At 43.4% G+C, this 144,179-nt stretch overlaps 1 protein-coding gene across 3 annotated transcripts; it reads right to left on the bottom strand.

Annotated features, from left to right (window-relative positions):
• Nucleotides 1-43,204: 43,204 nt before the first annotated feature.
• LOC137320983 (GRAM domain-containing protein 2B) lies at nucleotides 43,205-135,582 on the bottom strand. Of its 3 annotated transcripts, XM_067983052.1 has the most exons (15): nucleotides 135,390-135,465; nucleotides 106,109-106,370; nucleotides 83,404-83,532; nucleotides 75,963-76,044; nucleotides 69,678-69,747; nucleotides 68,502-68,605; nucleotides 67,834-67,929; nucleotides 67,623-67,694; nucleotides 65,699-65,776; nucleotides 57,572-57,680; nucleotides 56,729-56,848; nucleotides 56,163-56,256; nucleotides 53,331-53,441; nucleotides 46,187-46,280; nucleotides 43,205-44,151 (listed from the first exon to the last, which is right to left on the bottom strand). In XM_067983052.1, the coding sequence occupies exons 2-15, from the start codon at nucleotides 106,198-106,200 to the stop codon at nucleotides 44,110-44,112; spliced, it is 1,293 nt and encodes a 430-aa protein (XP_067839153.1). In that variant the 5' UTR covers nucleotides 106,201-106,370; nucleotides 135,390-135,465; the 3' UTR covers nucleotides 43,205-44,109. The 3 variants fall into 3 exon arrangements, with proteins under 3 accessions (XP_067839153.1, XP_067839152.1, XP_067839154.1); XM_067983051.1 differs by lacking the exon at nucleotides 106,109-106,370 and having other exon boundaries at nucleotides 135,390-135,582; XM_067983053.1 differs by lacking the exons at nucleotides 106,109-106,370; nucleotides 135,390-135,465 and adding an exon at nucleotides 87,526-87,629.
• Nucleotides 135,583-144,179: the final 8,597 nt, after the last annotated feature.

Here is a 144,179-nt window from a genome sequence, read left to right as displayed (position 1 = left end):
CCTCACAGACTCTGCCTCCCTCCGCTCACCTCACAGACTCTCCTTCCCTCCGCCCACCTCACTGACTCTCCCTACCTCCGCTCACCTCACGGACTCTCCTTCCCTCCGCTCACCTCACAGACTCTCCCTCCCTCCACTCACCTCACAGACTCTCCCTCCCTCCGCTCACCTCACGGATTCTCCTTCCCTCCACTCACCTCACGGACTCGCTCTCCCTCCACTCACCTCACAGACTCTCCCTCCCTCCGCTCACCTCACAGACTCTCCCTCCCTCCGCTCACCTCACAGGCTCTCCCTCCCTCTGCTCAGCTCAAGGACTCTCCCTCCCTCCTCTCACCTCACAGACTCTCCCTCCCTCCGCCCAGCTCACAGACTCTCCCTCCCTCCACTCACCTCACGGACTCTCCCTCCCTCCGCTCACCTCACAGACTCTCCCGCCCTCCGCTCACCTCACAGACTCTCCCTCCCTCCGCTCACCTCACAGAATCTCCCTCCCTCCGTCCACCTCACAGACTCTCCCTCCCTCCGCCCAGCTCACAGACTCTCCCTCCCTCCTCCCACCTCACAGACTCTACCTCCCTCCGCTCACCGCACAGACTCTCCCTCCCTCCGCCCACCTCACAGACTCTCCCTCCCTCCGCTCAGCTCACAGACTCTCCCTCCCTCCTCCCACCTCACAGACTCTCCCTCCCTCCGCTCACCTCACAGACTCTCCCTCCCTCCGCCCACCTCACAGACTCTCCCTCCCTCCGCTCACCTCACGGACTCTCCCTCCCTCCGCCCAGCTCACAGACTCTCCCTCCCTCCACTCACCTCACAGACTCTCCCTCCCTCCTCTCACCTCACAGACTCACCCTCCCTCTGCTCACCTCACAGACTCTCCCTCCCTCCTGTCACCTCACAGACTCTCCCTCCCTCCGCTCACCTCACAGACTCTCCCTCCCTCTGCCCAGCTCAAGAACTCTCTCACCCTCCGCTCACCTCACAGACTCTCCCTCCCTCCGCTTACCTCACAGACTCTCCCTCCCTCCGCCCAGCTCAAGGACTCTCCCTCCCTCCGCTCATCTCACGGACTCTCCCTCCCTCCGCTCACCTCACAGAATCTCCCTCCCTCCGCCCACCTCACAGACTCTCTCTCCCTCCTCCCAGCTCACAGACTCTCCCTCCCTCCGCCCACCTCACAGACTCTCCCTCCCTCCGCCCAGCTCACAGACTCTCCCTCCCTCCTCCCACCTCACAGACTCTACCTCCCTCCGCTCACCGCACAGACTCTCCCTCCCTCCGCCCACCTCACAGACTCTCCCTCCCTCCGCTCAGCTCACAGACTCTCCCTCCCTCCTCCCACCTCACAGACTCTCCCTCCCTCCGCTCACCTCACAGACTCTCCCTCCCTCCGCCCACCTCACAGACTCTCCCTCCCTCCGCTCACCTCACGGACTCTCCCTCCCTCCGCCCAGCTCACAGACTCTCCCTCCCTCCACTCACCTCACAGACTCTCCCTCCCTCCTCTCACCTCACAGACTCACCCTCCCTCTGCTCACCTCACAGACTCTCCCTCCCTCCTGTCACCTCACAGACTCTCCCTCCCTCCGCTCACCTCACAGACTCTCCCTCCCTCTGCCCAGCTCAAGAACTCTCTCACCCTCCGCTCACCTCACAGACTCTCCCTCCCTCCGCTCACCTCACAGACTCTCCCTCCCTCCGCCCAGCTCAAGGACTCTCCCTCCCTCCGCTCATCTCACGCACTCTCCCTCTCTCCACTCACCTCACAGTCTCTCCCTCCCGCCGCCCAGCTCAAGGACTCTCCCTCCCTCCGCCCAGCTCACAGACTCTCCCTCCCTCAGCTCACCTCACGGACTCTCCCTCCCTCCGCTCACCTCAGAGACTCTCCCTCCCTCCACTGACCTCACAGACTCTCCCACCCTCTGCCCAGCTCAAGGACTCTCCCTCCCTCCGCTCACCTCACGGACTCTCCCTCCCTCCGCTCACCTCACAGACTCTCCCTCCCTCCGCTCACCTCACGGACTCTCCTTCCCTCCGCTCACCTCACTGACTCTCCCTCCCTCCGCTCACCTCACGGACTCTCCCTCCCTCCACTCACCTCACAGACTCTCTCTCCCTCCGCTCACCTCACGGAATCTCCTTCCCTCTGCTCACCTCACAGACTCTGCCTCCCTCCGCTCACCTCACAGACTCTCCTTCCCTCCGCCCACCTCACTGACTCTCCCTCCCTCCGCTCACCTCACGGACTCTCCTTCCCTCCGCTCACCTCACAGACTCTCCCTCCCTCCACTCACCTCACAGACTCTCCCTCCCTCCGCTCACCTCACAGACTCTCCTTCCCTCCACTCACCTCACGGACTCGCTCTCCCTCCGCTCACCTCACAGACTCTCCCTCCCTCCGCTCACCTCACGGATTCACCTTCCCTCCACTCACCTCACGGACTCGCTCTCCCTCCACTCACCTCACAGACTCTCCCTCCCTCCACTCACCTCACAGACTCTCCCTCCCTCCGCTCACCTCACAGAATCTCCCTCCCTCTGCTCAGCTCAAGGACTCTCCCTCCCTCCTCTCACCTCACAGACTCTCCCTCCCTCCGCCCAGCTCACAGACTCTCCCTCCCTCCACTCACCTCACGGACTCTCCCTCCCTCCGCTCACCTCACAGACTCTCCCTCCCTCCGCTCACCTCACAGACTCTCCCTCCCTCCGCTCACCTCACAGAATCTCCCTCCCTCCGCCCACCTCACAGACTCTCACACCCTCCTCCCAGCTCACAGACTCTCCCTCCCTCCTCCCACCTCACAGACTCTCCCTCCCTCCGCTCACCTCACAGACTCTCCCTCCCTCCGCCCACCTCACAGTGTCTCCCTCCCTCCGCTCACCTCACGGACTCTCCCTCCCTCCGCCCAGCTCACAGACTCTCCCTCCCTCCACTCACCTCACAGACTCTCCCTCCCTCCGCCCACCTCACAGACTCTCCCTCCCTCCACTCACCTCACAGAATCTCCCTCCCTCCGCTCACCTCACATACTCTCCATCCCTCCACTCACCTCACAGACTCTCCCTCCCTCCTCTCACCTCACAGACTCTCCCTCCCTCTGCTCACCTCACAGACTCTCCCTCCCTCCTGTCACCTCACAGACTCTCCCTCCCTCCGCTCACCTCACAGACTCTCCCTCCCTCTGCCCAGCTCAAGGACTCTCTCACCCTCCGCTCACCTCACAGACTCTCCCTCCCTCCGCTCACCTCACAGACTCTCCCTCCCTCCGCTCAACTCACAGACTCTCCCTCCCTCCGTTCACCTGACAGACTCTCCCTCCCTCCGCTCACCTCACGGACTCTCCCTCCCTCCGCTCACCTCACAGACTCTCCCTCCCTCCGCTCACCTCACGGACTCTCCCTCCCTCCACCCAGCTCAAGGACTCTCTCACCATCCGCTCACCTCACAGACTCTCCCTCCCTCCGCCCAGCTCAAGGACTCTCTCACCCTCCGCTCACCTCACAGACTCTCCCTCCCTCCGCTCACCTCACAGATTCTCCCTCCCTCCGCTCACCTCACAGACTCTCCCTCCCTCCGCTCACCTCACAGACTCTCCCTCCCTCCGCCCACCTCATGGACTCTCCCTCTCTCCACTCACCTCACAGACTCTCCCTCCCTCCGCCCAGCTCAAGGACTCTCCCTCCCTCCGCTCACCTCACAGACTCTCCCTCCCTCCGCTCACCTCACAGACTCTCCCTCCCTCCGCCCAGCTCAAGGACTCTCCCTCCCTCCGCCCAGCTCAAGGACTCTCCCTCCCTCCGCTCACCTCACAGACTCTCCCTCCCTCCGCTCACCTCACGGACTCTCCCTCTCTCCACTCACCTCACGGACTCTCCTTCCCTCCACTCACCTCACAGACTCTCTCTCCCTCCGCTCACCTCACGGAATCTCCTTCCCTCTGCTCACCTCACAGACTCTGCCTCCCTCCGCTCACCTCACAGACTCTCCTTCCCTCCGCCCACCTCACTGACTCTCCCTCCCTCCGCTCACCTCACGGACTCTCCTTCCCTCCGCTCACCTCACAGACTCTCCCTCCCTCCACTCACCTCACAGACTCTCCCTCCCTCCGCTCACCTCACAGACTCTCCTTCCCTCCACTCACCTCACGGACTCGCTCTCCCTCCGCTCACCTCACAGACTCTCCCTCCCTCCGCTCACCTCACGGATTCTCCTTCCCTCCACTCACCTCACTGACTCGCTCTCCCTCCACTCACCTCACAGACTCTCCCTCCCTCCGCTCACCTCACAGACTCTCCCTCCCTCCGCTCACCTCACAGAATCTCCCTCCCTCTGCTCAGCTCAAGGACTCTCCCTCCCTCCTCTCACCTCACAGACTCTCCCTCCCTCCGCCCAGCTCACAGACTCTCCCTCCCTCCACTCACCTCACGGACTCTCCCTCCCTCCGCTCACCTCACAGACTCTCCCTCCCTCCGCTCACCTCACAGACTCTCCCTCCCTCCGCTCACCTCACAGAATCTCCCTCCCTCCGCCCACCTCACAGACTCTCCCTCCCTCCTCCCAGCTCACAGACTCTCCCTCCCTCCGCCCACCTCACAGACTCTCCCTCCCACCGCCCAGCTCACAGACTCTCCCTCCCTCCTCCCACCTCACAGACTCTCCCTCCCTCCGCTCACCTCACAGACTCTCCCTCCCTCCGCCCACCTCACAGACTCTCCCTCCCTCCTCCCACCTCACAGACTCTCCCTCCCTCCGCTCACCTCACAGACTCTCCCTCCCTCCGCCCACCTCACAGTGTCTCCCTCCCTCCGCTCACCTCACGGACTCTCCCTCCCTCCGCCCAGCTCACAGACTCTCCCTCCCTCCACTCACCTCACAGACTCTCCCTCCCTCCGCCCACCTCACAGACTCTCCCTCCCTCCACTCACCTCACAGAATCTCCCTCCCTCCGCTCACCTCACAGACTCTCCATCCCTCCACTCACCTCACAGACTCTCCCTCCCTCCTCTCACCTCACAGACTCTCCCTCCCTCTGCTCACCTCACAGACTCTCCCTCCCTCCTGTCACCTCACAGACTCTCCCTCCCTCCGCTCACCTCACAGACTCTCCCTCCCTCTGCCCAGCTGAAGGACTCTCTCACCCTCCGCTCACCTCACAGACTCTCCCTCCCTCCGCTCACCTCACAGACTCTCCCTCCCTCCGCTCAACTCACAGACTCTCCCTCCCTCCGTTCACCTGACAGACTCTCCCTCCCTCCGCTCACCTCACGGACTCTCCCTCCCTCCGCTCACCTCACAGACTCTCCCTCCCTCCGCTCACCTCACGGACTCTCCCTCCCTCCACCCAGCTCAAGGACTCTCTCACCATCCGCTCACCTCACAGACTCTCCCTCCCTCCGCCCAGCTCAAGGACTCTCTCACCCTCCGCTCACCTCACAGACTCTCCCTCCCTCCGCTCACCTCACAGATTCTCCCTCCCTCCGCTCACCTCACAGACTCTCCCTCCCTCCGCTCACCTCACAGACTCTCCCTCCCTCCGCTCACCTCATGGACTCTCCCTCTCTCCACTCACCTCACAGACTCTCCCTCCCTCCGCCAAGCTCAAGGACTCTCCCTCCCTCCGCTCACCTCACAGACTCTCCCTCCCTCCGCTCACCTCACAGACTCTCCCTCCCTCCGCCCAGCTCAAGGACTCTCCCTCCCTCCGCCCAGCTCAAGGACTCTCCCTCCCTCCGCTCACCTCACAGACTCTCCCTCCCTCCGCTCACTTCACGGACTCTCCCTCTCTCCACTCACCTCACAGACTGTCCCTCCCTCCGCTCACCTCACAGACTCTCCCTCCCTCCGCTCACCTCACGGACACTCCCTCCCTCTGCCCAGCTCAAGGACTCTCTCACCCTCCGCTCACCTCACAGACTCTCCCTCCCTCCACTCACCTCACAGACTCTCCCTCCCTCCGCTCACCTCACAGACTCTCCCTCCCTCCGCTCACCTCACGGACTCTCCCTCCCTCCGCTCACCTCACGGACTCTCCCTCCCTCTTCTCACCTCACCGACTCTCCCTCCCTCCGCTCACCTCACGGACTCTCCCTCCCTCCGCTCACCTCACAGACTCTCCCTCCCTCCGCTCACCTCACAGACTCTCCCTCCCTCTGCTTATCTAACGGACTCTCCCTCCCTCCGCTCACCTCACAGACTCTCCCTCCCTCCGCCCAGCTCACGGACTCTCGCTCCCTCCGCTCACCTCACAGACTCTCCCTCCCTCTGCTTATCTAACGGACTCTCCCTCCCTCCACACACCTCACAGACTCTCCCTCCCTCCGCTCACCTCACGGACTCTCCCTCCCTCCGCTCACCTCACAGACTCTCCCTCCCTCCGCCCAGCTCACGGACTCTCGCTCCCTCCGCTCACCTCACGGACTCTCCCTCCCTCCGCTCACCTCACGGACTCTCCCTCCCTCCGCTCACCTCACAGACTCTCCCTTCCTCCGCTCACCTCACGGACTCTCCCTCCCTCCGCCCAGCTCAAGGACTCTCTCACCCTCCGCTCACTTCACAGACTCTCCCTCCCTTCGCCCAGCTCACGGACTCTCGCTCCCTCCGCTCACCTCACGGACTATCTCACTCTCCGCTCACCTCACAGACTCTCCCTCCCTTCGCCCTGCTCACGGACTCTCGCTCCCTCCGCCCAGCTCAAGGACTCTCTCACCCTCCGCACACCTCACAGACTCTCCCTCCCTCCGCCCGCCTCAAGGACTCTCCCTCCCTCCGCTCGCCTCACGGACTCACCCTCCCTCCGCTCGCCTCACGGACTCTCCCTCCCTCCGCTCGCCTCACGGACTCTCGCTCCCTCCGCTCGCCTCACGGACTCTCCCGCCCTCCACTCGCCTCACGGACTCTCCCTCCCTCCGCCCGCCTCACGGACTCTCCCTCCCTCCGCTCGCCTCACGGACTCTCCCTCCCTCCGCTCGCCTCACAGTCTCTCCCTCCCTCCGCTCACGGACACTCCCTCCCTCCACTCACCTCTCAGACTCTCCCTCCCTCCGCTCACGGACTCTCCCTCCCTCTGCTCACCTCATGGACTCTCCCTCCCTCCACTCAGCTCACGGTCTCTTCTCTCGCTCTCTGTATTATTCTGTGTATTATTCTCAAGACATTTGATGTTATAGTACTTTTCTGTTATTTGAACTAAAAAGGGAAAACATTACTCAAACGATTAAAGGAAGAGTTAAAACCAATTATTTGTTAACTTTATAGAGACATAAAGTTCAGTGCGAGACACTTCAGTGCGAGTTGGTTAGCTGCTAAATTCAATGCAATATTGTGCTGTAGTCACAAACCCACTCAAATGGTACTGCCCAAGCCCTTATGATTGTACAAGACTCACAGATAAGGTTCTTTCTCTTTTCCTTCATTAGATTAGCACCCACGTTCCTCATGGTAATAAGTAATGATGACTGACACCAATTGACACTGCACAAATGTACACACTAGACCAGAGACTAGACTCGTGGATTCAGGTCTTGATGATTATGGAAATAAAGTGGAGCCATCTGTACCTTCTTGCCACCTGCTTCCTAGCCCATTCTTTGAGCTAGTACTATGCATAATCCTACTCATTAATGCCTTTCACAAATCAGATGGTTGTTGTCTCAGTTATTGCAGAATAACTTGTTTAAAAAAGTAGATTGCTGTTGATTAGTGAAAGGCAATGACTAGCAATGACACATTGGGATGCAATCAGAAATTTTTATTTTATCTCAGAATTTGTATTTGCTGCATAGGTACAAATGTTATCTCGTTCTCTATTTATTGGCTGCTATCACATTAATCTTATCGTCACAAAAGTCTTTCAGTTGCCTAAAAATCTAACTGGAAATCAAAAACAAAACTTCATATTATTCTTATAAACCAAACAAAATGTTTTACTTCTTGAAAAATGTATTCACTATTTGAACTTTTCAATTATTCATATTTCAGATGAAATGCACACCACAAAAATGGATGCATTTCACAAACTGCTATATATTAGACTTGGATTATATTGTGCAATAATATTGCCAGCTTGTCATAAACCTCTGTGTGCACAATACAGAAAAATTATTTGTTTCAAACCAGAACCTTTCAAGCCATACTGTATATGTGGTGCAATATGAATCAAACAGCTTATAGGATTTTTTTTGACAAATAATTGTTATGATAAAGATTCAGAATACATTAATAAATATATTTTTGTACACTAAGTGCTTCATAAGCTATACTGGGAAGAGTAGCATTTGTACGGTGCAATCTGAATTTCTATAGTCCTCTTAAAGGGGAAGTGCTTCCATGGAATCATTCCATAACCTCAGGTGTAATCAAGGAGGATATCTGTACATTTATCAGCAACTCAAAATGATTTCTTATTGTTCTGTTTTATGCCTTAGAATTGCTAGTTAAAGGTACCATAAGAGAAGATATTGTATACATATCTCTTGCTGTGATATTGTAAGTTCTGCTGAACAACATCAAGAATGGGCACAGTAGATTCTGGAGGAATTTTCCATTATGATATCAGTGGTGGGCCTTTGCAATATCACAGATGGTAACCACCCATTTGATTTTTGGCTAGGCACTTTTTTCCCAGTAAATTGGGCAGTAAAGTCTGGTTTGATATATTTGGCTTTTCTCTGCGTTTCTGGCTCATATGGTATTTCTTGATACACTCTCTGAAAAATGTTAAAATTGGGAAAAGTTTGTTTTTGGATCTGATTCTTAAAAATGCTCTGGTAGGTCTGTCATGCATACATAGAATAGAAAGAATTAAATTCCAGTCAACATTGACTGCTACTGCCATGGTGTAATGATTGAAAGCAAAACTGGTCACTGAAAAAGCCCATCAGGCCATTCTGGCTAATGATAGGATGGTAGGGTGGGGTAATTTAAGACTGCAGTCAATCTTATTTAAATGCCATGAGGTTTGCAGTGCTGTTTTCAAATGCAAAAGGAAACAGAAAACTTAACAGTCACTGATGGCAGAAACTATGGTGCATCTAAAGAGCAATAAAAAACAAGTAGAATTAGCTAGTAATTAGAATTAACAGTCAACACAGTCCAACAATTAGCAGTCCATATTTTGTATGCAATATAAAAACTGAGGTCCCTTCTGCCCTCTCAGGTGGATGTAAAACATCCTATAGCATTATTTGAAAAAGAGCAGGAGAGTTCTCCTAGTGTTCAGGTCAATATTTATCTCTCAACCAATTTCACTAAAACAGATTATCTGGTCATTTATCTGATTGCTATTTGTGAGAACTTGCTGTCTGCAAATTGGCTGCCGATCTTCCCTACATTACAACAGTGACCACACTTCAAAAAGTACTTCATTGGCTGTAAAGCATTTTTTTCTTTCTTTTCTTTAACAGTCCAACATTTTTGTACAACTTGAAAGACCTCTGTGATATTTATTAGCCAACAAGCAGTAAATAACTGTAGAAATTATACTGTATAAATTATTACTTATAACGTAACAAATGTCCAGCAGCAGGTGACTCCTGGGTACATTGCCAAATATTTTTAGGATTTTTTTTCACACATATCTGACTGAAACTAAAAATTTGTTAAAAATAAATTTGTTGTCTGTCTATCAGTATAATGACATTACATCTGCCTTTGGTACATGATGAGTAAAACAGACAATAAATACTCATCAACCCATCCCATAAGCCCCACCCCTATCTGGTTTGTGCTTGACAGAAGATGGAAACCCTACATGGAGGTTTTACACAAAACGTTTGCTCTCAGATGGTCTCTAACAAGTAGTTCAATGTATAGCAAAGATGACTGAAAAACAGCAACATGCCACCTCACTTTATTAGACTTAAGGTTAATGGGTGATTCACTAGAATACATTTCCCTTTTAATTTACAATAAGGTCTAGTGTAGAAGCAAAATGATCATTATGTCCTCCACAGTCTTTTTCTATTCTAACTTTCACAAAGCACCATTCATCTTTTTACAGTCACTGGTCTGCGATTCCAATAACGTAAACTGTTATCTATTTATTATTTTGGCTCCAGTGCATGGAAATATTAACTTCAATGATATTTTACGCAAAAGTCTCTTGGCATTAGCTAATAGATGGTATGGATTATTAATGTTAGAGCTGATGAGCTGGAGAATTATAAAAGCAAGTCTTTTCTCTCCATCAGCATTTCTAGTTGGTTGTTTTTAGACAGCATCATTTGAGAAAAAGGCCATAGAGACCTACTGGAATTATATTCAATACGTTTTTTTCTCAGCTACAATTTTTGTGAATAATCATTCAATTTTGACATGATTAAAACTAGCTGTTTTGCGTTTGTTGAGCAATGACTATATGGAATTGTTTTGATTACCTGTATTCTATTTTTGCCTTTCAATAGAAAAAAACACAAATGATTCCCAAAATGGAATATTTACTAGCTGCATTGTTGATTACTTATTCCCTGGACTCACACTAACGCAAAGCAGTCGGCTTGTGACTAATGAAGTGTCAGGCCCCTTCAAACATGACAAATATCACCCAATTTTTTTTTTATTCATGCCACAGAGATGGCATGGTTTGCTGCACTGGATTAAACACAATGTTAAATGGCCTTCATCTAAAGCCCAAGTATGCATACTGTGAATTGATTAATGGTTTCATTAAAGTGAAAACGGCCAGGTTATCTGCTGGGATAACATTTACAAAGAGCTGGTTTTATTCATTGGCATAATGGGATTTTGTATGCAATTTAATTTAGATGTGAAAGAACTGATGACTTGACAGGCCACTGGCTGTCCAGACTGCTGTGACTTAATAACAAATGAAACTAATAAGAATTTTTGTGGTAGGAGCAACAAAGAGGAAAGACAGGTCTGAAAGACGGATTGTATTTATTCAAGGTTTAGGGCTGTCAGAGAGGAGTTTAGAAAATACAAATTAGAAATGAAATAATCCCCTTGTGTAATTTATACTGAAGTAAATTGTGTCTGGACACAAAAATGTAGATTTATGTTTTTCTGTGGGCGAAAAAATAATTTCTATTTAGCATGTAATCTGGAAAAAATGTTGATTATGTATAAAAATAATGTAACAGTATATTTAAAAAAAGACTTTTTGCAGTCAGTCGCACCTTTTTACTGCTGACTATATTAACTGTGGTGAAAATAGCAAATAATTATTTACTGTACTGGAAAGATATTTGTATGTCATTTTATCTCCCAGTTCAAAACCATCTAATGATTGATAACCAACACAAAGCCCATATGCTAGTGCATTTTTATATGGCCAAACAATGAAATAACACTGCCTCTTTTATTTTATATTGTTTATGGCAGTTTTGGGCATTAACAGCATCTGTGATGAACAGACTGATTAGCCACAGGTGTCCTCTACAGAACAGTAAGAATGTTAAAGTACACAAGTTGCAGTTTTGGGACCATTAACATTGTAGAAAACTCTCCATTCTCAGCTTGTGCCAATAATTTATGTGTCCCTTCTTGCAATCATGAAGGTCTGGTTTGTTGCAAAATTAATCAATTAAATAAATAAATAACATTTCAATTTGTCCTGAGAGCAGGTGGGATATTTTAAGAAGAACAGCACAATCATAGTTATTAATCTGAACTACATGGATTTTTTTTTTGTTGGGAGGGGAATATTTACACATTATTCACCAGATGTCATTGATGGCTAAAGGTGTGCATATGTGCAAGGTTATCTTTTCAAGGATAGCAATACCAGGGAGCTGGGCGGCGGGGGGGGACTTATTCCTCATAAAAGTTAAGAGAGTTAGCACAATGACAGAAGGAATATTTGGGGAAATTTCAGACAGTTACATTGAGTTACATTGGGTCCACAGCACAGAACAGGCCATTTGGCCCAACTGATCTATGCTGGTATTTATGCTCCACACAAGCCTCCTCCCTCCCCTCTTCACCCTCTTCATCTAACCCTTTCAGCATATCCTTCTATTCCCTTCTCCCTCGTGTGCTTATCTAGCTTCCCCTTTATCCTATCTATGCGATTTGCCTCAACTACTCCTTGTGGTAGCGCGTTCCACATTCTTACCGATCTTTAGGTAAAGAAGTCTCTCCTGAATTCCCTATTGGATTTATTAGTGACTATCTTATATTGATGACCTCTAGTTTTGGAGCCCTCACAGGTGGACACATTTTCTCTACATCTACCCAATCAAAACCTTTCATTATCTTAAAGACGACTATCAGGTCACCCCTCAGCCTTCTCTTTTCTGGACAAAAGATCAGTCTTTCCTGATAAGTATATCCTTTCAGTTTAAAAGTACTTCTTTGGCTGTAAAGCGCTTTGAGATGCCCTGAGGTTGTGAAAAGTGCTGTATAAATGGAAGTTTATTTTATTTCTCTGACAGTGCCCCTTTTTAATCTAAAATTAAATGTGAACAATTATTTTCACTTGTGCAGTAATCTCCAAAATACAAAAATATAATCCAGGGAAGTGCAACACAAAAGCCTAACCAGATTGCCTGTTTAATAGAATTATATTCATCTTGCTGAAGCAAAATTTCCTTCATCCCAAACCTAACGAGAATGTTGCCAAATCTTCAGGAGAAGAGTCAGAGGTCACAGTTCGGGAGGAGAGATCGGAGGTCGTGTGAAGCAGTCACAGATCAGGAGAAGAGATTAGAGTTCGGGTGAAGGGGTTGTAGCTCGGGAGAAGAGATTGGAGTCGGTCACGGTTCGAGAGAAGAGATTGAAGGTCGGGTGAAGAGGTTGCAGATCAGAAGAAGAGATCAGAGGTTGGGAGAAAAGATCGGAGGTGGGGTGAAGAGGTCGCAGATTGGGAGAAGAGATCAGATTTCAGTCACAGATCGGTAGAAGAGATTGGAGGTCAGGTGAAGAGGTCGCAGAGATCGGAGGTCGGTCGCAGATCGGGAGTAGAGATCGGAGGTCGGGTAAAGAGGTTGCAGAGATCGGAGGTCGGTCGCAGATCAGGAGAAGAGATCGGAGGTCGGGTGAAGAGGTCGCAGATCGGGAGAAGAGATCGGAGGTCGTGTGAAGAGATTGCAGAGATTGGAAGTCAGTTGTAGATCGAGAGAAGAGATCAGAGGTTGGGAGAAGAGGTCGCAGATCGGGAGAAGAGATCGGAGGTCGGGTGAAGAGGTCGCAGATCGGGAGAAGAGATTGGAGATCGGGTGAAGAGTCGGAAGTGGGGGAAGGCGGGCACCATCGTGGGGGGTGGTGGTTGGCTGATCGCAGGGGTCCTAGCGTACCAGGTGAACTTGTTGAGCCTGGATGAAGCACTCCTGCTCCTCCGGGCCCACAAGCGATGCAATAAAGGCACTCACCTCATGGATCCGGCCCTTCCTGCCTGCTTTCACCTGATGCGAATCAGAAGCGATGAAAAACCCAAACAGGTAAGGTTAAATTCGTTTGACATTTCTAATACACAAAAAGCTAAGTGCCTCAACTACTGCAATGAGGTACATTGCCCCTTTAAGTATCGGCCCGCTGGCTTTAAGTGGGGTCGGAACTTCCGGGTTTCTGTTGCACGTGCGTATCCAAACGTGCCTGGGTTAAACCCAGAAGTGGGCGCGTTGGAGCTGGGATGTGGTCCCACTCCAAAAACAAACTATTTTTACTGCCCACCCATCCCCAACCCACCCTTTCTTGGGGGTTAAAATTACCCCCAGGTCCCTCATGACCTGGTGTGTGCCGCACTAGCCATGAATGTGTTTTAAAATACTTCAGTGACAAGTTAAATATTAAGTCCAATTTTTAACTAGACATTTCAGTTTTTGAGTGAGCTGTCTGGAAATGTCATAAAATACAAACCAAATACCAAAAATCTGGTTTTAAAATAGTTCATTTTTCCACTTACTTCTCTGTCTTATGATGTGGCAGAATTAATTATTAAGGTTTTAATTAATTTTCATCACTATCAAGGCAAACATCTGGATTCCAAGTCATAATCCTATCCCCCTGCCCCTGCTTGGACTTGGCAAAAGTACCAATCCTATTAACAATGAGGTTAGGTGAACATAGAGACTGTGGGAGTTTCCTATATCTAACGCACTGTGGAAATGAACAACTTCCATTTTGGAGCATATAGGGTCCGAAACTCAGCCAAGATTGAATAGGACTCTGAAGTGGCAAAGTAGCATTTTCAAAGATTTCTTCGAAAGTTTGCACATCGTCAAGTTTAGAACTTTTGGTTTATCCGAGGTAAAGTTAACCTACGGAAAATGTGTGAATTTTCATTATTGAAGACTTTGGCATTAAAGACATTCAAACGTATAATATCTATAGAAAAGGTTTTTTCTATGTTCACGGCAGATTCATGTGGCCACTGCCATCTCTGGTTGCGCTGAGTTGACCTACTTACTATGGCATTGGTTTAAGCTGCTCTGTGGCATTACAATGATTGTAGTGTCTCTTCTCCCTACTGTGGAAAAGTTGTCATTGAGTACATGCTATAGGAGTATGAATGTTTCAGCTTTCATTTAACCAGACAGTGCAGAGTTGGAGAACATTTTCAAAACCATTGATTCTGACAAAGTATATATGAACAATTGCTCTGAAGATATTCAAGTACTGACTTAAATGCCTTTTCCATCATTGCTTCCCTTTGTAACTACCCTAACATGACACTGCTTAGTGAATGAGGAGCTAGCAGACTGTGGACCCCAATTTCCCCTTCTCTTGAGGTATTAAAAATACTGTAATGTAGGTGGGCAGGGGCAGAATTTGGGGCAGAACCCGGTTATGCCAAGTCTCCACCCCTATTCTGCCAGCTATAATTTCTGCTGGATTTGGGAATGGGTCCATAACATATGGGCAGATTTTGATGCAATTCAAATAAGGAAAATACGTGCATGTGTTATTTCCATAATTTGTACCCTATCAATGTCGGGCACAAGGAATGTTAGGTGAATGGCCAAATGAACATTTAAAGCTTTTACTCTCCTGAGGACCCATTTACCCTATGGCAAGTGGCTGGAGCAATTTCCCTTGCCCCCTACCTGACCTGGGTGTCCCATCAACACTCACCAATAAATTTAAATACCCTTGACCCCAGGAAGTGGGGCAGGGTCAGGAGCGCAAACAAGAAGTGGCTAAAATTCCCCCTTCCTTGGCATTTCTGTCAGTGATTTGGGATCACAGGAAACTTAGCTCCCTATCTTTAGCCTGTTTATGATTTCAGCCACAGAAGCAAGAAAGTCATAAGATGCATCATCTGCTTTCGAGGCAGCCCTATTGGTAGTCACATGGACCCTGTTCCAGGCAGCAGTAAGTTTGCATACCACCACAATCTGTAACTTCAGGGTAGCTTGTGGGGAGCCCTGTGTAGTAGCTTCACTAGGTGGGTGCCTCATTTTAAGGTATTCCTTGTGCTGCTGCTGGGATGCCCATCTACACTCCCCAATGAACCAAGGTTGGTCTCCTGGCCTGATGGTGATCAACAAGTGAGGGAGGTGTGAGACCATGAGATTACAGACTGTGTGGTATATAATTCTGCTGCTGCTAATGGCACACGGAGCCTCATAATTAACCAGTTTTTTGCTGCTGGAAGAAGGCTGTCCTTATCCTGTCCCCCTTAGCACAGTGGTAGTGCCACACTACGTGATGAAGGATGTCCTCATGGTGGAGATGAAACCTTGGGCATGATTTTGACCTGAAGCCGGGAACTCAGCAGCTTGGTAGATATTTGCGTGGGAAACCTGGAAGTAAGTTGAGCGCGTCAGAATCTGCGATCGCAACTCAATTGAAGGTAATTATTTTGCTTCCGGGTTTCCCGCACGACAGCCAGCCAGATTGATAGGCTGGCTGCCTGTCAGGATGGAAAGTAGCCAGGGATTGGAGATGAGGGAGGGAGGGAGGTAGCATCAATTCAATGTAATTTTAAAAATCCTGTAGGCTCTGAGGGTAATTTTCAACTTCGCTGCCTCTGTGGTAATCTGGCAGTGTGGAAGTTGTAGAACTTGCCTGATTTGGGGGGGACATAACTCCTTTAACTTTTCTGTGATGCGTGAGGCATTTCCTCCCCCCCTCCCCCCTACATAATGGACAAGCCGGAATAATATTTTAAGTTTATGAATCCTCATTTGCTGGAGTGAAACATTACGAAACAATTACTTTTTGTGTCACAGATCTTCATTTTGTACTGCTGTGCTCAAAAATAATAAAATTCAGTTCTTATGTCAATACCCAGTTCAGTCGTTTTGTGTTAAAATATAAAAGAGGTTTAAACCGTGGAGAAGATGGAGGGGTGCTGTGGAGGACATTGCAGGAAGAGATGGTGAGAAGATCAGAGAACACGCAGAGATCGTAGGTCAGGGAATACTTGGAGATTGCAGGACAGGAGAACACTTGGAGATCGCAGGTCAGGAGAACACTTGGAGATCACAGGCCAGGAGAACACTTGGAGATCGCAGGTCGGGAGAACATTTGGAGATCGCAGGTCGGGAGAACACTTGGAGATCGCAGGTCGGGAGAACACTTGGAGATCGCAGGTTAGGAGAACACTTGGAGATTGCAGGTTAGGAGAACACGTGGAGATCACAGGTTAGGAGAACACTTGGAGATCGCAGGTCGGGAGAACACTTGGAGATCGCAGGTCAGGAGACTACTTGGAGATCGCAGGTCAGGAGAACACTTGGAGATCGCAGGTCAGGAGAACACTTGGAGATCGTAGGCCGGGGGAATACTTGGACATCACAGGTCGGGAGAATACTTGGAGATTGGAGGTAGAGAAGGGGGTCAGACATCGGGGGGGATCGGACATGGATGGGTTGGACATGGGGGTGGGGTCAGAAATCAGGGCAGTCTCCATCGGTGGGACGGTTGGACATCGGGGGAGTTAGATATCGGGGTGGGTTGGACATGAGGAAGTCGGACATGGGGAGGTGGTTGGACATCGGGGGCGGTCGCTGTCGCGGGGGAGGGGTGTTGGCCAATCAGGGGGGTCCAATCGTGGCAGGTAAGCTTGTTGGGCCTGGAGAAAATGCTCCTGCTCCCCCGGCCCACAAGCAGTGCTATAAAGGCACTTGTTTCGTGAATCCGGCCCTTCTCGCTTCCTTTTCACTGGCGAGATTGAGAAGCCCCGGGAAACCTGTGCAGGTGAGGTTAAATTAGTTTTGCACTTAGAATCCACAAAAAATTAAGTACCTCAACTATTTCAATGAGGTACATTGCCCCTTTGACAGTGCGCCCGCCAACATTAAGTGGGGACAGGACTTCCAGGTTTGCATTGCGCGGGTGTACCCAAACGCGCCTGGGTTAAACTCGGAAGTGGGTGCTTTGGAGCCGGGATGCGATCCAGCTGCTGAAATGTACAATTTTGACTACCCATCCACCCCCAGCCCACTTAGGGATTGAATTTACCCCCCTTGACTGGGAATTTCCTCAGAGGTGCCTGTGCTCCGTTGCCGTAACTTTGCCGTTTACCTGTGTAAATGGGGTTTCCACTGCATTTTGGAGGTTACTACGGTTATGGCAGAGGAGCGGTAGCAACTCTGAGAAAATTCCTGGCCCTTGTTTTAACAAGTACAGTGTGGTCATTTCTACTAATGCTATCATGGACAGATGTAAACTCATCAAATTATGTTTGATAATGCTCCTGTGAAGCACCTTGGGACATTTTATTATATTAAAGGTGCTATATAAATGCAAGTTGTTGTTGTTGAATAAACTTATCTGTAGTATGCTAAAGTTAAATGTCAATCTAGGATCCACTTTTACCAAATTGCCTTATTCTGGCTTTACTCTTTTCTCTGCTTTGATGCTGTACTTATTTTTCATTGTGGTTCATACAATTAACAGTTCTCTTTTCCTAAAGGTGTCACTGTTGGGTAGGATGTGGAGAATACATACTTTAAATGTCACAATTGACTTGTTCCAAATATTTAGATAAGGTTGACAGAAAAGCACAAAAACATAAATAATGTGATCAGCCAGTAAATAACTTTAGAATTGCAATGATGTAGTAGTTTAAATGATTTCAGTTCATTAAAAGGAAAAAAAAGGACCAATGCCTGGTCCCTGATGGAACAATTGCTGTAAATCAATGCCTCTGACTGCATTGGCGAATAAAAATGTCTGATTCTCCAATTTACAACATGAGGTCGTGAATCATTGAGCAGTTATTAAGATGGTTTGTGAATTCTAAATTCCAACATTTTTGATCTACTGATGAATGGTGAAACACCAGAATAGAAATAATACTAATCTAACCAATGAACAAACCCAGATAATATAAATAGACCCATTAGATTTTCTTTGAGAAAATGTACTGAAAACCCTCGTTAGCTAAGGTTTTCTAAATGCTACAGGTGGCGGATACGAACATATAAACAATGATAGACAGGAAAAGATGCTCTGGTCCATCCACCCTGTCCCACACAATCACAATACATACACTCTCCACCCCACCCAAAACCATGTGATCTCCTGGGAGAGGCGAAAAAAACAGAATAAAAACCCAGGCCAATTTAGGGAAAAAAAATCTGAGAAATTGCTGTCCGGCCCCCTCTAGACGATTGAAACTAGTCCAGGAGATCTCTCTGGCCTGGATAATTCCTTGCAGTACCTATCTTTTGTAAGAGGTGATTTCTGCCCCAGAAACAGGTCCAGCTCTCGCTTGAAAGTTACTGGGGGAGGTGCTTGATAACCAGAGCTGACAGTGGTCCACAGGATAGTGGATCATGGAAAAATACCAATATCTGCACAGACTAAAGGCTGCAAATCGGATATTGATGTGTGGATGGTTACAACAACAACTTTATAAAGTGCCTTCAATGTAGAAAAACGTCCCAAGGTGCTTCACAGATACATAATCAGACAAATATGGATGCCAAGGCAGACAAGGAGATACTAGGAAAATATTCAAATGCTTGATTAAAGTGGTGAGTTTTAAGGAAAACCTTAAAGGAGGAGAGGGAGGCAGAGGGATTTAGGGAGGGAATTCCAGAGCATGGAGCCTAGACAGTTGAAGGCACGGCCACTAATGGTGGACAAGGGGGAGGGGGGATAAACAAAAGGCCAGAGCCAGAAGAATGGAGAGTTTGGGGGTGGGGGAGGGGTGTGGCGCAGTGTGAGGGGGGTTATAGGGCTGGCGATGGTTACAGAGATAGGGAGGGCCAAGTCCTTAGAGGGATTTAAACACAAAAATAAGAATTTTAAATTTGAGGCTTTGGGGGAGCCAATGTAGGACAGCAAGGACTGGGGTGATGGGTGAGTGCGACTTGGTGCGGGATAGGATACAAGCAGCAGCATTTTGCATAAGCTCAAGTTTAGGGGGGGTGCAAGGTGGAAGACAGGTCAGGAGAGCACTGAAATAGTTGAGTCTAGAGGTAACAAAGGCATGGATGAGGTTTTCAGCGACAGATGGACTGAGGTAGGGGCAGAGGCGGGTGATATTACGGAGGTGGAAGTCTGCAGACTTTGTGATGGAGAGTGGATGTGGTCAGAACTCAATCCATGGTCAAATAGAATGCTGAAATTGTGAACAGTTTGGCTCATCCTGAAACAATGGCTGGGGAAGGGGGATGGAATCTGTGGCAAGGATACAGAGTTAGTGGTGGTGCCGAAAAAGATGGCTTCAGTTTTCTCAATGTTTAACTGGAGGATATTTCGGCTCATCCAAGACTGGATAGCAGGCAAACAGTCTGACAGCATGGAGGGAGTGGATAGGGATGAAACCTGATTAGAGAGAATCAAACATGGAGTTGCAAGAAAGTTGGGTACAGATTTGGGTGGTGACAAAACGTTCAAGAACTTTGGAGTGATTAAGATTTGATTGCTTAGCTAATATTGGATCTAATATCTAAACAAGATTAAGGTGTCATAGATAATAGTTGATGGAACAAATGGCACATGCTACATGACAAAAGAAATGGAATAATGGGCACACCAGAGAGGTTAACAAGTACAATCTAGTTAAAGGGTTCAGATGCTGCCATAAAACATGAAAGCAAATCTCAAGCAGTTTATAACCGTCATCTGAATTCAGAACAATTGTTCTCTGCATTGGAATATTTTGATATGTAGTTTGTGCTTATATTTTCCCTGCATGGTGAATTCTCGACAGACATGCTATTCAGTGAGGTTCATTAATCAAAAGCTTGAACTACTCATGCACATTTCCAAATAAATGAATACTGAACAGTAAGGCTGGGAACAGGTCACTGTCCAGACTGTTGGTTGCACAGTAATGTATGACACAAAAAGAATCAGAAAAGGAGACAAAATTAATATAAGATTGGGGAAAATAAAAAAAAAGAGAATTCTAATCATCATTGCATACTGCAAGTGTCAGTAAACAATAAGACATTTTGGAAGCTGAGAGCCCATATTGGAAATCCTGGCATGTGTTGTGCACGATTCTCTGACCAATATTTTAAATGGTTGGAAAATCATGCACAGTACATACCAGAATTTCCAATATGCTTTCTCTACAGGAGATGCTCCCCACTGGTAGTGCAATGTCAGAAAATAACCCCTATAGTGTGAATCCAGAGTCAGAGCCTGGCCTGGCCTGACTCTAGTGAGGTGAAATGAAACTCCTTTGCAAAAGAAATCTCACTGACTTTGCTCCAGAGTCAGTTCAATCTAAGTGCAAGTATTTTAAAGTGGGACCTCCATCTCTCACTGTTCGCAAACTTTATATTTTGATGCCAAAATTCAATTCTATCCAAAAAAAATGCAGCTCCTTTGTAAAACTAATCCTCCATCTTAAATGTAATGTGGTTATTTGTAAATAAAATCTGTACATACAATAAATGAAGATGAAAGATTATAGTAAGGCCCATCTTCAGCCAATTCGATTCACTCCACGTGATATCAAGAAACAGCTGAGTGCACTGGATATAACAAAGGCCCTGACAACATCCTGGCTGTAGTGCTGAAGACTTGTGCTCCAGAACTAGCTGCGCCTCCAGCCAAACTGTTCCAGCACAGCTACAACACTGGCATCTACCAGAAGATTGGGTTTGTTTTCCTTGGAGCAGAGGAGGCTGAGGGGGGACATGATTGAGGTGTACAAAATTATGAGGGGCACAGATAGGATGGATACTAAGGAGCTTTTTCCCTTCGTTGAGGGTTCTATAACAAGGGGACATAGATTCAAGGTAAAAGGCGGGAGGTTTAGAGGGGATTTGAGAAAGAACTTTTTCACCCAGAGGGTGGTTGGAGTCTGGAACTCACTGCCTGAAAGGGTTGTGGAGGCAGGAACCCTCACAACATTCAAGAAGCATTTGGATGAGCACTTGAAATGCCATAGCATACAAGGCTACGGACCAAATGCTGGAATATGGGATTAGAGTAGACAGGGCTGATGGCCGGCGCGGACACGATGGGCCGAAGGGCCTCTATCCGTGCTGTATAACTCTATGACTCTAATGTGGAAAGTTGCCCAGGTATGTCCTGTCCACAACAAGCAGGACAGATCCAATCCGACCAATTACTGTCCCATCAGTCTACTCTCAATCATCAGCAAAGTGATGGAAGGTGTCGTCGACAGTGCTATCAAGCGGCACTTACTCACCAATAACCTGCTCACTGATGCTCAGTTTGGGTTCCGCCAGGACCACTCGGCGCCAGACCTCATTACAGCCTTGGTCCAAACATTGACAAAAGAGCTGAATTTCAGAGGTGAGGTGAGAGTGACTGCCCTTGACATCAAGGCAGCATTTGACCGAGTGTGGCACCAAGGAGCCCTAGTAAAATTGAAGTCAATGGGAATCATGGGGAAAACTCTCCAGTGGCTGGAGTCATACCTAGCACAAAGGAAAATGGTAGTGGTTGTTGGAGGCCAATCATCTCAGCCGCAGGACATTGCTGCAGGAGTTCCTCAGGGCAGTGTCCTTGGCCCAACCATCTTCAGCTGCTTCATCAATGACCATCCCTCCATCTTAAGGTCAGAAATGGGGATGTTAGCTGATGATTGCACAGTGTTCAGTTCCATTCGCAACCCCTCATATAATGAAGCAGTCCAAGCCCGCATGCAGCAAGACCTGGACAACATCCAGGCTTGGGCTCATAAGTGGCAAGTAACATTCGCGCCAGACAAGTGCCAGGCAATGACCATCTCCAACAAGAGAGAGTCTAACCACCTCCCCTTGACATTCAACGGCATTACCATCACCGAATCCCTCACCATCATCATCCTGGGGGTCACCATTGACCAGAAATTTAACTGGACCAGCCACATAAATACTATAGCTACAAGAGCAAGTCAGAGGCTGGGTATTCTGTGGCGAATAACTCACCTCCTGACTCCCCAAAGCCTTTCCACCATCTACAAGGCACAAGTCAAGAGTGTGATGGAATACTCTCCACTTGCCTGGATGAGTGCAGCTCCAATAACACTCAAGAAGCTTGACACCATCCAGGACAAAGCAACCCGCTTGATTGGTACCCCATCCACCACCCTAAACATTCACTCTCTTCACCACTGTGGCTGCAGTGTGTACCATCTACAGGATGCACTGCAGCAACTCTCCAAGGCTTCTTGAACAGCACCTCCCAAACCCGCGACCTCTAACACCTAGAAGGGCAGCAGGCACATGGGAACAACACCACCTGCACGTTCCCCTCCAAGTCACACACCATCCCGACTTGGAAATATATCGCCGTTCCTACATCATCACTGCATGAAAATCCTGGAACTCCCTACCTAACAGGGGGAGAACCTTCACCACACGTACTGCAGCGGTTCAAGAAGGGATGGGCAATAATGCTGGCCTTCCCAGCGACGCCCACTTCCCATGAACGAATAAAAAAAATCTCCAGCCTCCCTTTCCTCTCTAGAGTTCTTGAACGTGTTATCACCTCCCAAATTTGTGCCCATCTCTCTCGCAACTTCATACTTGAATCTTTCCAATCAGGTTTCTACCCTTCCCACTACATCGAAACAGCTCTTACCAAAATCACAATCATCGTCTATGATTGTGGCTGTAGTCCATTATCCTCCTTTATCCTCTTTGACCTCTCTGTACCCTTTGACACAGTTGATCAATGCCTGTCCTTGCTTGATTCCTAATATCTCCTTTGGCTCGGCGTCCATTATTTTTGATTACACCTCTGTGAATCGTTTTTGGGATGTTTTTCTAAATTAAAGACACTATTTAAATGCAGGTTGTTCTTGTTGTTGTAGTAGTAATGTGGACCAGGCAAAGAATAGTTTTTAATTTCACATCTAAAGATTAGATTTCTTAAAAATTTACAAAGCAACTTTCAGTATTTGCGACATTCTAAAAGAATTGATCTGTGCTGTCTTTCTATGACATTTCAAAATGTCACAGATTTCTAGAATCCAGCTGAAGTAAAGAATGAAGATAATAGTGTTTTATTTTGACTGTCACATTCTCTAAATTGAAGAATTCAAATGTAATCTTTCTGCACATAGATAAAATTATTTCCTGACTTTCTTAACTCCTTAACTACTTCTCGTTATGCGGTTGTAGCAGCTCTATTGCTGGAGTAATGTTACTTTGCAAAGCACATTTGATCTTAGCAACACTCCACCAGAATGGCACCGGAGAATGAACTTGATAGGGTATTGCACTGAAGCCATGGAAATAAGTACCTGTAGTGAAATTCAAATCTGATGTATTTCTATTTTTATAAAAAGTATCTTTTATACAATGAAGTTACTAACATTGCTTGGGATTTTCAATGCCCACACACTATACCCCATGGTTACTGGTTTAATGTAGTATCCAACTTTGGGTCCTCTCAGAAACAGGAGTTTCTTTCATGTCTCTAAGGAAACAAACACCCAGAGCAAACGCAGACAATATTTCCCGAGTGAACAAGATCTAACATATCAGAAAGACAAATTTTTGTGTTTAGCTCTCCTGCACAGAGCTTTGTGAGCTAGGAATGTTTATCAGAAATTCTGAATAATTTTGCAGTATGCAATCGTGATAATTTGGAACCATACTGATTCACTGAAATGTTCCAGTGACTAAAACCCAAGAAGTCAAAGTTAGACCAAGAGCATTGGAATCTATGACACGTTGGGACAGTACAAAAATAAACAGTTAGGGGGAGAAATTGATTGCTGTTGTGCTGTCTGGACGAAAAATAAGTTGGGGGATCAATTTCTGGGCGTGATTACCTGTGCCTGATCCCTCCCAGAAGTGTACCAGCTTAAATATTGGCAGCTGATAACTTACGAGTGCCTGGGGTGCCTGCCTAAAATAGGTGCCCGTTTTAAGACCCCAATACCAAATTTGGAAAAAGCTGGACACCGTACATGCCCAGTTTTTTTGTTTTTACATTGGCTTAGCAATTTGTGGGCTGCTACCAACATGCTCGCCCCCTGTCCCCATTTGTCTTCCCCCTCAGCTTCCAGGGCTTATTCTGTATTGGAGCCGGACAAATTTTCTAGGGCCCCAACCAGCGCGCTGCATTGGGTTGCATGATTGATATCCGCAGCTCGCCAGTATTATGTAGATGAGGCCCGAGATCCATTCCCAGTGAGCCTCAGGCCTTCATATTCGAATGTGCGTTGCAGGCGTGAGGCCCATTTTCACACCAATTTCTGGCATTAGACAAATTTCCCGGTCCCCACTGCTTCACAAAATAGCAAATCAGCAGCAAGTTGTCTTCAACCTATAAACAGCATGTCCTCCAGCTCAGCATGAACAATGCCATAAGAGATCCAGTTGTGTACATAATTTACATCGTACCACAGCTATATGAGATCATAATAAGCATGAAATATATAAAAGAAAAGCAAACAATAATGAGTTGAACTTTACAGGTCAAGAGGTTTAAAAGGGACACCAACTAAACATTGTTAATGATTACCACGTTTACTGGAGATTACAAGTCACGCTCAGTTTTTTGCTGTAACTATTTTGCCACAGTAATTTGTGACTGAGTTCCCAGTAGAAGTCGTGATATTTAATACATTCCTTTCAGTTTGAAATATAGAATTATATTAAAGACAAAACCTTCCATCATTTAAGCCCTGGGGAATTTAAAAGGGGGCGGAGACCCAAAGTTACAGATCTCCTTTCTCATGTGCCGGGGGAATAGGCAGTAATGGGATCAGTGGCCAGGAGAATCAGGCCCAATGTCTTTATAAACACAGATTCTTTTGTTTGCAAGAAAAGTTCTTCTGTGTAACTTGCTTGATGAAATAATTTGTGCTTATAAGACAAACACAATAGGCTTGTAGACATCATCCTCTGAACAAGCATAATAATACAAAATGGTAACAGCAGCCTGAAATGATCGGTGCTCCAAATTGATTTCCTTGCCACTATCCAGACGACATCACACATACCTCCCTATCATCCGTCAATTCAGGCCATGGCCTCATTTATAGCATGCATGAAAACTTGATCAAATTCTTTGACACATGCAGGCTTTGAATTGAAAATGTCTCTTCTTATTCCTCTTTGCTGCAATTCTTTACCAATCATCAGTAATATCAGGAGAAAAGTAATATTTCCTTCTGTGATGATGTCTTCTCCATAATCAGTACTGACACAGGGCCTGGGGCTGTAATACATCTTTAATTTGCTCTCTTTTTAACCCAACCTGGCCCTCAGGAAAAATATAATCCCTATATTTTGTCAAAGGGTCCCCATTGGGTTCAAATTGGAGTTGCAGGCCAGGGACTAAAATGACCAATTAGTCCAGTAGTGTTTTTGAGCATCATTAACTGTTGAATATTCTTAAAGGTAGAAGATTATTAGCATACAATTTTTTTGAGTTGGGTTTTTTGGAGAGGGAGGTGTATCTGGTGACTAAATGTGTTTGCTACACATTTACTATCAAGAAATCTGTAATATCTTTACTCTAATACCACCGGGAGGGCGGGGGGAAGAATTATGTGTAATGCCATCGTAGCTGAGTCATGAATGTGACATCTGGTTGGTACATCTAGCAAAATTGTAAAAAGAACTGATTTACGATTTTGCCAAAAAAATACTGAACATAGAAAATCTTCATGAATGCAGCTAAGATGGTGCTACACGAGGCCCAGAGCAACTTTTCTTTCTTATCTTAAAGTCAATTCCTCTCTATCAGCCTGTTTGCAATATCTACTGAATACTGCAAAAAATCCACTTAAATATGGTTCTCTTGTAATTGTAACAATCCTCTCTTAATTCATGATGAAATAGGAGCTAACATTTATCTATTTATTTTAATTTATTTTGTTTGCTCTTGGGATGTGGATGACATCGCAAATCTGCATTTATTGTCCATTGCAACTTGCTCTTAGACATGCTTCAGTCCTTGGGGTGATAGTGTTAGGTGGTGAATTCAGGATTTTCACCTAGCAACAATGAAGAAACAGCGATATATTTCCAATTCAGGATGGTATATAACTTGAAGGATAACTTAGAACTGATGGTGTGCCCATGATGCTGCTGCTCTTATCCTCTGATAGAGTTCATGGAGCTAGGAAATGCTGCTGAAGGAAGCCAGGTGATCCATTACAGTGCATCGGTAGACAGTACACCCTGCATCCACAGTATGCTGGTGCAGATATGGTAGATCGGCGGAACCCCCATAAAACAGTGTAAATGGCCATTTTTAGCCATTTATGCCATTTCTCTGGGGATTCCGTCAATCTCCTGGCAGAGAACCCTCCCTCCTCAGTGGAAGTTCCAGGTATTTGTGTTTATTTACATTTAAATCTTTTCCTCACATTCCATAAGAGCTCACTTTAGTTCACAGTTCCAGGATTTTGTCTTTTTATTTCTTTCAATTCACAAAGGTCTCTGGATTACTCCTGGTGCCACGCACTAGTGAGCATAGAAATAGGAAGATAGAGCAGATGAATATCCGCTTTGGATATTGTTGAGGGGGATGACTTATCAGGGGAAGGCAGCAGCAGCCAACTTCCTGGTACCAGGGGTAGCTCTGCTGCACAGGCTGGGAGGAAAAAGAGTGGAAGAGCTATAGTGGTAGGGGATTCTATCATAAGGGGGACAGACAGGCGTTTCTGTGGCCGTAAACGTGACTCCAGGATGGTTTGTTGCCTCCCTGGTGCCAGGGTCATGGATGTCATTGAGCGGCTACAGGGCATTCTCAAGGGGGAGGGGGAGCAGGCAGAGGTCGTGGTCCACATTGGGACCAACGACATAGGTAGGAAGGGAGATGAGGTCCTGCATCAAGAATTTAGGGAGCTAGGTAGCAGATTAAAGAGCAGGACCTCAAAGGTTGTAATCTCTGGATTACTCCCAGTGCCACGGGCTAGTGAGTATAGAAATAGGAGGATAGAACAGATGAATGCGTGGCTAAAGAGTTGGTGCAGGAGGGAGGGTTTCAGTTTCCTGGATCACTGGGCCTGCTTCTGGGGAAGGTGGGACTTGTACAAGTCGGATGGATTGCACCTGAACCAGAGCGGGACAAATATCCTTGCGGGGAGGTTTGCTGGCACTGTTGGGGGGGGTTTAAACTAACTTGGCAGGGGGATGGGATACAGAGTGGAGCTACAATAGGGGGTGATGTGCAGCCAAATATAGAGAAAAAAACAAGTCAGCTTGGAAGACAGGGCAAATATGTGAGGGCAAGGCTGGATGGCATCTATTTTAATGCAAGGAGTCTTGCGAATAAGGTGGATGAACTGAAGGTGTTGATAAACACATGGGAGTATGATATTGTTGCTGTCACAGAGACATGGTTGAGGGAGGGGCAAGACTGGCAGCTCAATATTCCGGGGTACAGAATCTTCAGGCGAGACAGAGGGGGAGGTATAAGAGGAGGGGGGGTCGCAATATTAATTAAAGAATCAATTACTGCCATAAGGAGGGATGATATATTAGCAGGTTCCTCAAATGAGGCCATATGGGTGGAGCTTAAAAACAAAAAGGGGGCAAGCACTTTGATGGGAGTGTACTATAGGCCCCCAAACAGTCAGGGGGAGATAGAGGAACAGATATGTAGGCAAATCTCAGAAAATTGTGCAAATAATAGGGTAATAATAGTGGGGGATTTCAACTTCCCCAATATTAACTGGGATACTCAGAGTGTAAAAGGCTTAGAGGGTACAAAATTCTTAACGTGCATCCAGGAGAGCTTTTTGAGCCAGCATGTAGAAAGTCCTACAAGAGAGGGGGCGGTACTGGACCTAATTCTAGGGAATGTGGCCGGCCAAGTGGAAGAAGTGCTAGTAGGTGAGCACTTTGGTGAGAGTGACCATAATTCGGTGAGATTTAAGGTGGTCATGGAAAAGGACAGGGAGGGGCAGGAAATAAAGGTTCTAAATTGGGGGAAGGCCGATTTTAATAGGATAAGGCAGGATCTGGCCAAAATGGACTGGGATCAGCTGCTTGTAGGAAAATCCGCATCGGAGCAATGGGAGTCTTTCAGAAGGGAGATTGAGACCATACAATGGCAACATGTTCCCGTAAAGGTCAAGGGTGGTTCCAAGAACTCCAGGGAACCTTGGATGTCAGGGGATATACGAGAATGGATTAGGAAAAAAAGGAGGGCTTTTGGCAGATACAAAAGGCTAAAGACGGAGGAAGCCCCAGAGGAGTACAAAAAGTGCAGGGGGATACTTAAAAAAGAAATTAGGAGATCAAGGAGGGGCCATGAAATAACACTGGCGAGCAAAATAAAGGAAAATCCTAAGATGTTTTATAAGTATATTAAGGGTAAGAGGATGACTAGGGAAAAAATAGGGCCCATTGGGGACAAAAATGGCAATCTGTGTGTGGAGCCGGCAGATGTAAGAGGGGTTCCAAATGAATTTTTTGCATCTGTTTTCACTATGGAGGACGATGTAGACATAGAAATACGGCAGGGGGACTGTGATATACTCGAACATATTAACATCGAGCGGGAGGAGGTATTGGCGGTTTTAGCAGGCCTAAAAATGGATAAATCCCCAGGCCCGGACGAAATGTATCCCAGGCTACTGTGTGAGGCAAAGGAGGAGATTGCGGGGGCTCTGACACATATATTCAGAACCTCTCTGGCCACAGGGGATGTGCCAGAGGACTGGAGAACCGCTAATGTAATACCATTATTCAAGAAGGGGAGTAGGGAAAAACCGGGGAACTACAGGCCAGTGAGCCTAACATCAGTGGTAGGAAAATTATTGGAAAAAATTCTGAAGGACAAAATTAGTCTCCACTTGGAGAAGCAAGGATTAATCAGGGATAGTCAACATGGCTTTGTCAAGGGAAGATCATGTCTGACTAATTTGATTGAATTTTTTGAGGGGGTGACTAAGTGTGTGGATGAGGGTAACGCAGTGGATGTGGTATACATGGATTTCAGTAAGGCCTTCGATAAAGTCCCCCACAGGAGACTGGTCAAGAAGGTACGAGCCCATGGAATCCAGGGTGCCTTGGCACTTTGGATACAAAACTGGCTTAGTGGCAGAAGGCAGAGGGTGATGGTCGAAGGTTGTTTTTGTGACTGGAAGCCTGTGGCCAGTGGGGTACCACAGGGATCGGTGCTGGGTCCCTTGCTGTTTGTGGTCTACATTAATGACTTGGATATGAATGTAAAAGGTATGATCAGTAAGTTCGCTGATGATACAAAGATTGGTAGGGTGGTAAATAGCGAGGAGGATAGCCTCAGTCTGCAGGACGATATAGATGGGTTGGTCAGATGGGCGGAACAGTGGCAAATGGAATTTAACCCGGAAAAGTGCGAGGTGATGCACTTTGGAGGGACTAACAAGGCAAGGGAATACACAATGAATGGGAGGACCCTAGGCAAGACAGAGGGTCAGAGGGATCTTGGTGTGCAAGTTCACAGATCCCTGAAGGCGGCGGAACAGGTAGATAAGGTGGTAAAGAAGGCATATGGGATACTTGCCTTTATTAGCCGAGGCATAGAATATAAGAGCAAGGAGGTTATGATGGAGCTGTATAAAACACTGGTTAGGCCACAGCTGGAGTACTGTGTGCAGTTCTGGTCGCCACACTACAGGAAGGATGTGATCGCTTTGGAGAGGGTGCAGAGGAGATTCACCAGGATGTTACCAGGGCTGGAGCACTTCAGCTATGAAGAGAGACTGGGTAGATTGGGTTTGTTTTCCTTGGAGCAGAGGAGGCTGAGGGGGGACATGATTGAGATGTACAAAATTATGAGGGGCACAGATAGGATGGATACTAAGGAGCTTTTTCCCTTCGTTGAGGGTTCTATAACAAGGGGACATAGATTCAAGGTTAAAGGCGGGAGGTTTAGAGGGGATTTGAGAAAGAACTTTTTCACCCAGAGGGTGGTTGGAGTCTGGAACTCACTGCCTGAAAGGGTTGTGGAGGCAGGAACCCTCACAACATTCAAGAAGCATTTGGATGAGCACTTGAAATGCCATAGCATACAAGGCTACGGACCAAATGCTGGAATATGGGATTAGAGTAGACAGGGCTGATGGCCGGCGCGGACACGATGGGCCGAAGGGCCTCTATCCGTGCTGTATAACTCTATGACTCTTTGACTCTATGAATGTGTGGCTGGAGAGATGGTGCAGGAGGGAGGGCTTTAGATTCCTGGGGCATTGGGACCAGTTCTGGGGGACCTGTACAGGCCGGACGGGTTGCACCTCAACGGAGCTGGAACCAATGTCCTCATGGGGAGGTTCACTAGTGCTGTTGGTGGGGGGGGTTGGTTTAAACTAATTTGGCAGGGGGCTGGGCACCAGGGTGTAGCAATGGAAAGGAGAAACAAGGGGCACAAAGGAACAGGGGAGAAAGATAGCACTGGAGCAAGTAATAGAACAGTATTAGGTGAGATCAGACTAAGAGAGAGTATAAGAAAGTCTAAGACTGGTTTGCAGTGCATGTGTGTAAACGCACAAAGTGTGGTAAACAAGGTTGGTGAGCTGCAGGCACAAATAGCCACATGGGAATACGATATTGTGCGATAACGGAGACCTGGCTCAAAAAAGGGCAGGATTGGTTACTAAATATTCCTAGATACAAAGTGTTCAGGAAAGATAGGGAAGGAAACAAAGGAGGGGGGGCAGCAGTATTGATTAAGGAGAATATTGCAGTACTGGAGAGAGAGGATGTCCTGGAGGGGTCAAGGACAGAATCTATTTGTTTAGAGTTAATAAATAAAAGAGGGGCCATTACACTACTGCGTGTATTCTATAGGCCACCAACTAGTGGGAAGGATATAGAGGAGCAAATTTGCTGGGAAATTACAGAGGTGCAAGAACTATAGAGTAGTGATAACTGGGGACTTCAACTATCCTAATATAGACTGGGATAACAATAATAATATAAGGGGCAAAGTGGGGGAGAAATTTTTGAAATGCATTCAGGATAACATTCTTAACCAGTACATTTCCAGCCCAACAAGGAAGGAGGCATTGCTGGATTTGGTTGTAGGGAATGAGGTGGGCCAAGTGGAGCAAGTGTCAGTGGGGGAGTATTTAGGGAGCAGTGATCATAGTATCATAAGTTTAGAATAGCTATGGAAAAGGACTTGGACCATTCTAAAGTAAAAATACTCAAATGGAGGAGGGCCAATTTCAATGGGATGAGAACAGATCTGGCCCGGGTAAATTGGATTCAAAGATTGGCAGGCAAAACTGTAATTGAACAATGGGTGGCCTTTAAGGAAGAGATGGTTCGGGTACAGTCCCACGAGGCAGAAAGGTAGGGCTACTAAAGCCAGAGCTCCCTGGATGACAAAAGATAGTGAGTAAGATGAAACGGAAAATAGGGGTGTATGACAGATGTCAGGTTGATAACACAAGTGAGAATCAGGCAGAATATAGAAAGTTCAGAGGGAAGTGAAAAAGGATATAAGAGGGGCAAAGAGAAAGTATAATAGACTGGCGGCCAACATAAAAGGGAATTCAAACATCTTCTACAGGCATGTAAACAATAAACAGGTAGTAAGAGGAGGGGTGCGACCAATTAGGGACCATAAGGAGATCTACTCATGGAGGTAAAGGGGATGGCTGAGGTACTAAATGAATACTTTGCATCTGTCTTTACCAAGGAAGAAGGTGGTGCCGGATTCTCAGTAAAGGAAGATATTGTTAAGATACTGGATGGGCTAAACATTGATAAAGAAGAGGTAATTAAAAGGCTAGCTGTACTTAAAGTCGATAAGTCACCCGGTCCAAATGGGATGCATCCGAGGTTGCTAAGGGAAGTAAGGGTGGAAATTGCGGCGGTACTGGCCATAATCTTCCAAACATCACCCTTGTTCAAAAAAGGGTGTAAGGATAAACCCAGTAAGTATAGGCCAGTCAGTTTAACCTCAGTGGTGGGGAAACGTTTTGGAACAATAATCCGGGACAGAATTAACAGTCAGTTGGACGAGGGTGGATTGATTAGGGAAAGCCAGCACAAATTTGTTAAAGGCAAATCATGTTTAACTAACCTGATAGAGTTTTTTGATGAGGTAACAGAGAGGGTAGATGAGGGCAATGGAGTTGATGTGGTGTATATGAACTTTCAAAAGGCATTTGATAAAGTGCTGCACAGTAAGCTTATCTTCAAGATTGCGGCCCATGGAATAAAGGGGGCAGTAGCATCATGGACAGGGACAGGAAACAGAGAGTAGTGGTGAATGGTTGTTTTTCGGACTGGAGGGAGGTGTACAGTGGTGTTCCCCAGGGGTCAGTGCTGGGACCACTGCTTTTCTTGGTATATATTAATGACTTGGACTTGGGTGTACAGGGCACAATTTCCAAATTTGCAGTTGACACAAAACTTGGAAAGGTAGTAAACAGTGAGGAGGATAGTGATAGACTTCAAGAGGATATTGACAGGCTGGTGGCATGGGTGGACACGTGGCAGATGAAATTTCACTCAGAAAAATGCGAAGTGATTAATTTCGTTAGGAAGAATGAGGAGAGGCAATATAAACTAGAGGGCACAACTCTAAAAGGGGTACAGGAACAGACAGATCTGGGGGTATATGCGCACAAATCATTGAAGGTGGCAGGGCAGGTTGAGAAAGTGGTTAAAAAAACATATGGGATCCTGGGCTTTATAAATAAGAGGCATAGAGTACAAAAGTATGGAAGTCATGATGAACCTTTATAAAACACTGGTTTGGTCACAACTGGAGTATTTTGTCCAGTTCGGGACACCGCACTTCAGGAAAGACATGAAGAGCTTAGAAAGGGTGCAGAAGAAATTTACTAGAATTATTCCAGGGATGAGGGACTTTAGTTACATGGATAGACTGGAGAAGCTGGGGTTGTTCTCCTTGGAACAGAGACGGTTGCGAGGAGATATGATAGAGGTATTCAAAATCATGAAGGGTCCAGACAGAGTAGATAGAGAGAAACTGTTCCCATTGGTGGCAGGATCAAGGACCAGAGGATATAGATTTAAGGTGATTGGCAAAAGAACCAAAGGTGGCATGAGGAAAAACTTTTTTATACAGCGAGTGGTTAGGATCTGGAATGCGCTGCCCGAGGGGGTGGTGGAGGCAGATTCAATCATGGCCTTCAAAAGGGAACTGGATAAATACTTGAAAGGAAAAAAATTGCAGGGCTACGGGGATAGGGCGGAGGAGTGGGACTAGCTGGATTGCTTTTGCATAGAGCCGACACAGACTCGGTGGGCCGAATGGCCTCCTTCCATGCTGTAACCTTTCTATGATTCTAATTCAAATACAGTAGTATGTCACCAATGTACGAATAGTAGAAGTAAAAGAAGAAGTTGCTTGTGTATTGCTTTTCATAGACAAACAATTGTGCATAAAAACTTTTGATTACATCTGTGTTTGATAGGTGATGGTTGTCCTAGCATGTGGTGCTATCTATTTATTTCAAGTGTGATTTAATGTGGTTGGGCCATGAACAGCATTTTGCTGCCTAGGGGGATCTAAGCCTACAGTGCTAACTATTCATAATTGTGATGTGGAGATTCCGGTGATGGACTGGGGTGGACAAATGCAAGGAATCTTACAACACCAGGTTATAGTCCAACAGTTTTATTTGAAAATCACAAGCTTTTGGAGCTTACCTCCTACGTCAGGTGAGTGAAGGGTTTTAAAATCGCATAGCATATATTAGGCTGGGAGACAATCACAGCAATCAAAGGTGTCGTTGGTGTTCAGACAGGTTAGCCACGGAAAACATTACATCCCAGTATACTGAATACACAATGGGTCAGATTACACAGACAGAGAGAGAGACCCGAAAGGCAGAGAGAGAGAGAGAATGTCCAGTTGTATTAAAAACAGCTAATTTTTTTTTCTCGCTGGTGGGGTTACGTGTAGCGTGACATGAACCCAAGATCCCGGTTGAGGCCGTCCTCATGGGTGCGGAACTTGGCTATCAATTTCTGCTCGACGATTTTGCGTTGTCGTGTGTCTCGAAGGCCGCCTTGGAAAACGCTTACCCGAAGATCGGTGGCTGAATGTCCTTGACTGCTAAAGTGTTCCCCAACTGGGAGGGAACCCTCCTGTCTGGCAATTGTTGCGCGGTGTCCGTTCATCCGTTGTCGCAGTGTCTGCATGGTCTCGCCAATGTACCATGCTCCGGGGCATCCTTTCCTGCAACGTATGAGGTAGACAACATTGGCCGAGTCACAGGAGTATGAACCATGTACCTGGTGGGTGGTGTCCTCTCGTGTGATGGTGGTATCTGTGTCGATGATCTGGCATGTCTTGCAGAGGTTGCCGTGGCAGGGTTGTGCGGTGTCGTGGACGCTGTTCTCCTGAAAGCTGGGTAATTTGCTGCGAACGATGGTCTGTTTGAGTTTGGGTGGCTGTTTAAAGGCGAGTAGTGGAGGTGTGGGGATGGCCTTAGCGAGGTGTTCGTCGTCATCGATGACATGTTGAAGGCTGCGGAGAACATGGCGTAGTTTCTCCGCTCCGGGGAAGTACTGGACGACGAAGGGTACTCTGTTGGTTGTGTCCCTTGTTTATCTTCTGAGGAGGTCGGAACTGTTGATTGACGAGTCGAGTGTCATATCTCGTTCTTACGAGGGTGTCCATCACGTTCCTCCTCGTCTGAGCAGATCCTGTGCATTCGCAGGGCCTGTCCATAGGGGATGGCCTCTTTGACGTGGTTAGGGTGGAAGCGGGAAAAGTGGAGCATCGTGAGGTTGGCCGTGGGCTTGCGGTGGAGTGAGGTGCTGAGGTGCCCGTCTTTAATGGAGATCCGTGTGTCCAAGAAAGAAACCGATTCTGAGGAGTAGTCCATGGTGAGTTTGATGGTGGGATGGAACTTCTTGATGTTATCGTGTAGTCTCTTCAGTGATTCTTCGCCCTAGATGTATCTGGTGTATAGCGTTAGTTGGAGGTCCTGTGCAGTGAACCTCCAACCAACAAAATGCTTTTTATTAGTATATGTAGCAAGATGTGCTGGTAAGTTAACAAAATAAAGACTTGCATTTATATTTTTTAAAATTTGTTCATGGGGTGAGGCTGATGCTGGCAAGACTGCCTTTATTGCCTATGCTTACTTGCCCCAAGAAGTTGATCTTGGTCTTTTTCCTGGAGCCACTGCAATCCTTCAGGTGATGTTGTTCCTACAATGGTGCTGGTTGGGATATTGATCCAGCCATAGAAGTAACAGTGATATATGTCCAAGTAAGAACAGTGTGTGACTTTATGGGGAACGTGGAGGTGATTTGTGTTCCCACTGCGTTGCTGTTTTTGTCCTTTTCGGTGATGTGGAGATGCCGGTGATGGACTGGGGTTAACAATTGTAAACAATTTTACAACACCAAGTTATAGTCCAACGAATTTATTTTTAATCCCACAAGCTTTCGGGGGCTTTCCCCTTCCTCAGGCAGTGTGGAAAGAGGTGGTAGAGGTTGTGGAGCGAGGAGATCCTGTCAATGCAAGCTTGCCACAGTAAATCCTGTGGATTGTACATATTGTAGCCACAGTGTAAGAATGGTAAAGTGAGGGGGGGGGGGGGGTGGGGTGGGGGGGGGTGAATATTGAGTTCACTGGCAGGGCTGCTAATCAAATGATTTGGCCTGAGTGGTGTAACATAAATAGGTCAGCTAAACCAGTAGTCTTCTAATAGATTGGCTGTGGAACCAATTTTCAAGACCAATTCAGGCCTTTGTATACTAGATTTGCCACCCATGGTGAGTAGATAAATAGAGAGAACATTTGGTTGAGGATACAAAAGACTTTACTCCAAATTACAATAACCTTTTGAGTGTTCCCAAAAGAGAGAGAGAAACAGCAGTCAGTCTGACCTCTTTTCTATATTTGCTAGCAGCTTCAATCTGCATTGGATTTCATGAAACTGAACACATTGTCTGCAAAAAAACCTCAGAAGGGTCACAATCATTAGCACTTACCATAAAAAATGAAATGTTAGAGAGTGTGGGCTCTAAGGAACCAGAAATTCTCAGTGGAATCCACTACCTTAAAAACTGTAATGTGAGCTAATACTAGTGGAGAGAAACACGACCCTTCAGGAATGAATGAATATATGCATATTTATACTGCTGTGTAAAGGATTCCTACAATATATGCATATTTATACTGCTGTGTAAAGGATTCCTACAAATGAAGTACCTATACAAGATCTGGGATTCAGTATTTGCTCAAAAAGGTGTTAAGACTTGACATTTTATTTCAGTATTCTCAAATGGCACAGCTTCCTTAACAATGCAGATTGCTTAAGTCTCATTTACAGATACATACCGAGAATGGAGCATACCCAATCTCAGTCTAGATCCCACATTTAAATGAGTTTTGTACCAGTCTGTTCTTCCATTAAAATGGAAATCACCTACGGGCTTGGTGTCTTCTTGGAACTAATTAGAGGCAGTAATCTACAACTTAGATCAATTGCTGAATTAATTCTCCCTACAGTCCGACCTCTCAAAAAGAAGCCTGAAGTAAGTCAATGCAAAATGAGATAATTCCACTCAGGCATTGTAAATTTGATTGTTGAATTCTGATATTAGACTCAACAAACATTAAAAAATGTTCAGGAAAGAGATCAAACTATTTTTTTTTAAATTACAGTTTACATTTTGAACTTAATAAAAAGATGCTTATTGAATTTTAATAAGCAGCCTAGAATAAAAGTTATTTTAACAGATGGTATTAACAGGTGTTTGATAACACACACCTCTACAGCCAAGTGCTTCTTGCACAGGAATGTGTGCTAACAGATGGTTCTGTCCTTCCATTTTCTCCTTGCAGGATTTCTGTTAATAGTAATTATTGAAAGCGTGGTATTTCCTAATCAGGCATTCTTCAGTCAAACACCTGTCCCTGAACACAAATGTAATTTTAATAATGAACGGCACTGCTGCCTGGCAGGAAGAAAGAGTCAACAACAAGCATTAACTGCTCATTAATGAGATGCTGTCAAGGTTACCCTAGTCAGTATATAAACAGCAGTTGTATTTTTAAAATCAAAAACTTGAATAAATTATTTACTATAGCCTTATGATTACTGGTGTCAAGAAGATATTACTCATTTTGAAATTAGGCTACAGAGTTACGTAGGCCCTGATATTAGAGTGGGGGGGGGGGGGGGGGGGAGGAAAGGGTGTGAAAGGGCACGCAGGTAACCCACCCAATAAAAAATGTCCGCTCCCCACACGATCACGATTCAATTGGTGCCACTTAACGTGGCTTCTGGGTTTGCCATCCGAAAGCTGCGCAGTGGGCGGACTGCGCACCCACATCACAGGCCGTCACCTGGAGGAGCTCTATTTAAAGGGGCAGTCCTCCAAGGCCTGGAGCAAACACCCACAAACCATAATGGAGCAGCACAAGGGCAAGGCTGCTCCAAGATTCAATGATGCCTCATTCCATCCAGTAGCACCTGGAATGAGGCGAGGAGGGATCTGTTTTACCCAGCAGACGGGAGGAAGTGGCCTGCCTCTACCATCAAAAAGGCCTTGCTCGAGGTGGCAGAGGAGGTCACCAGCAGCAGCAACATTTCCCGCACCTGGGTCCAGTGCAGGAAGCGCTTCAATGACTAAACTAGGTCGGCAAAAGTGAGTACACTTACTGATTCTCCTACATTCTGTCTTCCACATCACCGCCACCCACCCGCCCCTCCCCAACTCATTCTGCACTGCCAACACTACTCTATCACATCACTCCTCACACCCACTTAAGGCTCAGGCTCAACTTACCTGCACTTCCTCACCGCCCCCCCCCCCCCCACTACCACTCAACCCAATCCTCACCCTCTGATGCATCTCTTTCATGGTCAGCCGCACCCGAACCAATGCATTAATCGGTTGGCCACTTCATTATCCCTCACCCACACATCTGTTCTTTCTTCCCTTCTAAGAGAAGAGAGCACAAAATGCACGGGAGAGGATGAGGCCCGGAGAGAGGCCGTAACAAATAGTCATCCTTACAGACGCAGAGCAGGAGGCGCTGGAGCTCAGCTGAACCCTAGAGTGCCTGTCTGTCGGGGACGCCGAGACTGGCAACCCAACAAACGTCTGGTGACACAACTTTAACATTCATCTCACACAATATGAATTGATGTTAATATGCCTCGCCATCTTCAGCACCTCAGTATGCTCATCACATGACACATCTGTGATGATGCTTAATATTGCCTTCTGTTCTCTTACAGCGCCTTCCGAGACCGCTGTGATGGCAGAGGGTGATTCCTCAGAGGACCTGCCGGCCTCTGAGGACGCACCATCACATCTTAGCAAGCCATCCACCAGCGCAGATACTCACACCTCAGTGGGTCCTAGTCCTCAGTTAGTTGGGTTGGTACCTGGTGAGTTACCACACACACGTGAGCACAAGCAGAGACACTGGTGGCAGGGGCAGCTGTGGAGAGTCCGCGTGGGTGGAAGCACTCCACTCCAGGCTGTACTCAGCTGGACGCAGACGCGGAACCCTGGGGCCCATCCTTTAAAAGGAGAATGATCGAGGGACAGCAGCACATTTACGAGGTGCTGGAACAGGTGCCACACACACTCTACAATGGCGCAGAGGATGGAGGAGTCCAACTCGTGCATGAGTGTAATGGTGGCACAGGGACGTGAGCAACTCTCAGATACTATCACAGGTAAGTGCGGGAATGTCTGCGATGGAAAGAAGGCTAGGCTCCATTGAGCTTCAAGCACGGCTCACAAATGAGTCCATTCAGGTCCTGACAACGGTCGATTGGACTCAAGCTGAACAACATTCTACTACCTTAAACAGGGGAGGGATGATGGCGAAAGGGGACATGGAAGTGGGACACCACTCAAAGCGCTCCCACATCTCACCCATTACCTCCCTCTCACCAGTACCTGCAATGCTGCCTCCTCTCTAGGTGGCCAAGTCAGCCCCTGCACAGGTGCAGGTGGAGCAATCTTTGGAGGGGCCTCACGGGCTCCAGATTCCAGAGGGCATAGGCCCAAAGCATCTAAGCAGTCAGAGCATGAACATGAGCAACCTGCCACTACCTCTGCTGCAGCCACAGGGGATGCACCACGTAGAAGTAGTTGTAAGAGAAAGGCGAAGGTTTTGTGAGCACGAAGGGTATGCACAAGGGTGTTTGACAAACTGTAGTATTTTTCATTTATATTTGGTTTTCGTTAAAGCGATGGACACGTCAATAGGGAAGCCGGAAGTCTGTGGGTTGAAGCTGGGTCCCGAACGTAAACGGGATTTTCCCGATTTTCAGAAACCCCCCCCCCCCCCCAAAAAATTGAGCCCATAAGAGTCTACAGCACAGTAAAAGGACACTCGGCCCAACTGGTCAACTCGGCCAGCATTTATGATCCACATGAGCCTCCTCCCACCCCTCTTTATCTCACCCTATCAGCATATCCTTCTATAAAGCTTTCCTTATGTAGATGATTCTGTTGTAATGTCCCATTCCACTCAGGTTGCAAAGTCTAATTACCAAGTTGCAAGATTGGAACAACAGGTTAAAATTTTAAAAAGGCAACAAATGATTTAGGACTCTTTTGATGAATGCAGGCAAGACTTGGATTTAGAATTTCTATTTGAGTTTGGCAATATGTCTGGACTAACATTTGGTAAGAGCAAGAATTAGGGAGTTATTTAGCTGGGGGAGAAAACTTCAAATTTAAGAGAAAATCAGATAGGGGCTGTACGTGTGAGAGAAATTTCAAGCAAAAAAATATAGCTAATTTCACATGGCTCAGAAATCTGCACTTCACTAATATTCACCTTTTAGTGTGATTGCAACTTCTTTGGAGGACCCTATGATTAAACTACAGCACCTGTTTAGTCTGAGATTTTAAAGGAGTATGTAACTATAGACTTCCCCTCATCCCTAAAGTTTCTTTTGAATGCTTCAGTATAAAAATGAACTAATAATTTTCCTGATTTACCCTTGCAGAACTACTTATAAAATGAGACTGGGCTGGAACATTTGAAAAATTCATGTTCAAAATATGAGATAATTGTCTTCCCAGGTTAAAAGAACTCAGATATTTAACTGGACATGAAAAAAAAGTTATGGATGCAAACATTTGCTCACAAGGCTCAAAAGGAAAATTGGGAAACCAAAGTTTGAGATTTGGCCGGGGTGGGGGGGGGCGGGTAAAATTAGTCTTCATCAGTAGTGCAAATGGACTGGTAGTGAATTGGCAGCCTAATTTTATACTAAATTTTCTTTTCCATTGACTTAAGTATTTCATCATCATTTATTGTACTAAGATGGATTTTTAAATATAAAAACTGACAATAAAAGCATCTGCAAGTATATAAAAAGAGGGTAGCTAAAGTAAACATTGATCCCTTAGAGGATGAGACTGGGGAAATAATAATGGAAAACAAGGAAATGGCAGAGGAATTGAACAGATATTTTGTATCTGTCTTCACAGTAGAAGACTCTAATAACATACCAATAATAGTAGAAAATCAACAGGCAAAGGGGAGGGAGGAACTAAAAACAATCACTATCACTAGAGAAAAAGTACTAGGTAAACTAATGGGTCTAAAGGCTGACAAGTCCCCTGGACCTGATGGCTTGTATCAGAGGGTTTTAAAGGAAGTGACTAGAGAGATAGTCGATGGATTAGTTGTAATCTTCCAGAATTCACTCGATTCTGGAAAGGTCCCAGCGGATTGGAAAACCGCAAACATAACACCCCTATTCAAGAAGGGAGTGAGACAGAAAGCAGGTAACTATAGACCAGTTAGCCTAACATCTGTCATTGGGAAAATGCTAGAATCCATTATTAAGGAAGTAGTAGCAGGATATTTGGAGACTCATAATACAATCAAGGAGAGTCAACGTGGTTTTATGAAGGGGAAATAGTGTCTGACAAATTTATAAGAGTTCTTTGAGGAAGTAACGGGCAGGGTGGATAAAGGAGAACCAATGGATGCAGTACATTTGGATTTCCAAAAGGCATTCGATAAGGTGCCACATAAAAGATTACTGCAGAAGATAAGAGCTCATGGTGTTGGGGGTAATATACTGGCATGGATAGAGGGTGGCTAACTAACAGATAACAAAGAGTCGGGATAAAAGGGTCATTTTCAAAATGGCAATCTGTAACTAGTGGGGTGCCGCAGGGATCAGTGCTGGGTCCTCAACTATTTACAATATATATCAATGACTTGGATGAAGGAACAGAGTGTCTTGTGGCCAAATTTGCTGATGATACAAAGATAGGTGGAAAAGCAAGTTGCGATGAGGACACAAAGTATCTGCAAAGGGATATTGACAGGTTAAACAAATGGGCAAATATCTGGCAGATGGAATATAATGTGGGAAAATGTGAAGTTCACCACTTTGGGAGGAAAAATAAAAAAGCAAAATATTATTTGAATGGAGAAATACTACAAAATGCTGCGGTACAGAGGGATCTGGGTGTCCTCGTACCTGAAACACAAAAGGTCAACATACAGGTGCAGCAGGTAATCTGGAAGGCAAACGGAATATTGGCCTTTATTTCTAGGGGGATGGAGTATAAAAGCAGGGAAGTCATGCTACAATTGTACAGGGTGCTGTTGAGACCACACCTGGAGTACTCCGTACAGTTCTGGTGCCCTTATTTAAGGAAGGACATACTTGCATTGGAGGCAGTTCACTAGGTTGATTCCGGGTATGGAAGGGTTGTCATATGAGGAAAGATTGAACAGGTTGGGTCTATACTCATTGGAGTTTAGAAGAATGAGAGGAGACCTTATTGAAACATACAAGATTCTGAGGGGGACTCGATAGGGTGGATGCTGAGAGGATGTTACCCCTCATGGGGGAATCTAAAACTAGGGGGCATAGTCTCAGAATTATGGGTCGCCCATTTAAGACAGAAATGAGGAGGAATTTCTTCTCCCAGAGGGTCATGAATCTTTGGAATTCTTTACCCCAAAAAGCTGTGGAGGCTGAGTCATTGAATACATTCAAGGCTGAGTTAGACAAATTTTTGATCAGCAAGGGAGTCAAATGATATGGGGACAAGGCGGAAAGTGGAGTCGAGGTAAAAATCAGATCAGCCATGATCTCAATGAATGGCGGAGCAGGCTCGAGGGGCCAAATGGCCTACTCCTGCTCCTATCTCTTATGGTCTTACCATTCTTTAAAATTAGGAAAAATCCAGTCAGATGGTAACAAGGCTTTACAGTGAGAATACAAAGGGAGGATCAGGCTTGCATTATATGGTGCATCATATTCCACATCTCTTCATACTCAATTTAAAAAAAAAAATTGAAACAGAGCAACTAATTTGCACACAAGATCCCACAAATACCAAAGATAAATGAACAGTCAAATCAGTTTTTGTTGGCATCGAGGAGAGAGATATCCTCCAACTCTTCCCATGATCTCCTGCCTGCTTCACATCCTCCTTTATTGCACAGCTTTTCCTTAATTTATCTCTCCTCCACCATCAATAAACGTAGTGAAGTCGGTCACCTGCTCCCTTAATCCCTTTCCATCCCAGCTCGTGACCACCCAGCTTCCCTTCCTCAGTCCCATAATAGTGAACACAAACCCTGGAAAGTGCTCAGAAATGTCTACATGTAGATGAAGAGCACTAAAGAAATGCAAGTTGCTGTAGGTAGCTTTTGGGAAACAAGAGAAATACAATGGTGTCTAAACTTTAGACGTGAAGGCATTTTTCATACTCGTTTCTACATTGTGAAAAAGGCGGGATTTATATACAAATAAAGATTTGACACTACAGGAAATGAATCGAAAAGGGTTAAGAGCTGTTTCACATGCACAAAAGGTTTATATGCAAAAATCACCTCAGATTCACCTTTTTAGTACAGCATCTCGGTTTGAAAGATCCTTCTCTTGCCAAAACAGAATCCAGTGATGGTTTAAATATGACCCACATGAAAGATAATTTCTGCAGTGTGCACTTTAACTACCTCTAGAAACAACAGTATAAATTCTTTCAATATGCTATCATTTTATTTACAAAATTTCAAGTGAGAAATCATTTCATAGAAATGGTTTCAAAAGAACACAATCACATTCTATATAAATAGCATCAGATTGCAAACCGTTGTAAATTCACTCAGAACAAGAACTTATTTATGGTGCTTCTAAAGTCAAGCTTAACTACAATCCCCCTGCTGGCCAGACACAGTGGGGTAAACTTAGCCCCTGGATAAAGCATCATCTGGCCACAGTGCAAAGACGGAAATTGGACCGGGAGGATTGCATGCCTGTAACTGAGCCTGCCCAATTTTCTTGCCATTTAATTTAATGGAAGGAAAATCAGGCGGGCTCCACTTCAGATGTGTGATCACCTCTGCCCAAATTTCCCCTCTGAACTGTGCTCAGGCACTAAAGATGAAAACCTACCCCAGGTTCTTTGAAAATACTACACTCAACCAATTTCGAACTTGGCAGGAGTTTATCATATCAGACCACTGGCCAAGAGGATAATGCACATGGTCAACATATGCATTACGCAAAATATTCTCGTAACTTTTAGATTATGGAGTGCTTTTATAACCAGTGACTAGACTACTTCTAGAAAGTAGATTTCTTGAAATATACATATTATACATATTATAGGTGGTACACTACAAACCCCCGTGCTATTTTCCAAAAGCGTAAGTTCATTTCTAGATAAAAGGATTTGCTGGTCAATGGAACGCTTTATTGCACAGATAATGGAAGATTATTTGCATATTTCCTTAGACAGAAGGCCACACAGAATTGTGTTAAATACTGGATTGAAGCTTAAACAATCCTCGACTCTGTCCTGCAGAGAGTTCACATCACATTCCAGAGACTTATGACCTTGGTGGGCACAAAATGTACTGATGATCAAAAGTAGAGCACCTCATTCAGTTCCTTCCAGAAGCTTTTGCAGATTCTTCTGTATCTGAAAGTCAAGATACAAAATTTGAGAAATGTATGTACAGAGGAAAGTTCTGGGAAGTGACTAAGTGTTGCTTTCACAATGGCCCCTACCAACTTCAAATCACATTAAGGATATAAATTGAATTCAGAAAGCAAGTGACCCATTTGGGCAGTTTTCACTTAATTCATGAATATTCATTTTCCTTCATTTAATTTTAAATATGATGCAGAGGCACAATTATGTCCATTTGTACAACAGTCCCATTATTCTCACCCCTGACATTATAATGGGTGACAGGTGATGTCTGCAGTTTACGACAACTGTGCTGTTTACAACAACTAGTGAACTCCCAACAAAGGCATTGAATTTTAAATCCTCTTCCTCATCTACAAATGCCTCCACAATCCTGACCCATTCTACCTCTGCAACCTTTCCCAATCTTGTGCCCCTTCACATATGCAGACTTTGGCATCCTGTGTAATCTCTCCTTCCTCACCCCAATACTAATAGAAAGTAGATTTCTTGTAACGTATATGTTATAGGTGGTACACTACACTAAGGGGGTCAGCCTTGGCTCACTTGGTAGCACTCTTGCCTCAGAGTCTGACGGTAGTGGGTTCAAGTCCCACTCCAGAGATTTGAACACAAAATCTAGGCTGACACTTCAGTGCAGTACTGTTGGAGGTGCATCTTTCAGATGAGACGTTACAACGAGGCCCCGTCTGCCCTCTCAGGTGGACGTAAACGATCCATTGGCACTATTTCGAAGAAGAGCTGAGGAGTTCTCCCTGGTGCCCTGGCCAATATTCACCCCTCCACCAACATCACTAAAACAGCTTATCTTGTCATTATCACATTGTTGTTTGAGAGACTTTGCTGTGCGCAAATTGTCTGCCACGTTTCCTACATTGCAACAGTGACTACACTTCAAAAGTACTTCATTGGTTTTAAAGCGCTTTGGGACATCCTGAGGTCATGAAAGACGCTATATAAATGCAAGTTCATTCTTTTATTGGTGGTAGAAGACTTTAGTGCATGTGGCTCTACACTCTAATTCCCTCCCCAAGCCACTCAGGCTCTCTCCTGCCCCACGTTCTTTTCAGGTCTCATCTCTCCCTTGAAGGCTCAAAATCGGTTTCATGTTAAACGTGCTATATTGTTGTTAAACAATGTTATTTAATGCCATCTATGTCATTAGTTTTGTAGAAATGGGAGAGACCATACACAATAGATCCTAAAGTTTGTGCAAACATGTAGTAAGAAAAACATTTATAAAATGGCAAAAGGAAGAAAGAATGGGGTGATTTAAGAGATCCAGTGCTCCTGAAGATAGCATGATTTTCCAGAGATGTGCTCCCCATCAGCAGTACTCCACACTGGAGCCAGATTGTAAAAATCACCCCCTAATAAATATTCCCTGTTAGTCTACAGAGAGATATGTGTTGGTAAGATTGGATCAGCCTTTATGAACAGCCAAAGCTAAATCCTCAAAAGGGAAAAAAACCCTAATATTTGAATGAATTAATCAAAGAAAGTAACTTGTATTTATATTGTATTGATGTTTAGCTGTTCTCATCTTGCTGCCTCAGGATTTTCTTTCCTCCTCTCCTGAAGCCAATGGTTTATGTGGCATATAGTTCGACTGGCATTGACAGTGCATTGGTACTTCATAGTATAATCTTTAATTGGGTATTTCATTTAGATGTCAGCACGGTATTTGCGGTATAGTTTAATCCTATTGCGTTCAACGTCCATTTTCCAAAAGAAGTTGGAACCCTGACCGATTCCCTCCACCTCCCTGCACCGCAGGCACACTAAGCTTGCATGCTACCCCACTGCTGTCCTGGCTGAACACAGATCACAGATATATTACATCCCACACTGAACTTAACCACACAGCCACCCAAGATGCCATCTTTACAAAAGAAAACACCAACATTCTTGGAGTTATTGTACTGTAGAGTTTAAGAGCACCAACTATATAATCAGCGTACCACAATGCATAATCTGCTGCGATATGGTTTTATTTATGGGTATTTGAATAAATTATACTCACCTTTTCCAATTTTGCAAGATTTTCTGACAATTCATCATAGATCACATCCGTATTAACTTGGAACTGTAATCCCATGTCATGCTGAGTGAAGGAACTGCACAAAAAAGTAGGTGCAATAGAATTCATTGCTTTGCTTCATTAATTCAACAATCATAACTGAAGACCAAAAGGTTTAAAAGGACGTCATCCTGAAGAGTTTAAATCCACTCCCATCCATTCAATGCTACAAATATCAATAAACTAATTGCTCTAGTTCAGCAAGGATCTAAAAATACAGCTAACATAATGGAATCATGGGCAATTCCTTTATTGCCCCAAAACAGAAATTGTTGCTCATGATGAAATCTAAACTCTGTACAAAATGTTCTATCAACATGGTCCAGGGAAAGCTTTTCATACCAGTGAAGATAAAGCCCTTGTCGTTTAATAAGGACACAGTGCTTGCATTTTAAGTAGTGGCAGGGGCTTTAGATCAATCACATTTAGCACATTACAATTAAAAATGTCATTTCACAAAATATTCATTTGAACACTAACTCTCAAAACTGTGCCAGGCCACAAATCCATTATTGTATGTGAGCTAGCTATTCAGATTCTGTTATGTCCAACAGGGGAAAAGTATTGGCAATTACTAGCTAACTGAGCACCGAGAATTGGAAGATGCCACTTCTCAGGATAAGCCAGCCAAAACATAATACATATGGCCATTTCAAATTGACGGAACAAAAATTGGGTATAACTCATATCATCAAGTTTCCTAGTATCTGTCTTTTTAATACAAGCTCTGTACATTCAATGAAAATGCTTGTGATCCTTCCATATAACAGGCTATTGGTGAGTTGGAATTAGAACAATAGCAAAAGATAGTTTAAGATTTAAGAACACTCAGATCTCCTGTGGTGTTGTTCCACAGTGAGTCAGATATTTTATAAGTATAAGCAGGTTATGCCAAGTGATGATGGGGATTGTAGAGTAATCTGATGGCTCAAAGGTGTGCAGACAGATTGGGTGAGGAGGTTAAAGAATACCGATTTACCAGCATTAGGAACAACCTGGAGTAGTATTGAGATAAGAGTCTCAGGGTCCAATAGTATTATGAGGAGGTCCCCAGGTCTGAAAACACAGGGGGAGATGGTCCTGGGACCAGAGAGGCAAATCACAGGGTTTGGGAGCATTAGAAATGCAGTCTCGCAGTTTGTGAGCACTGACGGGGGTCCTGGATGTCGGAGTTGGGGAGGGAAGTAAAGTCAAGTCAGGGGAGACGGTCGAGCAAATTGCAGGCAGGGATTTGGAGCACGGGAAAGGAAGTGGGGGGGGGGGTGGAGGGGGAAGAAAGGGAAGGGGAGTTGTTGGGGTCTGGCAGCACTGGGGAGGAGAAGGGTCTCCTAGCCCCTAGCCTTGCAGGACCCATGAGAAAGAAAGAGACATTAACCGTTCTTGGACCTCTTTCAGACCATCAGGTAGCACCTTTCCACAATGTTCCTGCCCATTAACTGATGCCCCCTTTTGTGTCCTCAGTTTATCCCCACAATCCCCTACATTTTACTAATCAGTGGTTCCTATCACCACCAGCAGGCATTTATATATTGCCTTTAATGTAGGAAAATGTCCCAAGGTACTTCACAGAAGCTCAAAGAAAAACAGACACCAAGCCAAAAAGGAGAGATTATGAGTGGTGACCAAAAGGTTGGTCAAGGAGGTAGGTTTTAAGGAGTCTTAAAAGAAGAGAGTTTTGGAAAGGTGGAGGTGTTTAGAGGGGGAATTGCAGAGACTGGGATCTAGACAGTTGAAGCCACAGCGAACAAGGCAGGTGGGGGAGGAAAGAAAGAGGGTGCATAAGAGGCTGGAGTCAAGAACGACATCCAGGACCCCCGTCAGTGCTCACGGGTACGGTAGCATAGTGGTTATGTTACTGGACTAGTAATCCAGAGGCCTGGATGAAAATCCAGAGTCATGAGTTCAAATCCCGCCACGGCAGCTGGCGAATTTAAATTCAATTAATTAATTAAATTCAATTAATTAAATAAAAATCTGGAATTAAAATACTAGTATCAGTAATGATGGCCATGAAACTACCAGATTGTCGTAAAAACCCATCTGGTTCACTAATGTCCTTTAGGGAAGGAAACCTGCCATCCTTACCCGGTCTGGCCTATATGTGACTCCAGACCCACAGCAATGTGGTTGATTCTTAATTGCCCTCTGAAATGGCCTAGCAAGCCACTCAGTTGTAAAATCTCGCTACGAAAAGTCACAATAAGAATAAAACCGGACGGACCACCCGGCATCGGACCACTAGGCACCGGACACGACAACGGCAAAACACCAAGCCCAGTCGACCCTGCAAGGTCCTCCTTACTAACATCTGGGGACTTGTGCCAAAATTGGGAGAGCTGTCCCACAGACTAGTCAAGCAACAGCCTGACATAGCCATACTCACAGAATCATACCTTTCAGCCAACGTCCCAGACTCTTCCATCACCATCCCTGGGTATATCCTGTCCCACCGGCAGGACAGACCCACCAGAGGTGGCGGTACAGTGATATACAGTCAGGAGGGAGTGGCCCTGGGAGTCCTCAACATTGACTCTGGACCCCATGAAATCTCATGGCATCAGGTCAAACATGGGCAAGGAAACCTCCTGCTGATTACCACCTACCGTCCTCCCTCAGCTGATGAATCAGTCCTCCTCCATGTTGAGCACCACTTGGAGGAAGCACTGAGGGTAGCAAGGGCACAAAATGTACTCTGGGTGGGGGACTTCAATGTCCATCACCAAGAGAGGCTCGGTAGCACCACTGCTGGCCGAGTCCTGAAGGACATAGCTGCTAGACTGGGCCTGCGGCAGGTGGTGAGCGAACCAACACGAGGGAAAAACTTACTTGACCTCGTCCTCACCAATCTACCTTTCGCAAATGCATCTGTCCATGACAGTATTGGTAGAGAGTGACCACCGTACAGTCCTCGTGGAGATGAAGTCCCGTCTTCGCACTGAGGACACCATCCAACGTGTTGTGTGGCACTACCACCATACTAAATGGGATAGATTCAGAATGGATCTAGCAGCTCAAAACTGGGCATCCATGAGGCGCTGTGGGCCATCAGCAGCAGCAGAATTGTATTCCAGCACAATCTGTAACCTCATGGCCCGGCATATTCCTCACTCTACCATTACCAACAAGCCAGGGGATCAACCCTGGTTCAATGAGGAGTGTAGAAGAGCATGCCAGGAGCAGCACCAGGCGTACCTAAAAATGAGGTACCAACCTGGTGAAGCTACAACTCAGGACTACATGCATGCTAAACAGCGGAAGCAACATGCTACAGACAGAGCTAAGCGATTCCACAACCAACGGATCAGATCAAAGCTCTGCAGTCCTGCCACATCCAGTCGTGAATGGTGGTGGACAATTAAACAACTAACGGGAGGAGGAGGCTCTGCAAACATCCCCATCCTCAATGATGGCAGAGTCCAGCACGTGAGTGCAAAAGACAAGGCTGAAGCGTTTGCAACCATCTTCAGCCAGAAGTGCCGAGTGGATGATCCATCTCAGCCTCCTCCTGATATCCCCACAATCACGGAAGCGAGTCTTCGGCCAATTCGATTCACTCCACGTGATATCAAGAAACAGCTGAGCGCACTGGATACAGCAAAGGCTATGGGCCCCGACAACATCCCAGCTGTAGTGCTGAAGACTTGTGCTCCAGAACTAGCTGCGCCTCCAGCCAAGCTGTTCCAGTACAGCTACAACATTGGCATCTACCCGACAATGTGGAAAATTGCCCAGGTATGAACTGTCCACAAAAAGCAGGACAAATCCAATCCGGCCAACTACCGTCCCATCAGTCTACTCTCAATCATCAGCAAAGTGATGGAAGGTGTCGTCGACAGTGCTATCAAGCGGCACTTACTCACCAATAACCTGCTCACCGATGCTCAGTTTGGGTTCCGCCACGACCACTCGGCTCCAGACCTCATTACAGCCTTGGTCCAAACATGGACAAAAGAGCTGAATTCCAGAGGTGAGGTGAGAGTGACTGCCCTTGACATCAAGGCAGCATTTGACTGAGTGTGGCACCAAGGAGCCCTAGTAAAATTGAAGTCAATGGGAATCAGGGGAAAAACTCTCCAGTGGCTGGAGTCATACCTAGCACAAAGGAAGATGGTAATGGTTGTTGGAGGCCAATCATCTCAGCCCCAGGACATTGCTGCAGGAGTTCCTCAGGCAGTGTCCTAGGCCCAACCATCTTCAGCTGCTTCATCAATGACCTTCCCTCCATCATAAGGTCAGAAATGGGGATGTTCGCTGATGACTGCACAGTGTTCAGTTCCATTCGCAACCCCTCAAATAATGAAGCAGTCCGAGCCCGCGTGCAGCAAGACCTGGACAACATCCAGGCTTGGGCTCACAAGTGGCAAGTAACATTCGCGCCAGATAAGTGCCAGGCAATGACCATCTCCAAAAAGAGAGAGTCTAACCACCTCCCCCTGACATTCAACGGCATTACCATCGCCGAATCCCCCACCATCAACATCCTGGGGGTCACCATTGAACAGAAACTTAACTGGACCAGCCATATAAATACTGTGGCTACTGGAGCAGGTCAGAGGCTGGGTATTCTGTGGCGAGTGACTCACCTCCTGACTCCCTAAAGCCTTTCCACCATCTACAAGGCACAAGTCAGGAGTGTGATGGAATACTCTCTACTTGCCTGGATGAGTGCAGCTCCAACAACACTCAAGAAGCTCGACACCATCCAAGATAAAGCAGCCCGCTTGATTGGCACCCCATCCACCACCCTGAACATTCACTCCCTTCACCACCGGCACACCGTGGCTGCAGTGTGCACTATCCACAGGATGCACTGCAGCAACTCGCCAAGGCTTCTTCGACAGCACCTCCCAAACCCGCGACCTCTACCACCTAGAAGGACAAGAGCAGCAGGCACATGGGAACAACCCCACCTGCACGTTCCCCTCCAAGTCACACACCATCCCGACTTGGAAATATATCGCCGTTCCTTCATTGTCGCTGGGTCAAAATCCTGGAACTCCCTTCCTAACAGCACTGTGGGAGAACCGTCACCACACGGACTGCAGCGGTTCAAGAAGGCGGCTCACCACCACCTTCTCAAGGGCAATTAGGGATGGGCAATAAATGCTGGCCTTGCCAGCGATGCCCACATCCCGTGAACGAATAAAAAAAAAGAAAGCTGGAGATGGTAGAGAGTGGGGAGGACATAAAAAACCTGCAGGGGGTTATAGACAGGCTGGGTGAGTGGGCGGAGATTTGGCAGATGCAATATAATATTGGAAAATGTGAGGTTATGCACTTTGGCAGGAAAAATCAGAGAGCAAGTTATTTTCTTAATGGCGAGAGACTGGAAAGTACTGCAGTACAAAGGGATCTGGGGGTCCTCGTGCAAGAAAATCAAAAAGTTGGTATGCAGGTGCAGCAGGTGATCAAGAAAACCAACGGAATGTTGGCTTTTATTGCTAGGGGGATAGAATATAAAAACAAGGAGGTATTGCTGCAGTTATATAAGGTATTGGTGAGACCGCACCTGGAATACTGCATACAGTTTTGGTCTCCATACTTAAGAAAAGACATACTTGCTCTCGAGGCAGTACAAAGAAGGTTCACTCGGTTAATCCCGGGGATGAGGGGGCGGACATATGAGGAGAGGTTGAGTAGATTGGGACTCTACTCATTGGAGTTCAGAAGAATGAGAGGCGATCTTATTGAAACATATAAGATTGTGAAGGGTCTTGATCGGGTGGATGCAGTAAGGATGTTCCCAAAGATGGGTGAAACTAGAACTAGGGGGCATAATCTTAGAATAAGGGGCTGCTCTTTCAAAACTGAGATGAGGAGAAACTTCTTCACTCAGAGGGTGGTCGGTCTGTGGAATTTGCTGCCCCAGGAAGCTGTGGAAGCTACATCATTAGATAAATTTAAAACAGAAATCGACAGTTTCCTAGAAGTAAAGGGAATTAGGGGTTATGGGGAGCGGGCAGGAAATTGGACATGAAGCTGAGTTCGGATCGGTCAATGCCCTGTGGGTGGCGGAGAGGGCCCAGGGGCTATGTGGCCGGGTCCTGCTCCGACTTCTTGTGTTCTTTAGATTTGTGGTTGGGATCAGATCAGCCATGATCTTATTGAATGGCGGAGCAGGCTTGAGGGGCCGATTGGCCTACTCCTGCTCCAATTTCTTATGTTCTTATGTTCTTATGGTTAGAGATTGGGAGGGGTGAGGCAGTTTATGCATTTAAAACACAAGTAACAAGGCATTGGGACAAATGTATATTAGTCAGTCAGTGAGCATGGTCATGATGGGAGTGTGTGCTTTGGTGTGGGACAGGGCAAATTTTCTTCTTCTGTGCTACTGATTTATGCTCAGATCACATTTGCTAAGTATTGGAATAAAAATTGTTTTATTGAATTGAAGCCACCATTTGGTTCACACTACATATTTTAGCTTTCCTTCCCAAGATGGCAACTCATGCTGTTGTATGGTTCAATAGGCATCAGCTGTCCCACCAGCACCTTGCAAAACAGACCACTCCATGTCTGACGATACATTCAACTGTGTTTGGGGGTGGTGGGGGGGTGGGGGAAGAAAAAAAAGTCACTTAAGACCAGCACACACACAGTTCACTGGATAGCAGTCACAAGCAGGAACCCTGGGTGATTTTTCCTCTCCATAATCCAGGAATACAATTATGGCTGCAGTGACACCACTATTCTCAGCCAGAGTGGAGATGATTGGGAAATTCCCCCGTCAATCATGCCTGGAGACCACACTGCTGTAAGTGACTAGGATTGATTTTAAGCACATAATTTGTACTGTGTAACTATCCTCCACTCACTGCATTTTGCTGGAGAAATAACCCTGCTTTTATCTGGAGACTTTGCTGTTGTTTTGGTTTTGAGTTCAGTTTGCTTAAGTTGGTGCTACTCACTGGCTGACTATTTTTAGTATTAAGCATTAGTGAGGTTTCCAATTAAAATTAGGCCATTGAAGAGAGGTCAAAACAGCCCATCGGTCATTAATGACCAAACTTACAGTTACTGCAATTTAACCTTCAATTGCAAAAGCAGAGCCAATAAATTGTTTAGCCAACTGAATATGAATACTTACTCTTTGTGATGTTTGTGGTATTCTGGCAATGCTCCCAATGAGGCTAGGCGCTGCTCCAAAGCAATTATTTTTAAACCCATGTAGAAGGATGACAGAACTAGCGCAATGACTCTGTAAAACAAGTGATCCTTTAGCAAGCATTTTATGCTCTGTGGTACAAGACAAATTCCCACACGACTGTGGCCAGTTACATACAACACATTTTCCAATGTGCAGCAGCTTTTAAATTCAGTATTTTTACATTTATGTAAAGAAGTTCTCAAACAGCAGTTATTTCTAGTGTCCAATTAAATTCTATGTAATTTCTAAAAGACTTTGCTCTTCAATCAGCCAATACTTCAACTGTGCCCAAGTGTCTAGGAACTTGACTTCACCACTATCTTTGAATCAACGGTTACTTCTCTGCTACTGAAAGAATTTAGTCCTTCCTTTAACCCAAAAAAGATTCACAAAATTAGAAAATCCAACTTCAAATTAAACTTAAAACACAAGATGGTTGGTTTTGATAAGATAATGACATTCTTTGTAAACACCTCCCTCTCCCAAACAATAACCTGCATTTATATAATGCCTTTATCATAGTTAAACAAGGCGCTTCACAGGAGTGATTATCAAACAAAATTTGACGCCGAGCCACATAAGTAGATATTAGGAATGGAGACGGTCACTGAGGTAGGTTTAAACGGGCATCTTAAAAAGGAGAGGTTGAGAGATTTAGGGAGGGAATTCCAGAGCTTAGGGCCTGGGCAGCTGAAGGCATGGCCGCCAATGGTGGAGCAATTAAAATCGGGGATGTGCAAGAGGGAAGAATTGGACAAGCACGGAGATCGCGGAGGGTTGTAGGAGGTTACAGAGATAACGAGGGGAGAGGCTATGGAGGGATTTGAAAACATGGATAAAATTTAAAAATCGAGACGTTCCCAGACCAGGAGTCAATGTAGGTCAGCGAGCACAGGGGTGATGGGAGAACGGGACTTGGTGCAAGTTAGGAAACGGGCAGCAGAGTTTTGGATGAGCTCAAGTTTATGGAGGGTGGACGATGGGAGGCTGGCCAGGAGAGCATTGGAATAGTCTTGTTTAGAGGTAACAAAGGCATGGATGAGGGTTTCAGCAGCAGATGAGCTGAGGCAGGGGCGGAGACGGGCGATGTTACGGAGGTGGAAGTAGGCAGTCTTGGTGATGGAGCGGATATGTGGTCGGAAGCTCATCGCTGGGTCAAATAGGACACCAAGGTTGCAAACGGTCTGGTTAAGCCTCAGACAGTGGCCAGGAAGAAGGATGGAGTCGGTAGCTAGGGAACGGAGTTTGTGGCAGGGACTGAAGACAATGGTTTCAGTCTTCCCAATATTTATTTGGAGGAAATTTTTAACTCATCCAGTCAAACAAGTAGTGTGACAAAACAGACAGTGGAGGGGTTGAGGGAGGTAGAGCTGGGTGTCGTCAGCGTACATGTCGAACCTGAACTGTTTTCAGATGATGTTGCTGAGTGACAGCATATAGATGAGGAATAGGAGGGGGCCAAGGATAAGTCATTGGGGAACTCTAGGTAATGTTGCAGGAGCGGGAACAGAAGCCATTACAGGTGATTCTCCGGCTTCAACTGCACAGATAAGAATGGAACCAGGCAACGACGGAGAGGTGTTGGAGGAGGATGATGTGGTCAACTGTGTCAAAGGTTGCTTGCAGGTAGAGAAGGAATAGTTTACCATGGTCACAGTCATATAGGATGTCACTTGTGACTTTGAGAAGGACCATTTCAGAACCGTGGCAGGGGCTGAAACCTGATTGAAGGGATTCAAACATGGAGTTATGGGAAAGATAAGCACAGATTTGGGAGGCGACAACACGTTCAAGGACTTGAGAGGAGAGGGAGGTTGGAGATGGGAGCGGTAGTTTGCAAAGACAGAGGGGTCAAGGGTGGGTTTTTTGAGGAGGGGTGTGATGACGGCAGATTTGATGGAGAGGGACAGGGCCCTAGAAGGAACCGTTAACAATATCAGCTAACATGGGGGCCAGGAAGGGAAGTTGGGTGGTCATCAGTTTGGTGGGAATAGGGTCGAGGGAGCAGGAGGTGGGTCTCATGGTGAAGCTGAGCTTGGAGAGGGCATGAGGGGAGATAGGAGTTCAGGTCTAGGGCAGGGGGGAAACTGTAGGGGAAGTCTGGCTTGCTGGACTAGGGGAAGGGAGAGAAGTGGCAGAGGCAGCTGAACGGACGATGATCTCAATCTTAGTGACAAAGTAGTCCATGAGTTCCTCGCATTTGCTGTTGGAGGTGAGGGTGGAGGGGGAAGGGAAGAATGGGGTCGTCATCAAGAGGAAGAACATCCAAGAAAAATGAACTTTTCCCAACATCCCCAGCCCCACCCTGGTCACTCAGCATTAGCATCAAGCACTCAAGATCAGATATAGCACAGGCTGAACTCCTACTAATCTACCTCAACGAGCCTTAACTTCAACTGCAGAAAAGCATCCGTTACTGCACAAGTGTGAATTTACCACTACCCGCACCAGCCATCCTCCTGACCTTTCAGAGTGGGATTCCCAGTTTGTGGGTAGCTTGGTGCTGTGGCCTGAAGCCTGCTAGGGCCTGGATTGAGATTGGCCAGACTTATTTAACACAGGACACTTGTACTTATGTCTTTTTGCTGGCTGCATCAGTCCAGGTTCCAGAGGTGAAAGAATCCTAATCTAATAGGATATCCAGTCCCAATTTAGCTAGTATCTTTAAGAGGTCCGTTGACGACAAATGTAAACTATATCAAATTTTATCTATCAACAAGTGGCTCTAAAATTCAATGCAGTCTTTTTAAAGTAATTAAAAACAATACTCACATAACCAGATAGAGCACCAGCAAGGTATTCACAGAAAGATGCTGTACACCATGAGATTTCACTTTGTGTAATATCCCCCATACCAAGGAATGTTCTGCAAGTGTACAGTAAGAATCAGAGCAATACTTTTCTTCAAAAATACACAAAACCGATTACATCTCTGTTCAGCAGACGCAAGCAAAAATGAGAAAAACCAGAAGAACTACTGATCATTTTCCTTCTGTAAAAGTAGTTACAATCAGTGCCCAAAGCTACGGTAACAAAAAGGCAGCTGATTTTTCAAGATGTTGAGGTGGCTAGTGGTTTCTTGAACCACAAGATGGTTATTCTTCTTTCTTCTTTCTTATTCTTAGAATAAGAAAGAAGAAATGGCAAAACCTCAAATGCTTGGTTCATTTATTTCTATAGCTAGGCTGAGCTCTTAGTTGATTGGAAAATCTCAGGCATTAGTGAAGAAAACACAACATAACCTTAGTCATGGGACTTTCAAGTATTATAGGTGCTCACAGTGCCCTTTTAAAGTCTGGCCAACATTTTGTATACATCAACCAGAAACCAGTACTCACTGTTCTCAAGACAACTTTTTCTCTTCACTTCAGATATTTCTTTTATGTGAACATCAGCACGCACAGGAATATCATCATTCTTTGCAATTTTCAGTAATGTTTGGGCCGCACTTGTAAACTCTGTATAACCAAGATAGTTATTTGTATTTGAACATTTTGCAAAGAAAAGGCTGTGTTCTAACCATGTAGGGTGGCACTGCAATCTACATGCTCAACATTACAGTTCAGAGAAACATTTTTACAACATTGATAGTGTTCCGATGAAGCATTATTCAGATCATTCATTCAAAATCTTGCCAGCCAAATAATTCAACATCTTGCATGCATTCTCACTTGCTCAGTGAACATTACAAATCTTCCAGCTCCAAGTTCCTGCAGAGTACAAAACAACCCCAGTTACTAATTCTTGACTGTAATGGACATTATAAATCACAATGTCCATGATTTTCAGCTCCTCAAACTTTTAAAGTAATTTTTGGTACTCATTCTAGTGCTTGCGATTGTGTACTTTGCTTATTATTAGGTTTTAACATATGTTTAATTACTCATCATTTCTGCACTGACATTTACCAACACCATTTTAGCACTAAGGTACCTGGATAACTAGAGGTTCTACCATGAATTTTAGCTAACCAAATCTAATCTGTTCAGGAATTTAACAAAACCCAACACACAGTTACACAATCACCTTTTGAATTCTAGAAAGCGTGGCAGACACTCAAAGTGAGTGACTAATCTTGTTAAAATTAAATACTAATGTACTTGACAATGTGAATTGATCACTAAATTATCAAAGTGGCACCTTATTCCTATGAGCTGCCTTAAACAATAAAACTGACCAACCGTGAGAATTTTCAGACTCTGGAGTTTGAGATCCAGAGCTACTCGAATGCTCCAATTCCCGTCTTCTACGCACTGCAGCAAGATCGGACAAATCTTCTATATTGAACTCCTTTTTTATTTAAAAAGACGACATTTTATAAATTTTGTATTAGTTTGTTTGCGGATTGTACATATGCATCAATACAAATCAGTCCTTACTTAATTAGAGTCCTAGGTGGTCTCATCTGCAGTCAGCAAATGCAACACAGGAAAACAAGTGTTTAGAGTATGTATTTACTATCTTCCACATTCACGTTCAAACTAGTGACTAGCTTCTTGTAATTTATCACCCACTCATCAGATTATGGGAACGCTTGACTTAAAAACCTGCAATCTCCAAGAATGTGGTTATTAGTGGCAACAAAAAAACAGGAGCCAATAGTGATTCAGCTGCAATAATAATCCTTTTACCTTTTCACATTTCTTAAAACGGCTAATAATACAAATACTCAAACATTCATTAATCCTGCTGTGAAGTGTGCAATCTTTCTGGAAAATGGCTTAACGACAATCGACGAAGCCCAGCATGTGATAGTATTTTTATGGGGGGGGGGGGGGAGAAAGAGAAGTAGGGAGGGCAGCCCCTAATATACAAGGAAGTACTGAGTTTTGCAACTGGTTGCAAAGAATAACAGTTTCAACTATTGAGTGCCTGAAATCACTCAATGGCTGAGAGCACAAAGGCGAGATATGAATCTATTACTGTTAAATAGCAACACAGGGCATACAAGACGTGAGGTATAAAGTAGTGGCAAGATATGTGCAAAGTAGCAGCAAGAATGCTGCACTGACATATGTCGGCAAGGATGCAAGAAGTAAGGTAGAAGTGAAAATAGGGCAATGCAAATTACATTATAAGTTTTATAAGGTAATGTACTGCAGGAAGACTTTCCATGGGCCAAATCACCCTGTTTCAATACCCAGCGCGTTTATATTCAAAGACAAACCCACAACAAGGAATCAAATCATGAAACAGGTGATAGGTCCATGATATTAAACAACTCAACTCTATATGAGGAAGCAATAGTTAAGGTTTATTTGGGAGGGAGGCTCTGGAAATCATTTGGACTATGGAGATTGCCGTTTGTGCCAAATTCTGAGCGCATCTCTGCAATGGGCTTCCACACCCTGGGAACTGGGTCATGACATTTAATGTATAATTTTTTAAAACAAACTTTCATCCCACTTTAGATTCAAACTAGTTCCCATTAAGAAAGAGAATGTGATGGAGAAGTTAGCAGCACAGAAGGAGGCCAAATTGGCCTAATGTGTTTGTGCCGACTTGTTGCCAGAGCGATGTAAATCTAATCCTATTGCCCTGCTGTTTCCCAAGTGAGTGAGAGATGCAATCCACTGCACTATTCAGTTTCTCCCATGCCCCCTTAGGTGTGTGCGTGTGCGCGCGGGTGAAACCAGTACAATGTTGTGGGGTTTTTAAAAGACATTTTCTACAAGGTGATTGGGAAATAGGCCAGCTCAATTACATACAGGCAGAAAGGGATAAGCAACAACTGACTCCCAGCCACTCTGGATTTGGAATTCAATAGTTTACTGGTGTACTTGGATCTACAACATTCCACTTCTAAGTATAGACTAGCAAATTAATCATTTTTTTTAAGCATTTGCTTGCTAATTGAGAATACAGCCAGGACTTCTAACCATTTTTGGGATCTACTGAAATTCAAGTAAATGTTTATATGAATCTAAAGTTACCAGATAAGGACTTGTAGGTCCAAGTATGTAGTCAGTTAGAATTTATTCAGGGAGACCTACCCTGTTAAACTGTAAACGTCATTGTATATGCCATTTATTGTCGTTTGAAAAAAAAACAATAGTCTCCACTTAAGTTGCAGTTTTAACTTGCACACCTGGCTCTAATACAGCCTCATTACAAAATAACTCAACTTCTACTTATCAGGACACCAAAGATTCTCCTGAGGGTAGCATAATTATTCACTTCTGCATAAAGTTTACTTAGTGACTGTCAGAAAACAATTTTCCAAATGGTATTCACCTTTGTGTCAATTGCTTACTGCCTACGTAGGCAAATTGATGGAATCGTCATCCACTGCTGGTTGTGTATTTTATTTTATAAACTGCCTCAATAGGTTTTTTGGATGAATCCATCTGTGCATTTGCAGAGCACCTAGGGCTTGATTACAAAGTTTTCATCCAGTTTCTGCTTTGATGCTGGGCTGAATGTCCATCTCCTTTCTACTAGTATTTCAACAATATTTTGGCATTGCTAAGGCTCACTCCTAATAGTCCCTGCTGCAGTTATTTTCTTTAATTTTTGCTTCCAATGAAAGTTTTTATTCTACATATCATGTAGCATATTTAATATTTTTCAGTACAAACTGGGATTTTCAGCCAACCTTCACAGTGATCCTCAACAGACTTGCTGGTTTATACTAGTCTGGGCATACATTCTTGGCCTACCCAGTTGTGCCATGTTGATTCAGTGCAGTTCCCACTCATTTTCTTGTTCTCTAGGAAAAGGTGCAATGTGTATCAGCTTCCATGCATCAAGTGAAAGGGCCCCACTAAAGCAACTATGGACTCTGTGTTCTTTCTCTTCTATCCATCTATTTCTGTGGGGAAGTGACTGGCCTCCACTTGGAAACTGCCAATGAGCTTACCATTGTGGGGTATCGTAGGCACTGTGCTCCATTACTCTTTGGTGCTACATGCCCTCAATAAAGAAATTTCATTATTCTCAACGAATGTACATTCCATGAGAAATAAAAACTTCATAGGAAGTGATCCATCCATGGCTAACTAAAGAAGTTAAGGATAGTATTAGATTAAAAGAGGCTTATAATGTTGCAAAGTAGAGTAGTAAGCCTGAGGATTGGGAGAGTTTTGGAATCCAAAAGGATGACCAAAAAATTGAGGAAGAAATTAGAATATGACAGTAAACTAGCAAGAAATATTAAAAGATTGTAAAAGCTTCTACAAGTATGTAAAAAGGAAGAGAGACAAAAGTAAATGTGGGTCCCTTAGAGGCAGAGACAGGAGAAATTATAATGGGGAATAAGGAAATGGCTGAGACATTAAACAAATATTTTGTAACTGTCTTCACAGTAGAAGACACAAAAAAAATACCAGAAATAGTGGGGAACCAAGGGGTTAACGAGAGTGAGGAACCTAAAGTAATTAATATTAGTAAAGAAAGAATACTGGAGAAATTAGTGGGACTAAAAGCTGACAAATCCCCTGGACCTACATCCTAGGGTTCTAAAAGATGTGGCTGCATTGGTTGTGATATTTCAAAATTTCCTAGATTCTAGAATAGTACCAGCAGATTGGAAGGCAGCAAATGTAACACTGGTATTCAAGAAAGGAGGGAGAGAAAAAAAGGGAACTACAGGCCTGTTAGTCTGACATCAGTCATCAGGAAAATGCTGCAATCCATTATTAAAGGAAGTGGTAGCAGGGCACTTAGAAAATCATAATATAATTAGGCAGGGTCAACATGGTTTTATGAAAGGGAAATCATGTTTGACAGATCTAGGAGAGTTTTTTTTTTGAGGATGTAACGAGCAGGGTAGATACAGGGGAACCAGTGGATGCAGTATATTTGGATTTTCGAAGGCATTCGATAAAGGTGCCGCACAAGGTGCCTCACATCCAGTTGTGGGTGGTGGTGGACAATTAAACAACTAACGGGAGGAGGAGGTTGTGTAAACATCCCCATTGATGGCAGAGCCCAGCACGTGAGTGCAAAAGGCAAGGCTGAAGCGTTTGCAACCATCTTCAGCCAGAAGTGCCGAATGGATGATCCATCTCGGTCTCCTCCCGATATCCCCACCATCAGAGAAGCCAGTCTTCGGCCAATTCGATTCACTCCACGTGATATCAAGAAACGGCTGAGTGCACTGGACACAGCAAAGGCTATGGGCCCGGACAACATCCCGGCTGTAGTGCTGCAAGACTTGTGCTCCAGAACCAGCCACGCCTCTAGCCAAGCTGTTCCAGTACAGCTACAACACTGGCATCTACCCGACAATGTGGAAAATTGCCCGGTTATGTCCTGTCCACAAAAAAAGACAAATCCAATCCGGCCAATTACCGCCCCATCAGTCTACTCTCAATCATCAGCAAAGTGATGGAAGGTATCGTCGACAGTGCTATCAAGCGGCACTTACTCACCAATAACCTGCTCACCTATGCTCAGTTTGGGTTCCGCCAGGACCACTCGGCTCCAGACCTCATTACAGCCTTGGTCCAAACGTGGACAAAAGAGCTGAATTCCAGAGGTGAGGTGAGTGTTACTGTCCTTGACATCAAGGCAGCATTTGATTGAATGTGGCACCAAGGAGCCCTAGTAAAAGTGAAGTCAATGGGAATCATGGGGAAAACTCTCCAGTGGCTGGAGCCATGCCTAGCACAAAGGAAGATGGTAGTGGTTGTTGGAGGCCAATCATCTCAGCCCCAGGACATTGCTGCAGGAGTTCCTCAGGGCAGTGTCCTTGGTCCAACCATCTTCAGCTGTTTCATCAATGACCATCCCTCAATCATAAGGTCAGAAATGGGGATGTTTGCTGATGATAGCACAGTGTTCAGTTCCATTCGCAACCCCTCAGATAATGAAGCAGTCCGAGCCCGCATGCAGCAAGACCTGGACAACATCCAGGCTTGAGCTCATAAGTGGCAAGTAACATTTGCGCCAGACAAGTGCCAGGCAATGACCATCTCCAACAAGAGAGTCTAACCACCTCCCCTTCACATTCAACGGCATTACCATCGCCGAATCCCCCACCATCATCATCCGGGGTGGGGGGTCACCATTGACCAGAAACTTAACTGGACCAGCCACATAAATACTGTGGCTACAAGAGCAGGTCAGAGGCTGGGTATTCTGTGGCGAGTAATTAACCTCCTGACTCCCCAAAGCCTTTCCACCATCTACATGGCACAAGTCAGGAGTGTGATGGAATACTCTCCACTTGCCTGGATGAGTGCAGCTCCAACAACACTCAAGAAGCTCGACACCATCCAGGACAAAGCAGCCCGTTTGATTGGCACCCCATCCACCACCCTAAACATTCACTCCCTTCACCACCGGCACACTGTGGCTGCAGTGTGTACCATCCACAAGATGCACTGTAGCAATTCGCCAAGGCTTCTTTAACAGCACCTCCCAAACCGTGACCTCTACCACCTAGAAGGACAAGAGCAGCAGGCACATGGGAACAATACCACCTGCACGTTCCCCTCCAAGTCACACACCATCCTGACTTGGAAATATATCGCCGTTCCTTCATCATCGCTGGGTCAAAATCCTGGAACTCCCTTCCTAACAGCACTGTGGGACAATAGTCACCATAGTGACTGCAACGGTTCAAGGCGGCAGCTTATCACCTTCTCAAGGGCAATTTGGGATGGGCAATAAATGCTGGCCTCGCCAACGACACCCACATCCCATGAGCGAATTAAAAAAAAGGTAAGGACTCATGGGGTTGGGGGGGCAATATATGAGCATGGATAGAGGATTGGTTAATGGATAGAAAACAGTAGGAATAAATGGATCATTTTCAGGTTGGCAGGCTGTAACTAGCGGGGTGCTGCAAGGATCAGTGCTTGGGCCTCAGTTATTTACAATCTTAATGACTTAGATGAAGGGACAGAGTATAATGTATCCAAGTTTGCTGACGATACAAAGCTAGGTGGGAAAGTAACCAGTGAGGAGGACAGAGTCTAAAAAGGGATATAGGCAGGCTAAGTGAGTGGGCAAGAAGGTGGCAGATAGAGTATAATGTGGGGAAATATGAGATTATTCACATAGGTAGGAAGAATATTTTTTAAAATGGTGAGAAACTATTAAATGTTGGTGTTGAGAGATTTGGGTGCCTTGTACATGAAACACAAAGTTAACATGCAGGTACAGCAAGCAATTGGGAAGGCAAATGGTATGTTGGCCTTTATTGCAAGGGGGTTGGAGTACAAGAGTAAAGATGTCTTGCTACAGTTGTACAGGGCGTTAGTGAGACCACACCTGGAGTATTGTGTACAATTTTGGTCTCCTTAGCTAAGGATGGATATACTTGCCTTAGAGGTGGCCCAACAAAGGTTCACTAGATTGATTCCTGGAATGAGGGGGTTGTCCTATGAGGAAAGATTGAGTAGAATGGGCCTATACTCTCTGGAGTTTAGAAGAATGAGAAGTGATCTCATTGAAACATAAGATTCTGAGAGGGCCTGACATGGTAGATGCAGAGATGCTGTTTCTCCTGGTTGGAGAGTTGAGAACTAGGGGGCATAATGTCAGGATAAAGGGTCGACCATTTAGGACTGAGATGAAGAGAAAGTCTCTACCCCAGAGGCCTGTCAGAGTATATTCAATGTTGAGATCAATAGATTTTTGAACTCTAAGGGAATCAAGGCATATGGGGTATCGGGCAGGAAAGTGGAGTTGAGGTTGAAGATCAGCCATGATCTTATCGAATGGAGGAGCAAGCTCAAGGAGCCATATGGCGTACTCCTGCTCCTATTTCTTATGTTCCCAAGCAAGGTATTATGCAAGACTAGGGCTCTTGAGAATTCAGAGTAACAGCAGAAAACATCAATACAGTCTACTCTTACTTCAAATTATCTGATCATTCGCTTTTTTAAAAAACTCAATTCCCATTTAGTCATGTTACGTACTTAGCTTAAATTAGTGGATAAGCCCATTATTAAGCACAAAAACTGAATTATTCAGAGTAAACTGCATAGTGCAGTGAAAGGGGGCAATCCTTGCTTAACTCCAATTTAAAATTATTACTCCAGTGTCATTATACTAGCGTATTTCTATATTTCTATCTATGCAGGTTATATTTTCCCCACTAATATCAGCCATCAATTGCTGTGGCGATCTCTCTTACCAATGGATGTCACTCCATTTGAAGTTATATAAAAATCTAGAAGCAGTTACATTTTTTTCCCTCTTTCCCAGAGGGCAGTTATAACCACCAACAAAACTGAACTATCAAAAATCCAATTTATTTAAATTTTGTGTGTAGGTTAAGTTTATAGTTTACACATTTTAACTTAGCAGTGCAATCAGTAGGACACCTGGAAAGAAAAAGGTTATTTTTGAAGTGATAAATGGCTGCAAAAAGCATTTTTTTCTGGTCCAGATAAAGTCAAAGTACACTAGAACCAGACAGGGAAACGTTATGTACTAGTGTTTCTGATCAGAGTCAGAGGGTGCTCTTTAAAAAAGGAATGTTCCAGGAGAAAAATTCACCTCTATATCTGTGAACCTCACTTCCTACACAAAACAAAAAAAAGGTAAACTTAACATTTGTGGATTTAGTTTTTCTTTCACTGATGTTGATCTTGCGCATCTAGATGTACAGTCATTGCCCACCAAAAAAAGTAATTAATTGCTTGAAGCACTGAGAGACCTCTCAATGATACAATAAGGCACCACATAAACACAAGTGTTTATTTTTTCCCCCAGACATCAGAGATCTTCCCACACATTTTCAGAGAGCTTGAAAGTGATACAGGATGACTTGGAAGTGCTGCACCTCATGCCTCCAGTCCCTTAAGCTTGGTGCAAAGCTATAATACCACACTACTTCAGCAGTTTTTGCATGAGGAGTAAAGGAGAACTCTTTGCTAGGACTGCAGTTCATCCATTATCAGAAATTTTAGTTCAGCACCTGGTACAGCTCTAAAGTTGAGGGAAATGTCAGCATCCAGTGCTCCCGGCATTATTTTTCAATGCTGAAACACTTTGAAAGTTATCAAAGGAAGTCAAATGGAAATGGCTGTAATAACCTTCATTTGGAACAATGAACTGCAGGCAAGTTGCAGGTTCACATTTTACCAGAGGTTTTGAAGTGATTTTTATGAGCCTTCCCTGGAACATTCCTTTAATTGGTAGCTAACCTGTACATTTCTGAAAAAAAGTATTTTTTTCAAAAAAAGTATATACATTGAACTGGAAACTTAAAAAAAAATCTCCATGCATCACTGATACACAATATAAATATAGTAACCAGCCTCTTGAATCAGTACAGCTAAATTTACTGAGTCATCCTGCTGTGGATTACAACACAAAAAGGTCTATTCAGGAGACCTTACATTTCCACTTACTAGAGGCAAAGATGTCGGACGCTCAACTCTGAAACTATTTTCAACAGATGGGTTTGGACTGATATCATCAGATCTCTCCTATGAAAAGGTTAAACATATACAACACTGAAGGTTAGAATTTTGTTCAAAACAATTCTAAAACCAGTAGTGCATAGGTGAATTGTTCTCTTTATGCTAGGTACAAGAGCACAATAATGTGGGTTCATTTGTTCAAATCCTCAAGAGTGCTACATTAGCAAGTGTCCACATCTGCTGCCCTTAATGCTGCAAGTCTAATGAAACCGGAAAGAGCAAAATGTCATTTACCTAAAATACTACATATTAAATAGCAAGAAATTTAGATTAGAAATAGATATGACTACAAAGTATTTTAGATTGTGTGATGCATTTATCCATAAGTTTTAAATGCAGTGGATGGTTACATTTTCTCTAAAGAGGTTTACTTATCCATGTTTAAGCTGAGGAAGATGAACTGTAGTACAAGGGTAGGATATTCCATTTACCAACGGGAATTGAGAAGTTCACAAATGATAAAGTCAGCCCATTGAGAGGACGACACTGATCACCACAACATATACAGCACCTTTACTGCAGCAAATGTCCCAAGTCGCTTCAGAACTAAAATCCAGATGCTGAGCATGAATAGCGAGAGTTAGAGGTGGTCAAGGCAAGGCTGAAGAGATGTATTTTGAGGGAGCTTTTGAAGGTGGGAAGAAATAAACCAAGATGCATGGATTTAGAAGAGAATTCCAGTACGTGGGGACGTGACGTGTGAAGATGAAGTCTGGTGTAGAGTAGGGGAGAAAGACCTACAATATTCAGACTAAAAGAAATGGTGGATGCATTTTGAGATATAGGGCGGAAGGATGTTGCAGTGATAAAGCGTAGCGAGGCCACACAGGGACTTGTAGACTAAGATTTTGAAATCAATGCATTAGGGGATGAAAGCCCATGTAAGTTACCAAGCGATAGCATAATTTATTTTTCCTTTTCAGATGCTGATGGATCGGCTGTATATTTTGTTTTAATAATTTGAAAGCACAGCTGGTAGTTGTTCCTTCTCTCTTTCAGTCAATGGATTATGGAATCTTAGACTTCAGAATTGGGGAGGGGATAGTGAGCATGTGCAAGCAAAAAACAAACAAACCTATGAACAGACTCTTTGTAGCTATAGATGATGCAAACAGTAATGTACTCTATTTCAATTTTCATTCAGGTCAGTCTCTGCCATCGTACACAAGTTGTGCTGCTGAGAAAATCTTTGGCCCTGAAATTCTGTGGGCCAGGGAGGGCAGAATTTGTGGCAGATGCAGAGTCCGGCAGGGTTCGGCCCCTTTCCAGCTTTGTTGGACATGCCAGCATTTTCAGGGCGGGCTTATAATATGCTTACCTTCCAATTGGCAGGTGTATAATAATTCAGTGCATATGAGGGATGCAAGTCATAAGATGCAGTTCCCTCAGTTAAGCCCTTAAGACAGCATGCCATGGATGCAAATCCCTGGGGCAGTTTAAAAAGCTACAGTCCTGTTTCACAAAGCAAATCAATGCAAGACCAGTAGAAGGGGAAAAAAAAATCACACATTTGGAGCCACTAACTAAGCCTTGTGGGCCCACAAACACTGTGGCAAGATGCTGCAGTAAAATTCCTTTACTCCACTCATGCTGGAAATGGCACACATGCTTGTCCAGGACATGCAGGTTGGCCTGACATTAGGATTTCTGATGGAGATAGGAACAAGGTTAGTGGGCAGGTAGAAGTTCTTCTCTGCCCCAGGAACTCTACCACAAGAATGGTCAAGTTAAAGGTTGAACATCTCCACGGCACCATTTAATGTTGAGCCCAATTGAAAGTCCAGACATATTTTTCTGATACCCTTTAAAATAGCTTGATCTTTAATCTTCATTTTAAGTTACTTGGACTCACCGCCAGATGTGTACAAATGGATTTCAGAAGCTTATAGGTTGCATCCCTGGACAGCAATGAAACAAACATAAACTGCAACAAAAAGTTTAAAAGAGCATTATTAAACTTCAGCTACACAAGAGGATCACACTTGCTTTGAATTAAATATATTAAAGCGTGTACGACAGCATTCCCCCAAGTGATTGGGCTCATTGCATAACTGGAGACTCACCTTCTCAAGTTCTGTTGATACGCATAGAGCATTTGGCACCAGCAAGGCAGTTTTATGTTTCTTAATGTGAGTCACAGAAAAGGCAGGTATTGCAATCTGAAATGTAAAAATCAATGTAAAAAAAGTTACAAATCTTACACCTAGTTCACCTGATGGCAGCTAACAAAACCTCAAAGTTGTAAAAAATTATGCTGAATTACATTTTAAAATCTCAATGTAAAACACGATAGGGGTAAATTTTGCAAGGCCCCATCTCCAACCTGTGCACCCATCTAGCAAAGCTCCATACTGGGAGCAAGGTCGTTCAAATTTATCCCTTATATCTTAAGATTAAGTCAATATTGTTGCCAAGGCAGATGGATAGGAGAAAATCAAAGTTAAGGAACTGAATATAACTCTCCAAATAAATTATAAACCACCTTCTAGAACATACAATTCAGAATGTGAGATAATACAAAGGTTTCAGCAATTCTATAAACTTGGGGTTTAATTATCCTCAATGATATTCACCCAGCTTTACTGATGCAGAAACAGGCCACCAGATTTCTCACTCAAAACAATAGTCTACGTGAAATTAGGTAGCAACTTTTCCTATTAAACACTGCCATAATGGGCAGTTTTAACAAAGCCTTCCTTTCTTCCCTATACAAACAGTAAAAACTTCAAACCTTAATATCTTTTCCGAAGACTTTGGACTGAAAGCAAATCCAGTTTTCGGACACAAACAGTTTCCCTTGGTACAGCATGTCTTTTTGTAAAGCACAAGTAAAGCCTAAAAATAAAAAATTAATGCTGGTATTTTAGGTATTACTTTTCAGCAAGAAAATACAGTTACTTTTGCTGTCCCCATTCTGTAGTCATCAAAATGCTGCAATTTGGCACAGATGATGAAGGACTTTTTAAAAAGATTGAAACACCTACTACCCACCGAAAGGCAGACACCCAATTGATAAAGGCCTTATGTTGCTGAGCCAAACAGGAGTTTCCCATATTTAATTCTTGGCTTGTACCGAATTAGCTGATCTCAGCTGGTGTAGCAATGGAGACACCAAAATTGCAAAAGGAAAAAGCTACGGTTTACACTCCTGATTGTCCAATGACTCCAACTGAATAAGTGCACCTGTGTCACCAATGAAGGACAGGATTAAGTTTAGCTGTGATCCCCACAATGGTTTAACATGCTGCTTAGGATCACAACAGTCACTTAAGACAAGGTAACAGGAGATGCCCAGCAAACGTGGAACCATACCCTATAACCCACACTTCAGCTGACTTCCAAAAAACACAGGGCAGAAACATGAAGGTGGTCAATTTGACCTTTTCTTACTCTGCAGGGAGAGATCTTGACTCTGATATTTAAGGGGAGGGAGTGGGGGAGACTTGCAGCGGCTGGGAAACCCGGAGGTGCAGGGAAGTCCTGACTAATTTAACAGTAGGACCTCATTTGATTTTTTTTCTCCTTCATTTGCCGGCCGGCAGCCAGCCAGATTGAGAGGCTGGCCAACTGTTGGGTAGGAAGGCCTGTGGTACAAGGCCACAACTGGGAGTGGAGAGATTGTTGGGGAGTGGGGAGAGAGAGAGATTTTTTACTTCCACCTGAGGGAAGATGAGGCTTCGGTTTAACGCCTCATCTGAAAGACGGCACCTCCGACAGTGCAGCACTCCCTTAGTACTGCACTGAAGTGTCAGCCTAGATTTAGTGCTCAAGTCTTTTTAGAGTGGGACTTGGACCCACTGACTCAGAGGCAAAAGTGCCATCAACTGAGCCACAGCTGACATCTATTAGGCTCATTTATACCATTAGGATTGGTCTATCATAAGATTCAAGTGAGTTCCCCACTTACTTTGTTTTAGTGATTCATCCTTTTCAACATCCTTAAAGATCTTGTGGTAGGTTGCATTAGTCTTCGAAGGCTAGAGAAAAATCAGAGGTAAAAAAAAGTAAATAATCACTTGCACTTCTCCTCCTCACCACCATGTTATAAAAGAACAGGTGAAAGCAAAAAAGAGAAACAGTTAACAGACATCGTTGTACCAATTTCCAATGTTTCCAGTTTTCTTTCCATTCTATGACCAAAAGGGTGGCAAGATAACCAGTTCCTCACCCTTCATCAATGTCGCTAATGAAATTTAACGTATGCAGGAAGCTTAGTAAAACTCTAGACCGGTGTTCTGTTAGCAGATCTTGGACGAGGACGCTACAATTGGCAATAGTTGGTACTTTGGCATCAGTTCCATGCAGTTCAGATCCTGGGAGGCTAATCACAATACATACTTTTGCTGCTTTTATATTGTTACGATGCTGCAGGAGTTTAGTTCCACTCCCCTGCTCTTCCCCATAGCCCTATAAATTTTTTCCCTTCAGGTATTGATCTAATTCCCTTTTGAAAGTTGCTATTGAAACGGCTTCCACCACCCTTTCAGATCATTATAACTCGCTGCGTAAAACAAAAACGCTTCTTCATGTCGCCCCTCGTTCTTTTGCCAGTCACCTTAAATCTGTGTCCTCTGGTTACCGACCCTTCTGCCACTGGAAACAGTTTCTCATTTGCTCCATCAAAACTGTAAGAGTCTCAAAATTCACAGATCCCCCAAAACTCGGAGAAAAACCCTAAAGAAATTTACCTTTTCCCTGAGTATGGAAAACTTTGGCCATTGACCAAAATCCTAAGATGGAAGGATAGGTGAGAGGTCAACGGACAAATTTAACAACACACAGTGGAATGTGGGAGAATTACTGCTTCAGACATGTCTGTTTTAATGCAAAACCTACAGCAGGTGGTCAACACTCACTGCCATTGAAAGAGGCAACTGCTCCAGACATGGTGAGGCCATGTCTTTGTTTTAAAGCAAAACTGATCAACACCTAGGACATTGGATACAAAAGGAAGCCTTGTGTGACAAGCTCTAAAAATCGGAATTAACAATGACCCATCGGGAGAAGCAATTGCAACATGATGAGGGACCATCAAAAAGCCATCAAAGATTCTTAAGGACTTTGTAAGAACGGTTTTAAAAAAAAAACACTCCATGTCTATTTAAAGTGACGAAGATCATTGTAAGAGAGGGATATAGAAGTGGAAACTTGAAACCTCTCTCGCTCTCTTGCTTGCACTGGTGTTCTGCTTCTCTAGTTCTGCCTGTCTCTGGAAGGAAGAGCAGCTTCCAGTGAACAACAAGGCGAGGGGGCAACAGAAAAGCAGTTCGACAGGGAAGGTCAGCAGCCCTAGAAGCAGGCCGACACACAAGAAACCACCAGAGCAACAGCCCCAGTGACCATCAGACACCTCGCGGCTACAAGGGCCTTACGAAACAACCAACCGGGTAATATTGAGCCACTGCGACCAAAGAAAACCAACTCGGGAGAAAACCGAAGATCCGCAAAGCTTCCACTCTACTATCTATTTCGGACTTACCTCTGGGTGAATTACTGTCAAGGATTTGTTTGGTGAGCATTATCTCTGGCCCTTTAGAGTCCAACTTAGCTAGTACAGTGGAATTGGGAGGGGTGAGGTATCTTTCTACTGTATTTTCCCTCGTGTGTACCGAAGTGTTCCCCATTTTATTAGAGTGTTAAGATTGTTGTGTTGTATTTTCTCTCTTGAAGGTCAAAGTTTCTTGCACCAAAACCAGTTGTCAGCTGCACTTTGTCACAACCCCCAAATAAGTCCAAGGTCTAGAACCCAGGAAGTGGGAGCGATTCGAACCATTCAGCAGTCAGAGGTGAAGCTGACACGCACCACCACCCCCTACAAAACCAGTCATGATTTTGAACACCTCTATTAAATCTCCTCTTAACCTTCTTTGCTCTAGGGAGAACAATCCCTGCTTCTCCAGTCTCTCCACATAACTGAAGTCCCTCATCCCTGGTACCATTCTAGTAAATCTCTTCTGCACCCTCTCTAAGGCCTTGATATCCTTCCTAAAGTGTGGTGCCCAGAATTGAATGCAATATTCCAGCTGTGACCTAACCAGTGTTATATAAAGGTTTAGCACAACTTCCTTGCTTTTGTACTCTATGCCTCCATTAATAAAGCCCGGGATCCCATATGCTTTTCTTTTTAAACAGCCTTTTCAACTTGACCTGCCACCTTCAAAGATTTGTGTACATACACCTCCAGGTCTCTCGGTTCCTGCATCCCCTTTAAAGTTGTACCATTTAGTTTATATTGCCTCTCATGCACCAAATCAGTATTAGGTAACAGACCTGATTTTTAAATATTCTTCTGACCAAAATGTGTCATTTTCCAACTTTTGTCAGTCTTTCAATCTCCGGGCACCCATGGAACTAGAGCATGCAAAGGGCATTTTTTTTTTTTTTTTTTTTTTTTTTTTGAGGTCTTGAATCTGCTCCATTTCGAAAAGCCATTGAATTACAGCCTTCAAAATGTTTCCATACCGCTGATTAAGAATTCTAGTGCTTTATTGCGGGTCCCCTAGCAGAGATATTTGAATCATCCACCGCTACAGGTGAGGTGCCTGAAGATTGGAGGGTAGCAAATGTTGTGCCTTTGTTTAAGAAGGGCGGCAGGGAAAAGCCTGGGAACTACAGACCAGTGAGCCTGACATCTGTAGTGGGTAAGTTGTTAGAGGGTATTCTGAGGGACAGAATCTACAGGCATTTGGAGAGGCAGGGACTAATTAGGAACAGTCAGCATGGTTTTGTGAGAGGAAAATCATGTCTCACGAATTTGATTGAGTTTTTTGAAGGGGTAACCAAGAAGATAGATGAGGGCTGTGCAGTAGACGTGGTCTACATGGACTTCAGCAAAGCATTTGACAAGGTACCGCATGGTAGGTTGTTACATAAGGTTAAATCTCATGGGATCCAAGGTGAGGTAGCCAATTGGATACAAAATTGGCTTGACGACAGAAGACAGAGGGTGGTTGTCGAGGGTTGTTTTTCAAACTGGATGCCTGTGTCCAGCGGTGTGCCTCAGGGATCGGTGCTGGGTCCGCTGTTATTTGTTATTTATATTAATGATTTCGATGAGAATTTAGGAGGCATGGTTAGTAAGTTTGCAGATGACACCAAGATTGGTGGCATTGTGGACAGTGAAGAAGGTTATCTAGGATTGCAACGGGATCTTGATAAATTGGGCCAGTGGGCCGATGAATGGCAGATGGAGTTTAATTTAGATAAATGTGAGGTGATGCATTTTGGTAGATCGAATCGGGCCAGGACCTACTCCGTTAATGGTAGGGCGTTGGGGAGAGTTATAGAACAAAGAGATCTGGGAGTACAGATTCATAGCTCCTTGAAAGTGGAGTCACAGGTGGATAGGGTGGTGAAGAAGGCATTCAGCATGCTTGGTTTCATTGGTCAGAACATTGAATGCAGGAGTTGGGATGTCCTGTTGAAGTTGTACAGGGCATTGGTGAGGCCACACTTGGAGTACTGTGTACAGTTCTGGTCACCCTATTATAGAAAGGATATTATTAAACTAGAAAGAGTGCAGAAAAGATTTACTAGGATGCTACCGGGACTTGATGGTTTGACTTACAGGGAGAGGTTAGACAGACTGGGACTTTATTCCCTGGAGAGTAGGAGGTTAAGGGGTGATCTTATAGAAGTCTATAAAATAATGAGGGGCATAGATAAGGTCGATAGTCAAAATCTTTTCCCAAAGGTAAGGGAGTCTATAACGAGGGGGCACAGATTTAAGGTGAGAGGGGAGAGATACAAAAGGATCCAGAGGGGCAATTTTTTCACTCAAAGGGTGGTGAGTGTCTGGAACGAGCTGCCAGAGGCAGTAGTAGAGGCGGGTACAATTTTGTCTTTTAAAAAGCATTTGGACAGTTACATGGGGAAGATGGGTATCGAGGGATATGGGCCAAGTGCAGGCAATTGGGACTAGCTTAGTGGTATAAACTGGGCGACATGGACATGTTGGGCCGAAGGGCCTGTTTCCATGTTGTAACTTCTATGATTCTATGATTCTATTATCGTAACTCACATGGTTTGCTCCAAATTTTTAAGATTTCTTGATCATCTACTTTGATGTTCCATTTGACATCGCACCTGTCTTCAGTTTGACACTGAGCTGGTTCATGTATTATACTCACGTGTTATGATGCAAGACAGTGTGACAAGTAAACTGATACAATGAATTGGTCAGCACATTTAGTGGGCCAATGGAGGAAGTTGTGGCTCTTATAATGTGTTGCGAGATCTCTGGATAAGTGCACCTCTGCTGCCATTGGCTGTGTAGAACTTGTGACAGTCTTAGACTGTTAGATGGCATTGGGCTTTTTTTTTTATTTTGTAGGGGGGGAGGGGGTGGGGGGTTAGAAACCAAGTGAAAAGAAAAAAGGCAGGACACCTGTTCCTAATTCCTACCTTATGACCCCTGTTGGAAAATTCAAGAATGTGAATATCAGGTTAAAACAGACTCAACTTCAGTAAACATGGTCACCACTTAATAGCCTGCCAATACTAGTTATCTAGGCTCACAGGAACATCCACTTGGGCACTGAAGGCAGCTGGCACCCATGGGTCAACATCTTCAGAAGGTGGGAGAAGTGGAATACTGGAAATGTCCAATTGGAATACATAGCGCAATAGCTGCCGCAGCAAATTCCAGGCATTTTTATTTTAAAATTTTCAGTTCACATACAGAGCTGCTGAAAGCAATACCACAGCAACAAAGCATTCAGATCAGAATAATTTTTTAAAAAAAAACACTACCATTTTTGTTTCCCTACCAGGTTCCACTGTTTATTTTTGGGATCAACCGTAGGGGAAAAATGCCTCCAAATTACCTGATAACTAGTTCAGAAAGGCAATTTTTTTAAAGCTAACTAAGGCCTATGAAGTTAAAGATCAAAGGGTTTATATCATAGATGTGACCAGATTAACTTAACATGTTAAGTTTCAGACCAGAAGTGCTACCACATAGAATTGTCCAAAGCACTCTAAAAAGGATTAAAAAATGTTTTTATGGAAAAACTTTTGTTTCACTGCATACATTTAGAAGGGATGTTTCATGCTAGCACTAAATTTGGGGCTATCTGGACTTTATGGAGGGCATTGTGTCTTGGCAAACTTGAATTTACTGGTTGCTCTCCTGCTACTTGTAACAGTGGAAATTTAGGTCAGGTACAGCATAAAGGTTGTTGGGTCAGGACCAGAGATTGGGGGTGTGGGAAAGAGAAAGAATACTAAAAATAAAAAATGATCAGCATGGAGGTGATCTCAGAGTTATCACTGAGTCTAAAATCAGTTCCAACATTGGTTCATGCGCTAAATCAGTATTAGGTACACAGGCCTGATTTTTAAATAGAATATACCTTGTACAGCTATGACATCATATGGAAATCTACACTCCAAAAATGATCTTTGGATTTTGCCAATAAACTCCCTGATTTACTTTAACTAAATGGTGGGGAAGGGGGTATAGAAAAGATGGAGGGGGAAAAAAGGATACAGGAAACATTTTGGCCAGCAATTAACAGACTCCAAATCTTAGATACACTGATTGAAGGCTGTGAGAGATTGGCAGAAGAGTTGTACAAAATTCAAGTTGAAGTTAGCAACTAACAGAATGGACCTCTTATTTCTGGGGAAACTGTAGCTTGTGGAAAAATGAGAATTACACTATTGAGTACAAGAACAATAGTTTTAAAGAACCATTCCTCAAGATGTAAAAGTGATTATGCATTAGCCTCAGTTATACTCCTGGAATAGGATAATTTAATTTGAAATTTGATTTTTTTTTACAAAAGATATTTTTACATTTAACCATGTTCATATGTATCTTGAACTCAGCCATTTGCATCAAGTGCAAATGTGTTTTTGCTCATAAGTCTTTAGTACCGACCCCTTACTGAAGTTAACATCAAGTAATGGTAATCCTGGAAGGTACATTTGGAAAGATTAACAACCAAATTGGTTTATGTAATGGGATGCAATGTTGCTTCCCCAGTCTACTGAGTTCCCAACCTCAGCTGTTTTAATGTGAAAATATAGTCACCTGATTACTTGCACAGACCTCGGTGTTCAAGCTCAGGAGCAGAACTGGTAGAGACCTGGGAGTAGGTCAGCCACACACCTGCTCAGTTGCAAGATCTGGACAGACCAAGAGGGGAGGGAAAGACAAAAAAAAATTAGAGCATATTAAAATACTCACATTGGTGGTGGATTTTTTTCGTTCGAGTTTTGTCTCATACTCTGTAGGACTGGGTGGAAATACTGTGTCATAAGTCTTTGATCTGAAAAACAAAGTTTTACATTATATCCAAGTTGATTAGCAGGTTACAGGAACTTTTGCCTACATTAAATACATACAACTGCCTTCCAGTTCTATAGTGTAGAAATCCACTTAGTCATGAATGCAAACTACGATGCAACAATTTTATTGAAACAGTTTGGCAACCTTTGCTGGGGAACATGTAGCTTTTCCAGCTCACTTCATAGTAACAAAGACAAACGTCCCTTTAGAATAACCATGTACTTTTCCATTACCCAAATCATTTGAAACAGAGCTAGAGTTGTACACTTTGAGGAAAATAGTTAAAAGGGATATTGAAGGGGTAAATGACATAGGGAGAAATATAATATGCTTAAAAAGGCACATAAATGAGGATTGCCTCAAAATTCAAAGGATGTCAAGTAGTGCTCTCTAGTATACTTCCAGTGTTTGGGAAAGGAGAGTTCACTAATAAAATTAAGAATGTAAATGAATGGTTGACAACCTGTCAAAGCAACAGTGGCTCCTTCATAAATAATTGGGAGCTCTAGCAGACTAAAAACAACTAGTCTGCACCTAAACCAAATAGAAACAAAAACTTGCAAGAATCATTGAGGCAGTAATTAAAAATCATTTAAACCACAAAGGCAGGTGGGGGGGGGGGGGGGGGGGTGGAGGGGGAGGTGCAGAAAGATAACCAGAGATCCCACATGGGATGGATTGTAGGGTATAAAGTAGCCAGCAGGTGGGTATGGACACTGCAACCCTGAGACATACATGTGCAGGAGCCCATGAATAAGTTGACACTGGGGAACATGCAAGAAAGCAAATCTACATCAAGTGCTTGAATATAAACACTAGAAGTGTTAGAAATAAGACGACAGAACTGGAGGCTGTTGTGGCAGGAGGGAACTATGGCGTGGTGGTAATATCAAACAATACTCAGGGACACTGCTCAGAAAGGATAGAAAAAAACAGAAAAGGAGGTGGTGTAGCCTTGTGGGTCAGGGACAACAGAAGTTGATCCAGAGGGGGAGGGGGTAAGCGACAGAAAGGCCTACTTTGGACAGAAAGCTCAAATTAAAAAATAATTCCAAGCCAAAACTAGGAGTATGCTAGACTACCTCAGGACAGTTTGCTCTACAAAGACACTAGAATAACGTGCAACAACAGGAAAGTTATTTTAATGGGTGACTTCAATCAACCCAATATAAAATGGGAAAACCTAAGTGATCCAGAGTCAGAGTTAGTAAATACAATGCATGACTGTCACGAGAAGCAATGCTCGTCTTGACCTAGTGTTCGTAAAATACTCCAACAACATACAGGAAGTGGAAATTGCAATACCTCTGGGGGACATTGACCACAGATGATGATCAACTTTAACATTAACTGAGACCCAATTAAACCTAAGAACAGGAGCAAGGTTTTTAAACTTTAAATGAGCTAAGTTCAAAGATGAGGGAAAATTTAAAACAAATCGAACACCTTTAAAAGAATAATGATGGACATGCAAGACAAGTACATAACCAACGCCAGCAAGCTCAGACTAAAAATTGATCCTAAACAAATTAAAAATGTGAAATAAGAAGAAATGTGACCTCTACTAATCTTGCACAGAGAACTGAGAAGAGGCTCGCTGAGATGAATAGAAGAACACACAGAAACAAGTTAAAAGGGTGATCAGAGAGGCAAAGAGTGATCTAGAACAAATGCATAACTGCAGAGACATACATACAGTCAAAACATAACAGTAAAAAATTATTTCAATACAACAATAGCACGAGGATCATCACTGGCAATGGAGTCAATGGACACTGGGGAGGTATCAGCAGAGTGGAGCAACACAACGCCATACATGGTGTTAGAATAACGATGAGGTTGAGAGAGACCTAGGGGTCTTAACAGTTACATCAAAACTACAGCACAGAAACAGGCCATTCGGCCCAACTGGTCTATGCTGGCGATTATGCTCCATACGAGCCTCCTCCCTCCCTACTTCATGTAACCCTATCAGGACACCCTACTATTCCTTTCTCCATCATGTGCTTATCTAACTTCCCCTTAAATGCAGCTACACTATTTGCCTCAACTACTCCTCATGGTAGCTCGTTCTACATTCTTATCACTCTTTGGGTAAAGAAGTTGCTCCTGAATCCCCTATTGAATTTATTAGTGACTATTTTATCTTTAATGACCTCTAGTTTTGGTCATGTTCAACCAATGCAGAGCAGCAATCAAAGTTAACAGAATGCTTAACTAAATAGTCAAAACAGTAGGATAAAAGCCTATGGAAGTCATGATAAAACTATATAGGGCTCTGATCAGACCACACTTGGAATATTGTGTCCTGTTCTGGTTGTGGAGAAATAGGGCAGATGGCAAACCACTGGAGGCAGTGAAGAGCAACGATTGATTCCTAGGCCCCGATATTTATGGGGAGGGAGCCGGGAAATACAGAGGTCCTGCCAGATTTGAATTTTTTTTTCTCCGTTTCCCGCTCGGCAACTGGTCAGATTGTGAAGCTGGCCGACTGGAAGGTCTGCAGTAGAAGGCTGCAGCCGGGGAACGGAGCGGAGGGAGAAATCGTGGCTGGGGGTGGGGGGAAGGATCCGGAGATCATGGCAGGTTAGCTTGGGGGGCTGTGGGACAGTACTCCTGCTCCTCCTGGCCCACAAGCAGTGCTTGTAAAGCACTTATCCGCTGGATCCGAGAGTTCGCGCCTCCCTTTAGCTGCTGAGCCCTGGGAAACCCAGCTCGCAAAAATCTGCAGCCTCATTAACATATTTAAATTACTGGCCCGCCTCGAGAGCGGGTTACTCGTCCATCCTGGTTAAACTGGAAGTAGGCAGGTTCACGGCGGGGTTGGTGTCGGTGTTCATATATTTAAGAATTTAACCCCCACCTCAAGGGTCTGACTTACATGGGGAGACTGCAGAGACTTGGGGGATTTTTTAGCCCGGAAAGGAGGCATCTGAGAGGTGATCTCAGATATATGTAACATAATGAATGATAGAGAAAAGGTTAATTTGGAATACTACTTAAAATTAAACCTTGGGAATAGGACTAGAGGACACAGGCTTCAACCAGTAAAAGGTAATTTTACGACTGCTACTAGGAGGCTGTTCTTCATGCAGGAAGTGACCAACACTTGGAATGGACCTCCAAGAAATGGAGGCAAAAAACCTGGAATCATTTAAGAAACAACTTGATGCAGCAAAAATGGGGGGGGGGGGGGGGGTTTGAGTGCAGTAATAGCATAGTTCTGGAGAGATTAATTTTGTAGGCCCAAATGGCTTTCCTCATCCATAAGTATCTTACGATCTTTGTCATTTATTTTTAGAGTATAGTTCAGCTAAGATTATCAAGTAATGGAGCTAAATATTCATAAAGGACCTCAGTGCCACTGTAAGAGAGAGAGATGAGTTAGCAACATCACTATCAATCTTTTGATTTGACTTGACTTGGTGATTTGTGTCACGATCATCTGTGCCACAGCATCCAAGTCTATGTACATTGGTCTGCTAAGATTCAGGCATTGCTCACATAGTGGCGATTCACCAGAGTGGTGCCATAATAAATTGACCCTTTTGATAACAATCAGATCACTGACATGAACAGGGAAGCAAACTTTGCTTCGCTAAGAAGGGTCAGGGCAACATGACTGCCAGGCCAAACTAGAAACTAGTCACAAGCCAATATTAGCAGTGGGGGGGGGGGGGGATGGCAGGGATGATGCACAAATGGAAAGACGGAGTTCATTGATGTAGTACATGGCTGCTCCCTGACCCTGTGAAAGGCAGCTCTTCTCCAGACTTGATCTAGACACTATTCAGGAAGTAGAAGTAACTGAATCAATGGTCCATACATGACTGTAGCACAGTAACTTTTATTTTGACTTAGGAGACAGCAATGACATGTAACCAAACCCAGTTACAAGGGAGCTTGTAACAAAGGAAAAGCAGTCATGGGGAACATTAATCAGCATATAGACTGGGCAAATCAAATTGGCAAAGGTAGTTTGGAAGATGAGTTTATGGAATGTATTCAGTTTCCTAGAGCAATGCATCATGGAACCAACCAGGGAACAGGATATTTTAGATCTTGTATCATGTAATGAGATAAGGTTAATTAGTAATTTCACAGTAAAAGAACCTCTGAGTAAGAGTGATCATAATATGATCGAATTTCACATTGAGTTTGAAAGTAATATACTTAAGTCAGAAACTAGAGTCTTAAACTTAAATAAAGCCAATTACATAGGTATGAGGGGAGAGTTGTCAAAGGTAGATTGGTAAATTAAATTAAAGGGTTTGACAGTTGAAAAGCAATGGCAAATATTTAAAAGAAATATTTCAATATTCTCAACAAATATACATTATAATGGGGAAATCAGGAAATGTCAGATGTGTTAAACAAATTTTTGTATCTGTCTTCACAGTAGAAGACACAAAAAGCATACTAAAAATAGTAGGGAACCAAGGGGCTAATGAGAGTGCGGAACTTAAAACAATTAATATCACTAGAGAAAAAGTACCTGACAAACTAATGGGACTAAAAGCAGACAAATCCCCTGGACCTGATGGCCCACATCCTAGGGTTCTAAAAGAGGTGGCTGCAGACTTAGTGGATGCATTGGTTACGATCTTCCAAAAGTCCCTAGATTCTGGAATGGTCCCAGTGGACTGGAAGGTAGCAAATGTTACCCCACTTTTCAAGAAGGGAGGGAGAGAGAAAACAGGGAACTACAAGCCAGTTAGCCTGACATCAGTCATTGGGAAAATGCTGGAATCCATTACAATCTATGTTAATGACTTAGATGAAGGGACCTAGTGTAATGTATCCAAGTTTGCTGACGATACAAAGCTAGGTGGCAAAGCAAGCTGTGAGGAAGACACAAAGAGTCTGCAAAGGGATATAGACAGATTAAGTGAGTGAGCAAGAAGCTGGCAGATGGAGTATAATGTGGGGAATTGTGAAGTTATTCACTTTGGTAGGAAGAATAGAAAAACAGAATATTGTTTAAATGGTGAGAAACTATTAAATGTTGGCGTTCAGAGAGACTTTGGTATCCTCATACAAGAAACACAAAAAGTTAGTATGCAGGTACAGCAGGCCATTAGGAAAGCAAATGGCATTTTGGCCTTTATTGCAAGGGCGTTGGAGTACAAGAGTAAGGGATTCTTACTACAGTTGTACAGGGCTTTAGTGAGACCTCACTTTTAAAAAATGCGTTCATGGGATGTGGGCGTTGCATCCCTAATTGCCCTTGAGAAGGTGGTGGTGAGCTGCCTTCTTGAACTGCTGCAGTCCGTCTGGTGAAGGTTCTCCCACAGTGCTGTAAGGGAGTTCCAGGATTTTGACCCAGCGACGATGAAGGATGGTGATACTGCATACAGTTTTAGTCTCCTTATCTAAAGGATGGATGTACTTGCCTTGGAGGCAGTGCAACTAAGGTTCACCAGCTTAATTCCAGGGACGAGAGGGTTATCCCACGAAGAGAGGTTGAGTAGAATGGGCCTATACTTTCTGGAGTTTGAGAGGTGATCTCATTGAAACATAAAATTATGAGGGGGCTTGACAGGGTAGATGCTGAGAGATTGTTTCCCCTGGCTAAAAAGTCTAGAACTAGGGGGCATAGTCACAGGATGAGGGGTCAGCCATTCGAGACGGAGATGAGGAGAAATTTCTTCATGCGGAGGGTTGTGAATCTTGGGAATTCTCTACCCCAGAGGGCTGTGAATGCTGAGTCATTGAATATATTCAAGGCTGAGATAGAGGGACTTTTGGACTCTAGGAGAATCAAGGGATATGGGGATCAGGTGGGAAAGTGGGAGTTGAGATCAAAGATCAGCCATGATCTGACAATGGCAGAACAGGCTTGAGGGGCCGTACGGTCTACTCCTGCTCCTATTTCTTATGTTCTTATACAACTTCAGGGATACAAGTGCAAAAGTTAACAGACTATGGCGCACCACTCAAAAAAAAAATAAGTCAAACTGGCCCTTACCCTAGTGCAACTAAGGCAAAGTATGTAATGTTCTGAAATGGATTAACAAGAAAATTAGAAGGGAGACAAAGAAAATTACAATGCTTACAAGAAGGGAAAAGGTGACCACTGGACTGAGTTATATACATTATATAAAAGCAGTCAAAGACTTTAAGACTGGCAAGAGACAATTGTGGCTTGATTTTAACTCTCCCCACCCAGTGGAAATCAGGCAGAGGGCAGTTAAAATGGAGCAGGCGACTGACCCACTCTTTTCTCACCCCACTATGGCTGATTGCCATTTTAAACAGAGGCCAGAGCGGGGGAGCAATGATGGCTTCTCCGCCAGGCAAAACCTGTTGAGAACTTCAACCAGGACCAGAAGAAACCCAGCAAGGTAATGTTTTTTATGTCGATAATCAAAAGATCATCATACCAGCCCTGATTTCTTAAACGAGCCCAGTAGGTGAATCTGTATAGGCAGTTTTTGCAGCTGTCCACTGCACACTGTTGACTCTCAACAACAGGTTTTTTTTGTTTTTCATTTACATGATATGCAACTACACAGCATCTTGATATAAGAAAAAGGAAACTAATACAACTGCTGTAACTTCTAGAAAAAAAAAGCAATATCACAAGCCGCACTGCATGACTAGGTTTCGCTGCTGCCGCCAAGCCAAGTTTAATTTGAGAAAAGGGAATGTTAAACTACAAAATACATACAAAATGGAAATTTACATAGACGTTTCAAAACGAAGCACACACCAAACCACAAATGTCATTGTATTCCTTCACGACGGTGCATATAAAATTAGGTCCATAATTTGCTTACTTTAGCTTTATGTACAACAACATTCACAAGATTTATTGCTCAGCAGGTTTTGTCACTTGTGTTATCATTTAAATAAGACCCGATTGCATATCAGTCGTGCGGTCAGCTCTTATTTAAATGTTAACACTTGTATTAATGAATAGCAAAATTATGTGGCAGCAATGGCAAATCTAGATGCCATTTATATCTGACCATCTTCAAATTGATTGCACACAAATTTATGTCTGGACTAAATCAGAAATCAAATATTTTAATTAGCGCTCAAGATTTATGCTGGCAATTGGAGTCAGATTTGTACAGATATCCATTCAATTGCAGCATAATGGTGTAAAAATCTCCCCCAATGGAATCAAAACACTTGATTTTTAGGGTTGTGGGGGGGGGGGGGGGTGAAGTTTCAAAAGGATACAAATCTTTAATAAAAGAATATTGTTGTTCTACTGGTCTAACATTCTCTAAGTTGGCCACAGTTACAGAAAATTAAAACACTGAATACAGCGAAGTGTCCTGCAAACTTGGCTGTTTTCCGTGAATGCTGTTTCAAGTAGACCGTACCGTACCTGGTTAGGGAAGTTCTCTTTTTGGTTTCAAAGATTTCTGCATCCAGGTTCAGAGATTGTAACTGTTGATTAAGCAGTTTCCCAGCCTTCTTCGGTTTTTCTTCCACCCCTGCATTTTCTGGCTCTGAACTGCACACAGATTTATAGTCAGATTACTGATCAGTCAAACACAAAAGAAACATTCTACAAAAAAATAAAGAAAATCTAATTCTGAACTGAACAAGTTACCATGGCAATTTTCTTGCAGCATTGGTGAATTTTAATAAGGATCACTAAGCTAAGAGTTTACGGTTCACAACTGTCTAGGAAATCAATGGATGCCATTATATTACAAAACAGTGCCATGCTCAGCCCTATGTATAATAAGATGAGCCACAATAAAGTTGGCCTCATTTTAATTTCAATCTGAGACCAGCATCAGTGAACCAGCTCTTGGCATTTATGTTACTAAATCTGGCTCCCTCATCTCAGAGGCAGACTCAAAAATTGCTTTTGTATTGAGACACCCATAGTGGTACAAGCTTTGTTATGTGGATCTCGCACAGCCAGCTGCAACCCAAATGTCCTCATCCAACATTCAGACAAGTGCACTTTCCAGCAGTGGTCACTGGATAATGGTCACGAATGGGACGCCTCGCTGATTTTCCTTTCCCTACCCAGATGTGTTGAGGCCATTTGTGACACCTCTTGGTTGAAATGAGCTTACTTAGCACAGACTGACATTCCAGTTCCCCCTCCTGTATGAGCAATCACCTGCATGTAATATACAAACAGGATAAACTTCTGATTTCTCCCCAGCTCCTGTCAGTACTGATAAGGATTAGCTAACAGGAAGCACACTTTACAGAGGATGGATTGGTTTACAGCATATTTTACATTAAGCAGAACAAAGACTCTCAAGATTTTGGGGTTCTAAAGCAACTTCAGAATTCCCAAAGTTACAACTCACCCCACAAGCTGAATTCTGCCAGAGTGGAAGGTCAATGAATACTCAAACCTTAGCAATTAGGCAAATATAGAAGCATAAAAGAAATAACATACAAAAACTTTTACAAAGAGCTCACTGATCCATTCATACTTTAAATAAAATGGATAAACTTTGATGGCCTAGTGGGTAAACTGCACAACTAAGCCTTAGAGACCAAAAAATTACGTGATCGATTCATAGCTCATGCCAAGGCAACAGTTGCAGGTTTTGTTACAAACTGGCCTCAGTGCTTTGGAGCATGGAGGAAAAGGAAGACTGATTTCCAGGTGACCCAAAAATGAATCTCTGAACATCAGGTTTTACGGTCACGTCCTCTGTAGTCAAATGACAGGAGTGCTGGTAGGCCACGATTCACACAACAAAACTGGACACTAAGTGAGGTATTACGAGGACTACTGGAGCCCTGAAATCATACATAAGAACATAAGAAAGAGAAGCAGTAGGTCATCCAGCCCCTTGAACCTGCTCTGCCATTCAACAAGATCATTGCAGATCTTCTACCTCAACACCATTTTCCTGCACCATCCCCATATCCCTTGATGCCTTTAATATCTGGAAATCTATCAATCTCTGTTTTGAATGTACTCAATGAATGAGCCTCCACAGCCCTCTGGGTGAGAGAATTCCAAAGATTCACCACCCTCTGAGTGAAGAAATTTCTCCTCATCTAAGTCCAAAATGGCCTGAGACTGTGACCCCTGGTCCTAGACTCCCCAGCCAGGGGAAATATCCTCCCTGCATTTACCCTCTAAGAATTTTGTATGTTTCAATGGGATCACCTCTTATTCTTCTAAACTCTAGAGAATACAGGCCTAGTCTACTCAATCTCTCCTCATACGACAATCCCGCCATCCCAGGAATCAGTCTGGTGAATCTCTCTCTCTCTCTCTGGCAAGTATATCCTTTTTTAGGTAAGGAGACCAAAATTGTACACAATACTCCAGGTGCTGTCTCACCAAGGCCCTATATAATTGCAGTAAGACATCTTTACTCCTGTACTCAAATCCTCTTGTAATAAAGGCCAACAAACCATTTGCCTTCCTAATTGCTTGCTGCACCTGTGCGTTAGCTTTCAGTGACTCATGGACATGGACACCCAGGTCCCTTTGAACATCAACATTTCCCAATCTCTCACCATTTAAAAAATACTCTGCATTTCTGTTTTTCCTACCAATGTGGATAACGTCACATTTTTCCACATTATATTCCATCTGCCATGTTCTTGCCCACTCACTTAGCCTGTCTATATCCCCTTGAAGCCTCTTTGCATCCTCCTCAACTCACATTCCCACCTAGTTTTGTGATCAGCAAACTTAGAAATACCACAGCAAGTCAGTGGCTAAAAAGAGAGAGATAAATGGGAAAAGGGAAAACAAAAATTCAAAAGTGTAACTGATATAAACAGAACTTTGCTTGGAAATAAATTTCAATAACTTGTGAAAGTTTATATTTCCATGAAAAAAGTTAATTATACAATTCCAATTTTAAAAATTGAGGATGTCAGTAAGCCATAAATGGCTATCTATGGACAAAGGACTTCCTCCAGTAGTCAAAGTATTGATGTACTCCGAGCAGTACTACTATTGTATTGTTTGCTCAAAATGTTCAAAAAAAAACTATCCATTCGCTCATGTCAATAAGCATCTTTACCAGATACAAAATTAAATTGACTTGATTTTTCTTCATGCTTGTGAGCACCAGCCTACATTTTCTAACAGAACTACTGTGTAGGCAAAGGGAGAAAGGGCTGGCTAAAAAATATTTACATTTAGCAGAAAGGGGTTGCTGCACATGCCCCAACCAACCATTCAGTGGCCCGTTGCATAGACTTTAAATGTTTGAACAAGGAATTACTTGCAATTGGTTTACTACCGTAATTGCAGGCAGACAACAGACAAAACTTCATTCAGGACTACAAACTTAAATAAATATAGTTATACATTTCTACCACTAAATGATAAATATGGTAGCACAAGGATTTTAGACAACTTATTGCCCTCTTTCTCCACACCGCTCCAGAGTCTGTAATAAATCCAAAATAAACTATACTGGTTTTAAAAAGTATAATTGATCAGCTGCAACACATGATTTAGTGATTAATGGACTCTTTTTGCATTGGGACAATTTGATTTCTACAGTACTCTGTAAATTGCAATCATTGCAGGACAGAAAGTGTACCTGATCATTCACCTCAACTAGCAGAATTTGCCTGCTGGCTCCAATCAGTTTCAGCTCAGCAATTCCTTAAGTCAGCAGGCAGGTGAAAAATACCCATAGCTGCTGCCGCCCTCAAGCAGTTTTCCTTTTCATGCTCGTTCTCTTCCCCCTCCCAGCCACACACACACTTACACCTTGACTGCTGTATGGACCAGCTAACAAATCAGGATAAAAAAAGGCTTAAAAAATGCACACAATAGATGTCATAACATCAACTGTCTACACGGTACATGAATTTGCATTCCAGTGCCCCCCCGCAAATTGCAGTCAGATAAATGGCAGTTCTGGTTTCGACCAATTGCTCCAGAAATCAAGTGCTCAGAGAAAAAAAATACTCCATAATACTTGGGGAAAAGGTTAAAACTTGAACCAACATGAAATCTGACATGACCTCTCCAGAATTACCACCCATCTCTCCTGGAAACAGTTCAACACCAGCCATCAAGCTGTTTTGATGTTGTTCATGCGTATCCAAACACAGAAGTCATAGGTCATATGAAATTTCGCAGGCCGTGTAACAGAGTAAAGCTCTGTGAAAGCGCGAACCGAACGGAGTTATTTCACTGTGAAAATACAGCTTGAGACAAAAGTTAAGTTGCTTCAACTTAAAAGCATTCTAATACCCACCAAAGGATTTTTTTTTAAAAAAAGCATAAACACCATCTACCTCTATAAATCGTACAACGCTATAATGCAAGATATCACCTTAATATAAACAGTCTTTTACCGGTGGCCTGTACAAAATATTGGGAGACCGGCGTCAGTGTTACACTTCGAAAGCGACAGCGGATAGCAGCTCATTTTTTCCGTACAGACGGCTTGCTGCCTGAAGGCCTACCTACATCAACACAGACTTTTACCAAACTTATGCTGGATACTCTTACTGTAACAAAATGCTAGAACAAAAGAACTCCCACCTCCCCACGTTCATTGAAGTTGCTCCGATGCAAGGACATTAGAATCAGTCTGGTCCAAGTTTAAATTTCTGCTTACTTCCTGCTAGGCACTGTTGCATCACATCAAGCTTGTAATTTGATACCATCTGACACACATCCTGGGTTATGAGAGGACGCATAAACATCCACGCTCTGAAGGATGAAGTAAATGGGCCAGAATTCAAATATGGTCACACGTTTCATCCCAAACCAACCCCAGAAAATCACCCCGAGTACGTGTAATCAGTTGGCATTGCATTTTCCCTGCGTGAGATAACTAGTTTTAGTTCCTAGGCCATTCTGAAGCTGTGATCCTGACTGCAGTCACTCATGGACGCTTATAAAAAGGGGGACTTTTTAAAAAATGGCAGCAGAGATATGAAAAAAAGTCCAGACCAATAAACTGATCAGAAAGTTAGAATTCTCTTAACCACTCTAAACAGTGGTCTAAAACTCAAATCATTCTTATTGCCTTTATTTAAATCATTAGCTGCTCTTATACTATGCCTCATGGGGAGGGGAAGGGGAGAAAGAAATAAGACCCTAGGCACTGTCAATCTGATTCATTCTGATGGATAGGCTACATTGTGTTTCTTTACCATTCCTTCCTCCACTATCTTCATAATAGGTGCAGCACATGAGAAGGCCAGTCAGCTCATTGTGCCTGTGCCGGCTCTTTGACAGAGCTATCCAATTAGTCCCATTCCCCTGCTCTTTCCCCATAGCCCTGCAATTTTTCTACTTTCAAAAAAATATTTATCCAATTCCCTTTTGAAAGTTACTATTGAATCTGTTTCCATCACTCTTTCAGACAGTGCATTCCAGATCATTACAACTCGCTGCATAAAAATAATGCTTTGTGTCACATCTGGCTCTTTTGCCGATCACCTTAAATCCATGTTCTCTGGTTACTGACCATTCTGCCACTGGGAACAGTTTCTCCTTATTTACGCTCATGATTTTGAACAACTCTATCAAATCTCCTTCTCTGTTCTAAAAGAACAACCACAGCTTCTCCAGGCTCTCCACATAACTGAAGCCCCTCATCCCTGGCACCATTCTAGTAAATCTCTTTTGCACCTTCTCGAAGGCCTAGACATCCCTCGTAAAGTGTGGTGCCCAGAATTGACCACAATACTCCAGCTGAGGCCTAACCAGTGTTTTTTCAGGTTTAGCATAACTTCCTTGCTTTTGTACTCTATGCCTCTTTTAATAAAGCTCGGGATCCCATATGCATTCACAACAGCCTTCTCAACTTGTCCTGCCACCTTCAAAGATTTGTGTATGTACACCCCCAGGTCTCTCTGTTCCTGTACTCCCTTTAAAATTGTACCATTTAGTTTATATTACCTCTCCTCATTCTTCCTATCAAAATGCATCACTTCACACTTCTCGGTGTTAAATTCCATCTTCCATGTGTCTGCCCATTTTACTAGGCTGTCTATGTCCTCCTAAAGTCTGTTACTATCCTCCACATTGTTTATTACATTTCCGAGTTTCATGTCATCTGCAAACTTTGAAAATGACACCCTCTATACCCAAGTTCAGGTCATTAATACATATCAAAAAGAGCAGTGGTCCTAATACTGACCCCTGAGGAACACCACTGTACACTTTCCTCCAGTCTGAAAAAAAAAACATGCACCACCACTCTGCTTTCAGTCCTTTAGCCAATTTTGTATCCACACTGCCACTATCCCTTTAATCCCATGGGCTTTAATTGTGCTAACAAATCTATTATGTTGTACTTTATCAAACACCTTCTGAAAGTCCATATACACATCAACTACCCTCATCAACCATCTCCGTTACTTCAAAGAACTCAATCAAGTTAGTCAACCATGATTTTCCTTTAACAAACCTATGCTGACTTTCATTTATCAGCCCATACTTTCCCAAGTGCCAATTCATTTTGTCCTGGATTATTGGCTCAAAGTTTCCTCACCACCGACATTAGGCTAACTTTTGAACAGGGGTGTAACATTTACAATCCTCTAGTCCTCCGGCACTGTCCCCATATCTAAAAAGGAGGATTGGAAGATTGTGGCCAGAGCCGCGGCTATTTCCACCCATACCATACTCAGTAACCTAGGATGCATCCCCATCTGGATCCGGTTGACTTTTCTACTTTTGAGTACTTCCTCTATCTATTTTTATCCTATCCAATATCGTGACTACATCCTCCTTTACTGTTACAATGGCAGCATCTTCTTCTCTAGTGAAGACGGATGCGAAGTATTCATTTAAGTACTTCAGCCATGCCCTCGGACTCCACAAGATGATCATTTTTGTTCCCAAATAATTCCTTCGACTGCCCTTTTATAGAATCATAGAATAGTTACAGCACGGAAGGAGGCCATTCGGCCAGTCGAGTCCATGCCAGCTCTCTGCAAGTGCAATCCAGCTAGTCCCACTCATAGGAACAGGAGTAGGCCATTCAGTCCCTCGTGCCTGCTCCGCCATTTGATAAGATCATGGCTGATCTGTGATCTAACTCCATATACCTGCCTTTGGCCCATATCCCTTAATACCTTTGGTTGCCAAAAAGCTATCTATCTCAGATTTAAATTTAGCAATTGAGCTAGTATCAATTGCCATTTGCGGAAGAGAGTTCCAAACTTCTACAACCCTGTGTGTAGAAATGTTTTCTAATCTCGCTCCTGAAAGGTCAGAAAATTAGCTGATTATCTCATTGCTGTTTGTGGAACTCTGCTGTGTGCATTTTCCTATATACCTTTTGAAGTGTAGTCACTGTTAATTTGTTAGCTGTAAAGAGCCATGGGACAGCCTGAAGATGAGAAATACACCATATAGATGCAACTTTCTTCTTTCCTTTTCAGGGGCTTTAGAGGCAATCTGAAGAGGAGACTGGAATGATGGTCATCGGGTACTGCTCCCTCATTTTTTTCCCATCCACCCCCTAATCTTCAGGCCTTGTGTGCCTTCTGGACAGCAGCAGTAGCAGCCACAAGGCCCCATTGTCAGTAGCTAGGAACACAATTGCAGGTATCTCAGGCCATTTATATTAAAAATGGCATTTACACTGGTACTCTGTTGTCAAAGTGCCTTATCAGAGGTGTTCAAAGCCCAGTTGATATTTTTCTTCAAGTGAATTCCATTACAGATGTAAGAGGCATTATGAATATTTAATGCATATTATGGGTAGGAACATAGGAACAGGAGTAGGCCATTCAGCCCCTCGTGCCTGCTCTGCCATTTGATAGATCACAGATCAGCCATGATCTTAACTCCATATACCTGCCTTTGGCCCATATCCCTTAATACCTTTGGTTGCCAAAAAGCTATCTATCTCATTTAAATTTAGCAATTGAGCTAGTATCAATTGCCATTTGCGGAAGAGAGTTCCAAACTTCGACCACCAATGGGTGTTCCATATCAATATTCTATAATAATTACATTATTTTAATACATAACAGGTAAAGTAGGGAGAGTTGGTTTAAACTATGTGCTCACGAATTCTATCTTTTCCCCCTCAATGACAGTGAACCTTGGAGAAAAATGAATTTCAGGGCTGAAGACATTGTACTGTAAGGACAGGCACATATAGATTATTAACTAAAACAAGCTAGTTGGCATTATAGAATCATAGAAGTTACAACATGGAAACAGGCCCTTTGGCCCAACATGTCCATGTCGCCCAGTTTATACCACTAAGCTAGTCCCAATTGCCTGCACATGGCCCATATCCCTCGATACCCATCTTCCCCATGTAACTGTCCAAATGCTTTTTAAAAGACAAAATTGTACCCGCCTCTACTACTGCCTCTGGCAGCTCGTTCCAGACACGCACCACCCTTTGAGTGAAAAAATTGCCCCTCTGGACCCTTTTGTATCTCTCCCCTCTCACCTTAAATCTATGCCCCCTCGTTATAGACTCCCCTACCTTTGGGAAAAGATTTTGACTATCTACCTTATCTATGCCCCTCATTATTTTATAGACTTCTATAAGATCACCCCTTAACCTCCTACTCTCCAGGGAAAAAAGTCCCAGTCTGTCTAACCTCTCCCTGTAAGTCAAACCATCAAGTCCCGGTAGCATCCTAGTAAATCTTTTCTGCACTCTTTCTAGTTTAATAATATCCTTTCTATAATAGGGTGACCAGAACTGTACACAGTACTCCAAGTGTGGCCTCACCAATGCCCTGTACAACTTCAACAAGACATCCCAACTCCTGTATTCAATGTTCTGACCAATGAAACCAAGCATGCCGAATCCCTTCTTCACCACCCTATCCACCTGTGACTCCACTTCCAAGGAGCTATGAACCTGTACTCCTAGATCTCTTTGTTCTATAACTCTCCCCAACGCCCTACCATTAACGGAGTAGGTCCTGGCCCGATTCGATCTACCAAAATGCATCACCTCACATTTATCTAAATTAAACTCCATCTGCCATTCATTGGCCCAATTTATCAAGATCCCGTTGCAATCCTAGATAACCTTCTTCACTGTCCACAATGCCACCAATCTTGGTGTCATCTGCAAACTTACTAACCATGCCTCCTAAATTCTCATCCAAATTATTAATATAAATAACAAATAACAGCGGACCCAGCACCGATCCCTGAGGCACACCGCTGGACACAGGCATCCAGTTTGAAAAACAACCCTCTACAACCACCCTCTGTCTTCTGTCGTCAAGCCAATTTTGTATCCAATTGGCTACCTCACCTTGGATCCCGTGAGATTTAACCTTATGTAACAACCTACCATGTGGTACTTTGTCAAAGGCTTTGCTGAAGTCCATGTAGACCACGTCTACTGCACAGCCCTCATCTATCTTCTTGGTTACCCCTTCAAAAAACTCAATCAAATTTGTGAGACATGAGCATTAATAATAGAATATGGAGAGAATTGTTAGGTTGAAACACAGGCTTTTGAAAAATCACAGCAGGGGGACTGTAAAAAAAGGAAATGACTAGCATAAATAAAGGAATAGGTTCCTTTTACTATAGAGATTGCAAGGGATAAGATATAAAAGGCTTGTACAACAAAGGCTATAGTTCGGGAAGAGCAAAGATAGCAAGGTACAATGTAACAGGACATAAGTCCGCCAGCCCCCCACAGCTGTCCAGCAATCTGTTCAATGATCTAAGGGTCATTAAACACCTAGTAGAGTTGAATCCGGCAAGAACTGGACAATGAAAGAAAATGGCATTAAAAAAAACGACATTTCACTCAGTAGGGACTTTTAGCTACCGACAAGAGGAGATAGCGTGAACAGGCTTGGATAAGCCACACTCACGATTCCCACCAAGTCCTCTACATGCAAGTCTAATATGTACTGCTCTGTATGAAGTTTTTAAGATGAATGTTTTGAAACAATAATAAATTAATTGTCAGATATATTTCGGTTTCTAGCTTTTTGAAACTGTTAAAAGGATAAGGAAGGAATTATCCAACAATGGGCATCATCATTCTTTGCCTAGGCACGAGAGTGTTAAAAAATAAAGCGAGTCTAAAAAAAAATGTTCTTTTGGGAGGTGTCAAAAAAATGCTTAGCATAGAGAATGGAAACATTTAATATGATTTTCTCCACTAATGGAGGCAGCAACACTAAGAGGTTGGTTTTTTAAAACTCAGTGCACATTCCATGTATCCATTTTGCTACCAAATTACAGGGGGAAAAAGGTAGCAAATAAGCTACTAGTTAAAAAGTCATATACTGCCTGGCTATTGAGAAACAGTACCCTGAACTCACTCAAAAGGAACATTCCACCAGCAATTTTTTTTTGGCATATTTTATGTTTTGCATTATATTGAAAGTTCTCATAATACATGGTAATAGATTTTGTTTTGATGAGCAGCACAAAATAGAGGGTCATCTGAAGCTTCTTGTTGCACAAGTCTTGGCCAGCACAGATTAACTTGTCCTTATGGACAGCAGCCAAACCTGTTGCTACCAGACAAAATATGCTCTTTGTGGAAGTATTTTTTTTGGTTGATTTTTAGCAGCAGTTTTGGCCATCTGTCCAACTTAAATTTGACAAAAGTTGACCCATTTTCATCCTTCTGGGTTTCATAGTTTCTTCCATTGTGGTAGAAAATGATTGACTGTAATAGTACAGCATTATGCCCACTCGATTACATTGAAAAATGGTCCATGAACAGATTCAGTGCTTTTTTATAGTGCGAAAGCAGTTTGTGCAAGAAGAATAATGGTGCACTTTTAAAAGACAATCTTAAAAAAAAAGTAATTCAAAAATTATCTATTGAAGATGCACCACTTGGAAAGATTTTAAAAACATACACAAATTCATTTTTAAAAAAAAATTCCTTTCAAAAATAAGGAAAGAACACAAAGACAACATGGTGGTGCAGGTGATGGGCTAACTCTTAACATATCTGTTCCAGAATTTAAATAAATCACACCTAGTACAGGGTACTGTCCGCCAATGAGTTGGGGGTGGGGCGGGACTTATGGCAGGACTCACAGCAAACAGTCTATTTACTCAGTAAACAGTAAAGGAAAAAACATGCATTTATATAGCGCCTTTAACGTAGTAAAACGACCGAAGGTACTTCACAGGAGCAATATCAAACAAAATTTGACATTGAGCCACATAAGGATATATTGGGATAGGTGGCCAAAGCGGTAGGTTTAAATGAGCAGGTAGGTTTAAGGGGGGGAATTCCAGAGCTTAGGACCTAGGCAGCTGAAGGCATGGCCGCCAATGGTGAAGCGATTAAAATCCGAGATGTGCAAGAGACCAGAATTGGAGGAGTGCAGAGATCTGGGAGGGTTGTAGGGCTGCAGGAGGTTAGAGATAGGGAGGGGCAAGGCAATGGAGGGACTTGAAAACAAGGATATGAATTTTAAAATCGAGGCGTTGCCGGACTGGGAGCCATTGTAGGTCAACGAGCACAGGGGTGATGGATGAACAGGACTTGGTCTGAGTTAGGATAATGGTAGCAGAGTTTTGGATGAGCTCAAGTTTATAGAGGGTGGAAGTTGGGAGGCCAGCCTGGAGAGCATTGGAATAGCTAAGTCTAGAGGTAACAAATGTAAGGAATCTTACAACACCAGGTTAAAGTCCAACATTTTTATTTGAAAATCACAAGCTTTCGGAGCTTTCCTCCTTCGTCACGAATGAGGAAAGCTCAGAAAGCTTGTGATTTTCAAATAAAACTGTTGGACTATAATCTGGTGTTGTAAGATTCCTTACATTTGTCCACCCCAGTCCATCACTGGCATCTCCACATCAGAGAGGTAACAAAGGCATGGATGAGGGTTTCATCAGATGAGCTGAGGCACAAAGTTTATTTACTCAGCGCACTACAGTAAACAGTCTACAAAGTTTTTTTTTTTTTTAAAAGTCTCTACGAAATAGAGCAAACAGAACTCATGACCGAAACTGCAGCAACTTCGAGATAAAAGCATAGTGATTTCTCCAGCAAAATGCAATGAGTGGAAGATAGTTACATAATACAAACTGATTATTTCTCTAGCAAAATGCAGTGAGTGGAGGATAGGTACGTACAAATTATGTGCGTAAAATCAATCCCAATCACTTACAGCAGTGCGGTCTCCTGATGTGACTGACGGAGGAATTACCCAACCATCTCCATTCTGGCTGGAAATAGTGGTGTCACTATAAGCAGCCCACTTAATGGGACTCTTGTAAACGTCTAACAATCAGTTGAAATAAGGTTTCATCTCAGCAATTTTGAGGAAAACACTCAATATGCAAAATAGCTAGAAAGGAACTCATGGCTTTAACACAATGCCAGATGACATTATTACATGGTCATGATCTAAAGCTGGGATGTCCAACCTTTAGGGTCAGAAGGTTGGATTCATGGGCCACGGCCAGTAATTGGGCTGCATCGGATTATGCAAAATACAAAGCCTGCCAAATTGGACAGGCTGCCCAACCTGATCACTTCTGCCCTTTTGCTGTCCTATTCAGGTCCACTGTTACTCAATTCCCACTGTGATATCTGCTACCTTCCTCCAAAAATTTGAAGACTTGAAACTTCAGCTTCAACTCTTTAAATCTTCTAGACCTGGAATATTGGTAAACGCCAATTTCTTCTGTCCCCACATCAGTCCAAATCACCAGGCCTGGGAAGTTTAAAGAGCTGAGGCCGAGTCAGTATCGTGCAAAAACAAAGAAAGAAAGGAACCACGGTCCAGGTGAAAAGGAGCTCGCAAGTCATTTGTTGGACCTCAGTTTAAACTATCTTCCATCTTGCAAATTTTCCCCAGGTGCACACAATTTTCTGCCCTCTATCTTCCCCACCCCACCAACCCCATAAACCCTGTTATTCCTTTAGTCACATTTTTGACTGCTGGAATGCAAGAGCCTTGGCTTTGATGTGAATAAAAGCATGTCCGGATCACCTGTGGTCAGGAGAAACAAAGGCTTCAGTGAAGAAGGGCTGTAAAGTGTAATGGTTATGGTCCTGAACTAGCAACCCAGAAGTCACGAGTGAAAATCCCACCATAACAAGTTGCTAAATTAAATACAACAAATTTGTTAATTTATGCACAAGCACCAGAGAGAATGATTGTCATAAAACCCTTCAGGGATGGGAATCTGCTGCCCCTACCCAGTCTGGCCAACAGGTCACTCCAGTCCTGCTTTACATAGTTGACTCTCAAAAGTACCCTTGCAAGCCTTTTAGCTGTACAAAAAATTGCTGCCCATCACCTTCTCAGAACAATTAGGGATGGGCAATAACTGCAGTCTTGCCAGCATCACTCATATCCTGAGAACAAAAAAAAAGGGAAAGAAAACTTTAGGCCACTTTTATATTTTGGACTGCAGCATCTGTGAACTGGGTCTGTACATGACAGAACATCAATGGCAGGTTCTAAATTGGTGTTGCCCATTGGCATGGAAAGAACATAGTGCTTCCAGTGCCAAACACAGAAAAGAACATACATTTTGATATTAATGTTTCCAAGTCTTGTTGGATCCAACTACTTAATTTAGAAATTCATCTTTTCGGGAGTAATTGTCTTGTTTACACCCAAGAAAACAGAAATCTCAATTATGTTCAGCACACCTCCTAATAAGCACTTCAAGAGTGGCACCAGCAAAGAGGTTGGCTGCCTATCCACTCAGTCAAGGGAGGATGAGGAAGCTCTAAAATAGCTAAAATATGGTAGTGAGCAGGAAGCAAGCTAATTGTGAAGTAGTTATGCCTAAATGCACTGTGACATGCAGTGATTTACAGGAAAATATATCCCACTTCTAGGGCATAGTTTCACTCTGCAACTAACAGTACATTATACTATTATTGGTCATAAACCAGGTTTATGAATAATAATATCAGACTTGATTGCTCAATCATTCTGGAAAGTCTGCTGTGGATATTAAAGTTGTAGCAGTTTTTAAAATGAAACGGTTACCACTTACAATAGCATATGAAAAATCTGATCCTGAAAGTTGTCTCGTTTCAAGAACAACCATCACAAATGATTGAATATTCAGTATTGGTAGCTGTGCAGAGATAATATGTCATATTGCACTATTTGCTGAATTAACATGGAAAGTTCTGTATTTTAAGTTATCCTTTCTTCACCCCACCATTGCAGCAGCACCTTCAGCCACCTAGGCAATAAGCTCTGGAATCTCCCCCACAAACCTCTGCCTCACACCTCTCTCTCCTCCTTTAGGATGCTGCTTAAAACATACATCTTTGACCAAGGATTTGGTTATCTATCTGAATGTCACCTTTGGCTGGTGTCAATATTTGTCTAATTGCGCTCCTGTGAAGTGACTTGAGGTTTTACTATGTTAAAAGCACCATATAAATGCAAATTGCTGTAATAGACGGCTGAATATTCCTATACTACAACAACAGTGACTACACTTCAGAAGTACTTTATTGGATGTAAAGTGCTTTGGGATATCCTGAGGTTGTTAAAGATGCTATATAAAATGCAAGTCTTTCTTTTTATAAAACCAAAACAACGCAAACTTTGCAGTGTAATTCAATTGCAAAGTCACTCCAATTGCATTTATGTGAAATGTACAGGCTAACCTTCATGAGATGAAATCACAGCTACAACAGTGCAATGCAGAATTCAAAAAGTTTTAGGTGGTCCTTTGATCTATTTTGAATAGGACCAATAGGAGACTCTGAGTACCCAGTGTCATCACTACAGACAGCAGTACAAGTATCTCCCTCAAGAGAAGGGCACTACTAATACGACACTACTATGATTGTACATTTAGTTTAATTGAACTAAAATAAACCTAAATCATAATTGTGTTTTCCTCATCAATGATACAGTTAATGTCCTGCAATGCCAACTGCTCGGGGAAGGCCACAAGCATACCAATGAACACTGTGATCCCTCTCCAGGGCCACCCGAATGCTGACAAGGCAAGTCAAGCAGTCGGAGTAACCTTCCCCGCAGATCCTATGCATTCTGGGCTTGTGAATTGCAATTTTGGCCAAACCCAGGAGCAGGCCCTCAAGGAAGTCTTCCAATCTGCACTCTCCTTACATACCAGGCAACAGAAGATCAGGAGCATCCAACCGAAGTTTAACCAAAAATTGAGGAGCAGATCTTTAAATCGTGGAAGAGGAGCTCCAATCTCACATGCAAATAAAAATGGAAAACATGCTGCAGTAAGGACACATGGCTTGGGTATCCCTAAAGTGGCCCAACACAAAATCTGATGCCACTGCTCCATGCAACACACTGTAACCTAGGTCCCCAGTGGTGCTAGGGAGGGTTTCCAAATACAAGGCTTTCCACTGGGGACTCTCGCCTCTGTCAGATGACAAAATATTTTGCCACAGCGTGTCCACATTGAAGACGGGGGCTAGGAAATGGAGTGCGTGCAGGAACAACCTATACAGGACATACCTCTGTGGCACAGAGGGATTATCTAAGGGAAGGTTCAAGTTGTGAGGCGGATGTTCCCCAAGGAGGTTTTGGGGCCACATGTTGATGAGCAACACAGTCCCAACAGGGGTGAGATCAGACAGAATTGGTCCACGTGCTCGGGCCTCCTCAATATACCTAAATAATGCAGGGCTGAGTGCAACCCTCAGTGCCTGGATGGCTCGGAAACTTTCTAAAAGTTAATTTTTCATCTTTTAAATATTAAGGATCCAAAAAGAACAGATGGCTTTTTTTTTTAAAGCCAAGATTAAAATCTGACTGCTGTGTGGTACCAGTGATTGGAACTCAGTGGAAACACAAACATGCAGAACTCAGTTCCCCCTATTCACACGGTATTAGCAATACAGCTGGGTCTAACTATCCCATGTTGCTTTCAGTGGGCGCCAGTCTCAAACTAGTTCCTAGTAGCAGGGCAACTTTAAACATCAGTGAGACCACCTTAATAAAGCCATAAATTCTTTGACCACTCATTATGTATGTTAGCTAGCAGTGTGGAAATAGGTGACTAAAGGTCATCACAAAAGCAATGCATGGGCTGCAATTAAGTGGGGGGCAGAATGGGGAAAGGTATCTTTGATCCAGATTTCTCTCTCAACTGAAGTGATAAAATTACTACTTGAAACTAGATATTAGCGTTTGAGAGTCAGCTTATTCTTTGTAACTTAGGCAGTTTTCCTTTTATGTGTATGGAATTTTTGTTGGGTCATGTTCTTGGCAGAGTACGCATCTAATGTAGCAGCCATGCCTCAGTCTGATGGCAGGGAAACAAGTATTTTCATCTGATCTATTCTTAGTGCCGTTGGCCTAGAAATTGCTTTTTTTTAAAAACTGTGATTGTTGTTAGTGGTGAAATCAAGGAGCAAGTTTGCACCTGTGCAGTGAAATGCAGAAATTCGGAACTTGATCCTCCTGGTTCGCCAGCGATATGACAGCTTTGTATTAAAGGGATATCATCGGCTGGAATCAACGGACCAGCGTCAACTTGCTCTTCTGCCCAATTGGAAAAGTAACTAATATTGCCTCAAAACAGGTAAATACTAAACTAAGTTTTAACAGCATGGTAAGTCTTCATTTTTAGTTGTTTGGCAGTCATTAACTTTTTAAAAATGTGGAGTCTCATTACTCCTTATTTTAATAGTTTTTAGTCATTAAAAAGTTTTCTTTAAATTATTTTTTAAAAAAACGTTTTCCTTCTGTCTGTTTTGTTTAATTTGATTATTTCTTATCCTCTCTCTTTTCACTGTTTATAACAGTTTTTACAATGATTTTAATGTTGTACCTTTTACTGTCTGGATTTTATGTTCCAGCTTGCGGAAACTGTTCACAGCATATCAAAAGTGCTGCAATCTGATTGGTCGAGGGGAGAGAGTGATCCTCTCGCTTCTCCCAGGGGTCCTAGCTTCGCTGGAGCTAATGCTGGGCTCTTCTCAGCTTCCAATAGAGGACGTGCACCCAGTAAAGACCCAGTAAGTTAGTATAAATCTATGGAGCAGGGAGCACTGTTGGTTCATTGCTCTGAGCAATTTCTGGGCCAACGGATGAGTGAATTTAACTTTGGGACTCTACTTAACTTTCAAAGCCTGAAATTTATGATGTTCAAACTCAGTGTCCATATAAACATTGATTTGCTTAGTATGCACTAAGGCTATATTATTGCCAAGCATTTGTAAGCAAGCTAACATGATTGTAGAGTGTTACAAGTGCCCATGTTGAGGCATAGCAATAGGAAACTGTCAGCTGTACTTGCAGCATTCTGAGTAATTTTTATTGACTCGATTTAAAAAAGTATTCTTGAAGCATTAATGGGTAAATACAGTCTAGAAAGTCCCAGGTGCAAACCCAGTTCATGCTAATATACAAAATTTGATCCAGGGCACCCAGCTAAGGCACAATCATTCCATCCTAGGGAGGGGGTAGCCCACAAAACTCAGCCAGGTTTCCTTTCCTTAATTCTAGTATGTAGACATCAGGCATGGACAGGTTGAAGCTCAGCTATGTTGCCTCCAGAGTAAAATAACTTGTCAACAAGCATTGTCTAGATTCAAACACTAAGAATAGCCACTTGGGCAGGATAACAGAAGCCTGCTGACACCCATTGAACTGCACCCCGGCAAGAGTTATTGACCTCCAAGAAAGGGGGGGGGGGAAAAAGAGTGGCAGTAGAAGATGGGCAGGAGGGGAGGCAGTAGAAGATGGGCAGGAGGGGAATGGTCACAAAATTCTTAATATCTGAAGTGATGCTCATGATGTATGGAATTGACCACTTGTAAGATCGCTCATTGGATTAGAAAAGGTTGGCCATCACAATCTTTTAATATAACTACAGATTATGTTAAGAGGTCTAACCATTTTCTGACATTTAGAAGTTGACTACCTATCTTTAACCTTATCTCATGAGATGAATCTAACATTAATACTGATCTTTGCCATGAATGAGGTTTACAGTACAGGAGGGAGCCATTCAGCCCATTGTGTCTACCAGTTCTTTGCTACAGCAATCCAAAACTAATTTCACTACCCCACTCACTCCCGATAGCCCTGTATCTTCCGCTGTTTCAAATATTCATTCAATTTCCCCTTAAAAGATGCAATGGTCTCAATCACTCCCTGTAGCAAAGCATCCTTGCTCCAGCAACCAGCTACATAAAGAAATGTCACATAATCCCAATCCTCTTCAGTGACAATTTTAAATGAATAACTCCTTGTCAAAGACTCCCAACCAAAGGAAATAGTCTTTCCTTATTCATCATCAAAACCCTACATAAATTTAAAAACCTTCTCTGCTCCAATGGAAACAGTCGTTGGAGCTTAAGTATTTTCTCCTAGCTATAGTTTCCTATTCCTGGCATCATCCTGGTGAATCTATGCTATATGCTCTCTGTGGCTTTACTGTCCTCTCAATAATGGGGCATTTAAACCTGCACACAGTACTGTAATTGTGGTCTAATCAATGCTTTGTACAAGTTTATTACCTCTTTACACTTGTAGTCTATGCCCTCAAAATTATAAAACCCCATTTTTAATTCAATGTCTGGATGTGGGAGTCATTGACAAAGCCAGCATTTATTGCCCATCCCCAGTTCTTCTTGAGAAGGTGGTGGTAGGCCTTCTTGAACCACTGCAGTCTCTGTGGTGAAGGTACTCCCACAATACCATTGTTAGGTAAGGAGTTATTTTTAACCCAGCGACAACGAAGCAACAGCAATGCACGTCCAAAACCTGGTGTGTGACTTGGAGGTGATAGCGTTCCCATGCACCTGCTGCCATTGTCCTTCTAGGTGGTAGAGACTGCAGGTTTGGGAGGTGCTGCCAAAGACGACATTGCAATTTGTTGTTGGCCCTTTTCTATGGCTTTATCTACCTGCACTCACTTAAGGAATTATGTATTTGAACCTCTAGATGTCCTTTTCCATCCATAACCTTTAGCATCTTTACATGGAGTGTACACTCCATTCTTTGTTTTTTCCTCTCTCAAAATGTATTACCTTACACTTCTCCACATGAATGGCATCTGCCAACTGTCTGTCTTCTCAAAGTCTTATAATCCTCCTTACATTTTATCCAAATCCCCAACTTTTGTGTAGTCACCAAATTTCAGATTGCACTCCCTATGGCCATGTCCAAATTATCTATGTATATGGAGAACAAAAGTGGACTCAGCACTGATTCCTGGAGCACACCACTTCCAATCCAAATAACATCCATTTAACCTCACTGTTTCCCATGTGTCAACCAACTGTTTATTCATACTACTACATTTTCTCATATCCTATGCCTTAAGATTCATACACACTTCATTTACTGTATTCCCTTTATCTATCCAGTTAACTCTTCAAAGCACTTCATTACATTTGTCAAAGATGACTTATGTTTAACAGTTCTGTGGTTGTCTGTAACTCATGTTAATACTAAAAAAAATTCTTTCATTCTGAAGTATTTTTGACAATTCTTTCAGTGTCAGGTCCATGGCTAGAGATGGCAGCTCAACTTTTTAGTATGGCATCTCTGTACTTACATTCTAAGTTTAAAATGAAAATTTGGGAAAGTTTGTCTTTTGCATGACCAACTTGTAGAGCTGTCAACCTCAAGCTAGAGTGAAGCGATGTAAACCAGTATCAAATGTAACTTTGTTTAAACTCAAAAACTGATGCCGAAGCTTCAGCATCAGAGCCATTTGCTATGTCGTTTGTAACCAAGATCTCCTTTGTAATTGGATGAAATAAGAGTTTCTGTACATTATCAAGTACATGAAGGGAGGTCAAAAAACCTCAGTAACTTCATATAGAAGTTTTTGATACATTTGAGATCTCATTTTGTGAAAGGAACACATATCCAAACAGGAATCACAGTTGAAACTTCTCTGCATCCTACCATATGCAAAAGGTTTCATACTGAACCTCAAGAGTTGGTCTCATTACTTTTTCTTTTGCACTACACAGTGACTGCAGCCAACACAATGCCTGCCTTTCAATTTTTCTTTTTAAAAAGACACCTGTACCATTGTACTTTTCTGATTGAAAAGAGCCAACAGGACAGTAGAATCAGTAGAAAACAAATCAATAGTACAAAATACATATGGCGAGCTCAGTTACCCTTATTCATACCAATCCCAGCAGTCATTGTTATTCCGCATTCCATACTATGCAAAACCAGCATCACCAAGCAGGGACACTACAAGGTAAACTAGCTCTAGTTTAAAAAGAATAACAACCTTGTGACCCTAATTTAGGGATGATGTGGAGATGCCGGTGACGGACTGGGGTGGACAAATGTAAGGAGTCGCACAACACCAGGTTATAGTCCAACAGCTTTATTTGAAATCACAAGCTTTCGGAGCTTTGCTCCTTCGACTCACAACTGGTGTTGTGCGACTCCTCTAATTTAGGGAGTAAGGCTCATGAGATTTGTTACAGCTAGTATGCCATTGTGTAAATTGGGTTCAAGTTGTTTTTAGGATTGGAGCACACAGGTTCTCAACTACATTTATCCAGAACTTCTCATTTCAAGTTGTATTTAGATCAAAATCATAACATTCTTAGGCTACGTTTAGACTGCATCAACAGAAACTTGTAACTAGAGATTACTTGCTACAGTAAATGGTTGATTTACATCATGGTTAGTATTTTTTTGTTGTAAATATATATACTTCTGACAGAACAGCTCTGCATGTGCATCCCAGCTCTGCTCCCATTTTAGATGCTGAGCGCTCAGGCAGGAGTGTCCACTTTCTCAGAACACAAAAAAAAACTACTCTGCTTCAATTTATAAAGTGCCTAGTAGGTCAAATGGACATTGAGCACTTCTTAAACCAAATTAACAACCCACGTTTCCTACATTACAATAGTGACGGCACTTCAAAGTACTTAATTGGCTGTAAAGCATTTCTGGAACATCCTGAGGTCGTGAAAGAAGCTATATAAAAAAGGTAAGTAGTTTTATTTTTATAATTGAAGAGCCAATGTGGACTCAAAATTTAGATAAATATTTATCTACTGCTTTTTTCCCCCGTGAGGCCCAAGATGATCAAAGGCAGCACATAACAGGTTTGGAAAGGAGCTGCAACACAGGCAATCTGTGAAGATGATGTACTGCAGACTGGGGGTGGGGGTGCATTATAATGGGAGGAATCAGGGATTTGGGTTAGCACGTGGGAGGAAAGGAGTGGAGTGCTGAGTGTAGGAACAAACTGGGGAGATGGAGTGTGTGAGAGCAGTGGAACAGCTGGGTCATGAAAGGAGTAGGGTGGGCTTCGATGTAGTAGCACTGAGGAAGGGAGCAGGTATCATTTGGTGGAAGGAGGGATCTTGAGCATTGAGATAAGGGGGGGGGGGGGGGGGGGAGGAGGCATCCCAGGGGAAATGTGGGTTGCAAGCACCAAGGGTATATGCAATACCTTGAATGGGCATGTCCTGGTTCTGTTCACTCCTACAACCTGTGCCAGTACTCCATATCTGATTACGTGCCCTAGAAACAGTCCAGGGCACGTTGTCAGATAGGGAGTGAACAGAACCAGGACGTGCCCATTCAAGGTGTTGCAGCAGAACGTGGCACAGACAGCAGTGATGTGAAGCAGAAGCATTGAGCAGCAGTCAAGAAATGCTGTAGAGATGGAGTAACTGGAAAAGGCTGCAACAATGTTTTTAAGATGACGAGCAAACTGTAGGTGACCCAGCATAATCCATATGTCATCTCTCAAGGGAGCCTTGGTTGGGGGCACACCCAAGTTTGAGCAAAACTTCAGTGGTCGCACTCTCACCTGAGTCAGAAGGTTGAGGGTTCAAGTTCCACTCCAAAGACTTGAGCACAAAATCTAGGCTGACACTCTAGTGCAGTACGGAGGGAGGGCTGCACTGTTGGAGGTGTTGTCTTTCGGATGAGACATTAAACCGAGGCCCCATCTGCCCTCAAGTAGATGTAAAAGATCCCATGGCAGTATTTTGAAGAGGAGGAGGGGCATTCTCCCCAGTGTCCTGGCCAATATTTATCCCTCAACCAACACCTAAAAACAGATTATCTAGTCATTATCACATTGCTATTTATGAGACCTTGCTGTGTGCAAATTGGCTATCGCATTTCCTACATTACAGTGACTACACTGCAAAAAGTACTTCATTGGCTGTAAAGTGCTTTGGAATGTCCTGGGGTCATGAAAGGCACTTTTTGATGAAAGTCTTTCTTTCTTTCATGGCATTACACTCCATGGGGTGTCAAGCTCAAGTGGTGTGCAACTGCCTCCCCAGGAGGCTTCACAATGGTGAATCAGAGTCAGAGCAGCACCTAGTTTTGAAATTATCAATTTTATATTGCTGTGAAAATAAAGTGATACAACAGTAACAGTATAACTGCACCTTTAGTGTCAGCAATTATGTTACTCATGTATATTTTCAAGAGACATCATCAAAAAGTCTGCCTTCTGTGTTGTTGCATTGAAGGGCAAGTTTCTTTCTTTTGATAGACTTTAGTCTTCTTTAAAAGCCAAAGCTTTTCCTTTCTATCAAAAGTATTTGCTGAAGAGTTACTCTTGATTTGCATCTAAAATATCATTGTTTGCTTTCGACTTTGTTCTCACTTAACAAAAATAGTTACGGAAACTAGGTAAATAAACCTGTGGAACTCAACCCAAACAAAAAGATCAGCATTGGTCATCATCTGTTTATAATTCCCCCCCCCCATTTTGAAATAAAGCTAAAGCACACAGTAGTTTCTAAATTCGTCTCTTCTCTCCTCCCTCGAAGCCCGTGGTTCATGCTGAGCTGCAGTTCAACTCAGGCTTTGCTGGTATATGCATTTATAAAGAAGTGATCCCAACCAAATGTATACAAGTCATTCAGCAACGGGTTTAACGGCAACCTGTACATTTCAGAGGCAATCTCTTGTTCAACAAAAAGAATTCCTTAGGAAAAAATATGAAATAATGTAATGTTTTATAAGACACCTAAATAATACACTGTAACCATGAATCACTTATCATTCAAAGGAATATTTATGAAGCCAAAATAAACTTGAAACTACAGTTGACTGTATCAAACATTTATATATAGACATACATAAACACACAAAAATACTATACACTAAAGCAGATGTCAAGTTTCTAGATCAGGCATTCTTTGGTACACAATATAGCCTTCAGCAACTGCAATTAAAAATAATACTTGAGGGGAAAAAGTGGTACTTACTTAAATGAAACGTTTTTAGAGTCTTTTTTACTAGGAAATCTTGTAGACTTCAGTTCTTCCCCAGGAACACAATTCTGGCCTTGCTCAGTCATTAGGACGCTTCCTTGAGAATTACTTCACTCACATCAAACTGTCTTTACCAGTGTATAAAGCTTCTCTGGGCATCAATAGAAGAGGGAAGAAAAGTTCTTTGTTTCAGGCAGACGTGAGCAGGCTTGAACTAGTACTACTGGGCCCAGTCCAAAAAGTGAGGACAGCCTTCCTGAGTAAAGCCAAAGAAAAAGAACTATTCAACAAACCTCCAAGGAGAACTTACTCGGATAAGCAACTGCTGCGAATTTTCTCAAAGTATGGATGGAAACTTTGTTCTTGATTTTCCTAAACAATCCGCCTATTTTGCAGAGGGAACACCTGCAGCTCACTAGTCTTAAATTAAGTGCGCTTCACCCCCTCCTGGATACTTCATCCAATTGTAAACAAAAACCACTGCTAGTTCGACAGGCACACAGGGCTTGAATACAATCAACCCTCAAGTCTCTTGCAGCTATCGATGATGTAGCAGATACTCTGAATTATTTAGACAGGATATTACTTCACCAGGTGCCCATACATTTCGAGAAGAATGAGTCAGCTGATTACACAATGTAAGGGAACACTGAACAAAACGTACTTTGCTGCTAGGGCCTCGCAAGAGCAGTACGCAAACAGAAACACGCGATCTCTGAGTGGCAGTCTCCACTTTTTAATTGATCTAGTTTGCATCCTATTTAAGCGTCTATAGGGGTGGGAGTAGAGGGGCCTTTGACCCCCCGCTCTTAGGTTTGATAATGGATGTGTTAGTGCCGCTGATGGCACTCTACTGGTGTAAGTGCCTATTGATTAACTTAAAACGAGTAAGTTTTCTTTAGCTTAGTTCGTATCAGTGTAATAAAATTGAGAACTTAAGGCTGAAGCCAAGTTGGAGGCTATTATCTTCTTATACTGCTTGAAGAAGCTCACTAATACTGCCTGAGGCATTCAGTGCGCTGAAGTTTGTCCTGTTCTGGAATGGATTACACCAGGAGTTAGCAATTATACTCATACATAAACCGTTTAAAGGTAAATGTGATTTTATTTCCTAGCCTTTGGCTCGTCCCCAAATGGGATACAGCACATACAAGCCAATAGATGGAGATTTCCTCTGCATAACGTATACGGAAATGGTGGACACGTTTACCTGTGTGAAGAATCTCTTCATAATTTTAGTATACAGAGGCATTTCCTCCTCATCCTACTCCACCGATGAGAAACCAAACTATTGGCTTGCAGTGGTGGCGTGAGCTGCTCAGCCCTCTAGTGGGTAAAATACATGGTGGCTTCTACCAGCAGTATTTATATTTGCTGTTTCGGGAAATGCTGGTGAAACCTGGGGGCAGACTGGCCATATGGAAAATCGGGAGATTTCCCGAGTGTCACACTGGTTCCATAACACTATTATTGGCGCCCCCTTTTTCTTTGAGAATTCCGTACCCTATTGGGAGAGCCAGACCATCCCCGGTGAAACTCGTTTCTTCAAGTGGATTTAAGAACATCTAAAGGCAGCAATGCCACTTTGTTTTCAATAGTGTCGGGGTTCCGGTTGATCATAGTGCTATAAAATGGGCATGAATTTGATTCCTAGGGTCACTGTAATCTCAGGTTTGGCAAGGGTGACATGAGATTTCAAAGATTTTGGATATGAATTAAATATCTATGTTCTGGACAATGTAAAAAAATATAGGAGTATTTCCTTGAGCCAGCGGGTAGGAGAAAATATACCTGCCACCTTCACAATTGTTCCTGATGTAGGCTTTGTGTAATTGGTCTTGTCCTTGAGTCCGAAGGTTGTGTGTTCAAGCCTTACTATAGGCTGATGCTTGAGCATATACTGCTATATGGCTATTGTGTAGAGTTTGACAAAATAAAGGTGTAAAGCAAGTCAGGCTCTGACCAAAGGGATAACAACCCCTCTGCAGGTTATAAGAATCCTGTGTGAAATGAGATTTGGTAAATTCCTAGTGGGCCCACAACATAAAACGGATACTAATTTGGTAATTTCAATCAGAAGCCACAGGATGGCTGGTATGGGAAATGAAAAATGTAGCACAGTGATGTAAAGGGTACATTATTGGAGCTTTGCTGCACATGTAGCTGTTAAAGGAATGTTTGCTAATATTGGATGTCTGAAATGGAAGGTGGTCCATTCTCCAGCATAAACATCTCTCATTTTGATCACACATTTTACAAAAAAAACATCAAATTATGACACCTATGCAAGTGAGCACGTGCACAATTTTTCCTCTATTTTAACGTTTTTTTTCAGCTGCATTTCTCAGACTGCCCCCACACATTGAACAAGATGTGATAGATGAAAAACTGCTATGTGTAATTACAGTATAGTAATGGGAGATATGGGGCAGTTGGGAGAGATAGCAGTATGGTTTTAAGCACGTGAGCTCCAGAAATAAAGTCAGCGCCCCTGTTCAGCAATGTAGACTCCCAAGTTACTTTGACCAAGGTTAGATTTGGATGTTGGCCAACTTGTGCTGTATTATTATAAAATCATTTAAAGAAGTGGCCTAAATCCCCTGATGCCTAATGGGTAAAGGATCCACCTGAGCTATATAAAACAGAATGTTGCAGATTTGTTCCCCAGTATCTGCTGAGTTAGTTGATTTCAGCCAAGGCAATAGTTGGGCATTACAATTGTCCTCAAGTGGGAAAGATCAACCAAAGTTTCCACTCTGGATCGCTATTACAATGTGTGAATGTCTGAATATTGGGTGAGGACAGGATTGGGCTGAGCTTGATGTTCAGTTCCATTCGCAACCCCTCAGATAATGAAGCAGTCCAAGCATGCAGCAAAACCTGGACAACAACCAGGCTTGGGCTGATAAGTGGCAAGTAACATTCACGCCAGATAAGTGCCAGGCAATGACCATCTCCAACAAGAGAGAGTCTAACCACCTCCCCTTGACATTCAATGGCATTACCATTGCCGAATCCCCCACCATCAACATTCTGGGGGTCACCATTGACCAGAAACTTAACTGGACCAGCCACATAAATACTGTGGCTACAAGAGCAGGTCAGAGGCTGGGTATTCTGCGGCGAGTGACTCACCTCCTGCCTTCACAAAGCCTTTCCACCATCTACAAGGCACAAGTCAGGAGTGTGATGGAATACTCTCCACTTGCCTGGATGAGTGCAGCTCCAACAACACTGTAGATGCTTGACACCGTCCAGGACAAAGCAGCCAGCTTGATTGGCACCCCATCCACCACCCTAAACATTCACTCTCTTCACCATTGGCGCACAGTGGCTGCAGTGTGTACCATCCACAGGATGCACTGCAGCAACTCCCGAAGGCTTCTTCGACAGCACCTCCCAAACCCGCGGCCTCTACCGCCTAGAAGGACAAGAGCAGCAGGCACATGGGAACAACACCACCTGCATGTTCCCCTCCAAGTCACACACCATTCCGACTTGGAAATATATCGCCGTTCCTTCATCGTCGCTGGGTCAAAATCCTGGAACTCCCTTCCTAACAGCACTGTGGGAGAACCTTCACCGCATGGACTGCAGCGGTTCAAGGTGGCGGCTCACCACCACTTTTCTGAAGGGCAGTTAGGGATAGGCAATAAATGCTGGCCTTGCCAGCAACGCCACATCCCATGAACGAATTAAAAAAAAAAAAATGTCCACCATTGCTGAGTAGCCTGAAGGCATGCACATATGACGAATAACCACTGACACATGAAATTAGACACATTCGGCTCCTTTCATACTGCACTGATTCCAACTGTGCAGAATTGTGGAGTTGATTTTTTAATTAGTGCTGGTAGTGAGACCACCTGGAAGAGAAGGTCTTTCATTGCTTAGGCTTGTTGTACTGTCTTAAATTTCTAATATTAGAAAGAGACTCGCTGTTTAGAAATTGTACTGTCATGCAGGTTGAATAGCAGAGGTGTATGCAAACGTTAAAGTACTCATCCATAGAGTTCTGGTTCCTCGGACTGAAAGGTGGTGCCAGCAGACCATATAATTTTGTTTTTGGTCAGCTGTATATATGTCACACACTTGAACCCATCACCATGCTTAAAGGTCTCCACTGTAAACAATAGAGCTATCCAAATAATTAGGGTTTCTGTTTGCCTGGTATGGAATGCACGTTCTTTCCCCATAGGGATATAGCACACTTACTGAAGTGAGGAGAATGTACATACAGGTTGGCAAGAGCCAAGATTTAGGAACATTCCCCCCCCCCCCACCCCCCAATCCAAATGTGTGTAGTGGTACTGCTGGAGTTTAACTAGCTGAAATTGTACATTTTACTAGCATGTAGTTTTATTAAGCTTCTTCCTACTTGTTCAGCTAGGGCCACTGTCATATTAGGGATCTTCTGATTTTTTTTCTACTGAGCAGTCTTGGAGAGAAAAAAGTTTCCTATTTAATGTGTTTTAAAGTAGTGTATTGACCCAAGTTTTATTTTAAAAGGTTCTGAGATGATGGGTGGTTAAGATGCTATTTAGCTAAATTTCTTTCCCCACGGACTGTGGATAATAAGCTATTTGTTAGCTTGTCTCTGTAGTCGATAAAGATCACATTCTCTTTGTGTTGGAGTTGCTGGTCTTGGGTGCTAGGCATGGGATCTGGCAGACCTTCCCTTTTATGGCTGTCGACTGCAAGAGATAAAACCAACACCTGCAGTTAGGTTTTAGAAAGAAAATATTCCGATGGGAGCAAGGAATCAAAGAAGGTTGAAAGGAAAGAAAGAGAGAGCGAGAAGGCATAAATCATTTTGTTTGTCAAGCCAGAAAACCTGCTGATGTGGGGAAGTGTAGTGTGTTCATTAATTTGTATATGTAATGATAAGTTGTACTGATTGAACTACATTAATCTGATCATAACTCTTAACTGTTAACTTACTGTGAGGCAAAGCAGCTTAGTGATTCATATCAGGCCTTATTTCACAAGTGTTTACTTGGTCTGCCTTCAAAGAAGCATTTGTATGAGAGACCTGAATATCCAGTTCAGATCGCAAGGGGATACTTGCATTACACCCCTGGGTTACGCTATTGTATAAGTAGATATAGAGAAATTGTGAGTCAACTCCAACAAAAATAAGATGCATATGCAAGCAACTGGTGCCACTGAACTCGAAGGTATCTGTGGGAGACCCAAATTCGTAACCTACCTGTTACATAGTTTGTGCCCGGGTGGTCCTGGAGCACCAACATATGGTGAGTGCCAGTTAGTTAGATATCTTCTGTAGGCACCACATAAAATTTTTGTTTTCATTACCTGATTTTGTTATCTTATTTCTTTGTATTCAAATTAGTTTGGGCTATTTCCCCACCTTTTTAACTAGTGCTTCTTATGAAGGCATATCTACCTTCTGTACATGTAATGGATTATAAGGAAATCATCCTTTGAAATTCAAACAATTTTAGAGCAGACTGCACCACCCATGATTACATTAAGCATCAAAGTCTTGGTTGTGAGAATTGCCATTCCATTTACAATGGTGCTTTGCTGATACTATTGAGACACAATCCAAAAGTGTAAATATTCACACAGATTAACACTGAGGTTCCAAAAATAAAAACAGAAAAAGCTGGAAACACTCAGTGGGTCAGGCAGCATTCGTGGAAAAACAGCAGCCGATGTTTGGAGCTGTTGACCCTTCAAGATGAGGTTATAGTCTGATAAATTCAATTGATGGGACTAACCAATTAACCAATTTAACAATGATGGAGGGCGATACATTGCAGCCAGCTCATATGGATTTTCTGTCTACAGGCTATGGTTACTCCAAAATGAAGAAAATTTCGTAAACATTTTCGAAAGACATATCTGGCTAGTGCCATTTTAAATACTGAATTACCCTAAACTATTTAAAACTTTATAAAACCGAAGACTAAATTCCTATTTTAGTCACATTTCACTACAATCCATTTTGTGCTACTATATATTGCAAAGTGAACATTTTTGGAGTCTAGTATTAGCTGTAATACATGGAATAAAGAGAACATCCAGGATGAAGTCAAAGAAGTTTCACTGTCAATTTACAGCACTCAACAAAAAGCTCTACAAACCATTTATTTATTGTATTGGGGTTAAAGCTGCAAGCAACTAAGAGCCTGTAATGCGCTACATATTTAAATGTAGTGTCTTTTTGACTACATTTATATATCTTGAGAATTATGATGTAAAATTTTAATAATGCAATTCTTTGATAATGGAATTTTACATCTGCTTTGAAATTGCTTTTTTGTTTAAAAAAGCATGAAAATATAAAGAAGGCTCATTCTCTTTCAGCAAACCTTTAGGTTGGGGCAAAGCTGGGGACATCTGGGCCAACAGAAGGATTTCCAGCCCTCCTGTAGCCTGGCCTAAATTTCCCCTGAAAATTTAGCAGTCGTTTCTGTTTTGTACTATCTCTGACCCCTATTGATAATGGATCAGCACAGAGCCAGCAGAAATTGTAAGTGTAATCCTAAACATGACATAAGAATTAAGAGCAGGAGTTGATCAAATGGCCTCTCAAGCCTGCTCTGTCATTCAATAAGATCATGGCTGACCTTTGACCTCAACTCCACTTTCCTGCCCGATCCCCATATGCCTTGATTGCCGCTAGAGTCCAAAAATTTATATATCTCAGCCTTGAACACATTCAACGACTCAGCATCCACAGCCCACTGCAATAGAGAATTCCAAAGATTCACAACCCTCTGAGTAAAGAAATTCCTCCTCGTCTCGGTCTTAAATGGCTGACCCCTTATCCTGAGGCAATTCCCCCTAGTTCTAGACTCTCCAGCCAGGGGAAACAACCGGTGTTGTTTAAAATGACTTTAAAATGGAGCAAAAAATGCCCTCTGATTTAGGGAGGGGAGTGAGGAGTGATATATATTTAACCCTTTTAAGATCTTGTTTTATGGTTTTGCCTTTGGAGGCCTAGAAATTTGGGTGTTCAATAGAGCAAATGATTTGTCATAACAAACATCTCAAACTCATAGTGTAAAATTGTGGTTCTCAGCCAGCAAGTTGCACAATATGGAGTAAGTGTAGAAATTTGTGGGGTTTGCTCTCTTCCCTTCCACCCTCTCCTTTTCTGTTTAAGATCTCATGAGGCATTGCACCTTCTGCGCCCAAAAAGATGCAGAGGTGACCCCTTCCCTTCTTTATCTGGTCACAAAGCTCAAGAGTGGTTCAAAGTATAGTTTGTTGAGAGTATAGTTTTTAAATAGCTAATGCTTCCCTATTAATTTCCATAGAAGCTTTTTTAAAAAAAGTATAAGACAATAAAATACTTTTTCAGTCCAATCCCAGTTCTTAGAATTTGGAAAGGATTTGGAAAGAAGAATTTTTTTAATGTTTTCCATTAAAACATAGTATATTCATATAAGTTATGAAAAATGCTCTGAGACAATAGCTAGTTAAGATGCTATTTCCCCGTTGTCTGTCTTGGAAACCGATAAACATCTCACACCCACTGAGATAGACAATCTCCTGATTCCCTTCTGGCTGTAAACAGAGTTAAAACAGAGGGGGTGACTTTCACGGGCAGTATAAGCCAGGAGGCAACCACTGTCGGCATAAATTGAAGGGATTCTCAGCTGCAGTAAGGGAAAGCTGAATAGAGGTTTGGGATATGTTTCGTATGGCCGTTGCTTGTGGGTTTTGAGTCTTAAAGGCTTCCAGATTTAATGTGCTTGTTGCTGTTAAGTTCTGCAAAATTATGCCTGCTGCTCTGAAGTGCTGCTCGTTTTCACTCTCTATACCTTGTCTTTACCAATCTACCTGTTGCAGATGCATCTGTCTATGACAGTATTGGTAGGAGTAACCGCCGCACAGTCCTCGTGGAGACGAAGTCCCGTCTTCACACTGAGGACACCGTCCATCGCGTTGTGTGGCACTACCACCGTGCTAAATGGGATAGATTCAGAACAGATCTAGCAGCTCAAAACTGGGCATCTATAAGACGCTGTGGGCCATCAGAAGCAGCAGAATTGTATTCCACCACAATCTGTAACCTCGTGGCCTGGCATATCCCTCAATCTACCACTACCAACAAGCTAGGAGATCAAACCTGGTTCAATGAGGAGTGTAGAAGAGCATGCCAGGAGCAGTGCCTGGTGTATCTAAAAATGAAGTGCCAACCTGGTGAAGCTAAACACAGGACTACATGCATGCTAAACAGCAGAAGCAACATGCTATAGACAGAGTTAAGCAATTCCACAACCAACGGATCAGATCAAAGCTCTGGGGTCCTGCCACATCCAATCTTGAATGGTGGTGGACAATTAAACAACTGACGGGAGGAGGAGGAGGCTTTGTAGACATCCCCATCCTCAATGATGGCAGCGCCCAGCACATGAATGCAAAAGACAAGGCTGAAGCGTTTGCAACCGTCGTCAGTCAGAAGTGCCGAGTGGATGATCCATCTTGGCTTCCTCCTGATATCCCCACCATCACAGAAGCCAGTCTTCAGCCAATTCGATTCACTCCACGTGATATCAAGAACCGGCTGATACAGCAAAGGCTATTGGCCCCAACAACATCCCGGCTGAAGTGCTGAAGAACTAGCCACGCCTCAAGCCAAGCTGTTCCAGTACAGCTACAACACTGGCATCTACCAGACAATGTGGAAAATCGTCCAGGTATGTCCTATCCACAAAAAACAGGACAAATCCAATCTGGCCAATTACCGCCCCATCAGTCTACCCTCAATCATCAGCAAAGTGATGGAAGATGTCGTCGACAATTCAACGATATTACCATTGCCAAAACCCCCACCAACAACATCCTGGGGGTCACCACTGACTGACAGAAACTTAACTGTACCAGCAACATAAATACTGTGGCTACTGGAGCAGGTCAGAGGCTGGGTATTTTGCAGCGAGTGACTCACCTTCTGACTCCCCAAAGCCTTTCCACCATCTACAAGGCACAAGTCAGGAGTGTGATGGAAAACTCTCCACTTGCCTGGATGAGTGCAGCTCCAACAACACTCAAGAAGCTCGACACAATCCAGGACAAAGCAGCCCGCTTGATTGGCACCCCATCCACCACCTAAAACATTCATTCCCTCCACCACTGGGGCACCATGGCTGCAGTGTGTACCACCTACAGGATGTACTGCAGCAACTTGCCAAGGCTTCTTCAACACCATCTCCCAAACCCGCGACTTCTACCACCTAGAAGGACAAGGGCAGCAGACGCATGGGAACACCACCACCTGCATGTTCCCCTCCAAGTCATATGCCATCCTGACTTGGAAATATATTGCCATTTCTTCATCGTCGCTGGGTCAAAATCTTGAAACACCCTACCTAACAGCACCGTGGGAGCACCTTCACCACACGGACTGCAGTGGTTCAAGAAGGTGGCTCACCACCGTCTTCTCAAGGGCAATTAGGGATGGGCAATAAATGCTGGCTTTGCCACAATGCCCACATCCTGCAAGCCCTTTACATTTGGCTGATTTCCGGCTTCCAATTGGCAAGCCGCCTTTTGGGGACCATTTTTTAAAATTCGTACAACAACAACAACAACAACAACAACAACAACAACAACAACTTGTTAGAAGTGTTATTATAAATTATTATAAATATGTAGTAAAATGTCCCAAGGCGCTTCACAGGAGCGTTAGCAAACAAAATTTGATACCGAGCCACATACGCATAGCGATTTGTATCTGGCCTCACTTCACCAACTGTTTGCTGGATCCACCTTAACTGAAATTGAAAGGGTACATGTGCAAAAGACGTAAATATCTAGTTCTAGTTCTGATCATAAAGGGATAGTATTGTAACCCAGGGGTGTAATGCTATTGGGTAGTATGGGGACATCTTAAATCTGAAACATTCAGATGCTTGTCAGAATGATTAGAACCACTATACCTGAGAGGATATATAAGGCAAGACCTTAACCTTATAACAATGTTATTCTGTTAATTATTTATCCATGTCCTAGAGTTGCCAGTCTAAAGAGCCCAGTCAAAGCTCTTTCAACAGTTCTATATTGTTAGTATGTGTAAGTATAAACTGTTAACTTTTCAAACAAACTGTTTTCTGTAATACACCATAAGGAAAATCTCTGAGTTTGTCATTGTAATTTATGACTGCTTCCTGACACAGGAAGTCTCAAACTACAAGTGTATTTGTGAGGGAGTTTTGCTTCATGTTGACACTGCAGTTTTTATCGTGTAAATGCAGCCTGAATCCACTGCCAGATTGGGCCCTGACACCGGAATGAAGCAAAGCGAGACTCTCTGGATGAGTGACTCTCACCCCACTCCATTCCAGGGTCTGGATTTTAACTTGGAGCCAGGAAGAGGGTGGGGGGGGTGGGGGGGGGGCGAGTTTGTGGACGGGAAACTTGGAAGTATGGGCTTCCCACAGGTCCTTCTGAATTTAATGGTAGAACCTCCTTTAGAATTTTTCAAACAGTTTCCTGCCTGATAGCCAGCTTGATTGACTGACTGGCTGCCTGTCTGGTGGGAAAGCAGCTGGGGAGCGGATGAAAGGTAAGTTGGAGTTTGGATGGCGGGGGGCGCACATGTGGTCAGGGAGAGATTGGGATCTTTGGGGGTTGGAAGGGAGGGACCAATTGCGGGGGAGTGGGTGGGGGAAGTCGGACATTGTTGGGGAGGTGAGCAGTCAGACATCGGGAGGGTGATTTTGTACATCGAGGGGTGTTTTTTTATTCATTCATGGGATGTGGGCATCTTTGGCAAGGCCAGCATTTATTGCCCATCCCTAATTGCCCTTGAGAAGGTGGTGGTGAGCCGCCTTGTTGAACCACTGCAGTCCGTGTGGTGAAGGTGCTCCCACAGTGCTGTTAGGAAGGGAGTTCCAGGATTTTGACCCAGCGACAATGAAGGAACGGCGATATATTTCCAAGTCGGGATAGTGTGTGACTTGGAGGGGAACGTGCAGGTGGTGTTGTTCCCATGTGCCTGCTGCTCTTGTCCTTCTAGGTGGTAGAGGTCACGGGTTTGGGAGGTGCTGTCAAAGAAGCCTTGGTGAGTTGCTGTCGTGCATCTTGTAGATGGTACACACTGCAGCCACAATGTGCTGGTGGTGGAGGGAGTGCATGTTTAGGGTGATGGATGGAGTGCCAATCAAGTGGGCTGCCTTGTCCTGGATGGTGTTGAGCTTCTTGAGTGGTGTTGGGGCTGCATTTATCCAGGCAAGTGGAGGGTATTCCATCATTCTCCTGACTTGTGCCTTGTAGATGGTGTAGGATGGGGGAGGTCGGATGATTGCAGGGTTTCGATCGTGGCAGGTAAGCTTATTGGACCTGCAGGAAATACCGCTGCTCCTCCTGGCTCACAAGCAATGTAATAAAGGCACTTACTTCATGATCTGTCCCTTCTTGCCTCCTTTTAACTGGCAAGATTCCCGAGCCCCGAGAAACCCGCGCTGGAGGCATTACATTTATAGGTCAGTAAAATTCAATGTAAAAAGACCTACTTAATGTCTGATGAGGACATTTAATTGCTGCGATAACTACCCGCCCACCTGAACTAATTAAGGTCCCGACTGCAGCGAGTGGGTTACTCGCATGCATCCAAACACGCCTCCGTTAAACCTGGAAGTGGACGCATTGAAGCCGGGTTGTAGTCGTGCTTGAAAATCAATTATTTTAACTTCCCACCTGCCCCCAACCCACCCATTCTTGGGGGTTAAAATCCACGCCCCCCCCCCCCCCCCCCACAGGAGTCAGTTCAGATTTACATACCAAATTTAGCATTGGTGTGAAGCAGTTTCAGCTTCGTACTGACACTAAACTCGTGAAGTATGAGTGCTTCAGGAAGTCTACAAGAGGCAGCTCTTTTCTAGACTTGGTTCCTGAGCGTGACCAACACTGTTCATGAAGTAGATGTAGTTGAACTTCACCTGGCACTGGCTGCCTTGGGGCAAACCAGTGTTGCAGTGGGGACCTCAAACAGACGTTAGACCCCTTACTTGCATATGCAAAGGGCCTAACATCTGCTTCAGGCGTGGGGTAAAGGACGCCTCTTGTTTGTCCTTACCAATATGGTGGGTGGCACACTTCTGGTCAGAAATGTGCACAGGCTTCCTGCCTGCCATTTTGGGGACTTAGGAGGCCATGTAGTACCTGAAACGGGTGCGACCTGGCCCAATTTCTAGACCCATCAGACTAGAAATAGGCAAGTGTAGCTCCCATGTTCACAAAGGGTGATATAGCTAATACTTGGCAACAATAGATTCATTTAACCTGACTTCAGTGATGGGAAAACTGTTTAAATAAATATTCAAAAACAAAATGGAAGAATATCTGCATGAAAATAACCTAATAAAGGATGCCCATTGTGGCTTTATATGGGGTAGATCTTGCCGAACAAACCTTAAATTCTTTTGAGGAGATATAGTCCAAAATTCGCAGAGTGAGCTATATGACATCTTGTCGATGAGTATCAAGGGTAAGAGATGGACTGGGATTAGTAATTGGCAAAAGGGATCTAAGTTGAGGTAGTCATAAAAGCAGCAAGGTTGCAAGGGGGGTAATGAATGGAATGCCCCTCTCGTCCATGCTAGGACTACGCTTCCTTGTATACATAAAGCAGGGGTATCCATCTTTTTGGAGCAGTGAGCAGGAACCAGTGAATGAGCCTGGATTAAGAACCTGATTTGGCTCTAAGCACTTCATGAGATTGAAACCCCCTATGTTTTCACCATGCTCCAATTCAACTTTAAACATAACCAATGGAACCAAAACAAACATTCTATTGGTATATAGTTTAAAGAAGAGCTCTCGTGCATGAATACTATCTGGTTACTGACCTTGCAAACAATGTAACAGCAAAATTAGCAAAACTTTGTTTCATTTTTGTAGCATTCTGTTTTTATAATATGAAATTACAGCCTCAAGCAACATAGTTAAATTTGGAGATAACAAGAGAAAAAAAGACTTGCATTTATTTAGCGCCTTCCGTAACCTCAGGACTTCCCGAAGCCCTTTACATCCAATTAAGTACTTTTGAAGTTTAGTTACTGTTGTAATGTAGGAAATGTGGCAGTCAATTTGCACACAGCAAGGTCCCTCAAACAGCAATGAAATAAATGACCAGATCTTCTGTTTTAGGTGTTGATTGAGAGGTAAATGTTGGCCAGGACATTGGGGAGAATTCCTCTGACCTTTGGCAGATGGAGCCTCAGTTTAGTGTCTCATCTAAAAGATGGCACCTCTGACACTGCAGCACTCTCTCAGTACTGCACTGGAGTGCCAATCTAGATTATGTGCTCAAGTCTCTGGAGTGGGGTTTGAACCCACAACCTTCTGACCTCTAAGGTGAGAGAGCTACCATTGAGAGTCCCCCCCCCCCCTGCAATCTCAGGAAGGACTTTGTGACTGTGCAGATGGCCAACAAGGATGATTGCTATCCTGAGATCATTAAATTATGAATATTGATTTGATGCCTTGGCTTTGTACTTGCCTGAGAAATGGAGACTTAGAGGGGATCTGATCCAGGTATTTAAGACTATTAAAGGTATGAACATCATGCAAGTAGATAGTGTGTTTGAGGTGATTGGGTCAAGTAGAGCTAAGGGTCACCAATACAAGTTGAGGAAGCAGAGGGTGAAGTTGGATGTGCAGAAATGTTACTTTTCCCAGAAGTAGGATTCCAGAGGAGAGAGTGGCGGACGGTGCTTACAGTCCCTCAAAGAGGTGTTAGATTGATTTCTAAAAAAAAGGTGATCATAACATGGAAGGTAGGAGTAAATTATTATGGAAAATAATGCATAGATCTAGGACTTGCCTGATCACCCATATGAGATTGGAGAGGAATTTTTAACACTGGACTTCTGAATTGGCTACATGTCTTTTTGTTTGCATTTCCTAGCAGATGGGGGTGGGATGGTTGGTCAAAAAATCAGCCGAAGGATGGGGACAAGTATGTGTGGCCTTTCCTTGTCTGAAGCATAAACATAATTAGTGCCAGTTTTGTGTGTAGGCCCATTCCCACCAGGAACTGGATTAAGACTTCCTGAAGTGAGTGTTTACAACGACTTTCAGTAACTCTAGAAATTTGTGAGGGGAAACCTATTTCTTTAAATGGAGAAAATACATGCACTGACTACTGTGTGTACTTATACAGAATGCAGCTGCGTATGCCATATCAATTAATATTACTTTCCACATGGGTTTTTACAATTACTGAGAAGCGTCAGCCCCTGGTTTAAAACTGCTTCACTAATGTCACGGTAAACTGTGTATTGGTATCAAACAAAAGATCAGTGCGCTCTTCAAAAAAAAACATCTGGTTGCAATATAGAAAACCATTTTTTGTTCTGTTGTCATTTTATTGAGTTTGAATCCTTCTATTTTCTCACCAATCCCCTTGGTCTCCTCCCTTGGTGCTTGTGGGATCTGAGCCCATGGTGTGGATCCATTTTTACTGCAATTGGCAAAACCACCTTGTCTCGCTTGCAATTTCTCTGCCTCTCTATAATTTGTATGGCCCTTTTTTATGTATATTCATCTCCCAACATTTGCACGTTCTTCTGTCCTTTTTTTACGGGGTCGATTTTAACAGGAAGCGGTGCATCTGAAGGTCGGCAATGAAGAGAAGTACTACCAATTTTAACTGCCAGGCCTCATTTTACTTGGAGCTTGTTAGCCTCCTGGCTGAGCTCACTACCTGTCCACTGGGTGCTCCTCCTGGCCTACAAGAAAACTTAATTTTTTTAATGTAAGGAATCTTACAACACAGGTTATAGTCCAACAGTTTTATTTGAAAATCACAAGCTTTCGGAGGCTTTCTCCTTCGTCAGGTGAGTGTGGGATTCCTTGAAGGTTACCGCATATATAGTCTATAAGGTAACTTTCTGACTATATATGCGGTAACCTTCAAGGAATCCCACACTCACCTGACGAAGGAGAAAGCCTCCGAAAGCTTGTGATTTTCAAATAAAACTGTTGGACTATAACCTGGTGTTGTAAGATTCCTTACATTTGTCCACCCCAGTCCATCACCGGCATCTCCACATCATAAATTTTTTAGTTAGTTTTGCTGGGCCTCTTCTAGCCTTCGATCTAGCTTCTGTCAGATTTGGCCTGGCAGGGAAGCCACCACTATTCCCCCACTCAGTCTTCAGGTTAATATTGCAGTCGGGCCCCGATGATGTCATATTTAAAGGACACCGGCGGCTTCGGGCAGATGTCCTTGTCACCTGCAATTTAAAATTGCAGTCGGCCAGATCGGGGTAGGAAGCCAGTGGGTAAATCCTCCGCTCTATTTTAACTGGTTCTGCTGGGCGGGGGAAGTTAGAATTTCCCCTCTATTTGTCTGCACATTTCTTTGCAGGTCATTCAAATCATTAATTTCTGCTCTATGATTGGTATGTCTGTTGATTCTCTACCTCCTCGTCCTCTCCTCCTTCCCTTTTTTTCCCTAACTTTTCTAAAATGCCTGTTTATTTTTCAGTTCTGATGAAAGCCACACCCCTGAAAACATAATCAGTCCTTTCTCTTTGCAGATACTGACTAACCTGTTTATTTCCAACATTTTCTGTTTTCATTTTCTTTAAGCAAATGTAGTGACCCATGCTGTGTCGGGACTCATTAGCCTCACATTTCTATTTGCTGTGTAAAGCTAAACCCTGTACTTTGTACTTTGCATAAGGCTTGTATGTTGTTCCTTTTTCACCATGTAACAGATTTATCAGACATGTGACCTTGCTGCTTGTACTGTTGCTTAAGAAAATTATCAATACAAATAACTAAATAACCTGTGAAGGAAATAATCTATTATAAAAAGCTGGATATTTACTACTGGGCCATGTATTATTGTATTCAACCTCAATCTACATTGCTACAAATTCAGAGCTGCCACATGTAAATACTCTGGTTCAGTGGTGTCAGTCGCTCCTTTTAATTTGTCTGGTTGCCTGCTTTTTTACAGAAGTTGATTCCTTCTGCCCTGTATGTAACTGATAATACAGTAGTGGAACCTGAGAGTATACATAAGAACATTAAACTTAAGAGATAGGAGCAGAAGTAGGCCATTTGGCCCTTCGAGCCTGCTCCGCCATTCAATGAGATCATGGCTGATCTGATTCTGGCCTCAACTCCACTTTCCCGCCTGTTCCCCGTATCTTTGACCCCCTTGCTGATCAAAAATTTGTCTAACTCAACCTTGAATATATTCAATGACTCAGCCTCCACCACTCTTTGGGGCAAAGGTTCAAAACCCTCAGAGAAAAAAATTCTCCTCATCTCCTTCTTCAATGGGCGACCCCTTATTCTGAGACTCTGCCCCCTAGTTCTAGATTCACCTATGAGGGGAAACATCTTCTCAGCATTTACCCTGTCAAGCCCCCTTAGAATCTTATATGTTTCAATAAGATCGCCTCTCATTCTTCTAAACTCCAATGAGTATAGACCCAACCTGCTCAATCTTTCCTCATAAGAAAACCCTTCCATACCCAGAATCAATTTAGTGAGCATTCTCTGAACAGCCTCCAATGCAAGTATATCCTTCCTTAAATAAGGGGACCAAAACTGTACGCAGTGCTCCAGGTGTAGTCTCACCAGCACCCTGTACAGTTGTAGCAAGACTTCCCTGCTTTTATACTCCATCCCCCTAGAAATAAAGGCCAATATTCCATTTGCCTTCCCAATTACCTGCTGCACCTGTATGCTAACTTTGTGTTTCATATAGGAGGACACCCAAATCCCTCTGTACCGCAGCATTCTGTAGTCTTCATTTATATAATATTTTGCTTTATCTTTCTTCCTACCAAAGTGAATGACTTCACATTTTCCCACATTATCTGCCAAATTTTTGCCGACTCGCTTAACCTATCTATATCCCTTTGCAGACATTGGGCCCGATATTAGCACCCGCTATCGGGTGCGTTCCTGGCGGGGGGGGGGGGGCTCCGAAAATCTCTGTAACCTCCTCCAGCCCTACAACCCTCAGAACTCTGTATTCCTCCAACACTGGCCTCTTGCACATCATCCACTTCCTTCACTGCACCTTTGGCGATCATGCTTTTAGCCATCAAGGCCTGAAGCTCTGGAATTACCTCTCTAAATCTCTACACCGTTCCACCTCTCCTCCTTTAAGACCTTCCTTAAAATCTACCTCTGACCAAACTTTTAGTTACTCCTTCTAATTTCTCCTTCTTTTGCTGGGTGTCAATTTTTGTCTGATTGTTTCTGCAAAGCGCCTATCGGTGTTCTCTTATGTGAAAGATGCTATCTAAATGCAAGTTGTTGTTGCTGTTGTTGTTGTTATTGTCGTCGTCTTTGAATCTCTCAAACACCCGGTGAGACGTTATTCAGTTCGGTTCATAAACTGCTTAATTCCGTAGTAGCTCAAACATACAGAACACTGAATATGATAAGTCACTTGGTATAATCAGTTCAAATTCTGATTGTGGATTTTTACTGAACATAGAAAGATAGATTTGCTGTGCTTTCTGTCCTGCAACCTTTCAGTTGCCTCGACTGACTAACTTCTGGTGTCTATGTTGATTCTTAAGAAGAATTCCTTCAAAGATCAGCAGAGATCAAAGAAATTTGTCAAAACTAAAGTTCTGGCTGTCTCCTGAATGACCAGATATTGCTAATAGATAGGCCATTGTTTGGGATCTGTGCAAAGAAAAAGCTCTCCATCTGCACTTGAATTGCCTCTGGTCTACCCATAGATGGCAAAACTATCCCCTTTCAGGCAAGCTTCTGCCCAAAACACACAATTAAAGGTAGTGCATCTGGGTCCTAATATGTGAAAGAAAAAAGCCACAGAATCCTGAACCATGACTGTGCAGAGCATGTTTTTGTAGTGTAAGATTTGTTTTTAAAAATGTAGAGCACAACATTCACAGCACTTATATTGGCTGCCATGTCTGAAATCAGTCTTTCATTGTGGCAGATGAGGATGTGGCTATTAGCACAAAGCAAAAGCTCTATTTCAGTGGGTATTTCATTACCATAGATTACAAATCATGGCTAGTCCTGAGAACTGCATATTAGTCGGCGCTATGAATGACATTAAACCCTATGTGGTAGAACTTCTGTTTATACCATCTCTCCAGGCTTTCCATTCATTTTCCGCCAGAGTTGCAATGGGAAATTGGGACAGCCCTGCAGAAATTACTATATCTTTATGACCTATATCTGGTTTACTTACAAAAGATTTTTTGAGCAAAAGCATTCAAAATCAATAGATATTGTTTCTGCTTTAGTCAAACTACAGTTCAATAATAGCTTTACTATTCTTGTATAAGCCAAATTCTTTGTGTTCATTTGCATGTGCATTTCTCTGTACCCCAAGTCCGTTGTTTCTATCTTCCTTTTTATTCTCTTGGTCCCTTCTCTCCTGTCTCCTCCCCTTCCTGACACCCAGTCATGCTACCTTTCATTTCTGCCCTCTTAGGTATTTCCTTCCCCCCCCCCCCCCAAACCCCCAATCACTACTTCTCTGCCTTCCAATTTCTCCTACCACCATCCCAGGCTTGAATCCATCTTGGATAAGCCTACAGCTGCCCTCTGTGCCTCTTGGAATTCTCTGAAGGTCCCAATGAGGATTCCATTACTTCTTCCTTATGACAAGCAACTCCAACTGCAATGTCTTCCACCATCCCACCCAGCACACCAGCTGGGGCTAATGTTGTCAATCTCCTTTCCGTCCCCCTCACCTCATTTACCACTGTCCCCTTGGACTCTGATAGCAGATCAACAATCACCACCCCCTCCGCATTTTCCTCCAAAATGTTCATTCACAAGGCCCGTTCCATCCATGACCTTATTGTGGTCTATTGCATTGACATTAGGCTTTGACTGAAATTTGGCTCGACCCTGACCTGAGATCTGCTGGCAGGTTGGTATGCTGGGTGAAAAGAGGGACGTTAGCCAGTGGAAGTGACACCTGTCTGGAACCTTAAAAAATTTTGCATAGTATTTTTTAACCCCCTTAAAAGAGCAGGCTGAGGGTGTCTTATTTTTGTCCCATTTTGGACTTCTGGGAAGGTCAGTGTTGCATTTCCTGCCCCTTCTAGCCTGAGATGCACCCATAGTGGTGCGGATGCCTGATATTTTTATTTGCATCAGCGAATCTCTCCTTGACTCTGGTCCCTGTGTAGAGATGTTAGATCTGCAGATTTTCAGCCCCACTGACTTTAAGCTAGTTTAGTGTTTTATGGATGCCAACAGCCTTCCAGCAATTTACCCAAGTGGCTATTCTTAACATGTGCCCATAGACAGGGAGTATGAGAGGTTGTTCATCTTGAGCTGGCATCATGGCCAAACCTGATCCTGTCTTCAACTGAAGTCTATAAACATACACTTTCCAGCAGGGATCTGTGGATAGCACTCGAGCATAAATTCCCCCCCCACCCCCACCTTAGCCCAGAGACATTGAGGCCAACTGTAGCTCCCTACTACTATTCTAGGAGAGATGAGGTAACTCAGCATAGACCAGAAATTAAGCATGGGGCCTTCCTGGTTTATGTGGTTCTGTACCACACTGGGCAGCATATGTACCCAATGACTCATTGGAGGAGCCACTTACTTCAGTATTTTGTTAATCTACTTGATTATGGTATAAAATTATGAATAATTTTTAAAAATCTAACCTGCACAAAGAATTCTGGTTGGCATAATTGCAATTTATAAAACAGACCTGAAATTTTCAAAAAGTAATGTTGACAGAGGTCTGTTGATGTACTTAACTCTGTACATAGTAAAGTTAATATGCTGCAGAAAGATAAGCAGAAACAAATTTATTTTCCTCGGGAACAGGGACACAGTTTGTTGACACATTGATTATCTGCTCTTGTTGGTCCAGAGAATTAATCTTGCATAGTGTTTTTATATTCTTTTTTGATAAGCTGCTCAGTCTTCCTTATTAAATATTAAGCACGCTCATAAACTGTCCTGCAAAAGCCAGGTTATTTAGCTAAGGGAGCATAAACCAGCCTACAATTAAATGTTGCACTGTATATTCAATTTGTATTCAGGAGAACTGTACATGGTTTATTGATCATTGTAAAATGAAGTGCTGTTTATAAAAAGATAATTAGGTATATTTGTAAAAGTACATATAATGTATTTATAATCCATTAAATATTAGTGCAAAATAATATTTTTGATGGGGTATTCTGCCAGCATTTTACATTAGAGCAGTGATTGCTTTGTTCCCATGCTAAAAGCCAAAAGAACCCATGAGAATCACAATTTAATTCCTTTAAATGAAGCTGACGTGTGCCCAAAAATGGGAAAAGTATTTAATTCTCTACTACTGACATTGCCAATACTCTGAATATTGCAACAAATGTAAACATGGTCAATTCGGAGCAGCAGCTGCCCAAACACATTCCAGTAGAAGTGGTTTAGCAATCTAAACATGATGTAAGATTCACACTGGCAGAACAATAACAGTAAAGAAAGAGCTCCATTTACCCTCATTAAAAAGGCACAGAGGATGATGTTGTATCGAGATTATTTTTGGTTGTTTTGCCCTTGAGAACTTTATTGATCATTTTAAATACTACAATCACTGAGGTAAACCAATGTGGGAGGGTGGCAATAATTATCTTACTGTACCATTTAATCAGTTCTAATTATAACCTACTGTTAAGAGAAGGTATAAATAACCAATTTTGTAACAGGCAAAAATCATTTATCATTTTAGACAGATTATCACTGAGATCATAAACTGGAAAAGTGAAGACCAATTCTTTACCAGTATGTTCAACTTTATCTTGTTGATTCAGAACATGCAAGAAAACATCACAAAAGCACTTTTCCTTCATTATGGATGCTAATAATTTCAGTGACAAAACAAGCATAGGAGGGAAAACGGACATTAATGTCTAATTAAGATGACAATAAGGTTTGCACATAACATATGATCCTCACTGAATTGCCCATACAACTATTGAAAGTGACTGATAGGCCCCACTGCTAATGACTCTGGATAACCAAATGATCAAGCTGGTCTGATAGGGACTGTTAACAGATGGCAGTCTTGAGTAAATAAAAAAAAAATTAAATGTTAGACCTAAACATTTTAAAAAAAAGAACCAAAAGATATTTAAAGGTGAAGGAAAATTTAGGGGGTGTACTTTTAATTTAGAGGACATCTGCAATGTGTCTTCGTGGAAAAATATATAAGAAATATGTGTCACACCTGTTATTTTTTAAAACCCCACAAATTTTGGGGTTTCCAGGGATTCCTGAGGGGTGGAGTTGGGCCTGTACTTGCAAAAGGTGCAGGCCCAATTATCCCTGTAAATCCAGTGCAAGAAATGAGGTGTGATAATTTTAGATCTTCACCACCGCTTCCATTTTCTCTCAGGCAGCAGGTGCTGGTAATGGAGGATGGCTGCACCAAAAGCATTGAGAGTGGAAGAGGTGTGGACTGGTGCTTGGGGTCGGGGTCCCCTATCAGTACATGGCTGGTGGGGTGGTCTGCACCCCTGGGGTTTGTCCACCTGTCTTCCATTTATGTTCCCAGGCCACAGGAGCCTTCTCCTCTTTGCCAGATTTTCCTTGCTTCCCTCCTCCTCTGCTATTCTGTTGTGACCATTTACACCTCCTCTAGACCTATCTTTTTTTGTTTCTTTACTTGTCCCATTATCGTTCTCTTTTACCTTGCACCATCATCCCTTTTGTCACTCCTTCCCTCCACCCTATCATAGACCTTCCCCTTTGTTATTTCCCTGCTCCTCCTTTTTCCTTGGCTCTGTATTTGCTTAAAAACTGTTCTTCTCTAACATCTACCAGCTCAGATGAAAGGTCATCAACCTGAAACGTTAACTTTGTTTCTCCACAGATGTTGCCTGACTTGCTCAGCATTTCCCGCATTTTCTATTTTTATTACAGATAAATATCCATTTTGCACAGTAAATGGATATTCTGAACTTGAGTTTAAAAAAAGTACAAGAATACAGATGGAAAATAGAATAACATATCAAAAGTTTAATATCTTGCAGATTATAGAAGGAAAAGAAAGAAGAGGAATATTAGATCCATTTTTGAGGTCCTGAGAAAGAATTGGTTAAAGCAGGAAACAGTGATTTCAACACAGTGAGGAAGGAGGAAGTGCATGTAGGATGTATAATTGGAGAAAAGAGAGGAAATTTATTATGAATACTAACTATCATCAGACTGATGGAAACTGTTAAGTGCTGATTGCAGTGAATCTGGATAGAGAAATTACAGTGTTCCAATCACAGATTTATGCTATCAGCATGTTTTGGTCTAATTCATATTTGTATTAAAATTCTTGTACGAGGCATGAACTTCCTGTCATACTTTTCTGTCAACATTTACCATTATAATTGCTATGTCAAAATTTACTATTCAATTTATCAACTGTCTGTGTAGTTACAACTTCTGGCCACTAGGTGACTTTCAAGGTCATTGAGTTTCTCCACCAACTCTGCTGCCGTCTTCTATATTCATATACTGACCTTACCAATGTCACAGCCAATGTACTAGTAATAAAGAAGAATGCTTCTCAGCCAGCACAAGGTATTCAAAGTACAGTTCAGGCTATGAAGTAAGCATTGATGGATATTAATCAACCGTTAAGGGCATAATTGTGATGGTATTGCAGTCACCAAGTTATACTACCTCTACTGCAATCTGAGCCCTTGCTGGATACTGCGGTTTAAAAATACTCAAGTTATTTCCCTGATGGCACAGTGAGCTTATCCAGTAGTAGCTGAACCAAACAGACTAGGAATGTCCCGGATGCATTTCCCAGCTGCAGTGGCAGTAAAGGGGTACAATTGCACTCAGTGCCCGTATGCATGTGTAGATGTTAGGTGAGGACAACATTGGTCTCAGCTGTTATGCCCCCCTTCCCCACAACTGCATAATCTGCAGCACTAACTACCAAGAATCACATCAATAATGGGTTCTTGGATGGTGCACTAAAAGCTGTAATTGTACGCTAGCAAGGAATCAACCATTTCAGAAGAGGAGGGGAGGAGACACAGTCAATAAGAGAAAATGTTTTAAAATTGAACATCAATTTGTCCCAGGTCGGGGGATTGCAGCGAGCTACAGGAGGAGGAGGAAGGTGGGGGGATGCAGAGATCGCGACTCCTTTGTAGTCAGGGGAGCATTCTTGCCCCTCCTGGCTCCACAAGTTGAGTTTTCAACAATTTTTCTTTTAACTTACTTGGAATTGGCAGCTGCTGAAGGATACTTCAGGCCCGATGCCTGCCCCGCTCATCGCCGACTAATTTCTCGATGGGGGTCTTTCAACAGGTGTTGGGGCCCTAGTTTACATATTTATGGGGCCTAACATCTGTTTCAGGAAACTGCCATGGGCACCATAAATTTAACAATGGGACCAAAGCCTGCACAGATTGGGCATAGGCCATCCCACTGCTAAATTTACGTGCTTAATGCCCATTTTATGTCCCAAAAAATGGGCACATCCCATTTTCTATCCCATTTACAGCAAACAACATTTCTTTGCTCAGAGGGTCAGATTTCAATCAACTTACAGTAATGAAACAACACCATGTAGCGAGATTTTATAAGGCCATCCAACTGGAATTCCTTCCCCATTAGTTGAGCGTGGGATGGAAAATTCCAGCTAAAGCTTGGAGCAATATAAATAGCATTAATGAGTTATAAACAAGATCCAAGAACAATCATTGCCTGTCATTATAGCTGCAAAGCATGAGTAAGTTTAGATGGTACACATTGTGGAATGTCTAATATTATATCATGTCAAGTATCTTTTTTCAGTAAGAATACATGCATGTTACACCTGATGTCATGTGTTTGAGTCTATAAAAATTGAATTTATAATTATGTAAACTTCCTGCTGTTTATCCAAGCAGGTTCCTGGTAATTGTTACCGCATGATTAGTTTGTTGAAAACAAGACAGATTTATGTTCAGAGACTGAGAGATATTTGACTCAAAAGAGAAATGCTCCTTAATTAGCATTGTTGGTGGGGAATCGCTGATATCAAAGGTTCAATCACTGACAACCTGCCAATTAAAAATCCATCGTCAAAAATGAAAAAAAGTACACCATCAATTTGAAGTGGTGCAGCAGCCCTTTGTGATTCCCATGTAGTTAGGCTGAGAGTGTGTGCATCTGTATGTCTGCAACTGCTATGGTTAGACTCAAACACAATCTGGTTAGGGTGCACAAGATTAATAATATAAAATGTAATAATAAAAAAACAAAATGATACCTCTTACAGTGTAAAGGTATATTCTACTTGCATTTAAGTCATTTTTATTTTTTTGTTAAATGAATCATGCTCCTATACTGACTCTTGAAAAGAATTAGGTACCTCACTTTAGACTCTTATTACTGAAAAAATAATGTTATTAATATCATAACCCATGAGAGATGCCATGTTCTCAAATTGACATTATTATAAGGTGCTTTCTTATAATTTAAGGTTAAAAGATTTATGTTTGAATAGCAGTAAAATGCTGAGCATGCTATGGTATTTACATCCATCACCAGATCCACACATGATTTAGGAGCTGAGTTCACTTTTTTGACATCGAGATCAAGCCTCAAGCTCCACTCACATTCCCCATGTCTATAAAATTGGCGTGCTGTAAAATCCTCACCTACATATACCTCTCCTTGCATTCCTTTTACTGACACTGAAGTAATAGGCTCTGGATTTAAAGCGTATTTTCTTGTCCATATCTTGTCCTCTGATGCTCTTACAGCTTCAGCCTGAGACAAGAAATGTAGATTGCTGAGTGAATGTGTAATAAGCAAGTGATGGTTGATATATGCTGCAAAGGCATGTAACTGACTTAGCAGCAAGGAGTCGCCAGATTGAAATGTATCAAAATAGTTTTTTCCCCTCTCTTTCCATTTCACATTCTGATGTAATTACTGCCAGGTCGACTCTGTTGCCACAACTGTCAAGAAGATAACGTACATCAAAAATGTATTTTCATATCCTGAATCTTCAAAGGTGCAAGCAATTCAGATAAAATTAAATCTGCTTTCGTTCAGAAAGTATGCATGTATCCACACCCTCCAGTAGGTGCCAATGTCACTGTATGGTGCCTTTTATATGTGTAAAAGTCAATGTCTATAACAACCAAATCCCTTTCTAATGTGCCCTTTGGATTAGAGATCTACTTTAAGTAGAAGTAGTTTTGTAATATCCTGCAGCTTTTTGTGCTGTGGAATTTCCTCCATTAATATTGTAGGCTAAATCTGGGCACAGCAGCAACACACAAACTACAGGGCCTGCTATTCAAGTACTCACAATTTAGGATGTCATTTAAAGTTATCAATTAAATCAGTTCTGTAATCATGCCTTAGTATCTATTATTATGTGTACATTGAGTGCATGGATTGTTAAACTATATGTTTAAATTGTTACAAGGTGATAACAACCACTAAGGGAATAGTTTTTTATACTAAACAAAAAATGTTATCTGGAAATTGTGCAAAGAAAATAGATAAGAGTAATTACAATTAATATTAATATCTAAATATTTAATGTAATTTGCTAATCAATAATATTTGCAATAAAGTAAAGATCAATTTATAAAAAGATTCCTGGAGCAGCGTGACTGAATGCTGGCGAAAATAGAGAAATGTCAACTGAAATCAAGATATTCACAGGACAGTGCAACCATAGGGGCAGACGGTGTATAAACTTTGATTTTTGTTAGACAAATAGGGTGGTTGCTTAGGCTTCAGTCAATAAAAGCATTGTCCTAAAGGCAAGGTGATTTTATCTGCTGTTTTAACAATTGCTACTCTTTTTGAAGATTTTTCTACAGTCACAGTATCTGTTTAATGATTACAGTTGATATCAACATTGGTTGGCACAAATCTGGCTCACCAGCATTGGGACTAATGTTAAACATATGTAGGCATTTATTAAACTGAGTCCTTCTACGCTTTATAGAGTTCAGTACAGCCATTTGGTTTTCTTCTTCAAACCACAGTACAAAGTGAAGAATGTGACAAGAGTGAATCTATTACAGACTCCACTCTGGAGGAAAATATATAGCATGACCACCTTATAAAGTACCAGTATCAAACGCCACCCCACTGGCCACAGGTACGATTATTAATTCATTATGTGAACTGACTGTTGAGTGGTGGTGTTGTTGATCCAACCAAATATTTATGATCAGATCAGGCTCCTTGGTCTGAGCTGCAACTGTATGCTGCAGTGTTCACAAATTTTAAATACAAAAGAGATTAAAAACACAACTAGATGGCATAGGGGCATGGTTTGCCTCACCTCTGTTTGGTGCTTCTCCTAGATGGTTCATATGACAAATTGCAATTCTGTGCATCTACAAACTGTGCTACTATGGCACCTAGTTTTGTTTTTTTTCATCTTTACAACTTTTGGACACCAGCATATATTTGCACCTACAACCCAGGAGCCTGATTTAGATCATAAAATATTAGATTGGATCACCAAGACCACTCACTAGTCAGTCTTACATAATGAATTGAGCATCACCTTTGTGTCAGTTTATAAGGATAATCAAGCTAAGAAATAAATGTATATAACATTTACAAAACTCACAAATTAATTCATGTAGAAAAATCATTTCCATATTAAAGTGTTGTGGTGGCTTCTCAAAGCTATATCTAGATTCTATGAAAGAACTGTATTATTTTATGTCACATGGCCACTTTTATCTCTATAAGGCAGTCAGTTTAAAGGTTTATTCATCTGACAGAAAAAAAACAGAGCATTTGTACAGAATTTAGATACGGTTTTTGCAGCCTGTCACTATCATATTTCCTTTAAAATGGAATCAAACCACTGAAAATACCAAGTGTCACTAAAGCAGAAAAAGAGTAAATCAACTGGCCTTTAAAGATTTCTGTGTAAATAAAAGCTGAACTGACTGTAACATACACAACTGCATTTGCAAAGGATAGGACTACTTCAATAATCTCTGCCTTAAATAACATTACTGTTTCTGGCAAGTATTTTTCCACCTGGTTTTCTTCCTCTTTTCCTACTCCTTTACTGAAGGCAGTGAATCATGCTAGTGTATGGTTTCAAAGGTACTGGTTGTCCTCCTGTACACCACCCAAATATAATTCTCCATTCTTCACGAGTCTAAATAATGAGTGTAGCCAGGTTTTTTATCTTTACCCACAGTGACACATATACACACTTCCTACAAGAGTCACAGGATAGCAACCTGGCTGATTTCCCCCCTCCCTAGTCCAAGGTCACTATGGTTAATTTTAGGTCACTAACACCATGCTGGCTGAGATCAGCTGACTTGGCACAGGTCAGGGTTTGAACTTCCTGGTCTATCTGACTCAAACAGTTACTATTGTTTGTGGGTAAATTGCAAGTCAGTTTTGCAAAATTATATTTTAACATCTGTATGCTCATGATCATGCAATGAATACCACCACCTGCACATTCCCCCTCCAAGTCACACACCATCCCGACTTGGAAATATATCGCCGTTCCTTCATCGTCGCTGGGTCAAAATCCTGGAACTCCCTTCCTAACAGCATTGTGGGAGAACCTTCACCACACGGATTGCAGTGGTTCAAGAAGGCGGCTCATCACCACCTTCTCAAGGGCAATTTGGGATGGGCAATAAGTGCTGGCCTTGCTAGCGCGCCACATCCCATGAATTTAAAAAAAAGAATAGTGGGTCAAACAGTACAAAAAATGTCTGCTTTGGTTAGTAGTATTCTGTGTGATTAATGATAGCAAGAACATAAAATCCTGTGACCTGCTCTTCTGCACCTTGTTAACAGTTGTTTGTTAACGAATGACGGAAGAGATCAACAGTCTTATTGACGACAAGCACACAAATACTTAACATGGATTGCTGTTATATAAAAGCTATGAAGATTGGCTGGGCCTATTTTATAGATAAATACAGTCAAATCCAAATACATGTAAAATGGGACATGAGAAATATAACCTGCTTTTTGAGCCTATTCAAGCAGAATCATTGTAAAAAATATGGTGCACTAGTCTGAACACTGGCCTCTATATTAACCCCCCTCCCCTTCGTGATGGGCAGGAGGAGGTCGGATGTGGGGTTAAACCCTAAAAAGCACAACCCTAACCCGACGCATATGTGCCTGCCACCATTTTTATGGTGGCAGGTAGAATGGTGTATGAGTGTCCCATCTTGGAGAGGCTGGACACTTCATTAACATATTTAAATCAGGCTCCACCGTGCAATTGGAAGTCTGATTTAAATTTAACTGCTGCCACATGGGTTTCCCAAGGCTCAGGAAACCCGGCAGCGAAATGGAGGTGGGAGCTGCCGGCTCCAGAAGGTACTTGTGGGCCAGGAGGAGCAGGAGTGCTCCCCCCAGCCTTTCTCTAGCCCCTGCCATGATCGACGACCTCACCGCCCCTCTAGCCTCAATCTGCAGCCTACACCCCTCCCACGATCATGGCCGACCAACCCCCACCCCAAGCCCCGATCTGCAGCCTTCCCACCTCCCGATTGCCAGGGACCATTCCCAAGGGTCTCTGGCTGCGGCCTCCTGCCATTAGTTTTCCTGCCCGAACGGCTACCAGGTGGGAAACGGAATTAAAATATGATAATGAGGTCCTGTCGTTAAATTCAGCAGGACCTCCGCGTCCCCGGCCTTGCTGACTTCTTCAGCCTCTTTCGGCCTCCCCTGCTCCCTCCCCGTAAATATCGGGGCCTAGATAAAGGTGTACCCAGATTTTATTTCATCAATATATTGGATTGTCACATTTATAAATTTAGCCATTCTGCTGTCACTAAAGCTAGAATTTACTGGTGGCAATATTAGCAGATGAATGCTTAATATGTTTGTGTGTCATGCCCTTGTCTGCTATATTAATGGAGGTGTTAAGTTTTTTTTAAAGATAATGGGTGGGAAGAGAAATGGCACACAAATGCATTAAGTGTTTATCTGCTAATATCATCAACAATCATTTCTCGCCATAAATACTCTCTTTTCTCGACAGTAACATCATTATGCAAAAGAGGTTTCTTGCTGCAGGTAATCATCTCTACAGCCCAGATTCAGTATAAACACCTGTAATAATCTAGGTTTGTTCTTTCTGTATCAAAGCACTTTCTCTTAAAATTCAGCTTGAAAACTACCTAAGATTTTTCAGAAGAGAGAAGTACTGGTGATCGGTTGAGCATACAACTATGTTAAATTTAAGATGGATTTGAAATCCAATCTTGTGTTTAGGGTCAATGCTAGGACAATCACAGTTTGGGAGACTTTGAACTTATTTAGACATAATCTTGTAAAAAAGTGTAAAACTTACCTTGCAAACAGAGATTTTATACTCCCTGTAGGACTGGGCTGAGGAGATTTCATGACAAAACCATCTCCATCAAGACACAGAACAGGGTCCTCCAAATAAATACTTTTGACCATTTTGTTATATTAATTTGACAACAGCAAGACAAAGAACTAGTACAGTGTAATGGCTTTACTGCAGAAGGTTGAACTTCCAATGATACCTGGAGCTTATTAGGTAGAACAGCCCAGCCCAGCTTGTTCTTATCAGTTAATGAGTGATATATTATTCCACGACTGTGACTGCTGCTCAGTTCACTTAATAAAGATGTTTCTATGGAAACCATTACTTTTTTCAGTAGTCATTTTGTTGTACATTAACTCTATATACCAAATGAATCTTTATAAATTACCTGGAGTGGGTACAGAACAGATTCATGTCACTGTGATCAGTGGTTTCCAGCCTTTCCTGAATCTATGTGAACCCAAACAATTGTACTTGCTTCTAACTTGGCTCAGTGTGTATAGTTTGCTTAACGTAATCTATGTAGGGTGTGATATCCGAGCTCAAAATCTTAAAAAAAAGCTTCATGCTATTTGATTTAGACAAAAGCCAGTGTAATAGATGACTTCAGTTCCAGCATCAAATCTGTATTGAAGGGCATACAGGCAGTTCAGTTTCAGTTGTAAGTTGATACAGCCTATTAATTCCGAACGTACAAAAAAGATCACTGACCCATCCAGTCTGATCCGTCCAGGCAAGGTGCAGCCTATGTGCACTATCAAAAAGGGAGAAAATAGAATATGAGAGTAAACTTGCAAGAAATATAAAAACATTGTAAGAGCTTCTACAAGTATATAAAAAGGAAGAGAGTAGCAAAAGTAAACGTGGGTCCCTTAGAAGCTGAGACAGGAGAAATTATAATGGGGAATCAGGAAATGGCAAAAATGTAAAACAAATATTTTGTATCTGCCTTCACAGTAGAAGACACAAAAAACATACCAGAAATAATGGGGAACCATGGGTCTAATGAGAGTCAGGAACTTAAAGCAATTAATATTAGTAAAGAAAAGGTACTGGAGAAATTAATGGGACTAAAAGCCGACAAATCTCTTGGACCTGATGGCCTACATCCTAGGGTTCTAAAAGAGGTGGCAGCAGAGAGATGGATGCATTGGTTTTGATCTTCCAAAATTTCCTAGATTCTAGAATGGTCTCAGTGAATTGGAAGGTAGCAAATGTAACAGCACTATTCAGGAAAGGAGGGAGAGAAAACGGGGAACTAAAGGCCAGTTAGCCTGACATCAGTAGTCGGGAAAATGCTGGAATTTATTATTAAAGATGTGGTAACAGGGCACTTAGAAAATCATGATATGGTTAGGCAGAGTCAACATGGTTTTATGAAAAGGAAATCGTGTTTGACAAGTCTATTAGAGTTTTTTTGAGGATGTAACTAGCAAGGTAGATAAAGGGGAACCAGTGAATGTAATATATTTGGATTTTCAAAAGGCATTCCATAAGCTGCCACATAAAAGGTTGTTATACAAGATAAGGGTTCATGAGGTTAGAAGTAATATATTAGCATGGATAGAGGATTGGTTAAATGACAAAAAACAGAGAATAGGAATAAATGAGTCATTTTTAGGTTGGCAGGCTGTAACTAGTGGGATGCTGCAAGGATCGGTGCTTGGGCCTCAGCTATTTACAATCTATATTAATGATTTAGATGATGGGACCGAGTGTAATGTATCCAAGTTTGCTGATGATACAAAGCTAGGTGGGAAAGTAAGCTGTGAGGAGGACACAAAGTGCTCAATTTTGAAATGGGGGTGGGGGTGGGGGCGGGGGCGTGGTGGGAGGGCAGTGAAGGTGCATGAGGCAAACCCGAATTTAAAAAAACTTACCTTTTCTGACGCGATCACGATGTAATTGATGGTGATTAAAGTTGTTTCCGGGTTTCACGCCTGGCAGCCAGCCTGGTTGACAGGCTGGAACAGAGAGTGGAGGGTGCTGAAGATCGGTGGGGGGGGGGGGTAGAGTGGAAGATCGGGGGGGGGGGGGGAAATCGGGGACTGAGAGGGACATCGGAGTGGGAGACATTGGGGGCGGAGAGGGAGACATCAGGGGTAGAGGGGCGATCGGAGAGGGAGACATCGGAGCAGGGTGGAAAGGTAGATTTATTTTGTTTTTTAACTTTGTGCAATGGTTTTTTATTGAATCCTGCTGCCTTCCTGCCGGGTCCCGATGTTAACTTGCTCTTTTGAGCAGGTGAGAGGGACACCCGCAGGAAGGAAGTGGGCTCTTGTTTAAAAATGCAAATATCATCGGGACCCGACTGCAATTTTAGTTGAAGGCCTAAGAGGGGGAGCAGTGACTGCTTCCCTGTCAGGCCAGACCTGCCAGGAGGTGGATTGTGGGCCAGAAGAGGCCGAGGTAGATAAGTAATTACATTTAATTTTAGGTTTCCTTGAGGGCCAGTAGGAGCAGGAGTGCTCCTTCGTGCCTCTCAAGGAAGCCTTGGGCCTCTCTTGCCCTGGGCTCCCCCTCCTCCTGATCACATCCAGAATTCCCCTCACCACGTATCTGTGATCCCAGCTGTGGCCTTCTGCTGTCGAATTCCTGCTCTCACTTGCGGGTTCGGGCAGGTCAGCGAGAAGATTTATGTCTGCTTCAGGGCGCGCAAGCCCCTTTAAAATTGGGGCCTATGTTTCTCCAATAAAAAGACCCAGTTCTCTGAACTTATCCTGAGAACTAAGAGCCCTGAGACTTGGTAAGAAAAAAAAGAAAGACATGCATTTATATAGTGCCTTTCATAGCTAATGAAGTACTTTTGAAGTGTAGTCACTGTTGTAATGTAGGAAATATTGTGGTATCATTCTGGCGGCTCTCCTCTGGACCTTCTCAGGGTCTCAATATTCCCCACAGTATGAGAGGACCAAAACCAGGCACAGTATTCTAGATGTGGCCATGTCAAAGTGTTGTATGTGGTAAGTATTTTCTGGAATGCTCTGCCTGAAAGGGTGATGGCAGCAGATCCAATAGTAACTTTCAAAAGGAATTTGGATATATACTTAAAAAGGAAACATTTGCAAGGGAATAGGGAAAGAGCAGAGGAGTGGGACTAATTGGATAATTCTTTCAAAGAGCCGGCACAGGCACGATGGGCCGAATGGCCTTGTATGATTCTATAAAACTCAAGTCATCTCTCATTCTCACAAATTTAGCTCTCTTGAAACCTGGCACTAATATTAAATTATCCTTAACAGTAACTTGGCTAATCAACTTAAAAGTTATAATCACTGTTGTCCAGATGTCCCCCACATGAAGCTCTGACATCTTAGGAACACTGCTAAAGATCAAGTCAAATAGATCATTTACCTTAGTATTCTCTCTAATATGCTGTGTGAGAAAACGATAGTTAGTAACACCTACAAATATTTCAGTCCCCTCTCCCATACTTGACTGATCACTTTCAGCAAATCTTATCACAGGATAATAAAAATCCCCATTGCACATATACTACCTAGTCCTTTTAATTTGCACAGAAAGTGCCTTGTCCTGGTTAGCTCCCTGGTCTGGTGGCCTACAGCAGGTACCAGGGATTAATTTAGGACCAATACTTGATCCAACCACACCAAGATTGTTTCAACACCTCCCTTCAGACCAATATCTTCTCTGGATAGTAAATGGTCAATAGAACATACTAATACTCTATTTATAGTACATTTCTCGCTCAGGATGAGTGCTGTAATATGAATGAGTCAGCATGTGTGCTTCTAGAGGCAGGAAACACCTCCTTGTCAGGTGGTTTCGTATCCTCCTTACAAAAGGAATGTGGCACTTAAATGGCCATCACTGGTGACAGTTGTCATTGGAGCCATCGTTTTGTTTTGGCTGAGCTCTCATCTTCTACCAACATGCATGTGAACATGACCTCTCAGCAACTGCACATGCACTGATCCTGCACAAGCACATTTGTTCCAAATTTGACATGAGTCTCTGAATCCACCCTACAGTATAAATGGGACAAATTCAGAGCATGGGTTGCCACATCATGGCCTCGATATTAACCCCCAACAACGGACGAGAGAGGGTTGGGGGGAGGGGTTAAAAATGAAAAAAACAGGAAATGCGTCCCCAATGCCCACAGTGCAATTGGGAGCTTGATTTAAATTTAACAGTTGCTGCGCGGGTCTCCCAGGGGTCAGGAAATCCGTCAATGAAAAGGAGGCGGGAGCTGCCGGCTCAAGAAGGTAAGTGCCTTTTATAGCACTCCCTGTGGGCCAGGAGGAGCAGCAGTGCTCCCACCAAGCCCCTCCAGGAAGCCTTTGGCCTCTCCTTTGCCGATCGCAGACCTCCCTCCCCCACCCCAACACCCAAACACCGATGTCCTTTCCATGCCGCGATTGCGTCCAATCTCCCCCCCGCCTACCCTCGCCAGGCCCCGATCTCCGGCCTTCCCCACCTCCCAGGATGGCCTCTCTCTTTCTCCCCCCCCACCCCAGGCCCCGATCTCTGGCCTTACCCCCCACTCTGGCAATGGGCCTCCCTCCTGATTGCCGCTCTCTTTATGCTACCCGCATCAAGCCCCGATCTTTGGCTCCCTCCTTCCCGATTGCCGGGGACCCTCCCCAAGGGATCCCAGCTGTGGCCTCCTGCCATTGTTTTTTTCTGCCCGGCAACCAGCCAGCTGGTCAATTTGTCCGGTTGCCTGGCAGGAAATGGAAGAAAAAGATTATAATGAGATTCTCTCTTTAAAATTGGCAGGACTTCCGTATCCCCAGACTGCATGTGTTCCCCAGCCATTTTCGCCCTACCCCGCACCCTCCCTGCCTCTCTGTAAATATTGGGGCTCGTATTTCATTGGAAGCAATTCAGAAAACTAGCTGAGGTATTAATTTAGCTTGTAGTGCTCTAAACAGTCATAGAATAGGAGGCAATATGGGATTAGGTAGAAAATTGGCTTAAAAACAGATTCAGTGGCAGCCATTACTAGGAACGTTTCAGACTGGAGAAAGAGCTATGAGATTTAGGGGTTTTTGTGGATGAATCTATGAAAGTGTCAGCACATTGCGTAGCTGCAGTAAAAGAGGCAAGAGGAATAAAATACAAATTTAAAAAGCTGGTATTGTTGCTGTGTAAGCTATTGGTCAGGCCTTATTTGTAATATCATCTATCATTGCCCTTGAACTGGTATAGAGAGACATGCAATGAAGATGAGTCCAGGTATCCAAAATGTAAGTTATGAGAAAAGGTAGGGAAGCTGGGTTTGTTTTAGTTGCTCCAATTGAAGTTTTAATGTTTATGCAGGGAATTGAGAAAATTGATCCAAGTGAAGTGTTCATATGGTGAATGGTTCAGATACAGGGGATACAAGTTAACAATTAAGAAGTTATGAGTAAAAAGAGTAGTCACTGAAACATTTTTACCCAAAGGGTAGTCGAGTTGTGGACTGAGTTACTAGAGAATGCTGATGAATTGGACAGTTCGGGGGTAAAATTCAAATGTGGCTGGTCCGCCCTTTATACACCCCACCTGATTTCCTTTCGATTGAAGTCAGGTGATTACAAAAGTCCATTGACCCTAGAATTTAAATTCCCAACATTTCCCACCCTTTCTGAGTTCAACACTCATCTGCTAAACCGTTGGGTGTCTCATTGTAAAATTTAATTAAAGTCTGATGCAGTCCATTGTGCTGTTGATCACTAAAGCACTCAGTGCTGCATTTAATACCTCATACAAAGGGAAATGGCACTCAAGGAATGTATAATGGAAGCTTGGTGCTGTCTCTGCTGAGATTGTACCAGGAATTAGAAAAATAGTGTTGCTATATTGTGGCTCAGAGCATTGTGTAGCAGCATGCAAATTATATTTCAGCTACCCCAGAGAGGAATTTCTATAATGATTGATGATAAGAATGGCCCATCCCTACCACACAATTTACATAGAGTCACACAGAATTTACAGCACAGAAACAAGTCATTCGGTTGATGTTTATGCTCCACACGAGCCTCCTCCCACTCTATTTACCTCATCTCACCCTCTCAGCATAATTTACTATTTTTCCCACAGAATTTTCCAGGAATTAACAAAAAAGGAAAATTGAATTGGTCTTGTTGGGTTAAGTCTCTTTTTGGTTTGTTTTGTATAAAGTAGGAGTTGGGAGATAGATTTGTAGATATCAAGTGTGAAATTTCTCCCGTTGCTAATTTTAGTGAACAAATTGGCATGATGATGTGGAGATGCCGGTGATGGACTGGGGTTGACAATTGTAAACAATTTTACAACACCAAGTTATAGTCCAGCAATTTTATTTTAAATTCACAAGCTTTCGGAGGCTTCCTCCTTCCTCAGGTAAATGTTCAGGAGCTCCATGAAGCCGACGCATTTATACATACAGAACAATACATGGTGTTTACAGAATGCCCCTGCAACTGCCCGTTGCCAAGGCAATCACCGTGTTCAGACAGAGAGGTGTCACCTGCAGAACCCCCGAATACACATTCAACAAAAAAACAAACAGGAAAAAAAACAGAGAGAGGCAGAAACATCCGGAAGGCAGAGAAAGCCAGCAAATGACCCATTATATTAAAAACAGATAACATTTGTTCGCTGGTGGGGTAACGTGTAGCGTGACATGAACCCAAGATCCCGGTTGAGGCCGTCCTCATGGGTGCGGAACTTGGCTATCAATTTCTGCTCGACGATTTTGCGTTGTCGTGTGTCTCGAAGGCCGCCTTGGAGTACGCTTACCCGAAGGTCGGTGGATGAATGTCCTTGACTGCTGAAGTGTTCCCCGACTGGGAGGGAACCCTCCTGTTTGGCGATTGTTGCGTGGTGTCCGTTCATCCGTTGTCGCAGCGTCTGCATGGTCTCGCCAATGTACCATGCTCTGGGGCATCCTTTCCTGCAACGTATGAGGTAGACAACGTTGGCCGAGTCACAGGAGTATGAACCATGCACCTGGTGGGTGCTGTCCTCTCGTGTGATGGTGGTATCTGTGTCGATGATCTGGCATGTCTTGCAGAGGTTACCGTGGCAGGGTTGTGTGGTGTCGTGGACGCTGTTCTCTTGAAAGCTAGGTAATTTGCTGCGAACGATGGTCTGTTTGAGGTTGGGTGGCTGTTTAAAGGCGAGTAGTGGAGGTGTGGGGATGGCCATAGCGAGGTGTTTGTCCTCATTGATGACATGTTGAAGGCTGCGGAGAACATGGCGTAGTTTCTCCGCTCCGGGGAAGTACTGGACGACAAAGGGTACTCTGTTGGTTGCGTCCCGTGTTAGTCTCCTGAGGAGGTCTATGCGATTTTTTGCTGTGGCCCGTCGGAACTGTCGATCGATGAGTCGAGCGTCATATCCCGTTCTTACTAGGGCGTCTTTCAGCGTCTGTAGGTGTCCATCGCGTTCCTCCTCGTCTGAGCAGACCCTGTGTATTCGCAGGTCCTGTCCATAGGGGATGGCCTCTTTGACGTGGTTAGGGTGGAAGCTGGAAAAGTGGAGCATCGTGAGGTTGTCCGTGGGCCTGCGGTAGAGTGAGGTGCTGAGGTGCCCGTCTTTGATGGAGATTCGTGTGAATTGCATAGACCTCCTCAGGAGACCAACACGGGACGCAACCAACAGAGTACCCTTTGTCGTCCAGTACTTCCCCGGAGCGGAGAAACTACGCCATGTTCTCCGCAGCCTTCAACATGTCATCAATGAGGACAAACACCTCGCTATGGCCATCCCCACACCTCCACTACTCGCCTTTAAACAGCCACCCAACCTCAAACAGACCATCGTTCGCAGCAAATTACCTAGCTTTCAAGAGAACAGCGTCCACGACACCACACAACCCTGCCACGGTAACCTCTGCAAGACATGCCAGATCATCGACACAGATACCACCATCACACGAGAGGACAGCACCCACCAGGTGCATGGTTCATACTCCTGTGACTCGGCCAACGTTGTCTACCTCATACGTTGCAGGAAAGGATGCCCCAGAGCATGGTACATTGGCGAGACCATGCAGACGCTGCGACAACGGATGAACGGACACCACGCAACAATCGCCAAACAGGAGGGTTCCCTCCCAGTCGGGGAACACTTCAGCAGTCAAGGACATTCATCCACCGACCTTCGGGTAAGCGTACTCCAAGGCGGCCTTCGAGACACACGACAACGCAAAATCGTCGAGCAGAAATTGATAGCCAAGTTCCGCACCCATGAGGACGGCCTCAACCGGGATCTTGGGTTCATGTCACGCTACACGTTACCCCACCAGCGAACAAATGTTATCTGTTTTTAATATAATGGGTCATTTGCTGGCTTTCTCTGCCTTCCGGATGTTTCTGCCTCTCTCTGTTTTTTTTCCTGTTTGTTTTTTTGTTGAATGTGTATTCGGGGGTTCTGCAGGTGACACCTCTCTGTCTGAACACGGTGATTGCCTTGGCAACGGGCAGTTGCAGGGGCATTCTGTAAACACCATGTATTGTTCTATATGTATAAATGCGTCGGCTTCATGGAGCTCCTGAACATTTACCTGAGGAAGGAGGAAGCCTCCGAAAGCTTGTGAATTTAAAATAAAATTGCTGGACTATAACTTGGTGTTGTAAAATTGTTTAAAATTGGCATGAGTGTGAGGATTACTGTTTTATAGTTACATTGACTTTGTTTGGTAAAATTAGCAACAGGAGGAATCTCACCTCATTGTTCTCTATGTTCCCCATCAATGATCGTGCTTATGTCTTTAGAAGAAACCGATTCTACGCTGATACTCAATGCAGTACTGAGAGAAGCAAAATCGAAAGGTAAGATACCCACTCTTGTCCATTC

Source organism: Heptranchias perlo, chromosome 4 (assembly GCF_035084215.1).
Source record: "Heptranchias perlo isolate sHepPer1 chromosome 4, sHepPer1.hap1, whole genome shotgun sequence".
Classification (NCBI taxonomy): Eukaryota; Metazoa; Chordata; class Chondrichthyes; order Hexanchiformes; family Hexanchidae; genus Heptranchias; species Heptranchias perlo.
The sequence above is the reverse complement of the archived record's forward strand: the minus strand, read 5'-3'. Positions and strand labels throughout refer to the sequence as shown.

Excerpts from the sequence above, each read along its gene's own strand:
- LOC137320983 (XM_067983051.1), bottom strand. The coding sequence starts at position 135,502 with ATGGTCAAAAGTATTTATTTGGAGGACCCTGTTCTGTGTCTTGATGGA. Across the intron at positions 69,748-75,962 it reads GAAAAAAATCCACCACCAAT|CCTTCGAAGACTAATGCAAC; the intron begins GTGAGTATTTTA and ends ATTTTTCTCTAG. Across the intron at positions 68,606-69,677 it reads GGATGAATCACTAAAACAAA|GCTTTACTTGTGCTTTACAA; the intron begins GTAAGTGGGGAA and ends TTTTATTTTTAG.